The 144,179-nt window shown below is 40.3% G+C and overlaps 1 protein-coding gene and 1 pseudogene across 3 annotated transcripts; one reads left to right on the forward strand and one right to left on the reverse strand.

Moving 5' to 3' along the window:
* The first annotated feature begins 25,436 nt into the window (after positions 1–25,436).
* On the forward strand, positions 25,437–119,913 carry LOC126248209 (protein ROP). Of its 3 annotated transcripts, none has more exons than XR_007545427.1 (13): positions 25,437–25,527; positions 41,621–41,758; positions 47,836–47,991; positions 53,479–53,582; positions 74,323–74,471; positions 92,380–92,595; positions 92,771–92,872; positions 102,418–102,625; positions 108,210–108,458; positions 111,172–111,359; positions 111,452–111,606; positions 113,839–113,948; positions 118,054–119,913. XR_007545427.1 is itself a non-coding variant. In XM_049949022.1 (13 exons), exons 1-12 carry the CDS (start codon positions 25,500–25,502, stop codon positions 113,895–113,897), a joined length of 1,752 nt encoding a protein of 583 aa, XP_049804979.1. In that variant the 5' UTR covers positions 25,437–25,499; the 3' UTR covers positions 113,898–113,932; positions 118,054–119,913. The 3 variants fall into 3 exon arrangements, 2 of the variants coding, with proteins under 2 accessions (XP_049804979.1, XP_049804980.1); XM_049949022.1 differs by having other exon boundaries at positions 113,839–113,932; XM_049949023.1 differs by lacking the exon at positions 53,479–53,582 and adding an exon at positions 67,543–67,646 and having other exon boundaries at positions 113,839–113,932.
* A 17,359-nt stretch (positions 119,914–137,272) lies between these two features.
* On the reverse strand, positions 137,273–138,899 carry LOC126249562 (T-complex protein 1 subunit eta-like; annotated as a pseudogene).
* Between the last annotated feature and the right edge of the window lie 5,280 nt (positions 138,900–144,179).

A 144,179-nucleotide genomic window follows, 5' to 3' on the forward strand; every position in this document is an offset into this window, starting at 1 on the left:
ATTAATACCTACTCCGAATTTTTCTTTTGTTTCCTTTACTGCTTGCTCAATATACAGATTGAATAACATCGGGGAGAGGCTACAACCCTGTCTCACTCCTTTCCCAACCACTGCTTCCCTTTCATGCCCCTCGACTCTTATAACTGCCATCTGGTTTCTGTACAAATTGTAAATAGCCTTTCGCTCCCTGTATTTTACCCCTGCCACCTTCAGAATTTGAAAGAGAGTATTCCAGTTAACGTTGTCAAAAGCTTTCTCTAAGTCTACAAATGCTAGAAACGTAGGTTTGCCTTTTCTTAATCTTTCTTCTAAGATAAGTCGTAAGGTTAGTATTGCCTCACGTGTTCCAACATTTCTACGGAATCCAAACTGATCTTCCCCGAGGTCCGCTTCTACCAGTTTTTCCATTCGTCTGTAAAGAATTCGCGTTAGTATTTTGCAGCTGTGACTTATTAAACTGATAGTTCGGTAATTTTCACATCTGTCAACACCTGCTTTCTTTGGGATTGGAATTATTATATTCTTCTTGAAGTCTGTGGGTATTTCGCCTGTCTCATACATCTTGCTCACCAGATGGTAGAGTTTTGTCATGACTGGCTCTCCCAAGGCCATCAGTAGTTCTAATGGAATGTTGTCTACTCCCGGGGCCTTGTTTCGACTCAGGTCTTTCAGTGCTCTGTCAAACTCTTCACGCAGTATCTTATCTCCCATTTCATCTTCATCTACATCCTCTTCCATTTCCATAATATTGTCCTCAAGTACATCACCCTTGTATAAACCCTCTATATACTCCTTCCACCTTTCTGCCTTCCCTTCTTTGCTTAGAACTGGGTTGCCATCTGAGCTCTTGATATTCATACAAGTGGTTCTCTTCTCTCCAAAGGTCTCTTTAATTTTCCTGTAGGCAGTATCTATCTTACCCCTAGTGAGACAAGCCTCTACATCCTTACATTTGTCCTCTAGCCATCCCTGCTTAGCCATTTTGCACTTTCTGTCGATCTCATTTTTGAGACGTTTGTATTCCCTTTTGCCTGCTTCATTTACTGCATTTTTATATTTTCTCCTTTCATCAATTAAATTCAATATTTCTTCTGTTACCCAAGGATTTCTATTAGCCCTCGTCTTTTTACCTACTTGATCCTCTGCTGCCTTCACTACTTCATCCCTCAGAGCTACCCATTCTTCTTCTACTGTATTTCTTTCCCCCATTCCTGTCAGTTGTTCCCTTATGCTCTCCCTGAAACTCTCTACAACCTCTGGTTCTTTCAGTTTATCCAGGTCCCATCTCCTTAAATTCCCACCTTTTTGCAGTTTCTTCAGTTTCAATCTGCAGTTCATAACCAATAGATTGTGGTCAGAATCCACATCTGCCCCTGGAAATGTCTTACAATTTAAAACCTGGTTCCTAAATCTCTGTCTTACCATTATATAATCTATCTGATACCTATTAGTATTTCCAGGGTTCTTCCAGGTATACAACCTTCTTTTATGATTCTTGAACCAAGTGTTAGCTATGATTAAGTTATGCTCTGTGCAAAATTCTACAAGGCGGCTTCCTCTTTCATTTCTTCCCCCCAATCCATATTCACCTACTATGTTTCCTTCTCTCCCTTTTCCTACTGACGAATTCCAGTCACCCATGACTATTAAATTTTCGTCTCCCTTCACTACCTGAATAATTTCTTTTATCTCGTCATACATTTCATCAATTTCTTCATCATCTGCAGAGCTAGTTGGCATATAAACTTGTACTACTGTAGTAGGCATGGGCTTTGTGTCTATCTTGGCAACAATAATGCGTTCACTATGCTGTTTGTAGTAGCTAACCCGCACTCCTATTTTTTTATTCACTATTAAACCTACTCCTGCATTACCCCTATTTGATTTTGTATTTATAACCCTGTAATCACCTGACCAAAAGTCTTGTTCCTCCTGCCACCGAACTTCACTAATTCCCACTATATCTAACTTTAACCTATCCATTTCCCTTTTTAAATTTTCTAACCTACCTGCCCGATTAAGGGATCTGACATTCCACGCTCCGATCCGTAGAATGCCAGTTTTCTTTCTCCTGATAACGACGTCCTCCTGAGTAGTCCCCGCCCGGAGATCCGAATGGGGGACTATTTTACCTCCGGAATATTTTACCCAAGAGGACGCCATCATCATTTAATCATACAGTAAAGCTGCATGTCCTCGGGAAAAATTACGGCTGTAGTTTCCCCTTGCTTTCAGCCGTTCGCAGTACCAGCACAGCAAGGCCGTTTTGGTTAATGTTACAAGGCCAGATCAGTCAATCATCCAGACTGTTGCCCCTGCAACTACTGAAAAGGCTGCTGCCCCTCTTCAGGAACCACATGTTTGTCTGGCCTCTCAACAGATACCCCTCCGTTGTGGTTGCACCTACGGTACGGCCATCTGTATCGCTGAGGCACGCAAGCCTCCCCACCAACGGCAAGGTCCGTGGTTCATGGGGGAAGTAGCAGCTCTACGGCGTCGACAATATCAGCACGCGATTGGTGTGGGGGACGCCACACACCATTTTGGCACCTACAACGTTGGGGCTCGACGGCGCCAGCTGCCGACTCATCTGGGAGACAACGCAGTGCCTAACGACGCCAGTGGACGCCTCATCGAGAAGACGACGCTAGTCGGTTCGTTGAAAAGACGACGTGATATTTGTGGGCAGTAGCTACACATTGTTTGTTCACAGAACTGAACTCGACGACGCCGGACGTCACACCGGCCGACGTTTCTTCTCAACGACGAGTGCAGAGACGACGTGGGGGGCTGACTCCTCCACAACGCAGCCAACGCTCCGCGACTTCGAGTGAGCTAAATGCAGAAAGACGCAGCGCGTCGGAGAACGCAACAGTGATCATACACACGCCACGACAATTTATAACTGCAGAGAAAAGTAAGCAATCCACAAAATAAGTGATCCTTTGAGCATCATAGAGTAGACTTTGTACCGTAGTTATAATTGAGATTTCACTGTGCTTGTGTTCTGTAGTTATCATGATGCCTAAAAGAAACTTGAGACTGCGTAGTGATATACACTCCTGGAAATGGAAAAAAGAACACATTGACACCGGTGTGTCAGACTCATCATACTTGCTCCGGACACTGCGAGAGGGCTGTACAAGCAATGATCACACGCACGGCACAGCGGACACACCAGGAACCGCGGTGTTGGCCGTCGAATGGCGCTAGCTGCGCAGCATTTGTGCACCGCCGCCGTCAGTGTCAGCCAGTTTGCCGTGGCATACGGAGCTCCATCGCAGTCTTTAACACTGGTAGCATGCCGCGACAGCGTGCACGTGAACCGTATGTGCAGTTGACGGACTTTGAGCGAGGGCGTATAGTGGGCATGCGGGAGGCCGGGTGGACGTACCGCCGAATTGCTCAACACGTGGGGCGTGAGGTCTCCACAGTACATCGATGTTGTCGCCAGTGGTCGGCGGAAGGTGCACGTGCCCGTCGACCTGGGACCGGACCGCAGCGACGCACGGATGCACGCCAAGACCGTAGGATCCTACGCAGTGCCGTAGGGGACCGCACCGCCACTTCCCAGCAAATTAGGGACACTGTTGCTCCTGGGGTATCGGCGAGGACCATTCGCAACCGTCTCCATGAAGCTGGGCTACGGTCCCGCACACCGTTAGGCCGTCTTCCGCTCACGCCCCAACATCGTGCAGCCCGCCTCCAGTGGTGTCGCGACAGGCGTGAATGGAGGGACGAATGGAGACGTGTCGTCTTCAGCGATGAGAGTCGCTTGTGCCTTGGTGCCAATGATGGTCGTATGCGTGTTTGGCGCCGTGCAGGTGAGCGCCACAATCAGGACTGCATACGACTGAGGCACACAGGGCCAACACCCGGCATCATGGTGTGGGGAGCGATCTCCTACACTGGCCGTACACCACTGGTGATCGTCGAGGGGACACTGAATAGTGCACGGTACATCCAAACCGTCATCGAACCCATCGTTCTACCATTCCTAGACCGGCAAGGGAACTTGCTGTTCCAACAGGACAATGCACGTCCGCATGTATCCCGTGCCACCCAACGTGCTATAGAAGGTGTAAGTCAACTACCCTGGCCAGCAAGATCTCCGGATCTGTCCCCCATTGAGCATGTTTGGGACTGGATGAAGCGTCGTCTCACGCGGTCTGCACGTCCAGCACGTCGCTGGTCCAACTGAGGCGCCAGGTGGAAATGGCATGGCAAGCCGTTCCACAGGACTACATCCAGCATCTCTACGATCGTCTCCATGGGAGAATAGCAGCCTGCATTGCTGCGAAAGGTGGATATACACTGTACTAGTGCCGACATTGCGCATGCTCTGTTGCCTGTGTCTGTGTGCCTGTGGTTCTGTCAGTGTGATCATGTGATGTATCTGACCCCAGGAATGTGTCAATAAAGTTTCCCCTTCCTAGGACAATGAATTCACGGTGTTCTTATTTCAATTTCCAGGAGTGTAGATAAGAGAATACCCGAATCAGGGGAGGAGATTAGTGATTTGTCAGAACAGGAAGAAGGTAATAGAAATATTGTTAATGTAGGGGGTGAAACGTTTACTGAACCAGATAAAGAAGTGATACCGAGTGTATCGGGGTTTAGAACAGAAGATAAAGTCGTACAATTACCAGATAATAATTCTGATGTTAGAGGGAAGAGATCGCGAATGTAGAATGAATGTCGCACCGAACAGCTCTGGAAGTGTAGACATACTCAGTGTAATGTTATCAAAATTGAATATGTTGGGTGAAAAATTTGCTGAAGTACAAGTAAAATTAGACATTAAATTTTCAGAACAGCAAGCGTCTTTCAATAGTAAATTTTCTGAATTAGCTGAACAGCAAGCAGTACTGCAAGCGACCTTGAATAGTAAAATTTCTGAAGTAGTCGAACAGCAAGCTATTAAATTTTCAGAACAGCAAGCATTTTTCAATAGTAAATTTTCTGAATTAGCTGAACAGCAGGTGAAAGTAGATAACCGGATAGAGAATGTTGAAGCTAGATTTGTCGATCATAAGGTCAAAGTGGATAATAAATTGGAAGATGTCGAGTCTAGATTAACTAAACTAGAAAAACAGGAAATTACTGATTGTATACAGAAATTGCAAGAAAATTTTGGTAATTTATCGGAACAGTGTGATATGGTATCGATAAGGGTTAATTCCTTGACAGATAATTATAGTAATATGACAGAACATCTGAATGAAATTGATAAGAATACGGTTAAGAAGATCGATAACTATATAATTAGTCAGAGTAAAAGATCAGAAGATTTGACAAATAATTTTATTGATGAGATTCATCAAATTAAAAATAAAGTTGTGCATGATTGTCATGTACGGTTTGCTCAAACATGCGAGCAACGATTTTATAGTGACGCAAAACCAGAAAATGAATATGTAGGTAGTCAAATAAAATCCAACTGCGAGACGAAGCGTCCGTGTATGCAGTCCAACACCTTTGCTAGTGATCCGTGGGAAGTAAATTCACATTGGGAAGTAGAAGATGATCCGTATGTCCAACGAAGCTGTGTTTCTTCTCTAAAGGTGGAACACAGCATCTTTAAGAGTAGGCAGTTTCCCACATTCTCTAGTGAGAAAAACAATATCAATCCGAAAGTGTTCATAAACTCGTTTAAGAGAACATTTCCGCGCAGCTGGACTGAATTTGATAAGATACAATTTATCGTGTCTAACATCACAGGAGAAGCTGCATTATGGGCCGCGAAAATTAGTGAAACGTGTAATACGTGTTCAGAATTTGAAAGGCGTTTCTTGGTGAAATATTGGTCCTTGAGTCGTCAAGAACGTTTGCGGAAGGAAGTTTACCAACCCGAATTTCACAACCCTAAAAAAGAAACGTTAAGACAATACTTTGAACGTTATATAAATAGAACTAGATACTGGACGGAACCCATTTCAAGTCGTGAAGTAATCCGTATATTGAAGGGCACGCTGCCGTTCAGTTTAAGGGAAAAGCTTATTCATGCACCAGACTTTGACGTAGAACAGTTTTTATCAGTAATTGACTCGATCGATATGTTAATGGAGGACGCCAGACAATGGCACAACAACAACAGTAATTATAATAGTAATAACGGTAATAACAATCAATGGAATTAAAATAGGTCAAATAATAATAAGAATTTTAACAACTATAACCAGAACTTTAAAAATGCTAGCGCTCAAAGTGATCGCAAGCCAAAGGATAATCCAAACTGGAATTCAAATTATAATCGTCCTAAAGGTGCTTTCGCACCGAACAATAACTAAGTGCAAGGACAAAAAAAATTCCAAAGAGTAAATGTAGTGGCAATAAATAGGAAAAGAAAGTAGGGGGGGGGGGGGGGGCGGCAATCGCCAAACCACCAATGTTGTGGCGATGCCCGACAGAATAACTGTGCTCCTATGGAGCCTCCGAGCAAATCTAGATGGGGAACGTGCCAAATGACTAATGTAGATTGGAATAATCCCAATACTACCTGCAACTCCTGTAATTCTAATCGACCTATACCAGTACCGGACAGTAGAAACGAAAGAGAAGACAACGTGTACCCACAAAAGGTGAATGAAGTACATTTAGTTGAAATACACGAACCACCGAGGAACCTAAGTGAGGGCGGTCAAACGAGAGCCAGTCGTTTTAGGCCTTCCTCGGATGGCTGGTTATGAGGAAGGAGGCAAACTTCACGAGTAAATCAATGTCCTTAATTATAATAACGGCTCTGACATCAGAGACGAGTTAATGAAAGAATTTTATGGCCAGTAGTGTACATTGCACCAGCCAAATGCAGCCCCACTGCGAATGCTATTGTTAGGCTTCTGCACCACTTTTTAGCAGCAGACACAGTGGCTGCGCCAAAGGCTGAGACGGTGTGGAGTTTTACAATTATTTATTGAACTTTCTTTACAATTTCTCACTCGTCGTCGCTGCCCAGCCCTGCGGATCCCTTCGCCTGGCTGTTGCTGTGTATATCCTCTGACAATGCGCGCAACGCGCGCCGCTGAACACACTCGGGAGCCTCAGGCCACCAGTGCTACGCTGAAGCCTGGATGCTCTGTGGTTGAGATGAACTCGTCGCCGCTCCGCGCCCCAGAACGGCACGCCCACGGAGCCGCGTCGCCGTGAGGGCAGCTGCCGACGCCTGCTGCACCGGCGGCTGAGAAGCCGTCAGCCGCGATGTCCGCGAGGCCCCGTCATGGACGGACCACGCGCCGTGGGACCAGGTTTCCGTGAAGTCCGGGCGTCAGTCCCCGGCGGCGCCTGTGACCGAGACCGCGCTGCGGCCGGTCCTGCTGGAAGTTCTCGCTGTAGTTGGTCAGCCATGGTGCCGACCGAACTCGGGTCAACCTCCAGAGCTGAAGTTGATATCTGGCGGCGAACGAAGACTCCTGCGAGCTGGAACAGACTTCCGAAATCGTCACCTACGAAGATTGAATATTCGGACACGGACCACATCTGTCCTCAGATCCGAACTGCTTCCTAAAGGCATCTGTCTGTTGCTGCTTGCGCTCCACTATTTACGAGGGGCGTTCAGAAAGTAAGCTCCGATCGGTCGCGAAATGGAAACGACTATGAAAATCCGATAAAGCTTTGCACAGATGTGTTGGGTAGTGTCTCTAGTATAACCCCAGTTAGCATCACGTCGCTCTTCTCATTTCTGAGCTCGCAGTGAGTGCGTAAAGATGTCTAGAAAATAGTGTCTGCCGCCAAGTACGAGGGCCTGGTGAGAAATTTCGCCTGAAGCTATGCAGCTAACATTACATAACTGTCGTGCTGTTTCTTCTTCAAGACAATTCTCAGCCGCATTCTGCAGGGGCAATGAAGATGCTCCTGCATCGTTTTCAAATGGAAATGTGAGATTACCCACAATACAGTCCGCAATTGTCTCCCCCTGAGTTTCATCTCTGGTCACATGAACCGCTGTCTTTGAAGACAACATTTTGACACAGACAACGAGGTGTAGGCCAGCGTGGAGAATTGGCGGAAAGCACTGGCGGCTGCCTTCTATGATGAGGCTATTGAAAAGTTGGTACAACGCTATGACAAAAGTCTAAGTCAGAACGGCGACTACGTAGAGAAGTAGCTGAAAGGTGTAGCTAATTGTTACAAGTAAAACATTTCTGATGTTCACTGTGGTTTCAATTTGGCAGTCAATCGGAGCTTACTTTCTGAACAGGCCTCGTATATCCGGCTGGAGGACGTTTTTTACCCTCGGTGGTAGCTTTTTGTTATTACTCCCACAGTATATTGCAGCGTAACTTAGCGTGCTGGCCTCACTTCTCCTCACTCAGCACTCTCCAGGCTTCGCTCAGCGCTCGGTCTGTGTGCGTCCTTGTGTCAGCCGGTTGGTAGACTGCTGCTGTCAGCAAGGCTATCTGTGCGTGCTTTACTTCGCAACGTCTCGGTCGCCGGTGTGCCTCTGTTTCGCCATTCTCCACTGCGTGAAGCAACGCTTACTACATGTGGCCGCAACACCTCCTCCTAAAAATTAAATTCGTCCCCGAATTTACCCTATACGTTAACTCTAGTTCTATATTCTTCTTCTCTCCTATATACATCCAGGTTGCCGAGACTCATGCCCTATTGGTAATCCATTCTACAGGAATCTCATGGAGCGGTCTTGCATTAACATGCTGAATCCTCCGTTTTAATAAGACATATACCACACCGATACATACAATCAACATGGTAATAGTACTGGTTGAAATACCAATGGTCACTATGCTACGTCTCCGCCTGGTATCGTACTCCTCCACATGCCTTAATAATTGCTGCATTGAATATTGACCTTTCTACGAATCTACTAGTTTATCTATCGCTTGCAATAGTTGCAATAGTGTAGCATCCAAGGTGTTGTTAATATACGCCAAATTTTCTCCTGGAGCGATGCTGAATGACACATCCGGCCAATACAACGTCAGATGAGTATATGTAACCTTGGTGACTCCCGTGACTGTCGTTGGTAAGCTGAAACGATCCCCTACTATTTCACAATTTATCCCATTAATTAGCAAACCACTGGCCTGTAATTCCATCTCTGTGGTTGCTGTCCAATTCCCATTGTCATAACACTTGGCTGTTATCCTCTCCGTATCGAATACTGAATACAACCAACGCCTCCCAACTTGCTGAAAATGTGGCGTAGGCTTCACTATTATTCTCTGACACTCCGAAGCTTCTGCTTCTGCCCTAAATAACTGGATCTCACACGACCCCTTGCCCGTGAAAACAACCCGTGATGTACAAATGGAAACTGACTCCGTTAGACATCTACTCAACTCTAAACTCGACATAGTAGCATGAGTATCCCCCTCCTTAGAAATTAATAAAACCTCCTGTGTCATGAACTGTACGCCCTTCCCCATGCGCTCCTAAATAGTTCAAATGGCTCTGAGCACTATGGGACTCAACTACTGAGGTCATTAGTCCCCTAGAACTTAGAACTAGTTAAACCTAACTAACCTAAGGACATCACAAACATCCATGCCCGAGGCAGGATTCGAACCTGCGACCGTAGCGGTCTTGCGATTCCAGACTGCAGCGCCTTTAACCGCACGGCCACTTCGGCCGGCCATGCGCTCCTATCTGACTGGATAAAGATGCACTGTGTAACAGTGATACTATCTCCCCACACTAGTTACTGGAAATCTAATCTCTATATACATCTTAACTAGATCCGTTGTTACCTTAATCCTAGACATATGATAAAAAAGTGACATACTCGCTTCAATTATCGGCACTACGTGCTCTACCCCCTCTGGAAACTCTCCCTCTGCCTGCTTCAGACTCCGTCTGAATTTTTCTGGTGACATCAACGTCACACTCACATGCCCATGCAATGTGTGATGTACTGCCTCTTGCAATTCATCCATCCTCACTCGTGCATCACCAATACTGTCAACCAGTTCCCACAGCAATTTAGCCATTTCCAGCTTCCTTTCCACTATATCCAATCGCGTTTGTACCTGTTCCAGATCCGTATTCAATAATTTCTGTGTTTGTTCTGTATATGCTCTTAACCCTGCTAACTACACATTCCTCGAACGCAACGTATACTTAATACCCGGTTTACTGTCTGCTTCTGGCGCTTCTTTTCGCTTTCTGCCAGAAGGAGAAATGCATATACCCGGATCTACTACCCCCTGGAAAGGCTTAACTCTACTAACGTGAACCACCGTTGTCTTGGTAGGCAATTGTAATTTTACATTGACAGGTGATGTCATTTCCACTACCTGGTACGGTCCCTGGAACTTGTTTGTGAACTTTTTGGTTCTCCCTTTTGGAACATACAGATTAGCTAGTAGCACCCATTGGCCTACTTTGTACTGTGGCAACTTCCTCGTTGTACCTCCCATCCGTTCTTGTCGTTCCAACGCTTTCGTGTTAGCAAGCCTAACTCTCTGCATACTTCCTTAATGGTTTTCGCAAATTGCCTTACATGCTCGCCCTCCGCTCCCAGCCTTGGACGAAGCAAGTCAAAAAGTGATGGCATCTTCCGCCCATACACCACTTCGTACGACGACAGTCCTGTCGACGTATGTACCTTACTATTATATGCACTGGTTTCGAATTGCAAGTACACATCCCAGTCGGTGTGTTGATTATTTACATAGTGACTCAACATCTCTAGCGATCGTGCGATGCACTCTCTCCGTTCGTCCGTTTGCTTGCGGATGGAATGGACTAGTCCGTAGTTTCTTTACCTTCAGTAACTTACGCAGCTGCTTCATAAGATCAGACGTGAAATTAGTACCTTGATCCGCGAATAAGGACTGAGGTATCCCATACCTGAGTAACCAATTATTAACTAAAGCTTGTGCCACCGTACTTGCTTTCTGATCTGGTAATGCGACCATGACTAAATACCTAGAAAAGTGGTCAATCACTGTTAACACATACTTATTCCCTGCTGCACTCCTATTACATGGGCCTTCCGATTTGTTGGGAAGGTCTGTCTGCCTCTGGTAATCTTTGAAGCTGAATCTTGATGGCTCAAGTCCGCACGCTTTGCGCATGGCACACAATTCCTGACGTACTCGTCCACGTCTTGACGTCGTGTCCTCCACCAAAACTTCTCCGCTATCCGCCTATCCGTAGCTCTCCACGCGCCATATCCTGAAAGCAAATGGTCATGCGCCTGTTGCAAAACTTCAGATCTCAACGCACGGGCCGCATTTCGTCGACCTGCAAAGTAACCCGTCCTGTACTAGGAACTGCGGTTGCTTTCTGAACAATTGGCAATCACTATCCACGGCTTGTTCCCTTTTCCACTCATCTTCAGTCACCCCTGTTACTTGTAATACTGCCACTTTCCTGCTCAATGCATGAGCATTGACATGTTTCACACCTGGCTTGTGTATTACCTCATAATCGAACTCACTGAGTTTCAGCGCCCATCTCACTAGCCTACTCGCTGGGTCTTTCAGACCTAATAACCATTTCAGAGCTGAATGGTCCGTCACAACCTTAAACCTTCTACCGTACAGATCGTGGAGTAATTTTGTTGTGAAGTTGACGAGACGCGAACGCAATCGGATGTTCTTTGCCATCAATTTCTTGCCCAAGTACAACCCCAAGAGCATGATTAGACGCATCACATTGTAGTATAAACTCCTTCGAAAAGTCTGGAAACTTCAAAACTGGATCTGATGTCAGTATCCGTTTCAACTCTTGAAATGTTTTCTCGCACTCTGACGTCCACTGGAAGGTAACACCTTTTCTTAGCAACTTAGTAAGTGGCCTCGCTATTTCTGCGAACTCCTGTACGAATTTTCGATAATAGCTCGCAAGACCAATATACGATGGCAGTTGTTTAACCGTTTGCAGAACCGGAAAATCTCGTACTGTAAAAGTGAGACGAGGATCTGTCCGTACCCCGTCCTGACTGATAACATGCCTGAGATAATTTACTTGTGCTTGCGCAAAATGACATTTGTCCAAACTTAATGTTAGCCGTGCTGCCTCTAATCTTTTAAACACCTCCTCTAATCGTTCCACATGCTGCTCTATATCTCTTGAAAAAACTATAATGTCATCCAGATACACCATGCATTTTTTTCGGTTTCAACCCTCGAAGGACTCCATCCAACAACCTTTGAAATGTTGCTGGAGCGTTTTTTAGTCCAAACGGCATTCTTTTATACTCGAAGTGACCACAATGTGTCGTAAATGCTGATTTTGGCCTGTCCTCCGGACATACTTCAATCTAGTGATAATCGCTTCGCAAATCCATAGTGGAGAAAAATTTACACTGCCCTAGGTTGTCTAACGTTTCTGTGATATTCGGAATCGGTTATACGTCCGCCACTGCCCGTTCATTCAAATGTCTGTAATCGCAACAAAAGCGAAATTTTTTCGACCCGTCCGGTGTCTTCTTCGGAACTAGGACCACGCTACTAGACCAAGGACTACACTCCTGGAAATTGAAATAAGAACACCGTGAATTCATTGTCCCAGGAAGGGGAAACTTTATTGACACATTCCTGGGGTCAGATACATCACATGATCACACTGACAGAACCACAGGCACATAGACACAGGCAACAGAGCATGCACAATGTCGGCACTAGTACAGTGTATATCCACCTTTCGCAGCAATGCAGGCTGCTATTCTCCCATGGAGACGATCGTACAGATGCTGGATGTAGTCCTGTGGAACGGCTTGCCATGCCATTTCCACCTGGCGCCTCAGTTGGACCAGCGTTCGTGCTGGACGTGCAGACCGCGTGAGACGACGCTTCATCCAGTCCCAAACATGCTCAATGGGGGACAGATCCGGAGATCTTGCTGGCCAGGGTAGTTGACTTACACCTTCTAGAGCACGTTGGGTGGCACGGGATACATGCGGACGTGCATTGTACTGTTGGAACAGCAAGTTCCCTTGCCGGTCTAGGAATGGTAGAACGATGGGTTCGATGACGGTTTGGATGTACCGTGCACTATTCAGTGTCCCCTCGACGATCACCAGTGGTGTACGGCCAGTGTAGGAGATCGCTCCCCCACCATGAGGCCGGGTGTTGGCCCTGTGTGCCTCGGTCGTATGCAGTCCTGATTGTGGCGCTCACCTGCACGGCGCCAAACACGCATACGACCATTATTGGCACCAAGGCAGAAGCGACTCTCATCGCTGAAGACGACACGTCTCCATTCGTCCCTCCATTCACGCCTGTCGCGACACCACTGGAGGCGGGCTGCACGATGTTGGGGCGTGAGCGGAAGACGGCCTAACGGTGTGGGGGACCGTAGCCCAGCTTCATGGAGACGGTTGCGAATGGTCCTCGCCGATACCCCAGGAGCAACAGTGTCCCTAATTTGCTGGGAAGTGGCGGTGCGGTCCCCTACGGCACTGCGTAGGATCCTACGGTCTTGGCGTGCATCCGTGCGTCGCTGCGGTCCGGTCCCAGGTCGACGGGCACGTGCACCTTCCGCCGACCACTGGCGACAACATCGATGTACTGTGGAGACCTCACGCCCCACGTGTTGAGCAATTCGGCGGTACGTCCACCCGGCCTCCCGCATGCCCACTATACGCCCTCGCTCAAAGTCCGTCAACTGCACATACGGTTCACGTCCACGCTGTCGCGGCATGCTACCAGTGTTAAAGACTGCGATGGAGCTCCGTATGCCACGGCAAACTGGCTGACACTGACGGCGGCGGTGCACAAATGCTGCGCAGCTAGCGCCATTCGACGGCCAACACCGCGGTTCGTGGTGTGTCCGCTGTGCCGTGCGTGTGATCATTGCTTGTACAGCCCTCTCGCAGTGTCCGGAGCAAGTATGGTGGGTCTGACACACCGGTGTCAATGTGTTCTTTTTTCCATTTCCAGGAGTGTATTACTGTGCTGGATTATCCAATCTTCCAGTTGTTGCTCTATTAATTGCTCTACTACTGGTTGTAATTGTTTCGGTAGTCTGTATGGCTTACGATACACCAGAGCGTGATTCCCTGTCGGAATACGATGCTGGGTTATCGGTGTAGCAGGTAACGTACCCTGTGCTTCAAAAAATGCTTTATACTTTAGTAATAATGCTTCTATAACTGAACGATAATTTCCTCTCAAACGATTTACCTTGTCACGAAGTGCAGACGTGGTGACGATTTGCTTTACATCATAGTCTAGCCTCGAACTATCGATGTCCTCTTCATCCATTAACTCTACTCTGGCTATTACTAATCCCTTCGGCAGATCGACATCATCCCACCCGCAGTTATCTAAACTCACCGGAACCATAAACTGCCCGTTTATGTCCGTTAGCCGTGATACACTCCTACGAATAAAGCAATGATTTTCGTCTAAAACCTCATTACTCGGTAGTGGCTCTACCAAGAATAACCCCTGCTGTGGCACATCGACATCCACCGGTACCCAGATCAACTTCCCTGTACCTGTTCGTACTTTGTCACACGAAATCACCTTTAATGCACTTGTACGCAGTTTAGTTGGTATCACCTTAGCTATTGGTGCACCTTGCGACTCTGAAACATTTGCAACGGATGTACCCATTGAGAACAAGTTGCCATCGAGTTCCAGCGTATGTTGCGAAAGGTCAATTTTGGCGTGATGTTTAATCAGAAAGTCCAACGCAAGTATCGCTGAAAATGCCTTTCCCACAGTTGACAACACCTCCATTTGATCCCGGAACCACACGTTCCCTATCTTAAACTTGAGCTGTGCTGTCCCTAGTGCATCTAATCTTTTATCACCTACTGCGCGCAATCTGTATCTCGGAGCTTCCAATCCTTTCTTGCCCACGAGGTCCACACTGACAACTGATACATGCACTTCAGTATCCACTAAAACTCTTCGCCACTTATATTTTATCCAAACCATCAAACTACAATCCGCCTCTTCGTGCACTCTCTGAGTACCTCTTTTTACTGGGAATGTCTCCCGACGGCAGGAACACTCCCTTTTTCGTTCAACAGTTTTTTACCTGCTGTATCGTTAACCCGTTTCTTGGCTTTACACTGCCGTGCCTTATGCCCTATTTTCTGACAATTGAAACACTGCGGTTCCCGACATTGTCCTTTAAAATGACCTTGCTTCCCACAACGGTAACACTCTTTGGAAGACGAAAAAATTTTCTTGTCATTGCGACTTCTAGTGGCGCTATCCACTTCCTGCAAATGTGTAGCTACGCGCAGTGCTGCTGCTAAGTCACTTGGATTTTCCATCCTTATCCGGCGTGAAAAATCCGGCGAGACCTCTCGCAAAAATTCTTAAGCTCTATTCTCTGCTTCTTTCAATAGAACTTCATTTGCACTCGCATCTTGCGTTAACTCATACATGTGCGCATTCCTTCTCCTAATTCTATCTGAAAATTCTTCTACCGTTTCACCCGTTTTTTACATCATCCTCCCCAATTTTTCTCTAAAAAATCTGGCACTGTTTTGTTTCCTAAACCTTTGCAATAATCCCTCAGCCAACTCTGTGAACGTAGTAGCATCCTTTAACCCTTCGTGTTATGCTACATAAGTCTTTGCGTCACCTACTAACCATAAACTCGCCATTTGCAAACATATTTCATTCGACCAGCCACACAGTCTAGCCGTACTACGTATGTCACCAATGAAAACATTAACATCCTCTGATGTTTTACCCGAGAAGGAAGGTAACAAATTAGCCGCTGAACAATCTGCCACACCGGAAAAGACAGTACCGTTGCATTCTACACTATCACTTCCCGAGCCTGATTGAGTATTTTGTAACAGTTGTTGCTCCATCCTCTGCATGTGCTGCTTTTCCAACTTATTTTCCTCAATCAGTTTCTTAACTTGCTCTGTCAATGCGAGTACGGCGTCACTTGTCCCGGTTGCACGTGTCTCTGGCATTTTCCGTGTGATATACCTCACCTCACAAAAATAAAATTGTATTACCAAAATGGTTCAAATGGCTCTGAGCACTATGGGACTTAACATCTATGGTCATCAGTCCCCTAGAACTTAGAACTACTTAAACCTAACTAACCTAAGGACATCACACAACACCCAGTCATCACGAGGCAGATAAAATCCCTGACCCCGCCGGGAATCGAACCCGGGAACCCGGGCGCGGGAAGCGAGAACGCTACCGCACGACCACGAGCTGCGGACAAAATTGTATTACCCAGAAGCAAGTTAATTCCTCGCACGTCTAATGGCAAGCCAACTAGACTTACCACATTGCCCCATTACATGACCATAGAAGCCACACACATCACAAGTGCTTGGTACAAATTTATCGCAAGGAGCGACGTGACCTGTTAATCCACACACTGCACACTTAGATGGTACTAAGTTAACGTGATTATCATTCCCACGAAAGTGCAATGAGTCTACAGGGCTGCTAGGCCTTTCCAATGACACTCTCACATCCCTTAACGTTACCCTCGACATGTCTAGCTACACAGAAAAAATAGAAAGAAGGAAGTTGCTGGACTCACCCCATTCGGTGTTTCTCAGTTGCTCCGCACGGTGCTAGTCAAAGTCATGGCGTGGGTGCGCATGACACCACTTGTTACGCTTCTGCACCGCTTGTTAGCAGCAGACACAGTGGCTGCGCCAAAGACTGAGACGGCGTGGAGTTTTACAACTATTTATTGAACTTTCTTTATAATTTCTCACTCGTCGTCGCTGCCCAGCCCTGCGGATCCCTCCGCCTGGCTGCTGCTGTGTAGATTCTTCGACAATGCGCGCAACGCGCGCCGCTGAATGCACTCGGGAGCCCTAGGCCACCAGTGTTCCGCTGAAGCCAGGATGCCCTGTGGTTGAGATAACCTCGTCGCCGCTCGGCGCCCCACAACGGCACGCCCATGGAGCCGCGTCGCCGTGAAGTCAGCTGCCGACGCCTGCTGCACCGGTGGCTGGGAAGCCGTCCATCGCGATGTCCGCGAGGCCTGGTCATGGACGGACCACGCGCCGCGGGGCCAGGTCGCCGTGAAGTCCGGGCGTCAATCCCTGGCGGCGCCTGTGACCAAGATCGCGCTGCGGCCGGTGCTGCTGGAAGTTCTCGCTGTGGTTGGTCAACCATGGTGCCGACCGAACTCGGGTCAACCTCCAGAGCTGAAGTTGACATCTGGCGGCGAACGGAAGAGTCCTGCGAGCTGGAACAGACTTCCAGAATCGTCACCTAAGAAGATTGAACATTCGGACACGGATCACGTCTGTCCTCAGATCCGAACTGCTTCCTAATGGCATCTGTCTGTTGCTGCTTGCGCTCCACTATTTATATCCGGCTGGAGGACTTTTTTTGCCCTCAGTGGTAGCTTTTTGTTATTACTCCCACAGTATATTGCAGCGTAACTTAGCGTGCTGGCCTCACTTCTCCTTACTCAGCACTCTCCAGGCTTCGCTCTGCGCTCGGTCTGTGTGCGTCCTTGTGTCAGCCGGTTGGTAGACTGCTGCTGTCAGCAAGGCTATCTGTGCGTGCTTTACTTCGCAACGTCTCGGTCGCCAGCGTGCGTCTGTTTCGCCATTCTCCACTGCGTGAAGCAACGCTTTCTACATGTGGCCGCAACACTATTCTTGAACACAGGATGAGGTGGTTGACGTTCGTAAGTCGCTGGAAATCGCCCTGACAACTGTCAAACGATTGGCAGGTGCTGTGACTCGGTGTGTTGGAAGAGCTCCTGAGAGTTGTGTACCTCTGATACCGTTATCAGAGGTACCTCAAGTATTATCCTGTCATGTTGACACTGCCTCCTCTGGGGAAAGTAAAGGATTTGTGATTACACATCCCCTTGATTACGAGTGGAATGTCAATGGTAGATCCATGCGCCCTGTTCAGGGTGGACAGGGATGAGGAAGGACTCAGGGTGTTTTACCAATCCCTCCAACCACCAAGTTTGAGGTTTTGTCTTTCACTGAAACTGGAACTCAGCCTGTGGGACTCACTTCACCTGTGTATTTTGGGGAAACCTGTTCTGTCCAGTGTCAAGAGGAAGCAAATACGAAAGGGTAGGGTCTATTAATAGTCATCTGTTCAAATGTATGGCAATTGCTGGTAACCCACTGAGAAATACCAGCAACCGACAGGAAAAGGCATCAGGTGCACTCAGTGCGTATGCCTGGGGGCCTCAGGTTATTCTAAAGCCATTGAGGAAACAGGGTGCAAACAACTGCAGATTGTGGCGCTCGTTGGAAAAAAACGATGCCTGTCATCTGGGCTACAAGGCTATGCTTCAGTCACTCCATAAACTGGCAGAGAAAGATGAGAAGACCAACCTTGGACATGGAGCTTCAACGAAGCTCACAATTTGCAGCACTGTCTCTAGAACTGATCATGGTACTTTGGTTCTAAGTCGAGTGGAAGGACTGAACCAGAGACTCTGAAGGTTCTGTGATAAGCTAGGCTGCGACTTCCTGAATTAGCACCAGAAGGTTGAGAACTATAGGGCCCCCTAACTGAGTCAGGAATGCACTACACATCAGAGGCTGCTACTCAGATAGCTGTCTATGTGTGGGGTACATATGAGGATCTTTTAGAGTAAGCAATTCTCCATCCAGTCGAGATAACGATAGCTGCAGGAAACCCATATGTATGTGCACGATCGAAGGAAATGCTTCCAGAGGTGAGAGTATTAAAATCTTAATCGTAAACTGCTGTAGCATTCGCAACAAAGTGCTAGAATTTGCAGCGCTCATGGAAAACAGTGAAGTTCACATAACACTAGGAACTGAAATCTGGTTTAATCCTGAAATTCAGCTGTGAGATTTTTAGGGACAGTTTAAAAGTATATCGAAAGGATAGACAAATGGGAAATGGAGTTGGTGTACCTGTCGCAGTAGGCAAGAAACTCAAATCCAGCGAGATAGAAATTGAAGCTGCATATGAGACTGTTTGGGATAGACTCAGTATCAGGGCCCAGCATAAAATGATAATTGGATCATTCTATCACCCACCAGATTCATCTCCTGATGCAAATGAAAACTTCAGAGAAAACCTCAGTTCACTTGTATGTAAGTTCCGCAGTCTTACTGCAATCACCGAGCGAGGTGGCACAGTGTGTAGCACACTGGCCTCGCATTCAGAAGGATCACGGTTCAATCCCACGGCGATTTTGGTTTTCTGTGATTTCCCTAAAACGCTCCAGGCAAACGCTGGGATAGTTCCTTTGAAAGGGTACGACTGACTTCCTTCCCCATCCTTCCCTAACCTGATGAGACTGCTGACCTCGCTGTCTGGTCTCCTTCCCCAAAAACAACCCCAACCCTTACTGTAATCATCCTTGGAGACTTTAATCATTGAACAATTAATTGGGAAAATTGCAATTTTGTTAGTGGTGGCGTGATAGGCATCCTATGAAATATTCCTAAATGCCTTCTCTGAAAACTACCTAGAAGAGATAGTACGGAACCCCACTCATGATGGAAATATGTAAGACCTAATGGCAACAAATGCCAATGGCCTTGCCGCAGTGGTAACACCGGTTCCCATCAGATCACCAAAGTCAAGCGCTGGATGGGTGACCATTCAGTCTGCCGAGCACTGTTGGCAAGCAGGATGCAATCATCTCTTGTGAGGCAAACTGAGGAGCTACTTGATTAAGTGGCGGCTCCAGTCTCGTAAACTGACATATGGCCAGGAGAGCGGTGTGCTGACCACATGCTCCTTCATATCTGCATCCAGTGACGCCTGTAGGTTGAGGATGGCACGGCAACCGGTCAGTACCGCCGAGCCTTCCAAGGCCTGTTCGGACGGAGAGTTTAATGGCAACAAATAGACCTGACCTCTTTGAGGATGTCCACATCCAAACTGGAATCAGTGACCATAACTTGGTTGTTGCAACAATAATGATTAAAGTACAAAGGACAACTAAAACAAACAGAAAGCTACATATGTTCAGTAAACTAGATAAAAAACCAGTAGTATCATATCTGAGTGATGAACTTGAAACTTTCAGCACAGGGCGGGAACATGTAGAGGAACTATGGCTCACGTTTAAAGGAATAGTTAACCACACAATGAATAGATATGTGCCCAGCAGAAATGTTCAAAGTGGGAGGGAGCCTCCATAGTACACAGTAATTGGAAAGAAACTTCTAATGAAACAGAATTACTGCATAATTGATGTAAAACAACGTGTAGAGCTATAGATAGAGAGGTGGTGAATGAAACATGATTGGCTGACAAGAGCAATTCGTGATGCCTTCAATGACTACCGTAGTAGAATACTGTCACATGGTATTTCATAAAACCCAAAGAAATTCCGATCATATGTAAAGGCCGTTAGTGACACCAAATGTTGCGTCTAGTCACTAGCGAATGAGACAGGAATTAAAACTGAGGGTAGCAAAGCAAAAGCTGAACTGCTTAACAGCATTTGCAAACGTTTCTTTAAGAAAGAACACCCAGGAGAATTGTCTCAATTTAGTCCTTGTATCACTGAAAAGATGAATGAAATACGACTTAGTGTCAGTGGTATTGAGAAACAGCTAAAATTGTTAAAACTGAACAACTCTCCAGGGCCTGATGGAATCTCTGTCAGATTCTATACTGAATCAGTTGCTGATTTAGTCCCTCTTCTAACTATGGTCTATTGTAGATCCCTCAAACAAAAAACAATGCCCAGTTTGTGGAAAAAAGCACCTGTCTACAAGTAGGGTAGTATAAGTGATCCACAAAACGACTGTCCAATATCCTTGACATCGATTTGTTGTAGAATCTAAGAATATATTCTGATCTCAAACATAATGAGGTATCTTGAACAGAATGACCTCCTCAGTGCCAACCAGCATGGATTCCGAAAACATCGATTGTGTGAAACCCAACTCGCACTTTTCTCACATGAGATCTGAGAACCATGGATCAAGGAAGTCAGGTAGATGCAGAATTTCTTGATTTCTCAAAAGCATTTGACTCAGTACCACACTTATGATTATTGTCAAAAGTATGGGGTATCAAGTGAAATTTGTTACTGGATTGAAGGCTTTTGGTAGGGAGGACACAGCATGTTATCTTGGATGGAGAGTTATCATCAGATATAGAAGTAACTTCAGGTGTGCCCCAGGGAGGTGTGTTGGGGCCCTTCCTGTTCATGTTGTATATTAATGACTTTGAAGACAATATTAATAGTAACGTCAGAATTTTTGCATATGATGCAGTTATCTATAATGTAGAGCTATCTGAAAGAAGCTGCATAAATATTCAGTCAGATATCGATAAGATTTCAAATTGGTGCAAAGATTGGCATCTCGCTTTAAATGTTCGGAAATAAAAAATTGTGCACTTCACAAAACGAAAAAACTTAGCGTCCTATGACTATAATATCAATGAGTCACTAATGGAATCGGCACTCATACAAATAGCTGGGCGTGACATTTTGTAGGGATTTGAGATTGAATGATCCCATAGATTCAGTCATGGGTTAAGCAGGTGCTAGTCGTCGGTTTATTGGTAGAATACTTGGGAAGTGCAATCAGTCTACAATAGAGATTGCTTACAGATAACTTCTGCGACTTTTCTAGAATACTGCTCAAGTGGTTGGGACCTGTACCAAATAGGACTAACAGGGGATATTGAATGTATACAGAGATAGGCTGTATGAATGGCCACAGGTTTGTTTAACCTGTGGGAGAGTGTCACAGAGATACGGAAGAAACTGAACTGGAAGGCTCTTTAAGATAGACGTGAATTATCGCCAGAACGTCTATTAACAATGTTTCAAGAGCTGACTTTAAATGATGATTCTGGAGATATACTACATTCCCCTATGTATCGCTCACATAGAGATCGTGAGGATAAGATTAGAATAGTTAATGCACGCACAGAGACATTCAAACAAACATTCTTCCTGTGGTTCATACATGAATGAAATAAGAAGAAACCCAAATAACCAGTACAATGGGATGTAGCCTCTGCCATGTGCCTCACGGTGGTTTGCAGATTATAGATATAGATGTATCTATGTAGTTATTATTGAAGACGTTAGTAATTACTGTTTTATCAGTAATGATTTTGTTACTCACTTTCATACTTTCTATTACATTTGTTCTCTGTGTATATTTTTCGTTGCCCCTCTCAGAGTTAAATATATCCCAGGATGTTTTCATTTTATTTGTTGCGTTGGAAATACTCCCATTGACTGATTTGGCATTTTCTTGTCTTATCAACTGTTTGTACTTCTTCTGGTGTTGCTTGTAGGTGCCAATACTTTCCCATGTTTTATTACTCTCAGAATGGGCGGAAATGAACCATGTAATCCTTGGACATGAAGTCAATGGCAGTGGTACATTTCACTCAGTTTATTGGAAGCAGGACATCTCTAATGGTCCCTTTTTTCATTTTTCCAAGTTTAATCTCGCCGTCTTCACGAATCTGGAGGAGAATGTTAAATGACTTTTGCCACACTTAACACAGATCCATTATTTATAGAACTGGGGTCCTGATCTCTGATGCATGATATATTACCAAACATCGATGGAATTTCCATAAAGCCGACTGAGACATCCAATAAAAGGAAAAAAAACACTACTGATAACATGAGATCGATTAAGCCACTTCCTTAGAGTTATGGAAAGTTTTGTGGGATGATTTAAGCAGTAACCAAGAGAAGCATCCCATAAGAACTGCGTACATCTTACATTTCAGGATCGAATGAGAAGACACACAGACTTGTTGCTAAATGTGAAGAAGCAGCTTCAGAACTTCTAAATTAGCTGGATCATGCTGGGAAAGGTAAGTGGACGAAAACTGTCGACAGTAAAAATTTCTCCCTTTCCCATAGGAAACCCTGGTCTTCCATTATGAAACTAAACTCTTTGTTCACAAAATCGAGGAACTAAGCAATAGTTAATCTTGGATTCCCAGCAAACCATCTTTCTCAACTTCTTGGACAACACCAGATAATGATCAAGATCGAAATTGAACTGCATACAGTGAAACGAGTGACTCAGCGACATAACACAAGTGTCAAACATTACTTCTTGAGTAGTGCAAGAATGCTTGAAAAACTTATAAAGTGAAGAAAGTAAGATTAGAGTTTAACGTCCAGTTGGCGATTAAGTCATCAGAGACTGAGCACATGCTTGGTTTGGGGGAAGGACATAGATGAAAATCGTCCCTGTCCTGTTAAAAGGAACATCTTTGCATTTGCCTTAATCGATTTAGGGAAACTATACAAAACCTTAAACAGGCTGACAAGACTGTAATGCAAACGACTGTCTTTCTGAATGTGAATACCAGTGTGCTAACCACAGTGCTATTCATCACTTCCAAAATCAAACTACTCAGATGTTGTAGACCAGATACTAAACGCTGCCTTGAGTCCTTTTGCAGATGCATATTGGAATGGAGTAGACATAAACTAATCTCTTATATATATATATATATATATATATATATATATATATATATATATATATATATATATATATAATATCCGCATCCTCCACCAAGGATGACACGGCGGTCGGATGGTCCCGGTAGGCCACTCGTGGCCCGACGATGGAGTGGTTTTTTTGTAAATAACCACCTGTCCCAAGTTTGGTCATACCGTGAACAATGGCCGGCTCCAAAGCTCAGTTCTCATTGTTATATTTAACAAATCGTATACTCAGAAACTGCTGGTAATGGTCTCACAACAAAATATACATGTATCAAACCAATATGTCAAAGACAGAAGTAATATATGACAGAGGAACTATTTGCATTGAAGAAGTATTTGAGGTGGCGAAAGCTCAGGCCAGACCCTTAAGAGAAGTGTTGCAATATTCCATCTGAATAATAAATTTGGAAACTACTGTCTACAGATAATATTCAGAGATTTACCTTCTGACACTGTCTCCCAAAAACAGATGGACAAGCGAAAAACCATAATAATCTGTTGAGTGGGTGAGTGCATATTTGTGGAGAATCGACACAATCCCTTTGAGTGTGTCAGTTTTGGGGCTGATTGGTTCATGAGCTGAGTATTGTTCAATCACATAGCTCCATAATTCCCACAGTTATCTAGAGAATACTCAGCTTCAACAGGCTATGCATATAGTAATAGTTACAATACTGGCTACTCCTAAACGGTGGCTACCAGTGCTAAGCAGTACCACTCCACCTCACAAAAAAATACAACAATCTCTAGAGCAGCTGTGAACAAGAGCACAAAAGAATCAGTCTCTCCCCATGCACAGTATGATCCACTTAGGTTTTACAGTCTAGCTGAAATCTTGCTAACCAGTCTATGGAACCACCATATGTCTCTCAATCAATGCCTCTCAATCCTGAAGCTGATTGGAAATCGGAGTGATCATAATTTCCACAGCAATGTGTAGCGCCAATATGGCTCCAATGCAATCAAGTGGTTGAAAAACCTGAACATTCAGCTATAAAGTTTCCTTTTGTTGCTTTTATTGGTTATTATGTTTTTATTTGTGGTTATTGTTAAGCCAGAACTATTCAATGGTGTCTAATGCGAAATAAAAACACATGGTTATAGAATCTTAATGGTGTGAGTGCTGTCATCTATGCCATCAGAATATTCTCCAATGCATCTGAATTATTTTGCATCAAGTATGTCCTATGGTATCATATTAGAGGATATGGTATCTCTGTACATTTCCAAAGGACATCAGTGGGCTACAAATGAGCTATTAGCATAACATGCAGTCCCATTTTGCGAACTTCTAAAGGACGCTGCTCGACAATTCTAGCACTGACATCTCCTGAAATTTATTTATTTATTCATATGTAGACAGTTTCCACTGTATAGATGTTGTCAGGACACAAGCAGTTTCAATTATATTTGTACACATAACATATCACAGGCTCATCTTAATTCGGTCAAACCTTAATTTAATCACCCTTAGATGAATACCCAATCTCAATCCAAGATTTTCTTAATATGATCTGAATGAGATAAAAACACGATTAATCACTCCTTGATGTCCGCACAAATTCGCATATTCAGCTTCACATTACAACAATTATACACATTCATCATTTTAGTTTGGCAGTGTACACCGTGCGCTCACTAATCTTCACTGGCTTACACTCTGGCAGTGGGATTTACTAATTCCGCTTTTGGATGAGAAATTGACAAGTTTCATTTTTCAATAGTCATCTCACAGAAGTGACAAATTTGAGAAATAAATCGCACAGATTTTCAAATTTAAGTCGATTGGTTTGTTTGGAACACACACTTATTAAAAAATATATACTGCAAGAGCTAATGAGAGCGTGCTGCTAAAATGCAGTATTCATAGGCGTATACCACGACGATTCTTTTGTTTTGGTTTTTGTTTCGTCAGCCTTCGGTTGACTATGGTCATAGTGAATCGCTTCGTAGTCAATTAGCTCTGGCTGAATGTCACGAAACTTGCCACTCACTAAAGTAAAATGAAAGCTAAGATGAGGACCCTTGCTTATGTCAGTGATGTTAAATAGTATTGTGCTCTCTTTGAATATTATCTTTGCTGGCGCGTTGCCAACATTTCAGTGTTAAAACTGGAGCCTGCCCTGTTGTAGGCACGGGAAGGGGCGTTTGACGTTTCGATTGAGTGTAGCAAAATGGCGCTGAAAGCCGTGGTTGGACAAAGTAAGTAAGACAGAATTTATAAATTAATTAATCGTAGCAGATATATTGCACTGTTGTGAAGTCTGATACCGTAGCATTACAGACATTGTATATTTCGACTTAAATAGTGAAGCTTGAAGCAGCTAATGCCGAAGTGAAGTGGGCGTGTAGGATCAATCATTGATAAAACGACATTAATTGTTAAACAAAAGTTGAAGTAGCTAAGCATTCGAAAAATGTCTAACGTTAGTACCAAATGTTACGGAAATTTTCTAGCTAGCCACACTGTGACATCTAATTTTACTGTTTTTAAATGTCAACCCCGTTTCTGGTTATAGCATCGGTAAATCATTAAGGAGACTCTGTCGTTATACGTATTTTAAATACAGGACTAATATACCTTTGTGATATCTTACTCGAAATAACAGTGAATGTTACAGGTGATTACTTACTGACTGACCCCTTTTGAAGACTAATGCGTTTGCATTGTCATTATATACTACCAACTATTGTAACGAGGCACTAAGTGATATATGCGAAGTGAAATGTCAACATAATTTGTTGAATCATGTTTTCAAATGACTATACTTCGCCAAGCCCTTCCTGCACAAAGATTTTACACTTGTAAAATTTGCGATACGGTGATAGTATTCTAATGTGGTATATTGAAAATGTAATGAAGAGTTTGTAAATTTATTTTTAATAATGGAAAATACAGAAGTTGCTACTATGTTTGGCATTTTCACTAATATTTACATTTGAACTTTAACTTCAGACTGGGGTGTTGCACGATGCCTATAGTAAATATCACAGGAGTTAGGAGACTTGCTTATGATAAATGTACATTGTGTGTGGCTCTGCAGCAATTGAGCAGAGAGAGAGGGAGAGGGCGGGTGTCTTATTAATTTCCTTTTTGTTGTATAAGAATGTTGAGTGTTGGAATGTTTGTTCTGGGTGTAAAATAATTTGCTATTTAAGCAGGATCAATTCGGTGAAATTCTCTGTTAGTGATGATTCATCCACGAACTTCATTTTCCGTTAGAATATGATCATTAGCTTGTCTTTAAAAGGTATAACATATGTCATTCAGTAGTTGTAACTGTTAGCTGAACAGTGTAACCAGTTGAATTATTGCCAAGTGATGGGAAATTTTGTCTGTAGATGTCATTGTTACTGTAATGCCTTATGCCTTTGATAACATTCAACTGAGATGGCTATAATGCCATGGACCTTGTGTGATGGCAGTTTAATGTTAATGAACAGTGACTCTCATGAAAATAGTTCTGGAATTTGAATTTCTTAATTGACATATTTAGAGCATGCACTTGTTAAATTTTACAAGATTCACTTCCCCTTGGGGAATGGCTCGTTAGTCTGTAAGATTTTTTTTCCCCATGCATCAGCAGTTTTATTTTTGCAGCTTTGCATAATATTTTTATGTCGAGGTTAGATGTGTAATACATAAGCTGAGAATTAGGCAGGTGACTGAAATGTTTGAGATGCACAAACGTTTTTATTTTTTCATCGAAGGGTTCTCTCTCAATGATACAGGAATTGTCAAGGTAATGCAATGAAAATCAATATCTCAAAATACATAGAATATGTAAGTGCGCTTTATGATAGGACAGATGTTGGGCTGTTACCTTGAAGGAACCATCCTGGCGTGTGCCTGAGGTGATCTGGGAAAACCTAAATCAGGATGGCCAGACAAAACAAAATCCATCCTCCCAAGTATGAGGTCAGTGTCTTAACAGCTGCACCACCTGATTTGGTCACTCTTTTGTACTGTGTTCTTTGGTTTACACACAATTTGCTTCAGATAACTTATAATATAAAGCAGAGATTTGCTCTTCATTACTGAACACTCAATAAAACACCCATTGCTGGTTTCTGGACCATGAAGATGCTGCGGTGTGTCTTGCACTAACTGCAGTTTGCAAAACTGGCTCTAGATGTGCAGGCACTCAGCTGTGCTTCATGTTTTCCCATGCACCACAGATTGCTAGATGTAATCACTTGGAGCAGTGAGGATGCCCAGTGTTGTTAAAGTAGCTCTTTACACCAAGCATGATTACCACTGCTGGTTGTTATTCTTGTGGCTCTTTTCTGCAGTTTAAAAACTGTTTTTCTCCTTTGATTCCCAGAAAAGAAATTCATATTTAAGAATTAAATGTACATAGTATGTGACTACAAGATGTTGGCTGTTATAAACTGACAATAAAACCCCAGTAGTGAAACATATTGATGGCAGCTTTTTTTGCCAGAATCTGTGTGTGTTCATTCCATGTTAACTGACAGTCGGTATTCATCACTAAAAACACAGTCTATAGGTTTATTTATGCTTAATGAACAAGAATTGTTTTCCTTGTTTATGCTGAAGTGCATACTGTTTTTCTTTATGTTCATTGTTAATATGTTGCATACTGCTCAATTGTAAATGAATGAATGAAATTTTATTGTCGTTTCCTTCAGGGTTTCATTTGCTTTCTCTAATAAGTGTCTTATCAGCATCTGTGATTTTGCTGTTATCAGAAAAGAGTACTTTTCCTCTCTGTCTTATACTGTCTGGAAAGTCATTGATACAAATAACATAATTACCTGACAGTTCTTACTAAAAATTTATCAGAAGGTGTGTGAACTATCTCTAAGATAAGGGTCATTCCTGTACAGAAATAATTTTCCCACATTGTAGTGCCTCACATTTAACTCAAAAATCTATACTGATGGAATTTGCACGTGACTTGAGCCATCATCAAACTGTGTAGTATTTTGTACAAAATATTTAACACAATAGAGTAGTAGGGAAAGTCAGAAGAAATGTTTACAATTTCTGGAAGAGTAAAAAATTTGGTATGTTTCATTTCAGAAATTAAAGTATTTTTATGAGGATCATTTTACCATCATAGTATTCATCTGCTTAATACAAGCCAAATGTGTGTGAGATATATTGTATGAAATGTTATACCTTGCAGTCAAAAAATATTGGTCTGCCTACTTCTTTTGTGAATGATCAGTGGTATAAGAATGTGACTCAGTGACAATATGAAGTGCACTTCTTGCATATGACTGTAAAGACAAAACCTATGGACAAATCTTGCTGCACATTTAACTACATGAAATGGAACATCACATTGGCTGTGTTGTCAGTAAAGAAAACAGCAGACTTAGATGAATGGCTTGGATACTGGTACGGTGCTTCTACAAATATGTAAATCAACATTCAAAAGTAGCCTATTATTTAGTGGTTCTCAGAAAATTGTATGTAATTTGCTTAGCTAATGTAGTTCATTCAGTTTTGTACATTTATTGTAATACAGCATGGGGGGAAGGAAATTGCGAGATATGCATGTTAATCATAATTTGAATGTGAAATAACATGTTATAGAACAGCTAAAACACTAGTTTCATTTTGAGCAACATTTACTGAAAATGTAGTTGCTGTGTTTGGTGATGAAAGCATTAAAGAATTAATTTTCTTTGAGTACTTCCATTTATATCATATGGAGTAATTTCTGCACAGTATTCATGACACACAAACATGCTGTTAAGACTGTCTGATGTTTGTCCTCCAACTTAATGTAGGGAATATTTTGTAAAGAATTATACATTAACCACAACCTCGCAGCACATTTACCCTCATACAAAGTTTGTTGTGAAGAATTGGGCACAGTTCGAAAATAATAGCATTCATAAATAGAACACTAGGAACTTAAAGTTCCTACACTATCCACAGTTTACACTTACTCATGCACAGGGGCTATCTATAAAAAAAATATTTGACCACCACCATCTATACTCAAGTTATATAAACGTCCAGCCACATTTTTGTGGAGAAAAGATCTTCTTTGTAAACCTATTGACACATTCTGCACCATATTTAGTTGTTGCGAGTATGATTCATGGACCTAAACTATAAGGCTGGACTATCAGATGACCTCAAACATGTGCAACAAAGGACAACAAAGTGTGGGGGATATCAAAGTAGGTTTTCTGAAAGAGTCTGATAGAAAGAATGCCCTTGAAGTACTACTTCATTCTTTCAATTTGACATTAGTGTTGCAGCTCGGGTAGTACAGGAAAGCAGCACACTGATAGATGGTCTTAATAGACCACGATAAATTTAATTTAATTAAATGAATACGTTTCCCATTAAGAGTGGTCCTGGTCGTAATGCACAGCTAGTTAAATGGTATATGACATACAGTAATGTAAAACAGTCCTATAGAATAGTGCATTCAGTTAACGATTTAACAATTGCAAATTTTAGGGAAAGCTTGCAGCAATTAGCCTGGGATGAGGTGTACAAGGAACCTGATCGTAATTCAAAATTTAATAAATTTCATGATATCTTTGTGAGTATATTTGAAAACTGTTTCTCTAAGAAAGCAGTGAAACATAATTGTAAGAAACCATCTAAAAAGCTGTGTTGTATTAAAGGGATAAAATATCTTGTAAACAGAAAGGAAAATGTATTTTACCGTTAGGAAGAGACTGGCCCAGAAACATTCAAATATTATAAGGACTACTGCACTATATTAAGAGGAGTTACTAAAAAGTCCAGAAGTACACTATGTGATCAAAAGTATCCCAGAAGTACACTATGTGATCAAAAGTATCCGGACACCTGGCTGAAATGACTTGAAAATTCGTGGTGCCCTTTATCGGTAATGCTGGAATTCAGTATGGTTTTGGCCCATCCTTAGCCTTGACGATAGCTTCCACACTCGCAGGCACACGTTCAATCAGGTACTGGAAGGTTTCTTGGGGAATGGCAGCCCATTCTTCGGGGAGTGCTGCACTGAGGAGAGGTATTGATGTCAGTCAGTGAGGCCTGGCATGAAGTTAGCATTCCAAAACATCCCAGAGGTGTACCATAGGATTCAGGTGAGGACTCTGTGCAGGTCAGTCCATTACAGGCCATGCATTATGAAAAGGTGCTCGGTTCTGTTGAAAGATGCAATTGCCATTCCTGAATTGCTCTTCAACACTGGGAAGCTAGAAGGTGCTTAAAACATCAGTGTAGGCCTGTGCTGCGTTAATGCAACGCAAAATGACAAAGGGTGCAATCCCCCTCCATGAAAAACACAGTCGGCCGATGTGGTTTAGCGGTTCTAGGCGCTTTAGTCCAGAACCGCACTGCTGCAACGGTCGCAGGTTCGAATCCTGCCTCGGGCATGGAGGTGTCTGATGTCCTTAGGTTAGTTAGGTTTAAGTAGTTGTAAATCTAGGGGACTGCTGACCTCAGATGCTAGGTCCCATAGTGCTTAGAACCATTTGAACCATTTTTTGAAAAACACAACCACACCATAACACCTCCACCTACTCCGAATTTTACAGTTGGCACTACACATGCTGGCAGGTGACGTTCACCGGGCATTTGCTATCGCCGCATTGTGTACCATGATTTGTCACTCCACACAATGTTTTTCCAATGTTTATGCCCCTTACACGAAGTGGGGCATCATATGGCATATACCGACATGATGTGGGGCTTATGAGCAGCCGCTTGACCATTAAATCCAAGTTTTCTCACCTCCCGCCTGACTGTCATAGTACTTGCAGTGGATCCTGATGCAGTTTGGAATTCCTCTGTGATGGTCTGGATGGATGTCTGCCTATTACAAATTATGACCCTCTTCGAGTGTCAGTGGTCTCTATCAGTCAGCAGATGAGGTCGGCCTGTATGCTTTTGTGCTGTATGTGTCCATTTGCTTTTGCACTTCACTATCACATCGGAAACAGTGGACCTATGGATGTTTAGGAGTGTGGAAATCACACATACAGACATATGACACAAGTGACGTCCAATCACCTGATCACGTTCGAAGTCTGAGAGATTCACGGAGTGCCCCATTCTGCTCTCTCACGATGTCTGACTACTGAGGTCACTGATGTGGAGTACCTGGCAGTAGGTGGCAGCACAATGCACCTAATATGAAAAATATGTTTTTGGAGGTGTTAGAATCACTTTGATCGCATAGTGTATGTGCATTATGTCTGAGATCAGCACCTCTAATAATAAAATTAAAATTATTTGGATATTGTTAAAATTTCTGTCAAACTCAATGAAAAGTTTAACAAATAGTCAAAAGTAGAAAATATTTTTAATAGTCATTTATTAAGTGTTGTAAAGAAAACAGGATCCAGCTGTTTATTAGAAAATGCAAGGAAGAGGTAAGACCTGTGCAAGTCGATAAAATTGAAATTAAACCCACCTCTCCTACCGAAATTAGGAAAGTAATAAATTCACTCAAAACCAAAAGTTTGCATGGAGTTGGCATTTCCAACAGAACACCAAAAGCTTGTTTCCAACAGATAAGTGGGATTGTCAGTCACATATTTAATAGCTCACTGAAACGACATTTTTCTGGATAGGCCGAAATACGCTATTGTTAAACCATTGCAAAAAAGTGTTATGGGTCTGATGTGCTAAATACTACTGCCCAATCTTGCTTATGGAAGTTTTATCCAAAATTCTTGAAAAAGTAATGTATGCAAGAGTAGCTTCACATATTTGTAAAAAGGAAGTACTATTAAAATGTCAGTTTGGTTTTCAGAAAGGCTTTTGAACAGAACATGCTTTATATGCTTTCACTGATCAAATATTAAATGCCCTGGATAACCAAACATCTGTTGAGATTTTTTGTGATTTCTCGAAGGCTTTTGACTGTGTGGAACATTACATTGTTCTAGATAACCTTAAGTGTTGTGATGTGAGTGGGATAGTGCTCAAAGGGTTTAATTCATATTTAACTGTAAGAATGCAGAAGGTTGAAATTAATGGTACAAATAGTCTGCAAAATTCAGCGGAGTCCTCTAACTGGAGAGGAATTAAGAATGGTGTCCCACAATGTCGTCTTGGATCCCTTACTGTTCTAAATATATGTTAATGATTTGCCATCTATATTCATGAAGATACAGAGCTAGTTCTCTTACAACACCCAACAAACAAAAATTGGGTGAGGAAATTTATAAGTGATGTCTTTCAGGAAATTATTTTTTCTCTGCAAAAGGATTTGCACTAAATTTTGAGAAGAGACAGTATAGACAGGACTGTACAGTAAATTTCATAACACCATTGATAAATATAGACTTTGAGCAGAAGCCTGTTGCTAAGGAGAATATTCTAAATTTCTGGGTGTGTGCATTTATGAGAAACTGATTTGGGAGAAACACACTGATCTGCTGAAATGTTTGAGTTCAGCTCCTTATGCTATTAGGGTTATTGCAAGTTTTGGTGATAAACGTATCAGTAATTTAGCCTGTTATGCCTAATTTCATTCACTGCATTCTTATCGCATCATATTTTGGGGTAATTCATCATAGAGAGAAAAAGTACTCATTGCACAAAAATTCGTAATCAGAATAATAGCTGGAACCCACCCAAGATCACCTTGCAGACATTTATTTAAGAAACTAGGGATATTCACAGTACCTTCACAGTACATATATTCACTTATGAAATTTGTTATTAACAACCCCTTTCCAATTCAAAAATAATAGCTAAATGCTTAACTACAACACTAGAAGAAAGGACGATCTTCACTATTCTGGGTTAAATTTGACTTTGGCACAGAAAGGAGTGAATTGTGTTGCCACAAAAGTCTTTCTCATTTATCGAATAACATTAAAAGTCTGACAGATAGCCAACCAACATTTAAAAACAAATTAAAAGACTTTCTGAATAACTCCTTCTACTCAGTAGAGAAATTTTTAGATATGAAGCAGTAATTGTAACTAAGAAAATAAATTTGCATAAAGAAACCTTATGTGACACATTCCACATCATTATGAAATGTTCTACTCATGTGTTATGGAACAAGTATTAATGTAATGTAATCACAAGATTATTTGGGTGGCAGAAAACGGTAAGAGAAGTTCATGATTGATAACATCTGCTGCAGTAGTAATAAACTTTATTTTCCAATAACAGGAAAGCACAACCAGATTTCAGGACAACAGTTCCTTTTCTAGGTGCTTAGAAAATACATTTCATACTTAACTTACATTTTGTGTACCAGAGTATCACTGTATTAACCCCGTTAGTTTAATTGTATGTACATTCCATTCTCGCGAAGGTTGGACTGTTGTCTGAAACCTGGTCGTGCTTTCCTTTCATTGGAAAATAAATAAATAAAAATTGTGGTGGATGTTATCAATCATGAATCATATACATACCAGTTGTGGTTGTCCTATGAAGAGAAACATGTAACCGAAGTGCTGCAAATTCAGAAATAACATGTTGGCTAATATTTCATGAAAACCTACTTACGCCAGGTCAAGAAGTATTTAGAGATCAGAGATAGAGATGATAGAGAGAGAGAGAGAGAGAGAGAGAGAGAGAGAATGAATTTCTCGGCCTTTTGTGTGTCTTCTGCTGAGCTTGTGACAGTAACATCAGATTAATATCAGTTTGCACAGATGTATATAAAAAGTCATTCTCCACATGTCTCACATGACTGGAACAGGATGAAGTATCACAGTGTAGAACTAGTCAGTGCCCTCAGCCATACACTTCTTATTGTGTATTGAGATTCAGTCATTGACATGAAGTGTGTAACAAATGATCACTTGTAAATTTACAGAAGCATTTATAAATATGAACACTTGATACTGTATTTATCTAACACATTTTCTCTACGTGAGAATGTTGAGAAGAAGCCTGTAAGTTGTATTGAAAGAATTTCTTTAAGGTTGAACTCCCAAAAATTCTGAAATTCACTAGCCGATGTAATTGGAAAATGTTGCAGTTTGATCGATAGTGTTCGTGATTCAGGAGATACAAAATAGTAAACAAAAATTGATGCAGGTCTCATCTGCAGAAAGCAGGCTGATGTTATGGTTGTGTGGAAACTGTTGTCTAAATTGTTTTGTGTTACATATACTCAGCATTATATATTTTCTAAAACAATTTTAACCTTTCAACACATATTGTTGTAGGAACCTAATTGGTGGTTGATTTGGGAGCAAACTTGTTAGCATAGCAAAAATAACAATTTGGTGTTATTTTGGTGACAGTTGGAAACAATTATTTGCTTATTCCAGAGTCTGCTAGTTGAGTAATATTATTGAGGCTGCTATTCATATTTGTAAATAATATTAAAGTGGAGTAGGGAGTTGAATTGCACTGTACTCTCCATACATATCCTTGTCTAGTCCTAATTTAGTTTTCCTATTTTTTTTTTTTTCTCTCCAGTAGGAGGATTGTTCCTTTGCAGATGTTTCATCAAGTGCCACACTGTGTTTGACCTCCACGTCAAATGTCATTTCCGTAGATGTCATTAAATCATTCACAGTGACTGAGTGGGGGCACAGTGTTTAGCACACTAGAAGTGCATTTGGGAGGACTACTGTTCATATCCAACCAGCCCGATTTATATTCTCCATGATTTCACTAAATCACTCCAGGCAAATGCTGGAATGGTTCCTTTTAAAGAGCATGGCTGATTTCCTTCACCATACTTCCCTCCTTTCATTCGCAATGACATTGTTATCCATACATATTATAAATATTGATGTACATATGGTCCACATCTTCTCCTGAAGTACAGGATCGATTCCAACAAAATGTCATACACATCACGTGCTGCCTGGAAATCAATGCTGTGGGATTAAGAACCACTTACCTATGAAAGGGATAGGGGTGGGGGTGGAAAAGCAGTGTTGCCCACAATATGTGAATACCCGTACTTAAGTTATCCAGTGTATGAGCGTGAGAGCACCTACTGACTTGCAGCAAACTTTATACGTAATTTCAAACCTTTACAAAACTTCTGCTCACTGACAACCCCACAAAATGGCAAAAGGGAAAAAGGTTATTGCTTACTGCATTTCTGCTGTTCATGCGGTAAAATTGCCCTATGAAGCATGATGATTTATTACTTCTTTACTACTCTGTTCCCAAAGCATTTTGCAGATAGTAGGCACATATACCACTGGTTGTAGGCTACCTACAAAATTATATCATTGTACACCACATAGTCAGGAGATAGGTTCTCATAAACATTGAACAATGTGAAAGAGAAACAGAGATAGAAAGGTTAAATATGTGTAATCATACATGTGAACTGTGTATACATGTGAAATGTATTTGACATGTGTGTACACAGAAAACGCCATGGGTAAAATATTATCCTAAACTCCCCTGCAGGTCCGGGGGTTAGAATAGGCCCGAGGTATTCCTGCCTGTAAGAGGTGACTAAAAGGAGTGTCTCACATTTCAGCCTTTGTGTGATGGTCCCCTGTACTGTTTGACCTCCATTCTTCAAAAGTTTCCCGAAGAGCGAGCCAATTGCGGAAGGGTGCCTTATATGGTGCATTGTGCCCACTTTCTCGTCGTCGCATTGCAGTCCCGCCCATTCTCCATCTCTTGGGTGAGGACACCTTCCTGAGTGTTTTCCACCTTGCACTGTTGCTTTCTGCACCGACGATGACCACAGACTTCTTAGCACCTCATATCCAGCACGATAGCCAGTCCATTGTGGCGGGGCCGCCATGTGCCTTGTTGGTTGTAGCCCCCTGGTAACACAGGCATCGCTCTGCTGATGCCTGCGCTGTTAACTCCCCACGTATGCCATGGAGTAGACGCCCATCTCTCTGGGGCATCGGGACTCCCAGCAATGGCCATCCTGCCATGTGGCCCTTGCTGAGGTTGGGTGGCGCCGTGGGTTGGTCGGAGTGGCTGGCATTAGGGTGGATGACACGCCATGAAGTGTAGTACGTCATCTCTTGGTGGTGGTCCACCGCCAGCAGTCTCTAAGCGGGCAAAGTCTAGCTTCAGTGCTAAGAAATATGACCCCAAATCGTTCCCCTCCCTGGCCACACGATGGGAGGAACGCCAGGCTAAGGATGGCAGTGAAGCTTATTCACCCCTGTACCTCGTATGTACGAGAGTTGATGGGGAATCTTTCATGTCCATGGTGCCTCAGTTTTTTGTGGAGCATTTGGAGGACAAGTTTGAGGAGGTGTAGGGCTTGTCCAAAATGCGCTCTGGGTCAGTCTTGATAAAAACAGCATCCTCTGCACAGCGATGGGCATTACTCGCTTGTGACAATTTGGGGGATGTTCCTGTTACCATCACGCCCGATAAGAGCTTAAATATGGTCCAGGGTATTATATTCCACAAGGACCTTCTTTTGCAGTCTGACCACGAGCTGCGTGCCAATTTAGAGCAGCAAGGTGTTCATTTTGTGTGGCGCGTCCATCGGGGTCTGAGGGATAATCAGGTTGCCACCGGTGCCTTCATCTTGACCTTCAAGGGTGACATTGCCCGAGAAGGTTAAGGTGATGGTTTACCGCTGTGACGTGAAGCCATATATCGCTCCCCCGATGCAGTGGGGGGATGTTCCTGTTACCATCAGGCCCCATAAGTGCTAGAAGTTTGGCCATATGTCTTCCCGCTGTACTTCCAGTGCCACATGTCGAGATAGTGGACGTCCATCACATCCCAATACTCCATGTGCCCCATCTCCCATCTCTGTCAACTGCAGAGAGCATCATTCACCTTGCTCACCAGACTGCAGGATTTTACAGAAGAGAGGAAAATCATGGAATATGAGACCCTGGACTGACTGACCTACACTGAGGCTAAGAGGAAATTTGAGCGCCTACATCCTGTGGCTATGACCACCTCTTACACTGCCGATATGAGAACAGTTGTCGCCCCATCAGCTCCTCTCATTCCTTTTGCCTCTCAGAACCAGAAGACTACACCTGCTCCCTTGATGGGGGAGGGGGGAGGGAGGTCAGTTCCCTCCCTGTTCCTCCCGCACCACCTACTGGAGCAACCCGTCCCCCCACCCCCCAACCATCGGGGATAACAGCCCCCACTTCTGAGCCGGAGAAGCATAAATAAGTCTTCTATGGCTCTTCTTGCTAGGAAGGGGTCCCTTGGGCCACTCCCTTACCAGGTTTCTGCTAGTGGGAAAGAAGACACTCGCTAGTGGCTGAAGAGCCCAAAAGCAGCTGGTTGTAGGGCTTCATGCTCATCCTCAGTCTTAGAGACTGAATCAGTGATGACCTCTCAGCCAGGTAAACCCAAGGAGCAGCAAGAGAAATCCAAAAAGATCCCCAAGACCAAGGGAATTGTAGTGGCACCCACACCAACGCTATCTACAAGCTCTGCATCTGAGGATAAGGTTGAGATTCTGGTGTCCACTGAGGACCTAGATCTCGCCGGACCCTCATACCCATTGAATATAGCCTGCTCAGGCAATAAATCAGTGGCAGCAGGTGACTGTGAGGTGTAACCTGCCTCATTGTATGTTCCATGCCTTCCCAGTCTTACAGTGACCTCATCCTCCAGTGGAATTATGGCAGTTTTTCCCAATGCCTGGCTGAGCTGCAGCAACTGTTAAGCTTTACACCTGCTTTCTGCATTGCCCTCCAGGAAACCTGGTTACTGGCAATGTGGGCCTCTGCCCTCCATGGCTATAAAGGATACTACAGGAACCGTAGCAGCTATAATAGTCTCAGATGAAGTTTGTGTCTGTCCTGAACTCAATACGCAGTGCACCTGTGCCCTCTTCAAACCTCTCTTGAAGCTGTGGCTGTCAGGATAAGGAAGATGCAGGATAAGGAAGATGCAGGAAATAACTGTCTGCAACGTATATCTTCCTTCAGATTGTGCAGTACCCCCGAATGCATTGGCTGCACTGATTGATCAACTCCCAAAACCTTTCCTACTTTTGGGAGATTTTAGTGCCCATAACTCCTTGTGGGGTGGCACCGCGCTTGCCATTGATTTATCCGTTTGCAGCCCAGGACTACTCCCATCTATCCACTGGAGAGTACATGATGACCTGTGTGGTAGTGACCACTTCCCCATGTTCCTGTCACTGCCTCAGCATCAGGCCCATGGACGCATGCCCAGATGGGCTTTAAACAAGGTGGACTGGAAAACTTTCACCTCTGCTGTCACTGTTGAATCTTCCCCACGTGGTAACCGAAGTGTTGGTTGAGCAGGTGACTACAGAAATCGTTTCTGTGTCAGAAAACACAATCCCTTGCTCTTTAGGGAGTCTCCAGCGAAAGGCAGTCCCTTGGTGGTAGCTAGCAGTCGCTGAAGCAATTAAGGAGTGTTGGCAAGCTCTACAGTGGCCTAAGCGGCACCTTTTTCTGGAGCACCTCATAGCCTTTAAACTGCTTCATACCAGCATTCGCCAACTTATCAAATGATGGAAACAGCAGTGTTTGAAGAGATATGTCTCGATCATTGGGTGCCATACGTCATCTCCCCAAGTCTGGGCAAAGATCAGACGTGTTTTTGGCTACCAGACCCCAACAGGTGTTCCCAGTGTTAACATAAAGGGCGTGTTATCTACTGACGCAAACGTGATTGCCGAGCCGTTTGCTGAGCACTATGCTTGAGCCTCTGCATCGGAGAATTACCCCCCCCCCCCCCCCCCAGCCTTTTGCAATCTCAAACGGCAGCTGGAAAGGAGAGTCCTCTCATTCATTAGACGCTACAGTGAATCCTATAATGCCCCATTTCCAGAATGGGAGCTCCTCAGTGCCCTTGCACATTGCCCCGACACAGCTCCTGGGCCAGATCGGATCCACAGTCAGATGATTAAACATCTTTCATGTGACTACAAGCGACATCTCCTCGTGATCTTCAACCGGATCTGATGTGATGTCTTTCCATCACAATGACGGGGGAGCACCATCATTCCGGTGCTCAAACCCAGTAAAAACCCGCTTGATGTGGATAGCTATCGACCCATCAGCCTCACCAACGTTCTTTGTAAGCTGCTGGAACGTATGGTGTGTCGGCGGTTGGGTTGGTTCCTGGAGTCACGTGGCCTACTGGCTTCATGTCAGGGCGGCTTCCAGCAGGGTCGCTCTACGTCTGATAATCTTGTGTCCCTAGAGTCTGCCATCCGAATAGCCTTTTCCAGACGCCAACACGTGGTTGCTGTCTTTTTTGATTTACGAAACACGTACGACACTACCTGGCGACATCATATCCTTGCCACATTATACGAGTGGGGTCTCCGAGGCCCGCTCAAGATTTTTATCCAAAATTTCTTGTCGCTTCATATTTTCCGTGTCTCAAGTTGGTGCCTCCCATAGTCCCCCCCCCCCCCCCCCCCCCCTCCCAATCCAGGAGAATGGGGTCCTGCAGGGCTCTGTATTAAGTATCTCTCTCTTTTTAGTGGCCATTAATGGTATAGCAGCAGCTGTAGAGCCATCCATCTCACTGTCTCTGTATGCAGACGAACTTCTGCAGTTCGTACTGCTCCACCAGAACTGGTGTTGCCGAGTGGTGCCTACAGGGAGCCATCCACAAGGTGCAGTCATGGGCTCTAGCCCACAGTTTCCAGTTTTTGGCTGCAAAGTCGTGTGATATGCACTTCTGTCGGTGTTTTACCATTCACCCAGAACCAGAACTTTACCTTAATGACAATCCACTCACTGTAATGTAGACATATTGATTCTTAGGACTGGTTTTCGATGCCTGATTGACTTGGCTTCCTCACCTTCGCCAGCTTAAGCGGAAGTGCTGGCAGCACCTCAATGCCCTCCACTGCCTGAACAACACCAACTGGGGTGCAGATCACTGTACGCTGCTGCAGCTCTACAGAACAGAATTCAGTTAACCCCGTTGCTCTCCGCAGAGCGGTTTACACAAACGGCTTGATGGCTGATGCTTACGTCAGCTTTGCATATGTGCATGGAGGACATATTGAACAGCATTCCTTTCATGATGGCTTCAGTGTTTTCACAGCTGAGCTGGTTGCTATATTTCGTGCTCTTGAGCACATCCGTTCTTGCCCTGGGGGAGTCATTTTTTTCTGTGTACTGACTCCTTGAGCAGCCTACAAGCTATCGACCAGCGCTACCCTTGTCATCCTTTGGTAACGACCATCCAGGAGTCCATCTATGCCTGGAACAGTCCAGTCGTTCAGTGGTGTTTGTGTGGACCCCAGGTCACGTCGGAATCGCAGGCAACGAACTTGCTGACAGGCTGGCCAAACAGGCTATGTGGAAAACCACGTATGGAGATTAGCTTTTCTGCAATTGACCTGTGTTCAGTACTACGCCGCAAGGTTTTGCAGCTTTGGGAAATGAAATGGCATAACCTTGGCATGCACAACAAACTGCGTGCCATTAGGGAGAATACGAATGTGTGGCAGTCCTCTATGCGGGCCTCTCGCGGGGACTCTGTGGTTCTCTGTTGGCTCCGCATTGGCCACATTTGGGTGACACAAAGCTACCTCCTGCGCCGTGATGACCCACCTCAGTGTCGGTGTGGTGCCCGGCTGACAGTGGCCCAAATCTTGGTGAGCTGTCCTTCTTTGGCTGCCCTGCGACAGACTCTTCAGTTACTGGACTCGTTGCCATTAATTTTAGCTGACAATGCCTCGGCTAATTTAGTTTTACATTTTATATGTGTTGGTAGGTTTTATCATTGTATATAAGTTTTAATGCATGTCCTTTGTCCTGTTGTGTTCTCCTCTCTAATGCTTTTGGGGTGGATGTCTTAATGTGTCACATTGTGGCTTGCTTTTCCTTTTTATTCTCGTGATCGGCAAGCCACGGTCATCTGCTCTCTTGTTTTTACCTCTTCTACCTGTTTCTTGCTTCTCTCTGTTGCTTTCTTTTCCTGTTTTGTCCATAGTAGTGTTGGTTGTTATTCCTTACTCCTGTTATTGCCCTGAACATCTTTCTTATCATCTTTCCCTTGTTTAATTATTTTACCGGGAACAAGGGACCGATGACCTTGCAGTTTGATCCCTTCTCCCTCTCTTTTAAACCAACCAACCAAACTCTGAAATGATTTCAACCAATTCAGTACACACATTAGTCTGGAAAGAAAACTGTGGAGTAAGAACCACCAGACTTGTATTGGGGTGAGCATGGTAATGTGGACAGAGAAGCTGTGAGGATGAGATGGGTCAGTTTCCATATAAATGTGAGGATATGTTAATGAGTGAGAAATGAGATTGTTGACAAAGTATTGGGAATCATTCCTGGTGGCAAATGGATTTAGTCTACTAAATTATTTGCACTGTTGATATAAAGTGTGTGTGTGTGTGTGTGTGTGTGTGTGTAAGGGGGGGTTGAGAGAGAGAATGAATTCAGAAATTAATTGAGTACGTTCTTGTTGCAGAAATTATGAATGAAGTCATTCGTAACAAGAAAAAGGGACAAGGTATTGAGTGGCGAGTTCTAGTTGTTGATCAGCTTGCCATGAGGATGGTGTCAGCATGCTGTAAAATGCATGAAATATCTGCTGAAGGTATCACAAGTAAGTATGAAATGAACTTATATCTATTACATAATAGCATTTAGCTTTAACTGCACACCGAGATGAATCTCGTTTTGTTATTGATGTTTGTCAAATGTTTGATTCCTGGATCATAAACAGGTTACTTTATTTGGTTGGTGCCAAGTGGTGTGTGGTGAAGTCAACTCTGTCTTGGAAGGAATGGGTTCCACATCAGTGGGCTTTGGCGGCTCTAATTTTCCTCGATTTCCTTAAATCACTCTTGGAGAAACAGATTGGTTTTTAAGCACACTTTAACCTTTTCTCTTTGCCCCCTTTTTGCATTTCAGATAGCGCTGTAGCTCTTCTGATCACAGTGCCAGAGACTTCTAACTCTTATCTTAATTTTTATTTGCCCAATGTTAGAATAGAGAGTGAAGGGAAAGTAGGAGGAGCCGGTCGTTGTGGCAGAGCGGTTCTAGGCGCTTCAGTCCAGAACCGTGCTGCTGCTACTGTCGCAGGTTCAAATCCTGCCTCGGGCATGGATGTGTGTGCTGTCCTTAGGTTGGTTAGGTTTAAGTAGTTCTAAGTCCAGGGGACTGATGACCTCAGATGTTAAGTCCCATAGTGCTCACAACCATTTGAACCATTTCTAAGTAGGAGGAGGGTGAGCACAGATGGGCAGTATGTAAATTCTGTGGAGACAGTTGTAGCAACAGTATCAGTTACCATGTTGATCCTGTGAATAAATTTTCATGTTCTCATTTAATTTTGCCAAACATTATAGCTGCTAGGAAGAAAAACAAATATTTTCAGCATTATGATTTCAGATGTAAGTATGCAGTTTCTGTGCTGTGATTGTGTCCAGATGTAAATACTTAATTTTTACCTTTTTGTGAAAGATTATGGGTTTCACTTGTAGCAACTACTTTAAAAGTATTTAGTGTTAATTTGCAATGGCCATATTTTTTTTACATAATACATGTGGTGTATGTATTTATTTAACCTTATCAGTTTGAGGCCTTCAGCTCTTTCTTACATCAACCCAGGGTGACACATGTACTTTTTTTTTGCCCCAGAGTTACCTAAGAAGTAACAATTTTAATATGACAGATAGTAATACTAACAATCAGTAAAGTTAATACTGGCACCACCACCACCTTCTCCTCCTCTGCCATTGCCGCCATGTGGTGGTGGCGGGGATACAAGAAGTATTTATACATGTACAAAATTAATATTTTGTAATGTTCCAAGTGCTGAGGGAGAGCAATTTAAGTAGAATGCACCAGTTAAGAGTAATGGGAAATGAGGAAGATCTGGTTAGAAAGGCTGATGTAATGAGTGCGTACGGGGACAAAGGCAGACATTATTGAATTGCTTCAGTAGATGTCATTAACTGCATTTTAAACTGGAGATAATATTCAGTTCTCTATTCTAATGAGGGAGGTTATTCCACAGTTGGGTTTGCACTACTGAAAAAGATTTCGTGAAAGTGTGTGTGTGTGTGTGTGTGTGTGTGTGTGTGTGTGTGTGTGTGTGTGTGTGTGTGTGAGAGTGTGTGAGAGAGAGAGAGAGAGAGAGAGAGTGTGAGTGTGAGTGTGAGAGAGAGAGAGAGAGAGAGAGAGAGAGAGAGAGAGTGGGGCAGAAGTGATTTTGCTCTGTTGTGACTGAGTGTTTCTGCCATGTTGTTCAGATGGGCATTCAAATGGGGAGAAATGTGAGGGACAGTGTATGTTGACAAGACAGTAGAGGAGACACAGTGTATGGAAATCTCTGCACTTGTCTGCATGCAGCCAGGATAGCTGTGCATATGATGGTAAAACATGACCAAAATGTCAAACATCAGATATATTGAACATAGGCATTCATAACCAGTTTCACGTGATATAAGCTTTTCTGAGAAAGACCTTACAGGATAACACCATTGTACTCAACAATTGAAAGTACAAGCATTTGTATAAGGTTTTTTTTTCTGGTCAGAGGTCAAGAGCTTTTTATATTTTTGTATGGCATGGTGCTATGGTGATGTCTTCTTGCTCACTGCAGCTATTTACGAAGCCCAATTTAGATTTTCCTCTAATTATTACTTCTAGACCCTTTGCTGTGGAAGAGAAGTCGATATTTGTCCTATGCAGGATTAAAGGTCACAGGGGTTCCTGACATTTACAGGCTAATTAGCCTAGAATGACCAACCAGAACTTGAGTTTTGGGTGAGTTGAGTTGACGTATATTCTGTACCCATTTTGATAGTGCACACACATCAGTATTGAAACTATTGAAAGCTGTCTTCAGCTTGATTGATTTTGTACTTGAATACAACTGGAGGTCATCAGCATACATTTGGTATTTAGAGCAAGACAAAACTGATGACATCATTGACATACAATGAAGAGAGTACAGAACATAGCACAGTGTGCAGGAGGGTACCCGATACTACCTGTCTCCATTGTGACTTCATGATGCACTGCCTGTAGTATGTCGTCATAGTACCCTCTGTAGTCACAGGACTCGGTGTGCCATGTACAGTTCCAGATAAGCGAGGTAATCGTTTCTCCAGGTTCTATAATTGTTTTAAAATTTTTCAGGTAAAATATAACCCAACAATTGAAGTCTAATTGAGGTGGTTATAGTGTCTCCCCTTAGTATTTGATGTGACTTTTCACAACAAATGTCATATCCAGTATTTTCAGATTTTTGACCTTTCTTACTCATCAGTATATCTTAGTGTGTTGTTAATAAATCTCTACAATTAATGAAATGAAATGTGTGTTTTTTGATTTTTTGTGGGGTTTGTAGAGGAGGGGGTCTCACGCCGCTGACAGCACACATTATTGAAAATGCTTTGTTATTACTAAAGTTAACATGAAACTGTTATTGTTATGGTAATGGAGGAGATAAAGCTTCCAATTGTTAAGTTACCTTTAATGTTACATTGTGAACATGAGTTGCAAATTTATAGGTTTCTGAAATAAGATCACTTACCTTGAAAAAATTGGATTGATTTACTATTCCATTTTGGTCCTTTTTCATGTTGGTATGCTGCCAGTTTTGTATTATTTTGGATAAAAGTTGCACCGATTTCCTTTAGTGAGATTTGTATGCAGTGTCAAGCTTTTGATGACTTCCTCCATAGTCATCATAGAAGTTTCTGGTGTTTTATTTGTTACATCAATGTCTGCGGTGAAAAGACAGTGGTAGCAGTGTTGATTTCATTAGCTAGTGGATGACTCGACTTATTTCTCCATTGTCTTTCAGCATCAGTCATCTTGTTCCATTCATCATTCATCACTAATGGTATAGCCATTGTGTTGACTTGCTGATTAAAGCAGGTGGTGGTGGTGCACATTCTGATCTCAGAGGCTTCTTTGATAACAGAATACCAGTAGGTTGATGTGTGGGATAACATTTTTGTTTCATCTAACATAATCGTATGTTTGTTCTTGAGACTGTGTTGAGTAACATAAGATTTATTGAAATCACAAAATCTAATGTGGCATTGGTGCTATGTGCAGTATTCAGAAATTGTTCGTATTGACTCGTCACTGTAATGGCTACTACTTTCACAAGTAATATGATAAATTCCAGGAACAGTGAGGCAAAGACTGCCTGTTACTGGGTGAGGCTTTCTCTAATTTTCTTTGGTAATTGGGAAATTGACTGTAAGACTAATGGATGCAAAATGGTCAGTAAATTCAGTAAGAGTCTGTTTTGTTTTCAGTTTAGTCAGGTTAGTCTGTATTTTTCAGTTATGGTCTCTAAAGTATGTTTTGTACAGTGGCTTTTTTAAAATATTTACAGGATATGAAAAAAGTTTGTAGCCAGTAAAGAAATGTTTTATGTGGCAAATGGATTGAAAAATTAGCAAAAACTGTTGAAGGCTCTGTGGTAAACTTTATCAACCTTGTGCAACAGAGCTTCATTCAGTGTTATCTAAATGATGTGAAGTCATTTGACAAATCTCAAGATAAGTCAGAAATTCCTCATAAAAAAAAAATGATACAATAAAATACGAAACTTCTGGGTCATCAGTTTATGGAGCATGTTTCCTGTAGATGGCTCACCTGAGAACTAGTTGGAGAGGGACTTTACAAACACTGGTGAGCTGTTGAAAAATACTGTATTCAGTTCATACCTCAGCACAAAAGCAAGCTAAACGGTTCTTTGAAACACAAGAATATTTGTTAGACAATAAAAAGAAAAAATTACCAAAGCAGTAATTACGTTAGCATGTGTGACTGCTTATACATGTTAAAGATTTAATGGTTTCTTTCAGAAGAGAGATCCATCAATGCATCTAATCAGTAATGAACTCACAAATCTCATCAGAACACTCATGAATTGATTTTGTGTTAGTGCTGCTCTGTTGAATCTGGGGGTATTTTATAAGAAGTAGAGCAGTTGAAAAACAGTGTGTTCAGCCCTAGAGAAAGTGAATATCTCAAAGTGCCAAAGCAAGATGCTAAATTTCCTTGCAAGCTAGAAAGCAGTGTGAGTGTTTGCTTGTACACATATTTTGGAATTAAGTGTTCTTTGGATAAACCTATATTGTGGCATCCTCTGAAGAAGGTGAAAGAAGGATCATACAAAAACATGGTGAAAGTAGCTGCAGGTCTTCGAATTGAGTACAGTGAACATGGACTAGTTAATGAATGGAAACTATTGACTTCAGAATAAGAAAAATCTGGTGGTGACAAGTACCCAGTGGACATTTACTGGAGTCAGTCTTTTGAGAAGACCTATACCTGAAGAGAGAAGAAATACCATCAGGTTAAAAAAATTCTAAAGGCTGTGCTTGTAATTTTGCATCGGCAATGCAGGTGTAGAAAGGGAACACCTTTGATGGAAACACTGCAAATGTGTGAAAGAACATTGGATGCTCATTTAACTGTACAGATGCTGTAGTGAATGTGGTTGAAGGGAAAGCTCACTTTGCAAGTATCACTCAGGAACTTCACCTGTTAGGCACAACTCATCAGATACAAACAGTACTGTGAAGGTGAGAAGAGGTTTACTGAGGAAAACACAAACAGGAAAAAGAGATTGTTGCAAGCAAATGTGAAGAGTAAGTTTGAAAAAAGCTAATTATGGCATTGAACGTGGTGAATAGGCACTGAATAAAATGAAAGAGGAAGAAAAGGAGGAGAGATTGGCTTTTGGTAGATTATTGGATGACACAAGCAATACATAAGAAGGGCTTGTTGTGAATGTAGCCCAAGCAATGTTGGAGGGTGCTACAAAAGAGAAGAGAAGAAGAATGAAGAAAATTAAAGATTTAGAAAAGGAAGAGAAAGCAGTTAAGTAAAAATCCTTTATATAACTATTTTTCAAAGAAGTAAAAAGTAGTCGGAGACTTAATTCCTTAATTTTGTAAGGAAAGGTAGATGATTTTCCACATTACATGTAAAAATTAGAAGCTGTAAACATTTCTTGGTCTTGCACTGAAAATGTCACTGTACAGCTGCTGTGTAAAGCTTTTCTAGTTCTAGGTATATTTGTGCTGAATAAGAGCATTTCAGTACTCGTGTAATAAAGTCCAATGAATTTCCTTATGTGATTTTATATGTTGATTACAATTAAAACAATAAATAGGTGTGAGTTAGTTCGGTATGGGGATGGTGGAGACCAATTTTTTTAAAAAAGAAGAGAAAGAAATAGTTTTGGATCCTTCTTTATTTTCATGAGAAATTTGAGGTGGTATGTAGTCTGTTTTTCTCTTATGTCCAATCAGTAGTCAGTTTTTGTAATCAAAATGGCCAGCAAGTTTAATTTTAGGTTTGGTTTCCATTCTTGTAAGACTGTATAAATTTCCTGAAAATGTAAACCTGACGCGCGCGCGCGCGTGTGTGTGTGTGCGCGTGTGTGTGTGTGTGTGTGTGTGTGTGTGTGTGTAAACTTTGGCAGTGAGTAAGTAAAACATCCATATGTGCTCTCTAATGTTGCTCAGGTTCTCATTTAATTGTTTGTGAATTTTGTTTTCTTAATGTGAAGATTTTGTTAATCTGTGAAGTTCAGGAATAATAAAACTTCCAGGTCACGTGTAACTTCCTGTGTTTTGCTATGTAAGGAGATAATTGGATGCTTTTAGCATTAATACATCTTTTACTTTGGTTATTTTCCAGTTGTGGAGGACATAAATAAAAAGAGAGAACCTCTGTCTACAATGGAGGCCGTGTACTTGATCACACCAAGTGAAAAATCTGTACACGCATTAATGCAGGACTTCGCCAGTCCTAATCGCACCATGTATCGTGCTGCCCATGTGTATTTCACTGAAGGTACATCAGCTTCACTGGCTTGTATTGACAGGTTTATTCTTTGTGAAGTTATGGGAGTGATGAATACATTGTTTCTTACTTGTCTATTGAGGAGTAAGTGTTTATATTTAACATGGATGTAGAAACACAAGTTTGTATTGTTATGCAGAGCAAAGTAACAGTGCTGTGTTCACTCAGTGTGATGTGTGATGATACATGTAAAATAGTTTCAGGATTAGGGAGTGAGTATGTGCAGAAGATATTGTCTCCATAGATGGTCCATTTTAAGAAACACAATATTACTGTGGTAAAAATGTCAGCAGACTTGGTTTATTGAAACTACACCCTGTGCAAAATACAATTTCCTTTTTGTTTACTCAGAAATGTTTAGAAATCTGTGTGTCACCATCTTTGCTGGGTGTATACATGCCAGGACAAATGGAGAAAACCTGGGAATTTTTTTAGAGTTCTGGGAATTTTTCATTGTTTTCTATTAAATTTTTGTAATTTTGACTTGTAAGAAATGAAACTGTTTACATTAATTTCATTTGATCAGTTGCCAGTGGACTCACATGCATGCACAGAGCTGAAGTTGTATGTTAGCAGCACCTTCTTGTGCTTGTGGCTACTTGAAGTGTGGCTGTTAGCTATTTAAGCAGTAAGCAGCCATATGCTATCTGGAAATTTTTTTCTAGGTCACCCAGGCTGTCAGATTCATGCATGCACAGAGCAGTCAGAGTTGAGGTGGACAGTAGCCTTAACATGATCTGTGTTTATGTTTCACGATTTTGGTGTTTTCTCTTCATTCACAGCTCTCGTGTCAAATGAAAGCAAAACAGGTTTCTGTGCCTGGGAGCTATCAAGTGAATTAAATTACATTCACATAAATATTAAGTCTAAAATAGGTCATTAGTTTTAGTTTTCTGATTTTATTTCCATGTTATTGGCAATCGATCGTTAATCATCTTCCAGAACAGTGAATTATTTTTGTAAGTTTGCTGAAGAATTTGGCTTTTATTAATCTTCTCCACAGAGGCAGCTAATTTATTTGAAACAAAGTGTTTCATCCGACTCTATTGGCTAGTTTCAACTGTTTGTTGAATTTCAAGTGCACATTTTCATCGCCTAGCACGTATGGCATAATGCCATAATAAAGAACCAAACGTGAGATAATACTGTACTGGTACTCAAAGAACACTGGCATTCCGAAAACCATGGAAAACCATGCAGAAAAGCTTAATACCAGGTAGGAGCCCACTTTAGTGTGAATATGGACATACAAATGTGCACATTAATCCAAATTATGCATTTTAGTGTGGTTTATGAAATTCCAGTGCTTGTGGAGTATTCTGATGTCCTGTCTTCTTTATGACATAATGTTTGTTCTGTTAATGCTATAAACACATGAAGATATGTAAATGTCCACTTGAAGATGAAAAAGCAGTCAAATTTGCACAGTAGTATCGAATAAGATGTTTTGTTTCAAATATAAATATTTGGAAGCAGAATTTTGCAGATCTGCCTTCCATGATAAACAATGGTTTTCGAACACACAACTTTTTTAAACACTTGTCTGGTACCATGTATAGGCTTGACGTTATTTCTTAATTTGTGTAGTTTGTCTTAAATTTATGAAATGCCATTCTTCGGTAAATTGTAGACTGGCAGCACACAGTGTTTTATCATTGTAACTCCCCACTAGGCTTTACATTTACTCCTGGAGTAGAATATGAACTGCCCGTTATAAAGTTTCTTGGCTTCACAGATAAACTTGTTAATTTTTTATACCGTTTGAAAAGTTATAAAAACATTGTCCTTAGCCCTGGTGTATATGAACAACGGTTATTTTATTTTTGCATAAAATTTGTATTCCTTTTTACTAGCCTTTTGCAAGGCTGCATGGATGTAAACCTGTTTGTAAATGCTAGATAACAGTATTGTAGAGTATGAATAAAAGAATCCATGTTACAGCAACCACGTAGCAAAATATTAGCGCAGTGATTTGGGTTGTAGAGCCTAGTTTCAAAATTAATATTGTTCTTAGGACTACTTTCTTATTTTGATTCCTTACCTGGATAGAATGTGATAAAACAATATCCCTAGGTACAGTTACTCGGCATGTGCTCTCCGAACAACGTGCTGCAATGCTGCACATGGTTATGTGATGCCCCACTATGCATGCAATTCCAATGAGAAATGCAATGAAAGGCGTATGAGCAGAGCAAACACCGAGCATGGGCTTCCTATGTCACTGTAGCTGCATATGCACAGTAACGCCTGTTTTCTGGAGCTCTGACAACTGTTCAAACGAAACCATTTCTTCCAAGTCGTGGGAAAATATTGCAAATGGTGGTTTGAGAAGCCTCACTTTCAAAGTAAATTTCCTTTTATGTGGGATGAATTATGTTACATGTGAGAATGTGCAATCAGTTTCTTAAATCAGTGTCTGAATCTCATTCAAAACTTAACACTCTGAGGACCAGCCACTAAGAAAAATTTCGAGCACAGAAGACTAGCTGTCATTATTTAATATTTTACTGTCGCATTTGTGTTTGATATATCTTAAAAGGTAACACAAGCAAAAAGGATCAATATTATATTTGAAATCTTAGTTTTGCTTGTAGCTATACTACTTATTAATGTAAACCATTAACATCTCTGGTTTGCCCGCATCTCGTGGTCGTGCGGTAGCGTTCTCGCTTCCCACGCCCGGGTTCCCGGGTTCGATTCCCGGCGGGGTCAGGGATTTTCTCTGCCTCGTGATGGCTGGGTGTTGTGTGCTGTCCTTAGGTTAGTTAGGTTTACGTAGTTCTAAGTTCTAGGGGACTTATGACCACAGCAGTTGAGTCCCATAGTGCTCAGAGCCATTTGAAACTATCTCTGGTTTGTGTGTTTGCACTACTTAAGTGGTGGTGCTGTCAGCTGGCTACATCCCGTGTCCTATGCTCTGAATATCTGCTGCCATTGGCTGGTGAGATCATGTAATAAGAGCTGTGATTGGGTGGCAAAAGCACATAGCAACCTTGATTTCAGTGCTTTGGAAACTAGTGTGCTGTGTTTGATGGAGTTCATATTTACACTTTCGTAATAAGAAAATAAGCAGTGTGCAGTTTGCTGCCCATCAAAGGCTGTTTTGGTGTATAAAACTTTTACCTTTCAAGGAATTGATAAATTTTACAGCTCCGAGGGAAAGTATACTATCACTTAACATAGAGAAAGTGTCTTTTCACCCTGGAAAAGTGTCTTTTCACCGGAGAAAAGTGTATTTTTGACCCAAAAATCTAAAAAAAAAATTTGTCTTGTCCATGTATACACCCTATCTGTGGATTAAATTTATTTCTGTAAAATATAATATAACCCGAATTTAAATTGCAAACACAGACAAAAGTCAACAGGAGCTTCCATCCTTAGCAAGACGATGTCAACTAATGCAGTCTAAGCAGAAAATAAAGATAAGGTGAACCTTTCTGGGAGGAGTATTTTAAACTTCGTGTAAACTAGGAAAATGAATTCAACATAAATTAACAGAGAAAATTTGCATGAGCATAACCAAATTGGAGATTCAGTTCTCATCTAAAATTCCAAAATTTTTTATTGGTAGTGGGCTTGGTAACAAAAGTGAAGGAAGGAACACCAATGCAAAATTGCAGGGCTTGGTTAAAAAGATGGTGGTGCCTGTGCACATTGGCTGAGAACACTTTTTCTGATCCTTGTTGTTTCTTTGTACTCAGCAAGAGCGCCTTTGTGGACATGCCAGGGGGTGTTTTTGTGTTGCCAGACCACATGGGAGTCATGAAAGCAGCTACCTCCACTTTAAATTTCATTCGATCCTAATTGTGTGACATGTGAATTCTTAGAGAAGCTAAAGTGGAAAATGAGCATTTAGAATGTTGTGCAGTATCTTTCCAAGACATGGTTTACAAGTCAAATGTTCAGCCTCTGTGTGATCAGCTGGTGAAGTTCCATTTATCCCAGAAAGCTATTTCTGTTGACATTTGTTTAAACACTTTTTGTGTCAGAAAATTCAGTCATTCCTATTACCATGGGAGTAATTATGTAGTGGATAAAGATTAGTGACAGTGTTGCTACATATTTTTGCTTTGCAGTGTTCATAATTAATTATGTATAGTTGTAATTGTGACTGTATTAGAATTATTTTTCAGAGTGATTGGGGAATTACTTATGTCAGTGTGTTCAGAGTTAAATGGACATAATAAATCATTTATGTGATTACAGTGAGAAGTAATGATTTGTCTCTGTAGGAAAGTAATCATTTTTGAAATGTGTGTTAAAAAGGCTTAAAGATATTTACTTTAACAAAATGTGCCTATTCATTACTTATTTTTGTCTGTGAAATTTTGGCGGGGCTATGTTGATGATGATATGGCTGAAAGATAATTGAAATGAGCATGGTGATGAGAACTGGAAAATATAATTTGGCTCCTGTTGTCCCACAGTTGTACTGCTGCATTGGGTTTCATCCAAGGTTATTAATTTTGTGGTTACTTGCAGTTTGGCATTTATTAGACATCCTTTTTCTTATTTTTACCAGTCACAATTGAACACTTCGGTATGTTTGTGTCTAGGTGAAACATTGTTTCCATTGGAGTTACTTCTTGAAAATGTTTCCACACTCAAGTTTTTGGCAGAAATATGATTCTTTGTTTGTCAGAAAACTTCCACATTTGCTGGATTCCATTATCTAATTTATTTGTTCTTTTCTAAATCACTATTGCTTTCACTTGAGAGTCCATCATTGGAGGTTCATTGTGCTCCCTCACATGCTCTGCAGTGGGATGTAATGCAAGGCAACGAGTTTTAACATGTTGAGCTTCTTGATTTCTTCTGTTATGTGATAATTCATAGATCTCAAAAAGAATTAGCATCCTTTGTGTAAATTAAGTGTGTCATAATCCTATTGCTGAAGCCTAAGCGTTTTGCGCAGTGCAGTTGTTATATACTTGTAGTGCCATTTCTGAACTTTAAAGATAGCTAGCTCTTGACATTAAAAAGTTTGTCATTTGTTTGTTTTTTAATTTCAAATTTATGGTATGTGCATTGTCAAGTATCGTTGTATTCTTAAGGTCACAATGTGCTAGTTTCATTAGCTGTCATAATTTGCATAGACATCACCACAACATTGGTCTGTCTTCTGGTCTTTTGCTTATTTTTTTAGAGTATTGGTCACGCAGTGCGAGTGAATGGTGGGAAGTAAACATTCTTGATTTAACTGTTCATGTGTAACATAATTTTTGTGTTGAGATACAGGTTACTCTTTTACAGTACAGCAGATGGAAAACATTGCTTATTTGAAGAAGACATTAAAATAATTGAAATTATTACCTTTTTATATGTAATTTGGTGTGTGTGTGTGTGTGTGTGTGTGTGTGTGTGTGTGTGTGTGTGTGAGAGAGAGAGAGAGAGAGAGAGAGAGAGAGAGAGAGAGAGAATTAATTTTATTTTATTTGTGCATGGTACCACTTGTGTAAATACAACATTTTATTTCAGCATGCCCAGAGGAGCTGTTTAACAAATTGTGTCGTGCAACTGTTGCGAAGTTCATAAAAACTTTGAAGGAAATTAATATTGCATTTGTAGCATACGAGGAACAGGTAAAAACATCTTATGTAAAGTTTTTCCCTTTGTGGGAAGCTTTGATGTATCACGTGCTGTTGTTCCTGTTTCCCACACAAATCTGCGTGCATTAACACATTGAAGCTAATTTTTACATGATTTTACTGTCATTAATTTTGTGTGTTGTTATGACTTAACTGTGTGTTCAGATTTATCACAGCTTGGTTTCATTTCCTTTGCATGGTTTAAAGAACTTCCACTCATATGGCTCATGGGAAGCAGAAATCTGTAACTTTCTGTGTACAACTTAAGTAACTCAAACATAATGGTTTTAAGAGTGAAGTTAGTGCATGGCAAATTTTCTTTAGGGGAAAGTGGCCTAAGTATTCTTTGTGATAAATCATTTCACCAGTGAGACTGTTCTTTGGCTTCATCTGTTTCTATTTGTTCTACTTAATATTCAGTTCACAGTGAAATGTCTTCAATAACAACATGCTTTGTGCACAGCTTTATTGTACGATGACTTTCAGTAGATGTGCTGGTTCTTTTGAGTATGGCCTGTGTTCACTTATTATTATGTTACTCATTTATATACTTACCCTGAAATGCAGTCACAGTGATAAAGCAGTTGTTACCTCTTTAGCAATTGTATGTGGAAAGGAAGTAAAATTCTGTGGTATTAAGAATTCCAGTGAACACAGCACTCATTTACATCACAACTATAAATTGTTAAATGTCCTAAGGCATATGGTGTCACTGAGTTATCATTAGTGTCCAAAATGTTGAATCTGCTACTCTAAATGTAGTATGAATGCCAGAAATACTGCCTTAGAACATTGATTTCTTTTCTGAAAGCTTAGTGAATTATCTTTTAAAAGTTGTTGTCTGCTCTGCAGAACCTCTGCTGTATGGGGAGACATGATCTTTCTAACATAAATATTGGCTTCAGCTAACATGGAAATGAAAATTTACTCAGATACTTGGCAGAACTGCTGACATTTTGTTGTCTTTCCACTGATGTACTGTGCAATTTGGCTGTCATCCAGGCTGATGTCTCATCTGGGTGAAACTCTGAGCTTTAATCAGTTCATGGATTAGCTGTTTCTGTGAAATCAAGTGCAAAATTCCAGATCTTACACGAAGTTTCTTTTGTGACTTATTGATGAATGCAGATGTAGTAACGTAACTGATAAGAACTCAAGGTAGCTTCTGCATAGTATGATTATTTTGTATGTGGGTGCACCATCCAGAATTGATTGTCCCAATATATCTATTCTTCACTGAAGCCTAAAGTTCATTTTTGTCATTGTTTCTTAAGCAGTATTCCATTGGATTGATTAAATTGTTTGCACTTTTAAAGCTGTATGGTTGACTCTCCAGTTGAGTCATACGAAAGTGAAAAGGGCATTATTCAACAACCTTAACTAGAAAGCATGGTGGTAGCTGAGACAAGGGCACCATAAAAATTTGATGTGGTTTATGTCAATTAAGTCATTTAATTGCTTCTGGTAGGGTATGGTAAGCTGTGTTTGCGAACATTTATTTTGAGAATCAACAACTACATTTCTATGATGATGGGTTTGGAGTAGAATTTGTTTGTTAAAAAAATAAAAATGAATGTTGGAATGCTATTTAATCTTTAGGATCTGCTGTGGTTGGATGAAATGGATATAGGGGAGTGTCCTACATACCATTTACTTTCAGAATTCGTATTACTGTTGTTGGCTGATTCACATGTGTAAAAATCCATGACAAACGAATGAGTTTTGTTGTGGAGGAGTTATATATTCTTCAATGTCACAATAAAGTATATGTTGTCATAGTGTTGAAAAACCTTCTGTTAAGTGTACCCAAACATGTAGCAGTGGCAAACATTCAGTAGTAACTAAACTTGAACATCTATGGCATAGGAATTCCACAGTTGAAGGAATTAATCCAAGGGTAATGCAGCAAGAAAACAGCATAATTATACCATGAAAAACTTTGTTCTCATAAAAGTACAAATCAAAATATTTGGAAACAAATTAATTCTATTTGCATCCTTAGTGATTACTGTTTTAAGAGTATTAGGTCTATAGCATGTTTTTGTGCCCAATATTGTCACCTACTGTAGGGGGAAAAAACAAATGCTAGAAAGACTTCATTAATTTTCTAACTTAAAAATACTCAATAAGACAAACTGTTCAGTTATAACTGCACATCAGTTGGGTTGTGATGTCACCAGACCACTGCCAAAACGGAATGTACTGGGATCCAGTATAGCATGTATAATTGCCACACACACACACACACACACACACACACACACACACACCTGAAAAAAAAACCTTGCAATAAAATGAAACTCTACAAATAATGTTATTTATTATGAATATTATATGGGTGATAGAGTACTCTTAGACGGCCACACAAATGATGTTAACAACTTGTTCAATAAACAGTATAGAAATATAAAATTTAATGTTGAATATGAAAACAGTGTTAGTATTGACTTCCTAGGCCTCACCATGACTAAAGGCAACAACTGACACACATGCAAAGTTCACAGCGAAACAATAGAAACCACCACACAGAGCTGATCTTGCCACCCTACAAAATACAAATATTCTGTGTACAGAGCACTAGTTAAGTCAGTAATACAAAAATGGATAAATACACGAATCGCAACAAACTGTACATGATCAAATAGCTGCAGCAAATTGCTATAACAATACACTTACTGATATCGTACATAAAAGAAGAAAACCAAAAATAAACAAACTGCTACACAGAAAATGTAAAGAAACCTACTGCTTGGATACAACAAAACTCTTTTACAAAATAGCAAAGATTTTCAAGTTGCATGACATCAACATTACTTTCGCAACACACACTGAGACACAACATAAAACACAGATACACACATGTAGTAGGCATGTACAAAAAAGTGTTATTACATGCAAAGGCCTGTATGTAAGTCAAACTGGGAGAGACTTAAAAAAAAAATAGTGCCACACAATTAAGCTAAGTCAGCAGTAGCCACAGACATTAAGAATACTCACCACCCTTTGTATTATTTCATGAATGATCTACATATATTACATAAAATGGACAAAGGACACCGAATGGACTTCTGTGAAGAACTAGAAGTTTTCATTCATGGCACACTACATCGTAACAGTTTGATAAATAAGTTATAAAGTAACAATATAAACTTATTCAAAATCGTCTCCAATGTGGAATAGTTGTTTTATTAATATAGGCAGTTAACTGAAAAATATATTAATATCTTACTGGATAACCAAGGAATACCAAAGAATCGTAATATCTAATATGTGCCTTTACATCAATATGCCAGTATAAAAAAATATAATTTTCACACACAAAAGGGTGGAGCCCCTCTGCGCCCACACCGGCATGATGCCAACACCAAAGGTCTATTGCCATATCTGCATATTTTTTAGTTTTCACTAAGTGAGGTCTCAAAGAATGTGGGTACTGCGATGTTTGCATACGTCTGGTTATGATTAACTATTAATGCGTGCTCATCTGGAGATAGATTGGGTCAAAAGTTGAACAAAGGGTAGTGATTTGAAGGGCAGAAGAAAAAGTGCCAAGGCGAGAGCCAACAGAAAAAAATCTCTGCAATAGTTCGGTCAGGCTGTAAGAGAAGTAACGATTTTCTTGCTACCTGCGACAGGTCATGCAAGGGTAAGTTTTGTTAGTAATAGGTATGATGCAGGCAGATACAGACGTTGTGGAGGTCGTGCAAGGGTAAGTTTTGTTAGTAATAGGTATGATGCAGGCAGATATAGACGTTGTGGAGTGATGTTACTCAATGCCTGCAGCTGGGTGCCTTTGTTGGCTTCTCGGTCAGCATCAGCATGCCTTTAACAGTTGGGTTCATCATCGGTTAGTGGCAGACAGGTCGTACATTGGATTCACTGTGTGGGGTAGTATTGGCAGTTTGTTTGTGCGCTAGTGTGTGAGGTTGTCGGCTTCCCTGCTGTGGCCTGTTGGTCGGCTGTGATAGCAGTTGTCATATCAGTGTTGCTGATGTGCAGGGGCTGGCCAGTGTTGTCTTTAGTGAGTGTTAGTAGCTGACCATAGATGGTTATGCCCTAGCAAGGTATGTCATTGGCTGCTTATGCTTCCACCTATGGTCGTGATCAGTTTCCCAGAGTAAGTAAGGGGGAATTTTTAGTGTGTCTCAAGTTCCTGTATAATTGTGTGGCGAGTTTTTCGAAAATTTCCTTGAGGGTTTCAAGGCGGTATTCATTGTGAAGATGCATGGTGCGCCTGTAGAGTGGAGCACTGCTAATGATGCGTAGCAATTTGTTCTGTATGATCTGCAGTTGGTGCAGTCATGTAGGAGTTGCCTATCCCTAGACATTTGCTGTGTACGTCATCAGAGGTCTAACCAGTGTCATGTATATGGACCTTGACACCCTCCTATTTAGTGTGCTTTCAGTGTGCATTGGGTAGTCGTTTGAACCTCACGTGCGCTCTGTTGGCAACGTATTGTGTATGGCCGCCCCCCCCCCCCCCCCCATGTAAGTTTCCAGTCCAGCCAGACACCAGACACCAAGGTGTCTTGACTTTCTCTCGGAAATGTATTAGGCATGCAAGTTGTGTTACCTGTCTATAGTGTTGATGTTTGCACAGTAGCTATGGTCTGTGTGTGAACATAACTGCTTCGCATGTGTCAACGTTCCAACTAAGGCTCAGCAGTTATTTTCATACCAGCTGAAATAAATTTATATTAGCAGTTAATTTGTTGGACTGTAAACATCTGAATGTGAAAGTGTTAAGTGACGTTGTTTATTATGTGCTGTGTGTGCCAGATAAGTTTCCAGTGAAATGTAAAGATTAATGTACATGTAACTGTAATGCACTTGATGATAGCAAATGTCATACTTACAAATATTAGTAAAAATTGACTGAGGTAGTAATTGACCATTCAGTCACTGACCTCAACCAATTTCATTTGATGTGGATGTATTAAAGTTGGTGTTTTTTATTTTCTATGGCCCCTCTGTACATCCTAGCATAGACACACAAATCTGCCTTTAATGATATCATCTTAATAAAACTGTACTCTCGGAGAATTAAATTTGGTGGTTCCCTTGTCCCATTACTATAGTAAGATATATGGAGAGACCATAAAAATTCAAAAACACTCAAACAATTTTAACAGAACAAGAGGAGGACTGAAACTAGACAAATTCTGGCTGTTAGTGCTAAATAAAGCAATGAAAAGTTAGGCACAGAAACAAATTACCAAATATATAAGTACTGGATGTGTGTGCAAGCCTAAATTGTATGATCATATATTTTTGTATTATACAGTAGAGAATAATACATGTTGCACAATTTGTGGTTGCACCTGTTAATGGCAATATACTATTTGAAACTGTTAGTGTGTAGAGCTCAGAGAAATACTGCTAAAGCTCATAGGTTTTTCAATTGACACATTAGTGTAGCTAAACACCAAAAATACGAGGTGTGTTCAAAAAGATTGTGCAACATTCATAATTTCTCATGACTGGTATGTTGGAGCAAAATGCGGTTGGCAACCCTGCACCCACCTGTGTTGAATGTGTAACTGCTGGAAGTTTTGTTGTTGTATATCTGTTAGTTATTGTTCAGTGCTGTATTGAGTAGAATGTTGTTTTGTACGGTTTGTGAATTTTGAGATGGCAGGGTTAGAGGAGAAATGATTCAGCATTAAATTTGGCATGAAACTCAAGGAAACGTTTACACACACACCAAATGCACTAGAAAGCCTAGGGTGATGATGAGTGCTTAAGCTGTACACAGTGTTACAAATGGTTCACATGGTATAAAAATGGCCATTTGGAAGTTAAAGATGACCCTCACTCAGGATTCTCTTCAACATCTACTGATGACGCTCACGTCAGGAATGTCAATGAAATTGTATGTTCCAATTGAAGACTGACTGTCCGAAAGATTGCAGAAGAATGTAACATTTCAGTTGGATCATGTCATGAAATCCTGACACAGCATCTTGGAATGCCTCATGTTTATTTTCAGACTGTAACAAGAACTTGAAGTGATACAGGACACCATTGACTTTAATGTGGCCAGAGAATATGGATGTGTAGTGTGGCATCTGTTGCTGCAGTCATAACATTTATAACCTCACCTATTTCAAAACGGAAAAATTGCAGTAAGTTCATTACACTGTTAGGAGATTTCCATCTTCATCTCATTTCCTGTTACATGTTTGTCCCAGAAGTAGCTTAAATAATGCAAAAAAAAAAAAACAACATTACTCTAAACCAAGGGGTTATAAGAGTAATTTCTTTTGACATTGACATGCTTGTTGTATGCTCAGTGGCTTGAGCAAGAGATTGAGACACACATAAGTGACAATTGTGACAGATTGACTGTGATTTCGAACTTCTTGTCATTGTTTGTGTCTTGCTTTTAGTCTTTCTTCCCCTCTTTGAAGAGAGGCAGTTAAAAGTACCTCACATTTACCAGTTGTTGATGATTAAAATGTCATTATTTTTGTAATATGTCACAACTTTTCAGTGCTTTTTATTGTAGAAAAAGAGTACTTTTTATTGTAAGTAAGGGTGAATGAGGAGCAATTGACAATGTTCAGAAATACTGTTCTCAACCGTGTAGTTGATCCCATCCTTTATTATTGTCACTGAATTCTTATTGACTGGGCAATGATGACTTAAAATTGAATTGAATAAATAGTCATAATCCAGATAATCTTGATACAGGCATTTTCACATATGCAAACTGTTTCCACAGATACATGCCAGCAGCCCTTGAGAAGCATGACATTCATACAACTTGACCTCCTGGTTTTGAGAATTCATTGTCGTGTGAAGTCTCCAGGAGAATGGTCTGGCATGGAACCAAGGTCTAGCATGGAACCAAAGACCAATATATGTTCCTAGTGAATCTTCCTCCGTGCAATTTGTATGAAAGTCCATAAAAAGTGCTATCGGTAGTGGTGATAAAACTTGCTGACCAACCAGCAGTTTTAAAGTCCACTATTGCTGTGAGCAGTGTCAACTTTGAGTACTAACCTGGCTCAAGTTAATGTCATAGGGATCGGTTATACACCAGTCTAAAACCAATGCATTTTAAACTATTTTTTTTATTCCCATAAATATTTTGCATTTTAAAAAATCCTATACTGAATGGCATAACATATAGAATAAAAAGATAGCTTTTAAAGTTCTAAATAATGAGTTACAAAATTTTAAAGATCGCAATAAACGCAGAGAATACTTGTGCCCTGCACGTTGACTAGAATACTTTTTTTAATTTTCTGTGTAGTTATGAACTGTAACAACTGTTACCTGTGAACATAAATCTGGGAGGAACTGGCTGGAGCACAGTAGATGTATTGTTTCTTGTACCACTAGCAAGCACTTGTCAGTCAACTGAAGAACTGTAATGTTCAGTCTCTAATGCAGTAACATCACATTCTTATGGACTTCCTTAGCTGCTAAATTCAATGTCAAACTCAGGATCACTATAGCCATCCTTTTTTGAAAGCATTACCTAAACAATAATACAGGAGTGAGTCTGAAACTGTACAGTTTGTTGTTGAGTATCCAAAGCTGCATGCAGTAAATACGATATCTAGTGGCAACCACATCATCCAAATCATGACAACCAGGCTACAAATGTAGTATCAGATGAACTCTAGTGCCAAACTCTTATCAGTGCTGAAACGGCTTTCCTTATTGAGGGGCAATTGCCACTTTTTGCACCATTCAGATATTGTGTCTAAGGGATTTTGTAATTGGTGTTGATCTTCTGACAGCTTTACTGGGTAGTAAAGTACAGCATCATCTGCAAACAATATAAGAGGGCCACTCAGATTGTCTCCAAAATCATTTGTGTGGCTCAGGAATAGCAGAGGGCATATAACACTTCCTTGGGGACTGCCGGATATCAGTTCTGTTTTACTCAATGATTTTTCCATTGATTACTATATACTTTGAACTTTGAACTTTGACAGGAAATGATGAATCCAGTCACACAACTGAAGCAATACCCCATTTTGATAGTGATTTAATATAAATTTTATTAAAGGCCTTTTACATAATCACTTGGAGTGCTGCGCATCTAATAGTTAGCTGTAGGTAGGTATTACCTGGGATTATTAGGTGAGGAAGTAGGTGATAGTAGTTATGGCTGTGGCACGTTTGCATATCTTTATTTTATAAATTTGTCTGTAACTTCTGATATGTGCAGAATTCACAGTGTATCTTATTGCGGCGTTTTTCTGACATCGACAGCTTTCATTTGATACTTTCTATGATTTGATCTGTCTAGTGGTCTGTTACTAATTTCTATTTTCCCGTGTAATATCTATAATTAAAAACAGCTGCAACTTTTTTAATACTTAGCATAGAATCATTTACATCTATAATCTGTAAGCCAGCGTACTCATCACTTATAAATGAAGTACTGATTGCACAAAAGCAAGCAGTAAGAATGTGTGTTCACCAGTGGTCGTTTTGTAGGTTCCTATTTAAGGAGTTCGGCAGTTTAACTGCACCATTCCACTACACACATTCACTAATGAATTCAGTTGTAAATAATCCATCACAATTGGTGAATAGTTATATCCATACCTACAACACTAGAGGAACAAAAAAGTCCAGTATTACCCATTATTAAAGCTGTCAGTGGCTCAGAAAGGAGTGCAATATGCACCAACAGAAATATTTGATCATTTGCTCAGTACCATAAAAATTGTCTGACAGGTAGAAAAGCAAGTTTTAAATTTAACCTACAATCTTTACAGTCTTTTCTCGTAGACAACTCGTCCTTCCATGGATGAATTTCAATTTTGAAAGTGGTAGCTTGTTAAAAGAAAACTAGTTTTTTATGTGTAGTGACATAAGTAGGACTAAAATCTCTTGATAAATGTTAACGCTAATCGTGTATCATCTATACATGTAAATTGATTTGTTCCACATAATTTCACTAAAAGAATTGTTTAAATGATCCATGGAACATGGATCTGACTGACTGTGTGTGGTGGAGGGTGCTTTGTGTACTACTGTATCTTCCTCCTTGTCCTATCCCACTCATGAATGATTTGTGGGAATGATTGCTGGTGAGCTTCTATGTGAACTCAAATCTCCCTACCTTTGTGGTCTTCTTGTGAGATATGCGATATATTAGTCAACTCGTCTAGGAAAATGTATAAAGTTTCAATGTGCTTGCCTCATCACTGTGAGTTTTGGTGTTTATTTGGTTCTACTGCTATATTTGTAAGCCCTGTTACATAGAGTCCCTGGAAATGCAACAGCCATCTTATGTTTCGTTCACTGTAGTACTGCTGTCTTCTGCCCTGCTGCTGAACTCAGTTTTGTCCCTTATTGCAGTTCTCACTCCATGAACAGACTACTCTTAATGTCACACTATGATAGCTTTACTCAATAGACAACATTTGAGATAAGTGTACAGACAAGGAGAACAATGGTACGATTGTTCCTCAAGGAAAATTGGCTTATTCCATGCTACATGAAATGCCGGAAGATGACATAGTGATTGCAACACTGAACTCTTTATTTGGGAGGACAGTGGCTCAAATCCTTGTTTGGCCATATAGATTTAACTTTCCTGTGGGTTAAGGAATTCACTTACAGTGAATGTCGAGATAGTCCTTTTAAAAGGGTGTAGCTGATTTCCATGCCTATCTTTCCCCAGAGTTTGTACTCCACATCTAAAGACTTCAGCATTGACTTCATATTCTAATATTCCTTCATTCCTTCATTCCTATATGTAACAGGGAACTGTCTTGTTGAAATGTGTAATCTGAGTTCACCTGATGGAGGAATGGACCCCAGTTTCTAATGCAGGCTATTCCAACTCAGTCCCATGCAACATGGGCACCTTCAAAGTGGACCTATAGCAAAGTGTTTGCATCTTGTTTGTCCTTTGCTTACGGCCATTCTGGTAGATGTCATGAGACATTTGCATAACTGAAATATATTACTTATAGGGAACAGTATAATGATTGTTTCCATGTGCAGTCAAATTAATTCATTAATTGATAAATTGTATTTATTTGAAAGACAGCTTAGTAAAGGAAACACAACATTTTTTAATATCTTCCATCTCCGCGATCACTTCCAGACAGGTTTCATACATTTTCAGCAAAACATTGTGCAACTTTGTCTGAATTTTGAGATATTTCTGGATCTGATAGCCTAAAAAATGAACTGAAATTATTTAGCACTCCATTTTCAGTTGCACCAGGTAGTATACCTTTGGAAATGCAATTAGAACTAATTGACTTACAAACTTGCTCTCTGCTCAAGGACAAGAGTTACACATGCTAGAATTTGTTGTTATGGTACAGGACATTACATGTGTAAAAGTGTTCCCTGTACTACATAGAAAGAGGTTCTACTGCTTCTGACCTGTTTGGCCATCCCTGCTTGCTCGCTCTTGGCCATGTTCTGTAATCTCATAGCATATGGCTCAGTTGCTTGACTGCCAGTGCATGAGCTGTTTGCTGCTTCTACTTACGGATATCCCTTTGCATGCACACAGGCACTAGAATTGGATCATCCCATACTAAAATTCCCCCGAGGGAACACTTACAGTTCGCTATACCCCAGATGCACAAATTGGAATTTCATGTTTTATCGAAATGCACTCCAAACTATCACATTTGGCAACTGAGCAGTGTTGCTCGACAATGCAGGCAGTTGGTGTATGTTTGTAATGGTAGTATCTTCACACATAAGAAGCCATCATTATAAAACAGGTTGAAAAAGGTCTTATCAAAATCTATTTCCCACTCGACACAGTAGAGGACATTCTAGTGCACACTGTTGTTTGTGGGATCTGTAGACTATGAAATAATTATGCCAGTGGTATATGCCCCTAGTCCAGCATACTGCAGAATACAGTGACTCATTATGGTGACATATCAACAAAGACTGCAGTTCTCCAGTGTGGATTGAATGCTGTGGATGATGCTCTGTATTCCATTATGGCCATACAGAAAAGATGATCATACCATGATAATACATTTTGTGGTCTAGTACCCACTCTTCTATTCAAGTGTGCCCTGTATGAGGCAAAATGGCATGATACAACAAATCCATTTCCTTGAGACCAATCATTCTGTCAGTTTGAATTTGTGCATCAGCTGAATATTGCACTGTTTATTGGTGAGTCATTTAAGCATTTTCTACTACATTTCTGTTTCATTTCATGCATCTTCCATGGCAGCTCTTATACACTGAGGTGACAAAAAGTAATGGAATAGCAATATCCCCACGTACAGATGGCAGTAGTATCACATACACAAGGTATGGAAGGGCAGTGAATTGGTGGAACTGTCATTTGTACTCTGGTGTTTCATGTGAAAAGGTTTCCGACATGATTAGGGCTGCACAACAGGAATTATGACTTTGAATGCAGAATGCTAGATGGAGCTAGAGGCTTGGGACATCCCATTTCGAGAATCATTAGGGAATTCAGTATTCTGAGGTAGTGTCAATAATGTGCTGAGATAACCAAATTTGATGCATTACCTCTCACCACAGACATCGCAATAGCCACCGGCCTTCACTTAACGAATGAGAGCAGCGGCGTTTGTGTAGAGTTGTCAGTGCTGACAAACAAGCAACACTGTGTAACATAACCACAAAAATCAATGTGGGACATACGACAAGTGTGTGTGTGTGTGTGTGTGTGTGTGTGTGTGTGTGTGTGTGTGTGTGTGTGTGTGTTAGGACAGTGCCGTGAAATTTGGTGTTAATGGGCTATGGCAATGGTCAACCATTGCGAATGCCTTTGCTAACAGTACATAACCTGCAGTGCCCCTTCTGGGCTCGTGACCGTATCAGTTGGACTCAAATGACTGGAAAACTGTGACCTGGTCAGATGACTCCTTATTTTATTTGGGAAGAGCTGATAGTAGGGTTAGTGTGTGGACTCAAGTTGTCCACAAGGCACAGTGCACGCTGGTCGTGGCTCCATAGTGGTGTGGGCTGCATTTACATGGAATGGACTGGGTCCTTTGGACAACTGAAATAATCATTGACTGGAATTTATTCAGTTCAGCTACTTGGAGACCATTTGCAGCCATTCACGGAGTTAATGTTCTCAAACAACGGTGGAGTTTTTATGGCTGACAATGCAACATGTCACCAGGTCAAAATTGTTTGTGATTTGTTTGAAGATTATTCTGCACAGTTTGAGTGAATGATTTGGCCACCCAGATTGCCTGACAGGAATCCCACCAAATGTTTATGGGACATAATCGAAAGGTCAGTTCGTGCACAAAATCCTACATCTGCAACACTTTCGCTATTACAGACTGCTATAGAGGCAGCATGGCTCGGCATTTCTGCAAGGACTTGCGACGTCTTGTTGAGTCCATGCCACATAGAGTTGCTGCACTACGCTGGGCAGTAGGATGTCCGACATAATATTAGGAGGTATCCAACGACTTTGTCATCTCAGTGTATAATTATCTGTCGCATGAGATGATGATGATTCTGGGGCTACACGTGCACCATATCTGTACATTCACGAATGCTTTTTAATGGCATGCTGTTACAGGTATCCATGTTTGGATTCATTAGAGACAGTCATTATGGGTATTGTGATTTTTACAGACTTGAAAAGTATTCAACAGTTTAACACTTCTCTTAGTTTCCTTCCTTAAAACTGGTATTTAGCTTGTGCAACAGACAGGAAAACAGTTTTACTCTTGGGCTGTAGAAGGTACAGTTTATTTCTTCTCTGCCTGTGTATTGCTAAATAGACGAGAATTATACTAAAGTTAGTTGATAATTTACAAGACAGTAGAAGTGGAGAAAATATTGGCTGCTGAGCTTGAGGAAGGGAAAAAATGAAGTTAAGTATGAAGTTTGGAAAAGATTCATAATGTCAGGTTACAGTGACCAGCCATGACAGAGTATGAGAAGTGTGAATAAATCCTGCTATCATTGGTGAGAGAAATTGCACAAATTCATGCATTTTGTGTGAATTGTGAAATGATTTAAAATAGCTTTTGCATCTACAGAAGCACTTGATACAATGTTTTGACTCCAGTCCTAGCCATCAAATGTTTGACAGGATACTACTTCAAAAATTCTCACTTTTTAGTGTGATCAGGCTCACAAAACTACTCATTTTATTAATGTGTACACATGGGGCAGATCTGTTTTTAAGAAACAGTTCAGTTTGATTCTATGGTTTCTGTCATTTCTTTTTCTGTGTTAGCAATTTTCGAAGTTTGGATTTAGGTTTGTGAGCTCTGTTGACTTGTCCTAGTATATAGTACAGCGAAGGAGTGGAACTACATGGCCTGCTGAGTAGTTCAGCATTGTTGCTAGAGGTCAGTGCCATAAGGAGAGAAAAATTGTTTATGATATGTATTAAACTATTGGTAGCTCATGTGTTGGATGTGATAGTTAGTCGTATCCCTAAATCATTGGAGTGGTTCCTTTTGATTACTGTAGCAATAATTTGGTTATTTTGTTTTCATATACTGGCAGTTGCCAGAAGACTGTTCTTTTGTAATATTAGTAAGTGTACTGTACATTCTATAGTAGAGCATGACTGTAATAAAAGTTATCTTAAAGTGGGGTGTTTAGCATGGGCTGTTAAGGAGTGGGAAGGGAACAACATGACGCTTTCTGTTGGTTGGTGTGAAATATGTGTAATGTTTACTAGAAAATGCTGAAGATGAATTTCAGGTAACTTTTCTTCATTGCTGCTTTAGCAGAGGTTTTTGGAACTTCATAAATTAAATTGTGATTTAATTTTTACATGTATTTATTTTCATGCTTGCTGGTGTAGTTTAAGTAATATTTCTGGTGTGTATATTCAAGCTTTTATTGTGTGCAAAATTTGCATAATTAGTGAATTACTCATATTTCCTTTCCAGGGCTTTTCGAGTTGTAAAAACTGCTGATAAATCAATTACTTTAGTTTTGCTAATGTTGTTAACTTCCGAATTTACTTTTTGGTTTCTGTTAACAGTCTGTCCAGAGGAATTATTCAATGAATTATGTAAATCTTGTGCTGCCAAAAAGATAAAGACATTGAAAGAAATCAACATAGCATTCTTGCCATATGAGTGCCAGGTTTGTAACTGTTACCGTTCTCCCAGTGTAGACGATTTCACTATTTTAATGCTTGCTGCCTGTTAGTATCGGACTTGATGTTCAGTTTAGCCACCTTCAGAACAAGAAACAGCATGTTAAATCTACCTCAGTTGATTCAGATTAGTAGTCTTAAGTGTCTGTAGTAAAATGTTAAATGAGAATTAGTTACAAACCTTTACAATTATGATGAAATATGAGTAGATGCACACAAGGTTTGATAATAAAAATTAAGTTTTGAGTGAAAATATAATTATGGTTCTCTTTTTAACCAATTTGTTGTAATAATAATTTCAAAATTGCATAATGTGCACTGATATGTGCCATTTGTTTTATGTAAATTATACAATCCTATCACCAGCAAAGTAGTTAGTTTTAGGAATTAAATGTGAAAAATGGTATCATGTAAATTAGTTTTGTCTGTAGTTTTTACATATCCTTGATATCAATATCTAAGTTTGGTTAGGTGTTTTTCAGTTTATTAATTAGTTTGATTATCTGTGCCTCATTTTCAGATTTACCTCTGTCAGCTCCATACACTATAGAGATTAAATAAAAGGTATCAAGTTGCAAAATCTTGCAGACCATTTAGTGCTATTGAGTTGGGGTGTAAAGCAACCACATTTTCATTTGTAGTAGTTGAATTATTTTATGTACTGGGAGATATCAAAGGTCTCCATTGAAACTTTGCAACTGATACTGTTATACAGCATTAAAAATTTTGAACATGTAAAAGATACTAAGGTAATTGGTAGTGACTTTGCTGATCTTTTGACATTTCTTTTGCTCCAAGTTGGACCATGCACTCATTTAAAGGAAATGCAGTTGTTTGGAAAGTGCTAGGGATTGATTGTCCTCAATAAACAATTGACTAAAAATTGTGAATGCTTCTGGAAGTTGGCTGAAATGGGACAGCGGTCATGTGACATCTCTCACTTGTGTGGTGCGGTCTTTGTCTTGACCGACAGATTTACAAAAGAATTGTTCAGGATCTGTCCGCAGCTAAATATTTGTGACAAGCAAGATTATAAATAGGTTTGCTGCTCATTTCATTTGCATCATTTTGTGTTGCGCTCTTAGGTTTCTACCCAACCACACCCTTTAAAATTGCGACATATTCCGAATAAACATCAAAGTGTTAGTGACAAGCAAGACTATAAACATGATTTCCCCTTGTTTTATTAGCAACAATTTAAACTGTACTCTTAGGTTCCTGCCTAACATCATAATTGGAGCTTGTGACATATTTGAAAAGAAATAGCCAAAAATTTGTGACAGGCAAGAATATATTGTTACTGGGCATTTTACTTGCAACACTTCAAGCTGTACTGGTTCCTGCCTAATCACACCCTCAGGAATCACAACATATTGAAGAAAAAAGGTCAAATACTTGTGACAAGAAGCAACATAAATGTCATTGCTGGTTGTTTCACTCACATCAGTTTCATATTTTTACTCAGACTGAACTCACAAAATTGAAGAAATTCATTACTGAGAGAGCACGCTCTTATACATAAATACCAATGAATATTGCAGAATGTACTAATGTTACATGAATAGGAAACTTCCAGAATGTGTTACAAATGTGAAAGTGATACACCTACCTTTGAACCTACTACCTTCAATGTAACAAGACACATCTCTTCACATACAAAATAATGCTTCAAAATGTTCATAGTAAATTTTCTTAGAACATCTGCAACTAATGTCATTCAGTGGCATCTAATTATAACACATCACACCTAGTGTGATAAATCTTCATTAAAATATCATACAGTCGTAACACGTAAGTTATAATATGAAAACAACCAAAATATAATGAACCCAATATGGCTTCTCAAATGTAGGGAGTGCTGGATATCTCATAACTGCTTTCCAGTTTTAGCCAAATGCCAAACACACTTCAGATTTTTAGTCACTAGCTTTAATAAACAATGCTGCTGTTTGTCAACAAAGCCACATAATTCATAACCAGCTTTCTAACTGCATAAGTTGTGACCTTAGAAAAGTTTGTTCTTTGTTGATGTAAGTCGCCACTCTTGAACTGGGAACATTTGTATGAATGTAGATAAGAATTATGGAAGGCTGGCTGTGTCTGTGTGCTTTACAAAATTTTGTTCATGAAAGATCTTTTATTTCTTTCGACATAGGCTCTTTGTCATTGTTTGCATAAAAAGTCATCATGATCATTAGTATATTTCATTGAGAGGTAACGTATTCTCATCAAAACAATTAATTTTGTTTGTGTTATTGCCTATGAACCTATGTAGCCATTAATCAGTTAGGAGAAATGTCATGTAACAGTCTGTCCAGAATTGGTATGTGATTGTTACATTATGGTATTATAGGATTTTAGTACAGTCGGGCTGAAAAGTTGCTACTGTTATTGAACTGTCTTTTATCTGGGCCCAGGTAATGTGGTGCAGTGATTAAATCATCGGACTTTTGTTTAAGATGGTCAGTGTTAAAATGTCTATCCTGATTTAAGTTTAGTAATTTTCCTAGGACAGTTCATATAGAAGGATGTGACCAGTATCCTCCTGCATTCCTGCCCAGATGAGCTTGACACGAATGGGATATTAAACTCTAAATTTTCTACCATCTTATTTTGTAATTGGTGGTCTGGATGTCGTAATTGTAGTAGTATTAGGTAGAAGGAGGGGGGCAGCTAAGATAGTTTCAAGTAAATGATGACAAGAAGCTTGCAGTTAAATGTGGAATCTGTATCTCAATGTGATTTTCCACTTTTACAGTTAGTTTTGCTAGAAGTGAAAGCCACTGTCTGGGGGGAAAAAACCACAGTACCCAATGGAGACTGAATGACAGACATAGTGATTTGTTGTCTAACTCTTTAAACTGTCACACCAGTTAAAAGGCGAATATCATTAAAGAACAACTTCAGCAAGCTATAAATGTTTATTTTTCCCCCTTTCCTTCTGTTGACCAATAACACGCAATTAATAGCAGCTGTTAAATTTTTAAGTATGCATTTTGTGAAAACTGTGTGTTAAATTTCAGGCGTGAAATTGGGACATAACTTTTTTCAGATTTCGGAGCTGAAAACCTTTAGCTATTATTAAGGAGAGTCTGTTACACAACAGAGCGTAATTTTATGTCCTGTCACAAATTTGTGCAGCTTGACAAGAAATGGCTCCAAAATGTAGCGTGAACAAGGATTGAGTCAGGCAGCTTACTGTTAAAACTGATAACAGGTGTGGGTAGGTATACCTAGTGTTAAAGACTTCGAACAAAAATTCTTGTGGGAGGAGGAGATACAAGTAAGAGTCCATGGATTGTCAAATTGGAAGCCCCTGTCTTGACTGAACGTCTGTCAGATAAAATTCTTGGACCCCCCCCCCCCCCCCCCAAATCCTAAACATGAGGCTATGGGAGTGATATGAACATTGTCTTAATTTATTGAGTTGCCAGTTTATATGCCTTGCTTCACTGCTACAGATTTTTCAGTTATGAGACTGTACTGCTGCTGATCCATGCATCATTATTGTGTGATGCGTGTCATTTGACTTATGTACCACTTAACATGCTCACACAGAATAATTTGACAGCTCCCCCACATATTATTCTTTTTAGAACCCAGGGGATCTGCTGTCTTGGCCATTGGGAAGTTGATTAATTTCACATGTTTCTTCCGTGTGATGGCTATTTTTTAATTAAACGCTTGCCACACTCAGAAAAAATGGCTGTAGGCTTCATCAGGGTTGCCACAAGTTCTGTAAATCAGGGAATTTCAAATGCATCATGGAAATTTGAAGGAAAAAACACTGGAAAAATCTCGTTTTTGTCTCAGTAGCATGAAATTGTTCGTTTACTGAGATGTCATGCTGCGTCATTGGCTGGGTGCAGCTAAGGATGTGCTCCGTTTACCTACTCTCTCATTCTTACTGCTTCTCCCCTTCCCACCCCTCCCCTCAGCTTGCAGTCAGTGCTGCCACCACTACTTTGTGTTAGCCTAGCAGATGCTGATGAGAGGCAGGGAGGCACGAGGAGTGGTTTGTTTGGATCTGATTCACAGATTGTTGATGCAGTGGCTGCAGGCAACGGTCATGTTTGCATGAGTTGTCTGAGTGATTGTGTGAATGTGCGTGCACACTCATTTCCTGACAAAGGCTATGGCCAAAAATTTAGTTGTGAGAGTGTGATTGTCTTTTCTGTGTGCCTGTCTGTGGCTCAGTGATCATCTGTATGATGAGTTGCTACCTGTCCTCATTAGTATTTATTCTCAGAGTATTTGCGCAAGTTGTCTGTTGTGTGGGCAATCACCGCGGTCTCATTTCATCAACATGGTGTTTGTGTACGTGAATAGGTAGCCACACGAATGGGCTTCCATGACAGGCCAAAACTGCAGGCCATTTCTGTGGGTATCTCTAACGGATTGGACCTGCCCTTCTAAAGCCCATAGTTTCCCACTAAAGTGCGGGCCGTGCCTGTCAGAAGTAGTCTCGCCAATCTGCCCACAGGCCTGGTCTGGTAGTGTGTGGTGTAATGCAGTGGATTTTCATGGTTTACCCAGGACTGTAGTGCTCCTTGGCAGGCCAGAGGCCACAGGCGATGGATTTCAGGACTTGTGACTGTCTCACCACAAGTGCATTGTACAGTGTGAAGTTTTATAGCGATTTTATTTATTCTAGTACATTCTGGCACTTTCAAAGTAGTTTATATATTAGAAAGTATGGATGATAAGAAGAAGAAAATTGTGGCAATCACTGCCAATTTTATGTACTCATGTATTTCTTAAAAGAAGAAGAAGAAAACACACTACCTGTAGAATAATAGACACAACCAGTAGGTAGTAACTGACAATAATGAACATAATAGAAGAAACATTGTATTGGCAGTCACCTATAGTGTTGGTTTATACAGCTCTTCTCCACCTTACACATTTCTTTAAAGAGGCCTACTTTTTGTGAGCTTATTTCTGAAAGCAGTGAGGGTATTTTAAATCTGTCTTGTGACTCCAACAGAATGCGTATTTGTGTCATCAAACGTGTTTTGCTTTATTGAAATAATGGCAGTGGTCCCAATGAAACATATTTACCATTTGGCTTGCTTTCTCCATCTAAAAACAGTTCATTACAAAAAGATGTTGATGTTAGTAGTTAGTTTTTGCTCACATGTTCGGAAATGCAGAAATCCTTGCATTTTTTTCAACTTATTTCTTTACTTACACCAGAGATCTCAAAATTTGTCAGTGAGAAGTGCTAAAACTTGTTTGGAAATCAGGGAATTTCACATGGGGAAAACTTGTTGCAATTTTGTTCATAGAACTACACTATCATCATGGTTGAAATCTCACTTTCAGAACTTCCCTAATTTGATGCGTTTTTTCCTTAAAATTCGGTTACAGGTGCACAGTTTGCCAGGGAGGCTGCCACTGTTACACTGCTTGGGTCCTATAACTCAGAGTTCTATAAATACCAAAGGTCTGAATGGTGGTGGCATCTCAGTGTTATCTGGTGTAACACTGTATAGTAAACAAAATGTCCTAGAGACCCACCACCTGATAAATTGTGATGTCCAAAACTGGCAGCTATGTTTTCCCATTCAGTAGTAAAACATAACATTGTTATGGAGATGGGATACTTCGAAACTAATCTTAGCTACTGGCTATACACATTTTGTTAATTAAATATGGAATATTTTTGTAAAAGAATTATTGGGAAAATTCTAGATTTATTTAAAGTTAGATATTTGGAGGATAGTGTGAAAAAGAAAAGACCATTCAATAAAGTTTCTTAGTAATCCTGAAATAGGACTAAAACAGTGAATATCCATGTTTGAATGTGTTTTGGACTTAGTTTCCTTCTGTAAACCCACTCAAGAGTTGAAACTGGCAAATCAGCCTGGCAAAATAATGATCATAAAAAGAATTTGTAGGTTTGAAGAACATGAAACACAAAAGTAACACTTTTAGTGATAATCTCGTACTAATTTGATTTTAAAGTAATGTTTTTAACATTCTATATTAATTCCATGTTTCACATTGCCAGGTTTCGTAGGTGGCCTAATATCTCTATGAAAGATGGAAACATGCCAGTGTATTATCTGTATGTAGGAACAAGGAGCATGCTGAACATAGTGTTAACACTGAACATAGTGTTAACACTGAAATGTAATAGCAGTGTAATAGTCACCGTGATGTCACAACTAAAATGAACTGTTTAAGGGTCCTGTAAATTTTTCATGTCAGAAATAAATAATCATTGTTGTAGTTTATAATTACATTTGAACATGGAATTTGGGTTTGGTTCTGTCTTATAAATGAAGAAATGGTTGCATGACTTTATATCTTGATAGTGAAGAATTTAAGTACAGTTACCATCATGCCTTTAGATAAATATTTATGCAGTTACTTCCTTCATGGTTGGCTTAATGTTAGTGTGTTTATCAGTTTCGTTCTATTATGTGTAGTGTACGCAAGTTGTTGTTTTGTTTGTGTATGCTTTGGAGTTGCATGAAACAATTAATACATTTCTCTGGCAAAGTTTATCTTGTGCCCTCCTCCCCCCCCTTGCACACAATTGTGTATATAATAAACATGCTGTATATACATGTTTAGGCATAAACATTACTCGTTGTTTTGCTAATAGAACTGATAATTTTTCCCACAATTTTAACATCAATATTTGATTTTTATTAGGTATTTTCTCTGGATTCACCTGATACATTTCAATGCTTCTACAATCCCTCCTGTGCTGGTGGTCGAAATGCAAACATGGAACGTATTGCTGAACAAATAGCAACCTTGTGTGCTACTCTTGGAGAGTACCCGTCAGTCAGATATCGATGGTATGTTGCCAATTAATTATCCACTAATTTAGTAAGAAATGAGTGTCAATTGTAATGTTATACTAGTGCATTGAGCTGATATGTGAATTGGCTCTTAAATAAAAGCTTTAAAATCAGTGAACCTTACCAGCCAGATAGTTGTTCTGAGTGTTACTTTTCCTGTAATGTATCAAAATTAATATTGTTTAGCATGTTACAGTGACACTTTTCCTTGTAACAAACAGGTAAAAAAGTAAATATTTTACATAGTTGCATTGTTATTAACTGTCTGAAAGTAGATAGGTTTGGCAGATGTCCAGGTTTTTGGGACAGTCTTGGTTTGTGATTAAATAAATTGGTGTCTGGAAAAATACTTTAAAGACATCAGTTTGTCCTCGATCTTGAATTTCAGAGAAATATTCTCATACTATCTATTTTCCTCCAAATTCTTGCAAGGATCTGTTGTATTTCAACTCCCGCTATTGAGCTAAAAAAGCTAAGTAATGAAAGTTTTTATCATTGTAGTTGTCTGATTCCCTTAACAAGTATTATTGCTGTTGAGTTTCCATTAATGTCCCTAATTTCAGTTCAATTTAAGCTTTGCAGCAATATGGTCCTCTGTTTCTCTCCTCGAGTCATATAGTGGTTAATTTGTTATGAAAGTGTTTAATTGTTTAAAGTGAACTCAAAATGCCAAAGAGGAAGTGTTCATTCCAAGAAAAAGTTGTTTCCATTGCACATGGGGAAGAGCAAATACTGAGGATCATTTTGCTAGTGTGAAGCATAAATCAATCATGTACTCTGAAAACACTTAAAAAATGGACAGTTACTTTGTTTCAAATTCATTTAAACAGGGCAAAATAGTAACAGCAGTGGAAGTAGCAATTTACTATCATACCGTTAAACATCAGATGTCTTCGAAATCAGTGGACTGTACTTCTAGGCTAAGCTCCAAATTTTATAATTATTCGAAAGCAGCAAAAACTGAACTAATTATGTGATGATCTTTCAGAGATCCGTTATCTTGATCTAACTACAGACAGTAGTAATCACAAAGCTTAAGAGAAGTGTCTCGATTTGTCCCGGTTTCTGCTTCCCAAGTTACATCCAATTTGTCAGTTTAAAAGAAATGTCCCATTTTGCCAGACAGGAACTATGACCACCAAATATCCGGAGGAACTATTTTAACAGAGAGAGTTTGAAATAGCTTTGTTTTCAGCATATGAGTTTTGAAGATGTAATCAGTGTTCAGTTACTGGTATTGTACATCATCTAGCGAAGCCCAGTTTGGAAAGATAATATGTCAGAACTTGATTGCAAAATAAACATTGCACAAACCCAATGATGCTCTGATGCCTGCCGTTTGTGGATAGGTGAGTGGTCTATTTAAGATACATGCTGCGTAATGCAATGTAGTACTTAGCCGTGGGACCTCACATTTTATAGTGAAGAGAAACACTCATGTTTTTTAGCAAAATTTTGAAGTTGGTATAGAGTAAACACTTTTAACTTGACAAACTAGGTGACAGATGTTTTGAGGTGTGGTTGCATCGAATACCACTAGAGGTCAGGACTGAACTACTTCTTGAACCATACTCTACCATCCTCAACAACCAATTGTGTGGTAACTGTTCCTGAATGCTTTGTGCTACGTCTTGCTTGTTGTTTATTTTTCTTATTTTGAAATGAGTGAAGTGACTAATCCTGTTCCATTATAGATTTAGATTATGACCCTTACATCAACAGAAGAAATTGGCGATCCCTGTGACAGTGTGTCAATTCTGCGTTCGCAGAACATGGTTGTAGTGTTACTGTGGGTATGGGCCCCTGTCCTGCGAGAGGGAAGCCGGGCTTGTTTTCCTGCACAATTCCTCTCCCTCGGGCACTCAGAATTCTAGTTTGTTTTAAGCTTGTGACCAACTGCCATTGTATTTTTGCCTGCACTCTGTGCTATAGCTTGTGATCATCAATATGGATGGGACCAGACAAAGAATGTCAAGAAACAGCTTAAACTGGAGATGCTTTCAATTCACAGGTGGGAAAATGCCACTGCTTTTCAACAGAGCAATCATTTGTTGTAAGCTTAAATACAGACAAAGAAAACAAAGGCCATTTTGGGAAAAAGCTGTTGAAAGTTTTGCAAAAGCAAATATTCCAGTCAAAATATTCCCAATAAACACTTTTTTAACAGTAAATTTTCAAGAACTGAAGTTTTGTTTGTCTTCACTCATGTAGCATGACAACCTTTTCAATTTGCATGTCTAATAATTTCCAAATAAAAATAGATGCAGGCTTTGATGAATATAGATGAGAATTTTGCAAAAATTGATAGATTCCCCAAATATCATTGTTGATTGTGCAGAATTCATAAAAGATCACTGGGGAATTCACAAAAAAAATGATGCTACATTTTCTGGTCCCTGTAATTCAGGCATATTATCAAGCATCTCTGTGTCCTGTCACACCTGCAAGGTTGACAATAAATAATACAAGGTACCAATATTACTGTTGTTGAACAGTTTTGAACATGAAAGTTCAACCACCTCATTCATGAATAGGCAGTTCGGAGTAGAATACTAATACTGGTGTTTTATTGTATAAGATTGCACTGGAGAAACCATTTCATTTAACAAGTTGAGAACAAACCCCCTAAAAGCAGCTGTTATACAACCGTTTTTAATGATTATGAGGAATTGGGGAAATTTTGAGTCACAGAATCTGGGCACTTTGACAAACAAAACTATGTAATTTTGAAGACCCAGCACTCCATCTTAATCTGTACTTTTCATTCAGCCTTATGTCTTTCCAGATTTATATGGAGACCAAATGGGCATTGAATTTTACAATTTTTTTGTGTTTGTATGAGTATCAAATTTGAAACATTACCATGAAAAATATTTCTCTTTAGTACAATTAAATTTTACATCATGTTAAAGAAGTGACCTTATGCTGAGAAATCTTTGATTTAATTGAAGGAACAAGCACCATACAGAAAGTTAGAGCTTACATTGATGTTACTACAGAGGCATTATTGTAGTGGTTTTCAAACTTGTTTGCTCCAGTGCTCCTTTGACCTGAAGGTGAAAAGACACCCATGGCTTCAACATGTGAAATTCAACTCGAAGTGTGGCGTAAATAAACTTTATTTTATTTTATGACAAAGTTGCCTGGCAAAACCACCATTGCCAGTTGCTTGGCAGTTCACTGACTATGTTCATAGCAGCTGGTACAATATCTTCTGGTATGGTGTGAGGTTTTCTGCTCTTTGCTACATGGAAAGCAATATTCCAAGATCAAAGAAGAGTCTTGGGCTTGTTTAGTGAAAGTTTCTGTTCTCTCATTTCTTTTAACTTGTGAGGAAATTGTCTTAGTTTGTTTACCCAACTACTGTGGTTTGATTCAAAATGTCGTTTCATCTTATTTGGAATCATGTTTTCAGTAGCCAGGACTCTGTAATGAATGACACTATTGTCGTTCATTTTCATCAGTACTGCATGTAAAACTGAAGTTAAAGTAACTCTCACCATAGTTCCTCATTTTCGTTTGTTCGTGTCTTTACAACAGCATGATAGATTTGAAACCAGTCTCTCTCTCTCTCTCTCTCTCTCTCTCTCTCTCTCTCTTTCTCTTGCACCCTATATCCTCAATTATTTACTGGGTATATTCAAATATCTATCTCCCCCTACAGTTTATACCCTCCATAGCTCCTTTTAGCACAATGGAATCGGTTCTGGTGTATTAACAATTGTTCTACCACCCTGTCCCTTCTTCTGTCAGTGTTTTCCCTATGTTCCTTTCTTCTCATCATTCCTTAACGCATCAGTCCACCTAATTTCCAAAATTCTTCTGTAGCACAAGATCTCGGATGTTGCAATTATCTCCTGTTCTGGTTTTCCTGCTGTTGATGATGGATTACTATACAAATCTGTGTTCCTAATGTACATTCTCAGAAATTTCTTCCTCAGATTAAGGCCTGTGTTTGATGCCAGCACATCTACATCTATGTACTTACTCCACAAGCCACTGTATGGTGTGTGGTGGAAGATAGTTTGTATCGTACCAAACATTTCCTTTCCTATTTCACTAGCAAATAGGACAAAGGAAAAATGACTGTCAATATTTCTTCATACAAGCCCTAATTTTTCTTATCTTCATGGTCCTTGCGCAAAATGTACATTAATGGCAGTAGAATTGTTCTGCAGTCAGTTTTAAAATCGGTTTCTCTAAATTTTCTAAACAGTCTTCTGCGAAAATAGTTATCTACGCTCCAGGAATCCCCATTTGTGTTCATGAAACATCCTCATAATACTCAAATGTTGTTCAGACCTACTGGTAACAAATATAGCAGCCTGCCTCCAAATTGATTCAATGTCTACCTTTAATCTGACCTGATGGCGATTCCCAGTAGACTTCTCTTGGCGAGGAATTCCGTGTATTCGTGTGCTATTCTGTTTTTTATGTCCTCCTTGCTTCATCTGTCATGGGTTTCTTTGGTTCAAAGATAACAGAATTCCTTAACTTTGTGATCACGAATGTTGATGTAAAGTTTCTCTCTATTCTCATTTCTGCTACTTCTCTTTACTTTTGTCTTTCTCTGGTGTACTCTCTATCCATATTCTGTACTCATTAGACTCCTCATTCCATTGAACGTATCCTGTTATTCTTCACTTTAACAGAGGATAACAAAATTGTCACTAAAACTTATCATTCATAATCTTTCAGAATGAATTTTAATCCCACTTATGAATCTTTTTATTTTCGTCGCAGCTTCTTCAATGTATAGATAGAACAGTAGGTGTGAGAACCCTGTCTTACTCATTTTTATTCAGAGCACTTTATTCTCAGTGTTCCGATCTTAATGTTCCCTCTTGGTTTGCATGCATGTTGTGTATTACTCATCTTCCCCTATGGTTTACTCCTGTTTTTCTCAGAAGTTTGAATATCTTGCAACATTTCAAATTGTCAAACACTTTTTCTAGGTCAACAAATCCTAGGATCATATCTTGATTTTTCTTCAAACCTTCTTTCATTATCAAGTGCAACATGATAACTGCTGCTCTGGTCCCTCTATCTTTCTAAAAGCCAAACTGATCATTTAACAGATCCTCAGTTTTCTTTCCCATTCTGCTGTATATTAATCTCGTCAGCAGCTTGGATGCATTAACTGTTAAGCTGATAGTGCAATAGTTCTCACACTTGTCTGCCTTTGCTACCTTCGGAATTACGTGGATGACATTTTTCTGAAAGTTTGGTGGTACATCACCAGTCTCATAGATTCTACACACCAACTTCAATAGTTGTTTGGTTGCCACTTCCCCCAACAATATAAGAAATTCTGATGGAATGTTATCTGTGCTCTGCACCTTGTTTGATCTCAAGTTTCCAGAGCTCTTTCAAATTCTGACTCTAATATTGGATCCCCTATGTCTTCCATATCAAGTCCAGTTTCTTCTTCTGTCACATCATCAACTAAGTCCTCCCCCTCGTAGCAGCCTTCAATGCACCCTTTCCCCTTATGTGCTCTCTGCTCTGCATTTAACTGTGGAATACCCATTTCACTCATATTGTTACTGCCCTTGCTTTTGATTTAACAGAAGGTGGTTGTCACTTCTCTATATGCTAAGTCAGCCCTTCCAACTTTTTTCCCTGTTCTTGCCATTTATCTATATTACTAAATGATTATACCTGAACCTGGGGCACAGTACCAGTATCAGTACCTTACAGTTTCAAGGGGCAACAAATATTTGATTTTTAGTACTTCACACGATTATTGACCAAATATAAAACACTGTCCTAATCTACTCATTAAGAGGTATAATTATAGTTTGAACTATTAACACAATAAGGCAAGTATGAAAGTTAGAAACCGTGTGTTTGTCTTTAGGCTGATAACTGACTGGGCTCTAATACCCAGACTTCTTTCATCCACAATTTGAGACTGAGAGCACTTAGGTACCTCCAATATACTTTAAACATAATTTCAAACCCTCACAAAACATTTTCTCACTGGAACCCCTCACAAATTGATGAAATGGAAAAAAGTTCATCGCATACTACATTTTTGCTGTTCATGCAATCAAACATCAGCATTAGGCATGACATTTTAATTTATTACTTGTTTACCACTGACTTTGTTCGCAATGCAATTTACAGACAGTAGTATGCACATATACTACTGAATGTGCCTGCAAAATTAAATCATTGTTAGACACACAGTTCAGGAGATATGTCGTAAACATTGAGGTAAATGAAAAACTAGCGTTTGCTTATAATGGAGTGCAAAGTACTGACACTGTATTCATCCAGTGTTTCATAATGAGATTACTATCTATCTTTGAACAGAATTTCAAACCTTCTGTAAACTGTATCATGCTTACACGCTGAAAATCATATATTTAACACATTAACTAATTTGTATAGTAATCAGGTGTTTGAAATTGTTTTATACATGGGAGTACAAATCTTTAAAGAATCAGGAGTTTACTGGTTTCATTCATAAATTACTTTTTGTGCTTACATCTGTAAAGTCATCTATGCTGATGGAGAAATACAAATCATGAGTAGCACAGACATTATTCCTTTACCCACAAAGCAAATGAAGAAAATCATCTTTATGGAACTGTTGCGAGCTGCAACACATAGTTTGAAAACTCCCACATCTTCCATCCCACAGACTGAGTAATAAAATTGAATATTCTCTTTTTTTAATAGACCATCAATCTATCACAAAACATCAGCATTATTAAAGATAAGAAACCAAAAATGACAGATGTTTAGTTAATACATAATCCTCGTTGATCCCACCTTTGACCATTCCATGTTTCTTCTCTTTGTATCTCCTTTCCTTACTCTCTTTTATTGCAGTGGTTGATGTTTTTAGTAGACAAGGGCACTTATTTTAAATGTAGCTTCTTCTAACATGTCAGAGGATCATAAAGTATGGACAGTGGAGGTGCCATGGGATGTGTGGTTGTAGAAAGTAACTATTTAGGCATATAAGTAAATTTAATTTCATATAAAACAAATTAAAATAAATTTAAAGGACCAAATAGTGACTGGTAGCTGTATTCTCACTAATCAAAAATGGTCATGGCATCTTGAAAAAAGAGTCAAGGAAAAATTTACTGGAAGGTGTTTCCTTCATGTGAAAAAAGGAGAGCTTTTCGGTGTGACTATTTCACCTATATTGAACTAGTTGGATTTAGATTTTGTGGACAGTTTTTTTTTTGCCAGTAGAGAGATATATTAGATTCATAATTATTGCTTTGATCATATGATACATAATGCTGAATTAAGGGAAGGTTTGGGGAAATAACTCATTTCCATTGCTACTTAATTTGTTGCATTATGTCTTGATGTGATACAGTGTACTTTGATATACACATGACTGCTTACTAATGAGAAACTACATCAACACCCTATGGTGGTGGTAATGTTAGGTCTCAAAATAGACCTGTTGTGTGTGTGAATACGAATATTTTAAATAGTAAGAATGATCTGGATTCTTTTGAAAGGAGAAAGGGCCAAACTCTGATGACCATCCAGATTTGTTTTCTTTGGTTGCCTTAAATCGGTAAAAGTGGGCATGCTTACTTTGAAGAGAACACAGCCAATTTCTTTATCCATCCTTGTCCTCTTTGAGTTGTTGCTCCTTCTCTGATTACTTTAGTGTTATCTGGACAATAAATCCTAATCCTACTCTAAGACACCTTATTGTGCTGATGCATGTAATTCTCAGAACAACAAACCAAGAGAGTTGCACAGTGATTAACACTTCGGTTGTGTCAGTGAAGAATGAAATTGAAGTTCTCTTTTTACAATTGGTATGAAGATTTTCTTCGGTTTTCTTAAATTAATTCCAGAAAATAATGATTGATGCCTTCAAACTGGACAATGACTAGCTTCATTTCCCTATCGTTATCCAGTCAGAGCTTGTGCTAAATTTTTTATGACATACATGTTGAAGAGACATTAACCCGTAAACTTCCTTCCATCACAAATACCTAGCTCAATTGATACTCCATGAATCCCCACAAAGTGCCTCCCTTGCTGGTATAGCAAGTTGCTTATAGCAGGATTTAGAATGAGTCGATAGATTATGGTCAGAATATGTTATAGCTTTGTTTCAACAACAAACACAGAAAAGGAACTGATAAAATATAAATGACATGGTCATTGGTCTGAAAACTGCTTTGATGCAGTTCTCCACTCTAATCTGTCCAGTTCAAACCTCTCCATCTTTGCATAATTACTCCAGCTTACATCCATTTGAACCTGCTTGCTTTTGCCTCTCTGCAAATCTCATTCCCCCTCCCCTCCATTACAAAATTAACTATTCGTTAGTACCTCAGGATGTGTGCTGTCAACCAGTCCCTCCTTTTAGTCAAGTCGTGCCATAAATGTTCTCCCAATACAATTCAGTGGCACCTTCACTAATTATCTGACCTACCCATGTGATTCTAAGTATTTTTCTGTGGAACTACATTTCAGAACCTATTTCCTTCTTGTCTGAACTGTTTAGCATGCACATTTCACTTCTGTACAAGGCTAGTCTCTTGACAAATACCTTCAGAAAAGAATTTCTAACATTTTATATTCGATGTTAACAAATTCCTCTTTTTCATAAACACTTTTTTGCCGTTGCCAGTCTGCATTTTATATTCTGCCTCATTCAGTGACGATGTTATTTTTTGCCTAAATAACAAAAAAACTTGTCAATTATTCATAGTATATCATTTCTTCTTCAGTTCCTCACCATTGCCTGATTTGATGTGAATATGTTCCATTACCTTTGTTGTACTTATGTTTTTGCTCATCTTTTCAGAGCATTGTCCATTCAGTTCATTTATTACTCCAAATCCTTTGCCATCTCTGTCAGAGTTAAAGTACAATTGACAAACCTCATTCTTTCAAAAGTAATCACTATAACTGTTAATACATTTACCCCACTGTGAGACAAGACGGGCAATGCCTTCATGGAAAAATAATTGTGGCTGTCTACGAATCCATGATGATACCCACATATGTACTTTTTCGGAAGAAAATCGATGGCCATGGATGTTTTTCTTCAGGGCACCAAAAATACAGAAGCCACATGAGAAGAGACTGGGACTGTATGGAGAATGTACAAGGACTTTGCAGCTAAACATCTGCAGTGTGTTTAAAACAATTTTGGTAACATGTGGGCGGGCATTATCCTGCAACAGAATGATGCCATCCATCAACATTCCTGGGCACTTGGACTTAATGGTATGCAATCAGTTTTTGCTAAGTGTCCTCTTACCACTGTGCATTAACTGTGGCACCAGGGAGACACAGTATTAGGACTTGAACTTGTCCCAGAGCTTGAGCTGTTTGTAGTCTCTTGCTGTAAGAGTTGTTTATGCCATTTGAACATAGGAAAATGAACACACTTGTACAATGCTATGTGCTAGCAATGTTTCATTACTCTCTCCTGCTCTTACATTGTTCTGTGGGAAGTGATTAGTGACTTATAGTCCTATGATCTGGATCACATTTGCCAGATCAATCAATCTCCAAGAATTCTGCAAAAATAAAAGCTTCCCAAGAAAAAATAATATTGCATAGCCAACAGTGTTAAACAATGATAACACTAGCCTGAAATAGGCAGATTGTATTACCAAGATAATCAACCATACCACTGACACACCCATCCTGCAGTCTTCAGCTCAGCTGTGAATGCAACATGTCCTGTAGTGGAGTGAAGACTTCTGCTCTCTAATCAGGTTGACAGCTGTATGTAAATTCAAATGGCAGACAGCTACAGGGAACATCACTGTGTTTTGGAATAACTATAATGTAATGCTACAAAAGTATCAAGAGTAAAAGTGAATATGGAGGTGAAATTTCTTTAATGTCATAAACCATTTCAGTAAGAGGACAGTTCGATAACATTTGTAGTATTTCAGGTAGTTGTAAGTCCACACAGTTTCTGCAGTAATTTGAATGGATGGCTCCAGACCAGTCATATCGACATACCCCAATAATTAAAAACCTTCACAAGTGTTATTGCCATCATCTTTGATGATCCAATTTTCCAGTGACTTGCTGAGAGGGGCAGTTGTGACTTCTGTGTGACCATCAGTGAAAAGCATACAGTTTTACTTTCTCCATAAGGGAGCTGGTTTAGACACTGTTTGAAACTCATGACCTATCACTTTGGCATATAGGATCTGTTGTTGCATCCAGTGGTGCCTCCCAGGAATGAAGGTAACAAACCCTTCATCTTATCAGTTTCATGTGGATGACATTACAGTGTTGCTAATTGTGTAGCAGTGGTATTTTAAATACCTTACATCAGAAGGGTCATTTTTCTGAGCAGCTGTCAGTGTTGATTTCATGTGGTAAATATGAGAGAGGTTGGGGTGACTGCTAAACTGCAACATTACTTGGGTCTACAGCACGGTGCCCATTGAAGTGACATGGCAGTGATTTGGCATGTGGCATGTTACAAGGGTAGCAGCATGTTGATGCAACATGCACAGTCCAGTAGAGCAGTGGACACCAGACTGATGCAATGAAACTGAATTTTGTGCCATGTCACGTTGTTGTCAGGTGACTGTGGTGTGCACAACTTTTGCAGTACACCATGTCTGTGCCAGTGACTGTTTACGAATGTTTCTGCACTCAGAAAACCAAAGATGGTCCTGAGTTCAGTATTCATTTTCATGGTCTTCTGGAGAAATGCTTATGTATTTATGATTACAGTAGCATGGTGGAAGCAACAGAAATGCTCAAGATAGATTGGGAAAGGATTACAAGTGTTAGATCAGAGAAAAGTTCAGTAATGTAAATTGATTTATTTTTAGAAGAGGAAGAATATAAAGAGCTAAATGGAAATATGTAATATGGTTTTCTATAAAAGTCTGAAAATCTGTCTACTGATTTGCTGGATATAATGCAAATTAGATTTTTTGGGTACATAGCTGCATACGTACATCATTTTGCAAAGACAATGCTCTACTTGGCCTAAGAAATAAACTACAGATGTGATTTCTCAGCTCCATGGCATTTGTATGTCTTTGTTAGTTCTCTAGTTTTTCTCAGAGTCCCAACAGGGTGGCACACACACACACACACACAGAGAGAGAGAGAGAGAGAGAGAGAGAGAGAGAGAGAGAGAGAGATTAAACCGTCATGTCAGTTTTGTTCACGTCACAGTTTATTGAAGTACACAACATCCAGAACTTGAAATGTGAAGAGCTGCTTTCCTGATAATTAAATATGCACCTTTCATTAGACAGTTGTCTATTTGTAAATCTCATTGTGTGTTTTGTGAGAGCAAAAGCTATATAATAGCAAAATAATGAGATTTTCAGTCTTCTTGCAACAAAGTTGTAGGTTCTGGAAGCAGGCTGTCACCCCCCCCCCCCCTTTCCAAACAGTGTTCTACCAAAAGAATTCGCTTTTTGTACTCTTCCATCACTGTTGTGACCATACTCCCAAACATAAAGATCAACAGCTAACAAGACTGTGGAAGGAAATCCTCTGCCATTATTAAATGTTGATCCATGTGTAGAAGGAGCCCTAACTCTGATGTGCTTTCTGTCTAAGCTATCGATAAGGTTCAGAAGGTTCCACAATTCTCAGTAATGACCAGCCATTTTCTTCCAGATTTCTTGAGTTGGTGTTGGTAAATATTCAGGTTGCAGGTGTTCCAGGAAGGCGTTTGACAATTCAGCCACAGTTCTTAGAATGATATCTGTCTTCAGACATAAATGAAAAGAGAGATATATATTAAACTCTAAACAATTTAAAGCACTATGTTCACTGTAGTACACCATTAAGAAGGTACCCATCAATGTCTGTTAGACTTCTATTGCCTAAAGTCAAAACTCCTTTGTCGTCGGAGACAGTGTTACATTACTAACAGTGCATCACTTCCATTGGCGTCGAGTTACGTGCATGTCAGACCACTGTCTTGTTATCTATCTGCTACACCACATGTCAAGGTTGGCTCACTGTCGGTGTGTGTCCTCCCTAAGAATCCATATGAACTATCACTTTCCTTGTCAGCTCAGAAGGTATCACTACACCATTAGTAGTCTAACCCTGATGAAGGTGGCTGTAAAATACGTGTTCTTAGTAAGTTATTTATCTTAATTTCACTCCAGAGGCCTGTTATATTTTGACACAATATACTTACAGCTGTATGAATCTGGCTTAGAGCTGCATTTGCATCTTTATACAGTCCTTCCTGTCCTCACACTACTTCAGTGATGGGTACCTTCTTAATGGTGTACTACAGTGAACATAGTGCTTTAAATTGTTTAGAGTTTAAAAAAAGATGATGTGACTCACCGAACGAAAGCGCTGGCAGGTCGATAGACACACAAACACACACACAAAATTCAAGCTTTCGCAACAAACCGTTGCCTCATCAGGAAAGAGGGAAGGAGAGGGAAAGACGAAAGGATGTGGGTTTCAAGGGAGTGTATACCCGTCCTTTTTTCCCCCTAAGGTGGGTCTTTCCGCTCCCGGGATTGGAATGACTCCTTGCCCTCTCCCTTGAAACCCACATCCTTTCGTCTTTCCCTCTCCTTCCCTCTTTCCTGATGAGGCAACGGTTTGTTGCGAAAGCTTGAATTTTGTGTGTGTGTTTGTGTTTGTTTGTGTGTCTATCGACCTGCCAGCACTTTCGTTCGGAGAGTCACATCATCTTTGTTTTTAGATATATTTTTCCCACGTGGAATGTTTCCCTCTTGTTTCCCTCTATTATATATATATATATATATATATATATATATATATATCTCTTTTCATTTATGTCTGAGCACAGATGCATTGTTGGATCCTTTTAAATAGAAGTTTCTTCTTAGAATAGTGCTTAAAGTACTATTTATTTATTTATTTATTTATTATTTATTTATTATTTTTTTTTGCCATTAATTCGATGTATCTACTGTAAATGGTTTGCTTCAGTGGCCTTTAATCAGACACTTCTTCTCAATTTTTTTTTTTTATCCTTGCAGCAAACACATGCCTGTTGCAGGTTTATGGCAACATTTTAAAGTAACTGTGCTTTTACTGGGCTTAGCTTTTGATGACTAACTTACTCAGCTGCTATAACTGAGGATCAAGATTTCAGAGTACTCAGTATTCTGAAGTGTGATAGTCATGAGGCTTGGGGAACTATAAGTAATTCTCTCTTCCACAAATACTTATGCTTCTACAGCCAAGGTTACTGAAGACCTTGCTGTTGTGTGCACAGACCAACATACACTGCTGGAGTGTGGTGAAGAAAAAGAAATACTCTTGGAAAGACATCAGTTTTGATCTGATGATGGTGTGTGCCACCTGGGGGATAGATGTACTGATAATGGTTTCACTGTCATCTGCCAACAGATACTGTAGTGGCATAGCTACCAGATTGCCATTTGTGTCTACCCTTTAATAGGGAATGTTGACAGCCAGAAGGCTTGTTGTGGTGCGAACCTGTGAGGCAAACAGGCAACTGTGTCACAGAGAGACACTCTTACTTTGTGCAGCCAACTGAGCAAGATTGAAAGGGGTGAAATTGTGGCCTTCCAAATGGTGACATGATACTTCTGGAGAATTACAAGTTGGATTTGCTTCGTTAGTTGTACAATGATGCTGGTATCATTGGTCACCTGAACATTCTCACACCTGTAGCTGAGACTCTGGATGTCCACACTTCACACACACCTGCTAGGATTGTCGTATTGTAATGGCAGCAGAAGCAGATTATACAGCTACTACAGCAAAGATAAGAGGGCTAGGGAGCTGAGATGTGTCAAGACGAACTGTTGTGAACCAGTTATTAGCAGTGAGTCTAAGAGCATGCACATATCTAATCTGTCTTCCACTCACGCTATAGAATCAATATGCATGACTAAAGTGGTGCTGTCAGAGGATCACTTGGAAGATGGAATAATATGCCATTATCTTGAGCAGTGAAAGTAGATTCTGCCTGCATTTAAGTGATGGTCATGTGCCCATAAGATGTAGACCTGCTGAGTGTTGTAGCCATAGAGTGCATTTGTCTATGACACACTGCCCCCATTCCTGGGCTTATGGTCTGTGGTGCAAGAAGCCAAAACCTACGTGCAAAAGGTTGTTAAACCTGTTCTTTTGTAATTCTTGCAACAGGAATGTGATGCATTGTACCAACAGGATAGTGCTTGCAGCACAGTCTTTGGACTCGTCTCCAATTGAGCGTGTGTGGGGTATAATGGGATGAGAAGTGGCTTGTGTGACTCATCAACTAACTACTCTTACAGAACTACATGAATAGGTTGAGCAGGTGTGGCATAAATCTCCCAGGACAGTATTTGCCATCTGTACGATTGACTGGATGGCTGCCAGTGCCTGTATTGCTGCCTGTGGAGGCGGCACCATATACTAATACTAGTACTTCAGAATGCGTCAATACCTGGTACCTCAGAACCGCGTGTGCTATTGATCTGTAAATTTAATCATTTCGTGTACTCCATATGCACAGTTGCAACAAGTCTTGAGTGAATTGGAAACATATAAAAGTGTATTATTTTTTTAATCTGGCAGTGTATTATAATCATTATTGAAACACCTGCTGGTCAGAACAGGTAATTAGGATTGTGGAAAGGGCCAAATAAGGTTGGTTTCAGTTTCACCTTCTAATTGTAATTTATTGTAATTTAGTAACACATTTACAACCAAAGTGGCACAAAGCCGAACCTTTACCAAATGCAACTCTTTCATGGCTGAAGGCCTCCAAACAAGAAATCTTAAAAATCAGCAAGATAAAAAAAAACAATTAAAATAGCAAATAAAATAATTAAAAAAACATATATCACCGCTAGGTGGAAAGCCTCAAGGTAAAGCAGATGGAACAAACATATGCAAGGTGCAATACAAATGACTGAAGGCCACAATTAAGTTTCAAAATTTTAAAATATATTACCATAATCTTTAAAGGCAGAAGGCTGCAATGTTTAAGCTTGAAAGAAAATTTTAAGAATAAAGTTACAAGGCTAAAAGCCCACCATTAATTTTGCAAAAATTTTAAAAAAGGAAATATATCCATAAGCCTTAAATTTTAAGTAGCTGAAAACAGATAATTAAACACCGGTGGGAAAGACATTAAAGACAATGGCACTCAGAAGCCTCCAGGGAGTTTGTTCTGCCCTTGTTAACTTATGTGAGACAGGTGGTGATTCCAACTGCACTTTATCCATCGGATCCCGACCCGACATGACGACTTGCTTCCCATCAATCAGTAGATGAGAACTCAAACACAAAAGGTTACAAACATGATAATCCACAATGAAGTATGTATTAGCTGTCAAAATTGCACACCACGTTGGACAGCAACAACAGGTGAGGAAAGGACACTGCCTGAAATTACGTTAGTGACCAGGGCAGGTAACTGGAACACTAATGACCACAAGGTAGAAAATTCCGCTGGTACACTTGAATTTGAAATACGGTAATATAGTTAACTTCACTCAAAAGAACACTGCCTGAATTGACGTCAGTGCCCAGAGCAGGTAACCAGAACACTAACGGCAACAAGGCAGAAAATTCCGCTGGTGCACTCGAATTGTAGTCAACCAAAACAGTTAATTCCACCACATGGCGGCTAAATTTATGCAATAGAAACACTTGGTGTTGCTGACAAGAAAACCTCCCCCAACAGCAAACCACCAAAACGAACCACCACAACATGAATGGACGTGGTGTGGGTAGTTGAAACCACTAGTCAACTTTGACGTCCTGGGTCGGTGAACCATGAAGCTCGTAGCGATCGGACAGCTCCACACACGCTCCGACACTGCACAGGGACCACCAGTGGACCCAGCGGATTGCACCGCATGGAGATAACTTCCCTGGTCCGTAGCAACCGACTGACTACCCTCATAATGCCGACGACATCTAAAATAGTCATCAGTGGAAATAACGGAAACTACACACACAACCTGACACACTCGCACGAAGACCTGAACGATACCCAGCAGTAACTAAACACACATGAAGACAAATTGGGAGTCGATGCGCACGCGCGTGCGCACGCACGCGCGCGCGCACACACACACACACACACACACACACACACACACACACACAGAGAGAGAGAGAGAGAGAGAGAGAGAGAGAGAGAGAGAGAGAGAGAGAGACGACTCATGAACAATCAGTGAGCCACCAAAATGTGTCTTCTGGTTGGACGACCGACCGAAGATCCACCAAGACCGTGTCCCGGCTCAAATGATGTGTGGCAGCAATGGTTGGGCGAGCCATATTGACGCAGACCTCACTGCTGCTCCAACCCGACTGCACTAGTGCCGCATTACAACTCCTCGACTGGCAGGCCCGGACTGCATTCCAAACATGTTCCAACTGACTGGCAGACCCAAACTCGCAACCAGAACTCCCCAACGACAGTCAACGAGTGGAAAGTAATAGTAGCAAAAGTACTACGAGAGGGAATATATCGATACGTGCTGCTAGCACCGGTCACGGTCAGGCTGAGCAGCAACTCAGTGACAGTAGTAATTTAAATTAATGTAGTGAGGTGGAAGTATGTTAAAAACACGATGGCAGGAACAGGCTCAGTTATCAATAATAAAGTTTCCACAGTCAGTGTCAGTCTCAACAAGGGTATCTGAGCCAGGCGGCAATTTCGGGGGGTTGGGGACAAATTCATATTCTTGAGGAAAAAACCTAGTTTCACAAAGCACCTAGCATCCAGCGCACGTCGATCTATCGATTATTCATATGATTTTGAAATGCACCCTTGCTGTTTTTGGAAATTTTTGAACACATTGTAAGTTGATTTCTGAATGAATTTGAAGTTGATTTTTGAATGCATGCACAGGTACGTTATGTCTCTGCCAGGGAATCCTCATCGCATCTTGAAACGAACTTTCCTGCAGATAAAACGGGACGGAAGCTTCGCTTCTCTTGTAGCTTATTAATCTGAGAAAGAAATATTATACGTGAAATGTATATTAACTTAAACCATTGACTTTTCCTGTTGATAGAATTTGAATTTATACTTTCGTAATACGAAAATATGCAGTGTACATGTTGCTGCACATCAAAGATCTTTCCAAAACCTTTTTTACCCCCCCCCCCCCCCCCCGTCCCCCTCCCTTCTAGTTTCGTTTTCTAAAGTGCTGATAAATTCTGCGCTGCTGTATGAAACCATATCCATTCAAAGGATTGATAAGTTTCACAGTTCCGACGGAAAGAATACAGTCACTTAACACGGAAAAATTGTATTTTCACCTGGGAGAAAATGTATTTTTAACCGGGAGATCTGGGAATTCTTTTTACTTGTTTGTGTATTTACCCTGATAAAGCAATGCCATCATACTCTAGTTTGGAGAACCTTCCCCTGCCACAAATAATGATTACTGTATTAGTTATTGTGTGAGGCATTTTAAGAGTGTAACTTACAAATTTTAATGAGGGGATAACCATTAATTTAAGCACATACTATCCTTCCATTTTATAGGAAAGCAAAGTGTGATATAACTTTCAAAATTTAGCGCATTGCAGACCAGTGAGCTCATTAATTTGTAGTCCTGTGGTCAGCTTCCTGCCTTTTTCTTCTGCTATTGTTTAGTTATTTTTCTCATGATTTTCCCCTACAATGTATCTGTTAATTACTGATTGTACTGTTGCAGTGCACACATTTATGTATTTTACAAAATGATTGTATTATCATTATGGTGAAAATTTCAGGTGAAATAAACTCTACCAGGCACTGTTGACTCACGTAAATTATCTTCTAATATTATCTGAAGTGACCATAAGTTCCTTATGTTCCAGCCTAGTCTTAAATTTGTTCGGCATTGTTTGTAGATAGGTTCACAGAAGTTTGATTTCCATTTTTAACTTGCTCCTGTCTGATAAGGTAGATGTTCTGTTTTTAGAAATTTCATTTTAATGATTATCTTTTTTCCAGTGATTTTGACAAGAATGTTGAATTAGCCCAACTAGTTCAACAGAAATTAGATGCATATAAGGCAGATGAACCTACAATGGGTGAAGGACCAGAAAAAGCTCGTTCCCAGCTTTTGATTTTGGATAGAGGATTCGACTGTGTCTCACCATTACTTCATGAACTAACACTGCAAGCAATGGCATATGATTTACTACCAATAGAAAATGATGTCTATAAGTAAGTTATTTTAACATATTTTGTCATGCAGCTGTATTCACAGCCTGTGCCCCCTTCTTCTTGAGTGTATTATTGTCTCTTTGAATTTGATACAAATTCACAAATGTAACATATTTTAAGTTATCTCTGTAAATATATACTCCTCCATACTGAATCTTTGATTTCTGTGGTCTAGGTATGAAGCAACAGCAGGGGCACCAGAAAAAGAGGTGCTGCTGGATGAAAATGATGAATTGTGGGTTGAGCTCAGACATCAACACATTGCTGTTGTTTCACAGTAAGTTTTAGTTTTTGTTTCCTAAAATCTGAAATTAAAGTGCAAATTTGTGTGTTTACACTGCCTCCTTTGTCTCTTTCATTTGACAAGCTTGTGCCAGATATTGTACTCTTCAGTGAACTATCACATTATACATTGGATATGGGTTTTGTGAATCTGGGGTTCCTGTACTGGGGATCTGGGAATGCTGCCTCACACCACTAGTCCTTGGGCATGCCTTTGTGGCCATCATGTGGTTCAGCAGTTGAACATTGTGTGCAACAAGGAAGTTGGCATAACCTGGATGAGAAGTATAGTAAAAAAAAAAAAAAAAAAAAAAAAAAAAAAAAAAAAAAAAAAAAAAAAAAAAACTGAAAAAAGTTTGCTATGTATCACTGCAGTGGATGGTTGTTGATGCAAAACAGTTCTTAGTAAGCAACCTATGGAGCACCTGTTACACGTTAATTTTACAACTAGGATTTCCATATAATGCAGGGATCCGTCTGATGTCAAATATTCATTTCACTAGATTTTAATGTGATGTATTACTCAGAAACATGCAGTAATTTGTGTGGTCTATGGACAATTTCACAGCCATGCAACCGAAAGGTATTCAGGTGATTGTGCTCAAAGAATGATGCCTTGTAACACTTACAGCACAGTGACTATATGCCATATGGGCACGTGCAACCAGGTGTTGCTGAAGGCATCCAGATCCCTTATAGATAAGTGTACCTACAACCTGAGGGCAACAGTTACTTTGTCTTGTAATGTGCAGACTGTTCCTTTTTCTGCTACCAGAGGGCTGCACTTACTGGGTATATCACTTCAGTGGAGATTTAGTGAGCTACAAAGTAGCTTCAGTAGTTAACACATAGTTGTGTACAAAAGTAGAAATGGTACTGTGAAGGCTGTCGGAGACCTTGAATATTTTGTATGGACATTAAAGATCACCAATAGGAGATAGAGATGATTCGTACTTTCCAGGCTTAAGTACAAGTGATAATTCATGTACATGTATTTTGGTTATCTGTGTAGTGAGTCTTTTATTTCTGTGTTTAGTAGTGGAAGCAGTGTTTACAACTTCATTTCCCTTTGTGTCTTCAGAGTACTTACAGCGATATTCTTTCTCTATTTAGACAACAGACTAGACCTTCGGTTACAATCTGTAGTAAGTGGTTGTGTACATAATTCCAAGGAAAGTGAGCAAGACTGGACTAGATGACCAGCCACAACTGTCAGTGTTCCATGTGGAAGTGGTTATAACCTCAGAATTTTTTCTCCCCAGTGAATAATGTATTTTAGTCACATCTTTGATGATTGCATCATGAGATATAAAATGTTAAACAAAAGACAATCTTAAAAGGAACTGTGAATGGCATCAGTTCCCTGCAGTGGAAATACACTGCCTGCCAAAATATAGTGAAGCACTCTGAAGACATGGTCAGATATTAATTTAACTCTGTACATGTACACATCATCGGTGAGTGTGTAAAAGATTATTCATTGTTATAGGTAGAATGGCAAAACTAAGTTCTGTAGTGCAGTTAGTGTTCAGTGTTTTTACCAGACCTGATAGTGTGTATAAGCTGCATGAACAGTGTCGGATGTTGAGTGATCTCTAGGATGAACAGAGATGCCACTTACTCGAGAGAGGCAGCAGTGCCAGTACCTAATAGAGTTTGAATGGGGCCTCATTGTGGGGCTCTCTTTGGCTGGCAGATGGGATCCTGCAGTATGCTTATTTGTGAGGCATTTGGATGTGACACTGACCTGATGTTGGACTGCATGCAGATGTGAGGGCAGTCATAGTCGTCATCAAGTTCCAGTCAACTGTGTCTTCACCACAAGGAAGGATTGCCATATTGACCACCAGGCAAATTGTAACTCCTGCATCTGCCATCTGAAAACAAGTAATTGACTCGCTGCAACATTGTTTCATCCTGCTCAGTTGGTTGGAGACTAGCAGCAGCCACATTAGGGAATTACTACCCCATGTAAAGGCTGCTATTAACAAAAAACAAACGCCTGCATTTTGAGTGGCGTCATGACTGAGAAGCATGGACTGCTGACGAATGTAGTCACATTGTTCAGTGAGTAAGTGAATCATCATCAATTGTTGAAACCAAATAAGTCTTTTTTTTTTTTTCTCCAGGAGAAACAAAAAACTGAATACTGCCATATGTATTACTGCTACATTACTGGAATTTTTCAGAACTGAAAGTGACTTCATTCTGGAAAAGAGCAGCACCTGTTGAAACGAAATAAGTCAGGCACTTACTTGGTTTCAACAACTAACAGCGTGAAGTGAACCACCTTTTCTACCATTTGTAGGAGCATGACATGTTTCATATCAACACCGAATGATAGGCTATACTCTTAAATGTACTGTTCAGTGAAAAAGCGAAAATTGAAAATTTTGACTTATTTGGTTTCAACAATTTGTGATTCAGTTGTGGTTCTGCACCACCACAGATGACAGTCGGTGAATATGGCAGTGGGAGGGGTCCCGTTCTTGCAGTGTTTTGGAGAGGCGCAGCTGTGCTATTCATGGAATCATCATGTGGGGAGCCATTGAGTAAGACTTTCAGCCATGGCTGGTTGTGGCTGAGGGAACTAAACGACTATGTGGTATGTTACATACATCCTGTGTCTTCGTGTGTTGTCTCATGTGATAGTGTTGTGGTGCCATTTTTCAACTGTACAGTGCTTGTTCAAACATGGCATGTGCCTTTATGAACTGTGCGCCTGATGTTGAGGTACATCCAAACCAGAATGGCGCGCGCACACACACACACACACACACACACACACACACACACACACACACAGAGAGAGAGAGAGAGAGAGAGAGAGAGAGAGAGAGAGAGAGAGAGAGAGAGAGCGCTAGCTTATCACATTTATGTATGTTCCCGCGTCATTTGAAACAATCAAGAACTATGTGATTCCACAATGAAGTACCAAGAGAGAAGCCTACAGTGTTAAGTGTCCATCATAAACTGTAAAATGCCATTGTTAGTATGTCACCATTTTTTTTTTTATTGTACTGAAAAGTGGAGGTATGTCCTTTGTAAAGTTTCCTCAGTTCTGCAAGGATAAAGCTGTGCAATGCATCAATCAAACATGCAAATGTAAAACTATCCCTGGGCTAAGCAGGTACAAAATATTAAAATGCTTGGCAGTAACCCTAATGCAATAGAGCTTAACAATATGCTGACTTTTAGCAGGTGTGTGTTCCTATTGATGTCACATTGGGCTGGACCTTCAGAAACTGAAGGATGAAGCTGAGAGTTTGTGTAACTGCCATTGAAAGTGCTGTAGAGGGAACTGCCATTGAAAGTGCTATAGAGGGAATGTGACAGAGAGGAAGCAAAACATTTACACTTTCCTTTAATTAGTGTTGTTATAGCACACACTTTTCCATTTCCTCAGGAGTAAGGAACAATACTACCTGTTCAACTCAGAGAGTTTGTCAGCATATGTTCCTCTAGCAACAGTAAGGCAACCTATGGTTATTATGACATAGCTGCTCATGAATCTGGAACACAATGTTCATCTACCACTGTTTAGGGCCAGGCACATTGTCAACCTCTCTCAAGACTGGTGAGTCACCATTCCACATCGGGGAGCAGTCCGTGATGTGAAAGATAGAAAATATTCTCTGTACTCCAGATGTGTGCATACAATAGTATTGGTTTCTTCCCCATGAAATGACTTTTCAGTAATTGTCCATAAGTCAGAAGGTCCTTTGTGATTCATGCAGAGAGCTAATTTTCTGGAAAAAAAAATGTTGTGGATGTTAATGTTTTATGCCAGTGTTGGAGCAAAGTGCCTTGGCTTCTGAAGAGACCTGGAAAGGAATTATGAAACACTCCTAATGTAATTTGTAAATCCCTTGTTTTATAAAATTATAGATAAGGTCACAGTGTTTTATACAGAAGGTTCAAAACTACCTGACCTGCTTTGTTGTGCTGTGTATTTTTCATTATCTTCAGGCTCCTGTTATCAGATATGTTACCAGTCTGCAGTATTGAGTTGTCCATAATTTTGAAGCAACTTCAGCAGATAAGGCATCATCAAAGGATTAAGTTTATAATTTACTCAGGTTCCCTAGATCATTTAAAATCCTTCAACAAATGCACAGGGCAGAGAAACGTACAATATTCACGACTACTGTTAAATCATCAGGACAATGAGGTTGTATTTTTCTGATTACCGGGTCACATGGAGATGATGCAGTGGCCAAGGACTACTGTAGAGAGAGAATTCAAGATTTGCCATTTTCCTGTGAGCCACTGACTCGGCATTGAGATCACATATCAGTGTAAAGGAGCATGGCTAGAGGTGAGGGTCAAGAAGACGTAGACAGTAAAAGCTGTTGTTTCTCCTTTCCCTTCCCTTTGAGACAGAACGGTGTCGCATTCAACCCTATAGGACAGTTCCCTGACAAGGAGTACTGTTCTCCACCAGGGTGATCTACAAGTTTGTTGCCTGTGGTGTACACATTTCTGTGGACTCAATTTTAATGAAGTGCATTTCACGGGTAGCTGTGAATTTAACTGTATGTGTTGTTTAACCATTTTTAGCTGTCAGTGAGTGTTTGATATGTACGACCTTTTTATGTATTGCCTAGACTTCACTTGAATCTCTTAGATTGGAGGTTTTTTAAAGTATTGCCAAGTGGCTCAGTCATTTTTTAGTTGTAATAATTTTTGCCTCTGTAGGTTATTCATATTTTGTGTGTTTTAATGCATGACACAGTAAATAAGTGGCCTGTATTTCTGTGTAAATTATATAGGTGAGCCTTTGAAAACCATAGTGATGTTTCTGATTATGGAGATTTTGATACATACTATTTCTAGAGACAGTGTGAAAAGTATTGGTTTCACAAGTTTGTTGTTGGTGTCCATTGATCGATGTATTTACTGTTTTCATTTATTTATGCCATAGGGTCAAATGAAGTGGTCCAATAAAAATTAAGTTGGTTACTTAACCATTTTTAAATATTTTAATTTTTTTAAATATGTGATTACCCTGTAATTGAGAAGTTCAAAAAGTTTTTTTAAAAGAATTTTACCTTTACTGAATAATAGTGGCCATTTTCGTTTGTCAGTGTGCGATGATGTTTCAGTTTAGAGACGGCAAAAATATGAATATTTGAAAATTCACTGGGTTAAGTTAAAACATTGCAATTGACATGATTGTTTTTAGAAAAGTGTCCTCTACAACATTGTCTATTACACAAAATATCCTAAATTCAAAAATAACCGGTCAAAATGACCTCCAAAGTTTGGTATCAAATTTTCAAAAATCCACTTTTTAGGCCCAAAAAGCCGGCCGCATGCCCGAGTGGTTCTAGGTTCTTCAGTCCGCAACCGCGTGACCGCTATGGTCACAGGTTCGAATCGTGCTTCGGACATGGATGTGTGTGATGTCCTTAGGTTAAGAGCCATTTAAACCATTTAGGCCCAAAAATAACAAACAAGGAGTGATTTATGAGTGTCTATTTTTTTCCTGTAGTTAGATATCGTACACTACTAGCTTCATATAGAGCAAGCACACTTACAAATGTTTCCTTAATTTTTTATGAATTTTTGAAATTTGAAAATTCTCATTTTTTGTAAAGTTTAGGGTTAGTTATCTCAGGTGGGATTGAATATAAAAATATGATTTTTGCACAGTTTATATACCTATATGATAGCAAAGTACTGTAAAAATTTCAACATAGATATCTGACTGTGAACAGAGATATGAATTTTTGAAAATGAGGAAATAATTCACATTACTCTACAACTGATCATATGGCTTTTGCCTATTCATGTGTGATATTGGTGGGATATAATCAATTGTTATTGAAGTAAGGTACTGAATTATATACAAAAAGTGGAAACATCACTGAAATTAACATTTATATTATTTTGACATCCTTAAAATAAATATTTTAAATTAACATCCTTTGAGATGTGACTGTTCTTAAACCTGGTGATGAATGTTAAGAACACTTTATTTCTTCAGACAGCTTCTGTGATATACAATAAAACCTCCCAGTTGCTGTGGTAAGTTTAAGCACTGAAAGTTTCCTTAAAACACTTTTCATTGGTATCCAAACTTTGCCACTGGTAGATTTATTGAATGATCATCTTGGGCCAGCAGGGTGCTAAAAATGTGCAAAAAAATCATTGTTTCCCAAACTAATTCTTTCAATCTCTGCAAGCCACCACTGTCCACCATACACACATGCCACTATGTCATTCAATGTGAAAGACAGAGATGTAATTTTACTGACACAATTATCCTCATAAATTTCGGTTTCTGATGTTATATAGCATCAAATTAAGTTTTCTGCAATGCCAAGGAATTTGTGAAAATGCCTTGTTCCTTTTGTTGCTATACAGCTTTCAAATCTGGTTTTCATATGCAGAACCACTTCTTTATTGATCAGAAAGTAGGTAATGCCTTTAACATTATCCTTGCAATATACATACTTGTCCTGTACTGTGAGAATTTGGTCTGTGGTTGGTCTTCGTAGGCTGGCTTTACTTCACATTTTGTTGTACCTCCTACTCCATCACATGCATTTTTACCATGGCAAGATGCAAAAAAGTGCCATTCAGCCTCCAACCCAAAGTCTACTTTGTGGTTGTACGGATTTGAAAAATTCTTTTTGTTCTTATACTGACTACCACTTCCAGCTGAAAAGTATATCAGCTTCTTAACCTTGGGAGAATTTTCTTTAATGTAATTTATTACATACTTTTGAAACACATATACAGCCAAAGTGTTGTGCTCCAACTAGTCCCTTGGAATGCCAATTGCAGAACTGCAAGCTTCATCTTTCTCATTTTTAAAGAAGAGAATAAATTGATGCACTGTTGCCTGGTACCCTTGTGTTGCATCCTGAATTACAAATGTAAAATTTTCTACAAAATCAGCTACCACTAGGCATTCAGTTTCATGAATTTTTGCTTTTTTGTCCTTCAAAAACTTACTTTGGATTTTAGAAACATCCAAAATACACCACTTAGGGTGGAGGTCACAGAATTTTGACCTTCCAATTTTCCTTTCAGGATGAGACTTTTTGAAAGCTACATAAAGTTCATTTAAATCTGACAGCACTAGTTGTTTCTGATTTGTTATTTTAACTTCATTTATAACAACTCTTTTGCTAACTTTGCAATCTGGGTACATTCTACTGTTTTCATCATCTTCAAAACACTGCTGGATATTTTTGTTTCTTCACTCATACCTAATCCTTTCTTCTTTCCTAAAACTGGAAGAATGCCTTGCTCTTTTACTAATTTTTGGATTAGTTTAACCAAACGATGAGAAACATCGAATTCATGAACTATTTTCTTCTCTTGACCATGAGTCAGGGAGCAAATGTAAAATTTTAACTTTTTCCTCTTTAGATGTCGCTGAACATTTAATTTTTAATTTCTCTGTTAAGCTCAAATATTCAGTGTCAGATTATGCTGGTGGTAGGTTTTCTTCTTCTTTAGACATAATGTTGGTATCTGTATTATTAAAGCATGGTTCCAAGTCTTATCTAATTTTGTCTGAAATTTGTTGTACCCTATTTTCAATAGCTGCTTTTCTTTTTCTGCTACATAATTTTATTATTTTCGAAGCAGAAGATATGTCTAAGTTAGAACATGCAAAATCCAATATGCTAACAGCTTCCTCATTAGGAATATAAATGTCATTAACAAGGTTACACGATTCTGGTTCTGGATTCTTAACGAATATTTTTGAGTAACAATTTGGGCACAAGGAATTTCCAGGAATCACATTAAGTTTCACTTTGGAAGCTATTTCACTCTCACATAACAAGGACAAATGTTAAAGTTTCAAGTTTTATTTCCCTCAAACCTTTAGTAATAGGCTTTTTATGAACTTTAAGTGGATCACAGCACTTTCTTTCAAAAATGTAGTTGTAGTTCAGAATATATTTCTTCTCGTGATACTCAGACACTGATGTTACGGAAGAACTTACTCAAAATTTAAACAAAGTTTGTCTAACTTCATCAAAATCATTGATATTTTCAAGTTTTTGGAAACTGAACTGTAAACTGTTTTGTGACACACTTCACTTTGCTATCTGTCCAACGGAGCACTGTTAATCCATGTTATTGCATTCCAGTTAATCTGTCAAAATTAATTACAAATTACACATAGAACAAAGCACATAACACATTCTACACTCTCGATGAAGTATGTACATCCACTCTAACAGGTTTCAGAACAGACTGACTACAACAATGCCACACGCAGCAATAATGTACCTATTGACAATAAACCTAAACGTAAATGGGCATTTTATTACCATAGAACAGAAGCGAAAGCTCCTATTGTTTAATATTGCATTATTAAAAATAAATAAACTAAAAGAATATTGGGTGATAGTGTTAACTAAATATGTCACAATTAAATTTTATTACATTGAAACAATAAACCATTTAAATAGGCAACAACCATAAGATCAGTTGTAGAGTAATGTGAATTATTTCCTCATTTTCAAAAATCCATGTATCTGTTCAGTCAGATATCATTGTTGAAATTTTTACAGTACTTTTCCATCATATAGGTGTAAAAACTGTGCAAAAACCATATTTTTATATTCAGTCCCACGTGAGATAACTAACCCCAAACTTTACAAAAAATTAAAATTTTCAAATTTCAAAAATTCGTAAAAAATTAAGGAAACATTTGTAAGTGTTCTTGCTCTATATGAGGCTAGTAGTGTATGATATCTAACTATAGGAAAAAATAGACTCTCATAAATTACTCCTTGTATGTTATTTTTGGGCCTAAAAAGTGGATTTTTGAAAATTTGGATAACAAACTTTGGAGTTCAATTTGACTGGTTATTTTTGAATTTAGGGTATTTTGTGTAATAGACAATGTTGTAGAGGACACTTTTCTAAAAACAATCATGTCAATTGCAATGTTGTAACTTAACTCAGTGCACTGATATTCATAGTTTTGCTAACGTCTCTAAACTGAAACATCATCGCGCGCTTGCAAATGAAAATGGCCGCCATTCAGTAAAGATGAAAGGTGAAAATTTTTTAAAAACTATTTTGAACTTTTCAATTATAGGGTAATCACATATAAAAAATTAAATTATTTAAAAATGGTCATGCAACCATTACTGGACCACTTCTTGTGGATTGACTCCATAGCTTTCCTGTATATGCCCTGTTGTGTATCAAATATCCTTCCGTAATTGTTCAGTCTTTCGGCTTATGGTAAGTAATACCGTTCTTATGTTGTCCCTCATAATTGTTGAATTCGCATGTATCATAGTTTATTGCACTAGAAAGTGTAACCGTTGTTCTGTGATATTTTTTTTTTTTTTTTTTTGTCTGCAAATTACTGGAGGCTTATGTAACAGAAAATCCTATTAAAACAATTTTTTTATTACACCTGTGTTTGAATGTAACTGGGTGTGGGCTAAATAAAATTCTTCTTAAGAAGTAATTGAAAATGGTGGGCTGTAGTTTCAACTTGTTCCTGACTTGCAACATATTTTCTTCAGAAGATCTCTCTTTTCTTTTTCTACTCAGGAATGTTACAAAGAATCTCAAGAAGTTCATTGATTCCAAACGAATGCCACAGGGTGATAAGCAGTCAATGAGGGACCTATCACAGATGATAAAGAAGATGCCACAATACCAGAAAGAGTTAAGCAAGTACTCAACACATCTTCACTTGGCTGAAGACTGTATGAAAGCTTATCAAGGCTATGTAGACAAACTGTGCAAAGTAGAACAGGTCAGTGAAAATACGACATAAGATGTTTTCTGTCTATACTGCAATTTGAAGTCCAAGCTATACATTTAGATTAAATACCAATTTAAATTTCCAGACTTACTTTTGTGTTTTGAATATTACCTCTGAGAGGTGCTGCATGTAGTTTTTCATCCAGAGAAAGAAACATTTGAGTACAGTTATATCATAGCTACCATAATTGGTTTAGAACAGTCAGGGGTATTGTATGCTGTCTACATATTTGTTACTACTAATATTCGTAAGTGCTTAATTATTTGTGCAATTTAAAGATATTTCCTTACATTGTGAATCTAGCACATAGTTTCAGTGATATAACAAAGATCAGATAAGGAGGTGAAAAATTGCTTCCAAATGTGAATGGATTTCACTAAAGACCAATGAGATGACAATTTGAACTGCAAGGAGAAACAAATTAATTAAAAAAATCATAGATTTCTTAACTATGGAAGCCATAAATGAATCCACAAGGAAAATGGAAACCTGCCTGCATGGCAGAGGTCAGCAACGCATGCTTGTGTGGTGGCGGTGTAAGGTGGTTCAAGTCATGGTGGTGGAAAAAATTTTCCTTGCCAGTATTTGGTCGGCAAAGGGAGGAGAAGTGGTGGTGTAAAGTTCCTGATCACCAGACTTTGCGCCCATGGCCTGGTTTAAATACCAAACCTCTCCACAGTGTCATGAAGTGAGGGTGGGCATGTAACACGGTTGATGGTGATTCATCTGTTGGATTCATGGAAATCAGAATCCAGGATCTAGCAGTGAAGGAAACTGCAGCAAAACTTTTCAGGTCATTTAATGAGACTTCTGCAAAACTAGAAACAGTAGTGTAATGAATTTGCTACAGTGAGAATTACTAAAATCTGACAATATAGAACAAATTTAAAGAATGTAAGTGATTGTACTATATATTGTAAGAGTATCTGATTTTAAGTTCTCCAGCATGATAGATTTTATATCAAACGGCTCAAAATAGGTTTTTGGTGGGAAAGAATAAATTGTTTTATGGTGTGCTGGTATACCTCATGTTAGAGACATATTTATGAAAACTGAAGGCTTGCCCAGTTGAACATAGGCAATGTACTTGACTACAAGAAATGGCATGGTATGGAAATTGAAGGCATCAGTGAACGTATAGTAATTAGAATGGCAAACAAAAAATTACAGAGAACTTTCTCTGTAGGCGGTCGTCAAAACTTAAAATAGGCTCACAAATTTGTACTATTTGTCAGATTCCTGACAGTGAAAAGTTTATTTAGAAAACACTAACATACAGTTGATAAGAAATAACCATGTTCTTGTCAGAGCCACAGAAACCAAATTATATGGCCTAGCTTTTTTATATGTTGGTAATGAGCAATATTGAGTTCAATTATCAAAGTTAAGGGTGTTTTGAAACGTGAAATACAGATTAATCATGACTTACAGAATCCAAATAAGGCTATATACTTGTAACATGGGGGTGGGGGGTGGGGGTGGGGGGGGGGGTGTAAGTATGTCTTGCAGTAAATAAAGAAAAAGTGATGCTAGTCCTAATGAAACATTGATTTCTGGTATGTTATAGAATGACTGTGATGGTAATATTTAGTAGGTTTTAGAATGACCATTTTGGTAATATTTCTTTTGATATTGAAAAGGTCAGTGTGATGAAGTAAATTCGTCTAAGACTTGTTTTTTTGATAGAGGGTATTGGTGTTATTGCACAATGTAAAAGAGGACAAACAAAACATGAATATGTAGAGTTACTCATACTTGTTTTGCTTTATATGTACAGTAGCAATACCATAAGCCACCACCACCACCACAATAGACCATTAGCTGCTGAACTGTTAAGGAATGCAAGAGATAAAGTTAAAGGAACATTTAAGTAATTTGTGATCTACATACAAATTTGAATGCTACCAGTCAAACCAGTTACATAAACTGCTTAGAAAGAACTACAACACCTGCATATCAGTGGATGTATTTGGGTTTAGATACAAGGGGAACAGAATGGTGGAATAGGCCTTATGAAAACTTTTAAAAAATCTGCAAAATAAAATCAAGCAACCAAAATAAAGGTAATATCTTCGAAAGTGAACAGTTGTGAATTAAAAATAACATTCAGTACAGTGTTGCTTTGTCTTGTGCATTTAACATGCCTAGATCCTTTTTAGAATGCTGTTAACAGGGTGGTGTTAGAGCCTGCCCAATCTTTGGTGGCAGCCATCCCGAGGTCATCCAGTGTGTGGGTGTGAGAAGGGTTCCTGCAGTAACATACTACAAGCTTCAACCAGCCTCAGCAGGAGGATCCATGTCAGCAGATATGACATACACTCCATTTGTTTCCTACCTATCTCCTTGAGGAAGGTGTGTTAGATGTGGGAGTTGTATGCTAATATTCAAAGATGAATTTGTTGCTGAAGTCTTCACTGTTTGCCTTTATAATAGGTTGCAGGGTCCTTCGCAGTACTGCATAGCCCTTAAATAAAGTCGATAGCAATGATAAACAACTAGCATCTGTATGTGATACTGGCCCAAAACATGACTTTACCATGCCCTTGCTGAACTGTTTGACTGTATGCCTAAGGTGGTCATTGGTTCATGGCTCCCTGTAGACCCTTCTGTGCCATTCAGGCATTAGATAAATCTTACACTCTTCACTGAGGAGAACCTGATGTCACTGAGCTAGGTTGAATTCCAGGTGCTTCCTTGCTCATCTTCTTCCTGCCCTGTGGTTCTGGTGGATTTTTACTGTTGTTCTTATTGGATACTTGGGGACCAAATTGATAGTGTTGAGATTGTTTCATACTATGTTGGGAAAAACAGCCTTTCCAGTTCCCTTCAAAAAGACAGCACACAGTTTTGTTGCATTCTCTTCAGAGTACTATCTTGTAGGTAGTGAACAACAGATGTTGACAATGTGTGGCTACTGTAAGGCAACTCTTCAGTGTTTTGTGGTTCATGGCAGTGGTTGAGGTTCAAATGGTTTTGCTAAAGTATTCACACACAACTTGACCCTTCTTGTCATGAAGTAACAATAGGTGCACAATTTAAGCTTGAGATGAACCGTTGAGAAATTTTAATAGACTGGACAATGTCCACAAGCCACAATTTCCTGTTAATCATAAGAAACTCAGTGCATTCTACTGAAGTGCACTAAGCATGCATGTTTACTTTTGCTTTCATTACACAGGTGGCAGTACCTAGTTATTTACTGTGCTCAAGAGCAAGGGCATTGAGAAATTAATTCTAATTAAAAATCAAGGCAACATTTTAGATAAATGATAGGCTTTAGCGGAAATAGACTGAGAATTTGAAATATGAACAGAATTGTTAGAGAGATTATTTTAAGTTTTTTAAAACTATATGAAAACTGGAACATATTATTGGAAACAAATTGGAATAAAAGGTACTAGGCAAACCACCTAAATTAGTGAACTTGTTTGTAGAAAAGTGAATAGAAATAATTTAAATAAAGCACCAAAGAAAAATGTATTTTAACATATCCTAAAAGCAATGAGAGTTATATGTGAAAGGTTTAGCTCATGGACCAAGTGCCATTAAACTAAATTTTCTTTGCAAATTAATTAAAAATGTGCTATGTAATCACCATCATAACATATAAGGTACCGTTTTATCACATGGGTTTTCTTTTTTACTTAAATATTTTTATCCAAAAGCAAAAAATGAATAATTCCCCAAGAGTGCTGGTCGTCTATTAAACAGTGGAATTAAACTTGATTCATGTTATGTCTTATGGCGAAAGTGAGAGTAGAGTATGAAGGACTGCCATTCTTACGAAAAAGTTGGACTATAAAAACAACAATAAGGTAGTAGTATGGATGATAAACTTTGTTAATGTCCAAAGCAAAATCGATAGTGGGTTTCCTTGACAAAGCTCATATGGTAAATTCTCCACTTCGCTGTGAACTGAAAGAATAGAAGTGTCATCCAAACACTTCAAATATTTATTTACTTGGGATAACATATACATAAAACCATTCCCAAAAATATTTTTACTTTATCCTTTGTGTCACGTTTTCTTTCTCAGTTCTAGATGACATCAAAAACTATTTCTCCTTCAACATAGCTGAATTGTTCACCATTGAAACAATTTTCGTTAAAGACTTTTTCATCTCTTTATGTTCTTAATTATGCACAATGTAGGCCTTATATTTTTTCATATGTTGTAAAACCTAAATAACCTGTTGTTCTTTTCCGTATGAGTGCTCTCCCACAACAGAGAACAAAATCTGAAAGAAATAGTCCTCGTGCAACATTTGCGATATGAGCCAAATACAAAGCTAATAATAAAATAAAGATTAAGATAACACAAAATCCATCCCTATAACACAAGTGAACACAACTAAAATTGGTTTAACTTCCAATGTTAGCAGATGACATTGCACTCCACTGCTTCTGCACAGGCACAGTTTCAGAAAACTTAGTATTTCAGACCTTTATACTCAGCACAATAAATTTATCACTGACATCACTGACCACCTTGTGACACCTGATGGTGGCTGATTTACATGCTAGCAGTGTATTGCACACTCACTGTGAATAAGCTGATTTCCATTAGAAAGTCCTTGGGCAAAACACTCATTTATTAGAATTCTGAATGTGTAGCGGATGCTTGCATACATTTTAGAGCATCAGATTTCATTACAATAGAACATAATAGGTGTATTTCTTGCAGAAAGATATGATAAAATTTTTGTATATTGGCTGTTTGGAAGTTATTTCAAACTATTTGGCAGCATACATGGCAGAGCAGTACAATGAACTTTTAGAAACAGAGCTGTGGTCAATGCTGTAAAATGTACATTTGTTTTAGCAACTGCTAACACATTCTGGCAAGTCCAGCAAGTGCTATTATAGAAATTTGGTAGTTATATTGCATTTGGTCACCTTTTCCTCCATGAATATCCTCAAGGTCTCCAGACCTTACACATTGTGGATTTTGGCTGAGAGATTGCCCGATGCCACAGTTATACAAAGGTTTATTGATGTTGACAATGAAAGTATTCATTGTCAGAGATATGTAAAATCCTCGTCAGCACTATTCATTTATTCCTCATCTGTTGGCTGTTCTCTGGATTAATAGCAGCCCCACTGAATACATATAGTTTTGCTGTGAACTTTATTAGGTCACTTTTCTAGCATTCAGCTATTTAATTATTAAAAAGAATGTTTTGTATATTTGTGCAATTATTTGAAAGCTGCTTTATCCATTACCAGTAAATTTTAAGTTGATGTTTCATTTTTGTGTTAAGTTTTTCAGTCATATTGTTAGAGTAAGAAAGAAATTTGTCAAGATATTGTGTCAAAATAGGAAAATCTTTAATAAGAAGCAATAGATATGAATATGTGATAGTGATTTTCTAGGGGAGAAATACCAGTGACAAGTTATGTAGGAAAATGGTGAGGAGAGAGTACTATCTAACATAGATATTTTAATTAGAATATGTAAGTTATTTTTGCATCAGGCTTAAGTAGCTGTGATTTTAAATAGTGTTTTCCATGCTACCAGTAAATATTTTAGATTGCTTACTCTTGATTACTTTAATGGCGAACAATACATTTACAGGATCTTGCAATGGGCACTGATGCAGAAGGAGAGAGGATAAAAGATCACATGCGAAATATAGTGCCTGTGCTTCTTGATCAAGGTGTGACGAATTATGATAAAATGCGTATTATTCTGCTTTATATAATATCAAAGAATGGCATAAGTGAAGAGAACCTTAACAAACTTGTCCAGCATGCCCAAATTAATCCATCTGAAAAGCAGACCATTATTAATATGGCCAACTTGGGTGTTAATGTTGTTGTTGATGTAAGTAAAAAAAAATTTTGAGTATTTTATTTAAAAATACAATACCAGTGAAACTTGCTTAGCATCCTTGAAGCATCTATTCAGAGGGAGGCAAAGTGATACACTTTGTGCTCGAGTGCATGCGTTCTTCCGCTTGTGCACTACATTGTGTGTTGTTTGCTGTCCAGAATTAGAGAGAGATTGCATTTTTTATATTGTAAATTTTGCATTTTTAGTAGGTACAATGGTTCAATATAGCAAAAGAATTCAGTATTGTCATCTCTTAACACAATAGTTAAAAAATGGAAGCATATTTATCAGTGACAGGAAATTTGTATGTTCCATGTGAAAGATATGTTCTAAGCTTAACAGTATTTTTAATTGTACTGGAACCCCCCAACCTCTGGGAGCATGCTTCCCATAGTTTGAGATCATTGCCGTTTCACTGTATTTTTACTACTGACAATCTACCTGGTGCTAGAAGACTGTGACTGTTAATGTTCAGATCAGATGCATTTTTTACCAGAAAGATGCAGATCACCAAAATTTACTTCCGTTACGTATAACCATAGCATAATACACACATAAGGTATTGTAGTCGGACATTAATCTTCGCGGTCTAAGGTGCTGCAGTCATGGACTGTGCGGCTGATCCTGGCGGAGGTTCGAGTCCTCCCTCGGGCATGGGTGTGTGTGTTTGTCCTTAGGATAATTTAGGTTAAGTAGTGTGTAAGCTTAGGGACTGATGACCTTAGCAGTTAAGTCCCATAAGATTTCACACACACATTAATCTTCGAAAACAATGTTTCCGTTGATCAGCCATAACAGTAGATTTAATACACATTCATGGTCATTAGTCAGCTGAGCTATTGTGGCAAGAAGTTAACCATGATAGTTGCAGCCTGTGGGCTCCAATTTGCATTTAGTATGTTATAAAAGGATTCTTAAGACACATTCAGTTGGCCTTGTTTTGTGGTGGTGCTGACTGTAGTGATGGTGGGTTGGGGGGAGGCTTAAAATTACATTTGATACTTTTTTTCTGTTGCTTCTAAAGAAGGTACATGTTGCTAACAAATGATCTACACTCCTGGAAATTGAAATAAGAACACCATGAATTCATTGTCCCAGGAAGGGGAAACTTTATTGACACATTCCTGGGGTCAGATACATCACATGATCACACTGACAGAACCACAGGCACATAGACACAGGCAACAGAGCATGCACAATGTCGGCACTAGTACAGTGTATATCCACCTTTCGCAGCAATGCAGGCTGCTATTCTCCCATGGAGACGATCGTAGAGATGCTGGATGTAGTCCTGTAGAACGGCTTGCCATGCCATTTCCACCTGGCGCCTCAGTTGGACCAGCGTTCGTGCTGGACGTGCAGACCGCGTGAGACGACGCTTCATCCAGTCCCAAACATGCTCAATGGGGGATAGATCCGGAGATCTTGCTGGCCAGGGTAGTTGACTTACACCTTCTAGAGCACGTTGGGTGGCACGGGATACATGCGGACGTGCATTGTCCTGTTGGAACAGCAAGTTCCCTTGCCGGTCTAGGAATGGTAGAACGATGGGTTCGATGACGGTTTGGATGTACCGTGCACTATTCAGTGTCCCCTCGACGATCACCAGTGGTGTACGGCCAGTGTAGGAGATCGCTCCCCACACCATGATGCCGGGTGTTGGCCCTGTGTGCCTCGGTCGTATGCAGTCCTGATTGTGGCGCTCACCTGCACGGCGCCAAACACGCATATGACCATCATTGGCACCAAGGCAGAAGCGACTCTCATCGCTGAAGACGACACGTCTCCATTCGTCCCTCCATTCACGCCTGTCGCGACACCACTGGAGGCGGGCTGCACGATGTTGGGGCGTGAGCGGAAGACGGCCTAACGGTGTGCGGGACCGTAGCCCAGCTTCATGGAGACGGTTGCGAATGGTCCTCGCCGATACCCCAGGAGCAACAGTGTCCCTAATTTGCTGGGAAGTGGCGGTGCGGTCCCCTACGGCACTGCGTAGGATCCTACGGTCTTGGCGTGCATCCGTACGTCGCTGTGGTCCGGTCCCAGGTCGACGGGCACGTGCACCTTCCGCCGACCACTGGCGACAACATCGATGTACTGTGGAGACCTCACGCACCACGTGTTGAGCAATTCGGCGGTACGTCCACCCGGCCTCCCGCATGCCCGCTATACGCCCTCGCTCAAAGTCCGTCAACTGCACATACGGTTCACGTCCACTCTGTCGCGGCATGCTACCAGTGTTAAAGACTGCGATGGAGCTCCGTATGCCACGACAAACTGGCTGACACTGACGGCGGCGGTGCACAAATGCTGCGCAGCTAGCGCCATTCGACGGCCAACACCGCGGTTCCTGGTGTGTCCGCTGTGCCGTGCGTGTGATCATTACTTGTACAGCCCTCTCGCAGTGTCCGGAGCAAGTATGGTGGGTCTGACACACCGGTGTCAATGTGTTCTTTTTTCCATTTCCAGGAGTGTATTATGGAGAAACGCCCCTCTTTTTAATGAAAGTAAGAGGTACACACTGAATTTAGGATTTTTGAATTACCTGCGGGTTTCATCACCATACGGCCAACCAACCATAATTTAAAACCATTAAGATTTATCAGATGTGAGTAGTTCCAGGTCTTATTGTGCTTATGATATAATTAATGTACTCAAGATATGTATCAATTTTTTATTGATTTAGTTTTCCAATCTTGTGTAGGGGACACGAAAGAAATTCTACCAGGTTCCCCGGAAAGAACGTATTACTGAACAAACATACCAAATGTCACGTTGGACACCAGTCATCAAGGACATAATGGAAGAATGTATTGAAGATAAATTGGATCCAAAACATTTTCCATTTTTGGCAGGAAGAGCTGCTCCATCTGGCTACCATCCACCAACAAGGTATTCTCTCTCTCCCCCTCCCCCCCCTCCCTCTTATGTGTGTGGGGGAGGGTCAAAATGTGATAACTGTTAAAATATCTTTTTTCTTTCAGTGCAAGGTATGGCCATTGGCATAAAGATAAAGGTCAACAAGCTGTAAAGAATGTTCCTCGTCTAATTGTCTTCATTGTTGGTGGTGTGTGCTTCTCAGAAATACGCTGTGCTTATGAAGTAACCAACACTGTAAAGAACTGGGAAGTCATTATTGGTATGTTGTTCTGAATTATCATTTTTGTAGTTGTACTTCATCATATTTAATGTAAAAACAAGTTACATTTTAATGTGGGTTATATTATAATAGGAGTAGGGAATTTGAATTTGGTTAAATGTCAATCTCTTATTTGTAAAGAATGTAACAATATTATGAAAAGAATAGTTGCTACTCACCATATAGCTGAGGTGCCGAGTTGCAGGTAGGCACAACAGAAAGTCGCAGATAGGCAAAAAAAACACACACACACACACACACACACACACACACACACACACACACACAAACTGTATTCTGTGGCTGCTGAGGCACACCAGCACCCAGACTGCAGTCGCACATGCATGCGAGAGAGATCTCCGACAAGGCCATGTTGGCTGAAAGCTCATTTTTTGAGTCTCTTTTTGTTGTGCCTATCTGCATCTCAGTATCTCCGCTATATGGTGAGTAGCAACTACCCTTTTCATAATACTGTTACGTTCCATCCTGGATTTTCCATTGTCTTAGTTGTGAAGATTTTACTTTGTTTGGTTTCTGTTGCTGGAATGTGTATACAACACAGTTGGCAAATGCTTACAGTTTAATTACACTGGTGTCCAAAATGAAAGCAACAAACGGAAATTTTGGTTGTGTCCATGTGGCTGTGAAACAGTATACACAGTTGATAGTAAAGTAGAAATAATGTGAAGAATAAAGAATGTATGCAACATACATAACGGTAGACAAAATATTATTCTTTTTTCTAACTTAACGGATTAGCCCACCTATTCCAACAACTGGTTAATGTGCTAAGTACGGAGCAGCAATAATACAGGCCTGACAATGATCGGGCATGTTTTGAATTATGTCATCAATCTCGTGTTGATACAATAAAGCCCATTCTTCCTGCAGATCTGCCCGCAAGTCGTGGAGAATGGTTTGTGGATGCTGACGTGGTGCAGCCTGTCGCCCTAGTGCAGCCCAGACATGTTCCTTTGGGATTCAAATCGGAAGAGTGAGCACACCACACCATGCATGAAATGTCTTTTGTTTGCAAGGAAACATCAGCTACTCATGCTCTGAGATTGAGCATTATCATCCATCAATAAGAAGACTGGGTCCACAGGGCCTTGCAAAAACCACACGAGATCCCAAGATCTCTTCATGATACCTGACAGCAGTTAAATCTTGCTAATTAACTCGTACAATTTCATGAAGAGATGTCCTAGTGATCACCATAATTCCTGCCCACACCATTAAGGATCCTCCTCAATATCAGTCTCTTTCCATAATGTTTGGGTCACAAAATCGTATTCCACATTCCCTCCTGATGCGAGTCCATTGAGAATCATTCTCCAGACCAAATCGATTTTCATCAGTGAAAAGAACATCGGTCCACTGTTGGACCATCTAGGTGGCATGTTGACGACTCTACTCTAGACATTCCCTTCTGTGAAGACGCATCAGAGGCACACATACAACAGGTTTTCGGCAATAAAGGCCACTCTGCCAAATCCTTCTGTACACCATTTCCTTCAATACAACACGTCCAGTGGATGCTGTCAGGTCAGATGCCAATTGCTGTGCAGTGCTAAGGTGGTACCATTGTGCACTTACAGCCAAATAACGGTCCCCTCTTTCTGATGTCATACATGGGCAGCCCTGTTCTGGTCTTTGGGATACAGTTTTGGTCTGTATAAACAGTTGGCACATCAGAGAAACAACAGAATGATCCACATCAAGCCATTGAGCCATATCAGTTTGCAACTGTCCTGCTTCCATTCTTCCTATGGCCCACCACTTCAGAGAGTCTTTCAGCCATCTCCTCTGTGCCATACTGCACCATCCATGACTGTGTACATAGCAATTGATGATGTAGGACTACCCAGCAAACATTACTCCTGTGGCTAGGTGACCCGATGTCATCGTTGGCGTTGTCTACTGACCAGATGACATCTTCCGTGCAGAACATGATTGTACGGACATCTTTTGACAGTTCATATGATTATATCCTATATCAGACACAGGACAGGGAAACAGCGATTGGTTGCTTTAATTTTGGACACCAGTGTAGTTAGCTAACTGTGCTGTAGTCAAAGTGATACTAGATGATGGTGGACTTCTCATTTATAAACAAGCTGTTATATTATGAAATAATTGAAACTTCCAGAACTTTTGGGTTGTGTGCATTATTGCCTTTATCTTTTTCATCTGTGTCAAGTTGTTATTAATTTGTTGTTTTTTTTCCTGTAGGGTCTTCTCACATTATGACGCCAGAGGACTTCCTCAGTAATCTTACAAATTTGAGCTAATCTGTTAGCACAGTATATCTAGCCTGCCCAAAAAGGTTAGCATGTGTATTTGTAAGTTCACTTTCATTTTTGAGAAAGCACACTTTTTATCTTCATGAAAATTTAGTGAATGTTTAAATATTAGATTAAAATAAAAAAATTTAAAAGCTTCAAAAAGATCTTGAACAACAGTTGATGCAAAACAATCCAGAGAAATCAAAGTTAAACCTTAGTAGTAAATGTAGTGTCCATATTATAATTTTTCTAAATTTTCGCAATGCGTGAAGAATTCATATTAGTACTTGTTCCTTGCTGTGTTGAAGGAGGTCATCAATATATTGCTAGTGTAGAGCAATATTAACAACACAAGGAAATATCACTTTTTCCAAGAGCTTTTTGTAGTTTGACAAAAATATCAAAGTAAAACCGTGACATCAGAAATTTACGTATCGGTGCCACATTTGACAGAAATGACTACGTTGGACTTTGTCGTAGTTCTGTGAAGATATTTTCATTTTGATTGTCACTATTTCATTAAAAACAATTTTGCTGACAAAAATTCAGTGATGTGACTTTTTAGGCCTGAAAGCACATTCGTCATATGTAGAAATTTTGAAATGTAGTTAAAGAAATTATGCTTTCATTTGCTTACAAAAAATAAGTTTTGTGAAATGAAGCAGAAGGCATATGCAGTTTGTAACAAGTCAACTTGAAGTACATAGCTTCATCCACAATCTCTTAAAGAAAAAAAACTGCTTAAGACAGGACTTTTGATACAGGTTGACAAGTATTGAACTATATGAAATAAAATCGTCATAACTTCTGAATGGTTTGTGTTAGGACATTCAAACTTAACAGTTAGCTGTGGGGTATGATATGAATTAGTATGTTGCTTTAGTGACAAAGCCCACTTTCATTTGGATTGGTTTGTCACTAAGCAAAATTGGGGGACTGAGACTGCGCATTTCGCGATCGAGAAGTCTCTTCACCCACAATGGGTGACGGTGTGGTGTGCAATGTCCAGTCGCGGAATAATCAGTGGGATATTCCTTGATGGCACGGTGACTACAAAATGGTATGTGAAGGTTTTGGAAGATGATTTCATCCCCATTATCCAAAGTTACCCTGATTTCTACAAGATGTGGTTCGTGCAAAACAGCAGATCTTGGCTGCACTCGTCAACATTTATTTTGGGAACGGGCGCTGATAACCTCGTTGTTGTGCGCCCTAAGACACTAATCATCATCATCATCATCATCATCATCATCATCGTGTAAAACAGCGCTCAACCCCCATCGAAGTAGGAGAGTTTTGATGTCCTGGAGGAGCACTTTGAGGACCGCATTCTGACTCTGGGTACACAGAGGCCACTGGCATGGGCCTTGATTGGCTGCCATATTCTCCGTATCTGAACATGTGCAACTCCTTTTCGTGGGGCTATATTAATGATAAGGTGTACAGCAGTAATGACAAAACCATTGTTGAGCTGAAAACAGGCATTCAGGAGCTCAACAGCATTGATCTTCTGACACTTCAGTGGATCATGCAGAATTCTACTAATCGTCTGCGCCACATTATTCTCAGTGATGGCAGGTATATCGAACATGTCAAAACCTACATGTGAATATATCTAGTGACATTTACATGTTGAGTACAGTGTGTGCACGCTTAGTGCACAACTGATTTCCCCACCCCCGCCCCCTGCCCCCCTCCCCTGCTTCCCCATATAGTTCAATAAGTGTCACCCTGTAGAAATAGAGCTCAGCATCTAACTCTTTGTGTGTGTGTGTGTGTGTGTGTGTGTGTGTGTGTGTGTGTGTGAGAGAGAGAGAGAGAGAGAGAGAGAGAGAGAGAGAGAGAGAGAGAGCGCTATAGCTAGCTAGCTGATGTCTACTGTCACTTATCTTTTGGAATTTTTCTTGTACATACAAAATTTTGAAATCGGCAATGAAAAGGCTTGTTCACACACTGACACTAGGTTTCACTAAGTTTTGAAACAGCACTACTGGCCACTGTGCATGCACAGCATGAGGTTGCACAATTCACTGGCAAAACTAAAATGTAGAGTCGAATACAAATCCCCACTTAAAACACGAAAACGTGATCTGTAATTTCAAGTCTGACAATTATTCATGCACTAGAGGATCACTTACTCTATTAAGAAGAAATGTTAACTCTCCTGGTGACATTTTCTGACAGGTACAATAATTTCTTGGGTCTTACACAATAACTTCTTTCAGAAAGGTTTCTGTGCTGTTGCCCCCCCCCCCCCCCCCCCTCCTCTTTTTTTTTTTAAAGTCATATAACAAATGTCCAGTTTGGAGATTGCTCTTGTTCAGAATATTGTCTGCCACATTAGTTACAAATTCATGCACAGGAATGCTAAGTGTAACGAATATGATGGTTGGTGGATGCTTTATAAAATGTAGTCTCTCATAACTTTAATTTGATCGATTGGCGACTCCATGGAGTGCTGTGTGCACGACGACCATATATGTTTAATTAAAAGGAAGGTCAGCATTGGCCGTGATATTGAAGGTTAATTCATAGCAAAATTGATTTTCAATCGCATAGTGATCATCTTCAGTGCTGTGGCGTACAAATTAAACTCATAGGCACTGGTATCAAATTATTACCAGTAGCCAAAACTGAGAAACGATCGTTTTTGTGTTTGCATTGGAAGGATTTTGGTATATCTGCTGAGTGGAATTTCTTTGGTTGGCATGGAAAACCACTTTTCAGTGGAATTGGAGGACCAGCTAGAAGATTGGTTGCTCATACTTCTTCACAGAACAATTAATGGGATGAGAACTACAATCTAACAACTGTTGAAACAGATCCACAAAAATTTATAACATGGTAATAGTGTTTACTTAATGTTAGAAGAAAGCTGCTATTTACAAAAGGCATTAGCAGAAGGCAAAAATTAATAAATAAAAGCCCAGAAAACTGCAATAACATTTTCTTTATTACCTAAATGTAACTAATTTAAACATTATGTAATGGTGACATTCAAGAGACCTGAAACTTGAAGGCAGATATAATCATGCAAAGAAATTGTGCTCTAATGCTGTTTACACTATGGTTAATTTGTGAACAGGTGCCGGCCTCTGTGGTCAAGTGGTTCTAGGCGCTTCAGTCCGGAACCACACGGCTGCTACGGTCGCAGGTTCGAATCCTGCCTCGGGCGTGGATGTGTGTGATGTCCTTAGGTTAGTTAGGTTTAGGTAGTTCTAAGTCTAGGGTATTGATGACCTCAGATGTTAAGTCCCATAGTGCTTGGAGCCATTTGAACCCTTTTTGTGAACAGGTGATCAGCAGGCCACAATACCAGAAGATTGCTTATATACATTTTATGCATAATGATAAACATTTGAGATGGTTAGCAAAAGGAGTAGACGAATTACTTGAGTAGTACATTTTAAGTTCTCACCATAGATTGACAAATTTGTAATTGTGAAAGTTAGTTGTAATCAATTTCAGTTACAGTAACAATTTTGGTTAGAGGTGGCAGGCTGTAGGAGAGACATACATTGTGCAACAGTTGGGTTAGATGTAAATAAATGGATGAAAAGCTGTTTTATTTTCAATATACGGTGGTAACAGTGTTCAAAATAATGAGACCATGTATCTGTAATTTGTCAAAATAAAAGCCTTGTGATGAAGACTAAATCGTGCTGAACTTAATTTGAGGAGAAGTGATTTTCATCAAGGTGGACCCAAAAATCCCGCATTGTTTCCCGTAGGTACAGACCAATCAGGAGAAGGGTAAATGACTAAAAACAGGAAGTGATATACTACACTGTTGTCCAAACAATTGATGTCACATTTGAAGATAAAATCATGCTGACACGTTTCAGCGTGTTCTATTTGGCACTTGTATATTGTGTGAAGTTTCATCACACATCAGAAAAATGAGTTAGATCTTCACTTTTGTAGTATGAGTAAGTGCAGTTGATGTTGGTCCTATTACACTTACTAAAGTAACCAGGTATATGTTAATGATGTGGTCATTTAAATGGTGTCTTGCTAGTGGCAATGTTGTGGGAATTACTGAAGTGCTTATTGTATTATTTTAAGAATCATTCATACTTATTTAAGAGAGAATAAAGCTAGCAAAGACATCATGAATGTTTTCAAGAGTTTAATTTGTTTCTTTTTCCTTTTTGTTTTACAGCTGCCGAAATAGGAACTTTATGTTGATGGGGTGAAAAGTCACCAGATCTATCAATATTATGTGAAAGATAAATGTAATTCCAGTGTTAGGATTTGTACTCAAGTCTGTATTGTAGTCAGTTGCCTTAAAACAAGAGCTCTGTAGCTCTTGTTGCATTTATCATATTAAAGTATTTTTTAAGATAGCATACAAGTTTGTAAAAAAATTCTTGTAATTCATAATTTGTGTGTGTGTGTAAAATATTTAGATAACATAATTATGCCATATACAGGCTCATTAATGAAAGGAAAGAAAGCTTATAGATATACCAGTATGAATTACTTGGATTGTAAGATTGCTAGAAAAAATGCCTTCAAGCAAAATGTAGGAACTTTCAGACTTATTTAAGTGTCCTTTTGTGCAGAGGCAGTTAATGAATAGTAGAGTTTGTCCTCTGCAAAGCAAATGTCCCTTTAACCTCTCTGGTCTTTTGGGCATTCTGACTACATTAGCTAAAAAACAGAATGTGATGAAACTTCCATCTTGCTGTCATTTTAATGTATGCATTCTTAATAATGTAATGTGTTTCTGAAAACACTTTCAATAAGATGATCTGTATGTTGTTTGAGAATGACATAGTCAACTTAAATTGTTCCTTTACCAGAGGACCAAACTGTGTTAAAGAGACACGTTCAAAATCTTCCATTTTCAATAAACACCATAGTTTTAATAATAGTTTTTCAAAGTTATACTATTTAAAGAGTGGATTCTTTGCACAGCAATAACTACTTATAAGACTAAGAGGATAAGCCTGTGTTGCTTCACTAGTACAATAATTGTAAGTAGATTATTATTCAAACATTTTAAATTGCAGATTCGTGTAAAAGCACATTTTGTAGCTAGATCTTCATTTCTGTATTAATTAGTTCTGTCTTCATGAGACTGCATTTTCCTGAAGTGTCAAATTTTGTGAGAAGCAATGTCACAAATCTTTCTGCCTTATATGTAAGCTTGTTAATTCGTAACTGTTATTCGATATGGTGTTCAGTAAAACTTGTATGTGCTCCAGAATCTGTAAATTAACTGTTTCCATAATAGTCTTTAGTGTTGTTGTAATACCCATTTTTTGACATCGAATATTTTTATCTAACTTCTTAAAAATTTGTCTTACAACTACAGAGACATTATTTTTTATTAATATTTCATCATGATTTATTTGGACAGTAAAATATGTTAATAACTTTATAAGCAGTACTGTGATAGTGTATGTTTGTGTTGAAATGTTTGAGTTCGTGGGAAATAATAAACGATGTTATGCTTCTGCCTGTTTGGGAATATGTTGTCAGTCTCATATTTTGCAGGCAGACTTAAGTGCTGTAGTTACCTGATTGACAGTTTATTAGGCACACAATTTTATGTGAAACTTTTGTAAATCTTCGATAAGAAAAGGAATATGAAAGTTCTTCTTAAACACCAATATATACTAGAGAATCGGCTAAGCATCAAGCAGTGGTATTATTGCTTGCCATATAATTTAGGCAGTTGCCATATAAATAAAATTTGTGGACTACCATATTATGTACTTACATACACAAGTACTGTATTTTTATTGAATCAAAAAGTGAACAGGAATGTAAAATGAGCTCCAGCTGGAAAGCTGGTTATTGATCTTTATTTTTAAAAAATTCTGGATTGCTATTTGGAAGTGCTGTCCCCCATGTGTGGTTCTTGCACACTGCTAGACAAGATTGATTTAACAAACCTTTGTACCGTATGAAAACTAAGAAGGCTACTTAAAGAAACATTAAACTAAAATTTGAGATAACCTGAAGTAAGTCTGGGAATTACTGTGTAAGCTATCCCTTAGTCCCCCCCCCCCCCCTCTCCATCACCAGAAAAAAAAAGGGAAAAAAATTACTGCCTAACCTATCCTCCTTCCCCATCTGCACTACAGTGTGTGTGTGAGCGTGCGCATCATGCATGCATGCATGCATGCACACGCATTTGAGATCATCTGTAAAGAAGTACAGCATATTTAAAGTGGGGCATTGGGTAGTGCCAAGTCAGTAGGCTTTAGTATGGAAGAAGGGCATTTAAATCTATGACATTGCTATATTTTTAGTGCATACGGGGAATATTCCTTTTAATTGCAAGTTATAATTTATTTAAAAAGCTGTATTTGAAAACATTTGCTTAGAGCTAGTTGAATAGACATGTAATTGACTTTATCAACAATAAAGTCATGTTAATAACTATATAATTTATACCTACACATTCCAGTTAAAAACACTGAAAAATATGTATGTAGTATAGTTTAATGAGAAATTATTTTCTAATTATGGCTGTTTTATCAAGCACTGTTTTAAGTTGCCATTAAATTATTGGTGGATGAAAAGTTTTATTTACTTCAAAAGTTTTTTCAGTAGTGTTAGTTTTAAATTTATTTATTTATTTTTACAAGTTAGCAGATAAATTAATAAAAGACAGTTAAAGTGGTTGTTAAATTTCCATGTATTTCACATCCTGAATCCTCTTTCGTGTTTGTAATGTCTGGACGCATAAAAATTTCTCATCTTGGACATGTTTCTGACAAATCTGCCAATCATGGATCTTAAGGGTATGCCATGTTCTCATTCAATTTGTGGTGAGTATGAATATATGAAGAGGAAGCGTGCATGAGCCACACCTTTTCAGTTGAAGGCAATTTTGGAAGAAAAGGACATTATTGTTACCAAATGACATACATCACAGTAGGAGTTGAAACGTACAGTGCAATGCTATCCCATTATATTATATCGTTGTTGTTGTTGTTGTTGTTGTTGCTGTTGTTATTATTGTTGCTGCTGTTGTTATTGTTGGTAATTTAGACCAAATCTCCTTAAGTGTTTAACTGATGTGGCCTGTCAAAGAAGAAATGTTGATTTTCCTATTAATTAATTATTTTTGTTAATGTATTGAACAGATTTTGCAAAAGAAATGAAATGTTATAAAACTGACCCAGCATAATTTCTCAGATATTTTGTTGCCTTGTGTTGTTAGTGCGATAGCAATGTTACAATGTATGTATTTTCCTTAATGTATTATAAAGCATTGTAGGCTATGGATAATATAGTAATGTTGACATATTGATATATATAGCTTCTTCAGATAGAGCAAATTCATATTTTCGTATTTGCTTTCATGTGACCAAACACACACTTCTCATTATCATGAGAGTTTTAATGCAAAGTAACAATTGTTAATGTGTAAGAAATACATTGAAACTTAGAAATACGGGTCATTTGGAACTAGTGAGCACATAGTGTAAATTCAATAAATTTTTAATGCATTTTACAACATTTTCTTGTACTGTTGCTGTGTTCGATTTTTACATAAATATTGCCTAGTACAAATTTGATTTCATAAAAGTGTCTTAAGATTTTAAAAGGTTGGAAAGGTGGAAGACATGATCAGTTTCATTTTTACATAGTTATGAATGTCATTTTTGTCTTTTTCTATCTAATACATTTCATTGATGCTCTTTTGTTGAATGCAATCTTTGTAAATGATGCAAAGGATTCCTTCCCTAACACATTTTATCTTTCTGCATGTAACAGCATTCATCTTTTTCTCTCCCAAAAATGCAGTCATCTCTTTTCAGCAAGATAGTGTTCTTGAGTGCCTCACTTGTAAGGCTGAAAGTTAAAGATTTACAAAATTAATGTATGGTGGAAAAAAAGTTTCATAGGTATATGTGATTCAGTACATTTATCCAGTTCTAGTTCTCTCTCTCTCTCTCTCTCTCTGTGTGTGTGTGTGTGTGTGTGTGTGTGTGTGTGTGTGTGTGTGTGTGTGTGTGTTTGAATGTTTGCTGTAGTTTCTCTCGTCTCTCTTAAATCTTGAAATATTTCAGCTAAAAATTTTAATGCCTGTGTGCTATTCATTCTTTCTTAACTTAATTGTAGTGATAAGTGTATTAAAGCTTCTAAAATATTGGTACTTCTTAATTAGGAAGGTATTGAAATTGACTCTAAATATTGTTGAGGTCAATAACAATGTGCTAAAAATCCATGAAACTAAAATGGTTTCATCTCACAGGTGGAAAGAGAGAGAGCAAGAAAAAAGATTTCCCTTCCTTTTTCTTACTTGCTTAACTCTTTCCTTCCTTTCTTACTTCCTCCTTGCTTATTCTTCAGATTCATGAAATGGCCAATGCTCATTTGAGCAGTAATGTGTGATGACAGAATTGACACTTTTGTTTTCATGATGTACTAAATCAAATGTTGTGATATTGCTGTGTAAAAGAAATTTGAGGATTAAGGACACCTGTGTGTTAATGTTACTGTTGTTATTGTTATTATTTTTATTAGTAATATTGTGATGGACAAATGTAAAAAGAAAATAAGTACTCAGAGTTCTGTGTACTGTAAATGTGCATTTAATTTAGAAAAGGACCATTAGAATTGGGTTTCCAACTTTTCTCTCCCCCCCCCCCCCCCTTCCCTCCCTTTACAGTTACACAAATGTAATGTATCTTGCTATTTTGTTCCTGAAAAAGTTCTGTCATTGAGAATACCAGCATTTAAACTGTCATTTTTAAACTAATGACAGAATCTTTCTAGTGTTCTGAAACATTGTTTATATGTGAAACAATATTTTTAGGATGAAAGGATGTTGTCCATTTTTTATCTTGTAGTGTTACAGTTGTTCTGAGACAGTGAAAAGTAATATAAGTGCCTGAAATTTGATTTTGTAATAGGGGAAATTACATACCACATTGCCCTTTGACCCAGAAAAGTTGCTGTACATCTTACCACCTTAGGATGTTTTCCTATTTCTCATTTTCGACAAAGCACCTTCATGGAATCAAGTCACTTAATTCCATTGTAATAGTACCAGTAACTATACTAGTAATGATAGTTAATGCACATTAAGAAAGAAAGTATGGCAAATTAAAATATCCTTCAGGAAATGCCACTAAACTTGTATAATTAAAACATTATCAGATAAACATAATTTATGATGCCCATAAATAAATCACCTTCTGCTAAGTATGTTAACAATGTTTGTCGAGGATAAATAGTATAATTACATAACAGCAGTTTAGAAACATTATAGAATGTAACTTCAGTCTCTAGTCACATAATTGCAGTTTATGATGGCATAATAAACTTGTTTCCTGTTCCTTTGATATTAACTGAATAAATTAATTTTGCCAGATGGTTGGTGTTATCTATTCATCCCACGAGATTTCCTACTTAGTCCATTTTCTCTGTCTTTGCAGGAAAATAAAATTTTAACACAGAAATAATATTCAAAGAACATATGATACAATTTCTGTGGGGTTTCAGATTGGATAAATTTGATACACGTCTGTATGCGTTTACTTCTTGAGTAAATTTTAAATTGAAAATACTGTTGTTTTGGTTTGTTTTTGCAGTATTTTAAACAACTGGAAATGTGTTTTCAAATGCAGGAAAAATATATTTAAGAATATTAGGAAAAGGATAGAGTGCTACTCACTGTAAAAGATGACATTTACTACCCTAAAATGTCCGGGAGGAATGTAGGGCTAAGCAATAAGCAGAGAAATACTTCTCCCAATACTTAGTTTGTACAAGGACTGTTTGGGATTTCTTGTTGGCCACAAAGCTCTTATTCTTTGCGGAGAACTCTGAAGACAAGTTTAGGGGAGTGGCAGCCAAAAACTTGGGTCAGTTTTGATCAAAACAGCATTCCATGCCCAGTCACGGGTGCTGCTTACTTGTAACATGGTGTGTAACTCATTAGTGACTGTCTCTCCCCATAATAGTCTAAATATGGTTCAGGAAATCATTTTCCACTGAGACCTGCTCTTGCAATGTGGTGATGAACTACATGCCAACTTGGATCAGTGGGGTGTGCTTTTTGTCCGTCTTGTACATAGGGGGCTGAAGGACAATAAGGTCCCTAGTGATGCCTTCATCTTGGCCCTTGAGGGTGATACATTGCTTGAAAATGTCAAGGTGGAGATATACCAATGCAATGTGAAACCATATGTTATCCTCCCCCCCCCCCCCCCCCCCCCTTCCTTGCAATGCAGTGCTTCAGATGTTTGAAATTCAGGCACATGTCAAAATTTGCGTTGCAATGCTAGCCCCATCTGCCATCTGTAGAGATTGTGGACAAGCACCACGTGCCTCCCCCCCCCCCCCCCCCCTTTAATCTGTGTCAACTGTGGGAAGTACCATCCTTCCTGCTCACCAGATGGCACCATTTTCCAGAGAGAAGAAAATACAATACTCTGGACAAACTGACATACCAAGAGGCCAGGAAGGAATACAAGCAGTTGCACCCAGCATGTACGAGTGTGTTTTCAAAAGTTCTCAGAACAGAATAGGAAAAAATTGCTTAAATCAGTGATTTTTTTTTTTAGGCCTGCAAAATAGTTGTCAACTCTGGCTATCAGGTCTTCGTTTGAAGTGAATCTTTGCCCACCAAGAAAAATTTTCAGTTTTAGGAAGAGATGGAAGTCTGACAGCCATATCAAGCGAATAAGGCCAGTGTGGCGAAAATTCATAACTTGGTTCATGTAATATTGCCGGCACATCTTTTTAATCCAGCACTGACCTCCCGTGGTGATTCAGAGAACTTTGCAAACCACCGTCATATAACAGTATCGTATGCTACAGCTACGATGACTGCTGCCTTTGGCGACAATACTCCCGCCTGTTACACCTCCTACCATGGGCACTCGGGGCTATTCAACCATGCCTGCCTATCTGATGGTTGGGGGCTCACCTGTTGTTGCTCCTCCCACACCTAGTTTGGGATTGTTGGCTTCCCACCCACTGGTGAAATTTGTTCCAACCTCCCAGCTGGAGACAAATCACCTTTCTCTAGCTTCTCTTGCCAGTAAAAGTGTCCCTTAGAACACTTCCTTCCAAGGTTTGTCAGTCTACAACTGGAGACCCGCCACTGGCTGAAGGAGCCACAGGGTGGTGGTCGCAGGGCTTTGCAGTCATCATCTTTACCTGGAACTGTTTCAGAAAAGCCGTCGCAGTCATCCATATCCTCTAATGAGAGGAGAGATAAGTAGAAGTCATCCAAGGAGGAGGAGATTCTGGTGGCCCCAGACTACCAGATCCAGCCTTTCAGTCCAGTAGTCCAGGTGGAGATTCCGATAGCCCCTGGGGCTCTGGGTCACACAACACAACGGAACCTGGAACCTATGTGTATTGCTAGTATAACCCCTCAACCAGTGGCAACAGGTAACACTATGGCATTACCTGCCTCCTCGGTCCCTTCATGCCATCACAGTATGTAGACATTATTCTCCAATGGAATTGTATCCGTTTTTTTCCACTACCTTGGACCCCCCTGCGGATACAGGGGGTAAGAATAGGCCCAAGGTATTCCTGCCTGTTGTAAGAGGCGACGAAAATGAGTCTCCCGTTTCAGCCTGTATGTGATGGTCCCCTGTAGGGTTTGACCTCCATTCTTAAATTTTTTTCCGAAGAGTGAGGCAACTGAGGAAAGGCGCTTTACATGGTGCATTGTGTCCATCGTGCCTTGAGATCTGTAACCTGCTTTCTCGTTGTCACATTGCAGTCCCGCTCATTCCCCACCTCTTGGGAGAGGACACCTTCCTCGGTGCATTTTCCACCATGCACTATGCAGTGTCGCCTTCTGCGCTGACGATGACCATGGACTTGTTTGCACCTGTATTCCAGTACAGTAGCCAGTCCGTTGTGGTGGGGCTGCAATGTACCCTGTTGGTTGTAGCCCCCTGACAACACAGGGATCGTCTCTCTGCTGATGCCTTAGCCGCTAACTCCCCAAATATGCCAAGGAGTTGGTGCCTGTCACCCTGGGGCATCGGGACTCCTGGTAATGGCCATCCTGCCAGGTGGGCTTTGCCACAAGTGGGTGGCGCCAGTGGGGAGGGCCCCTGGTCTGAGTGGGTGGCATCAGGGCAGATGACGTGTGATAAAGTGTACCACATCATCACTTACTGGTGATCAAACACCAGCAGTCACTAAGTGTTCGAGGGCTCAGTACAATGCAATGAAGTAATCGCCAGGCTAAGGGTGGCAGCAAACGTTATTCACCCCAGTACCTCGTATGTACAAGAACTGAAGGAGACTTCTTTGTTTCAATGAAGCCACAGTTTAAGAGCATTTAGAGGACAACTTTGGGAAGGTGGAGGGCTTGTCCAAAATGCACTCTGGGTAAGTCTTGATAAAAACAGCTTCCTCTGCCCAGTCATGGGCTTTACTCACTTGTCACAAGTTGGAGGGTGTTTCTGTTACCATCACACAAGGTAAGAGCTTAAATATGGTCCAGGGTATTATATTCCACAAGGACCTTCTTTTGCAGTCTGATGACGGGTTGCGCTCCAGTTTAGAGCGGCAAGGTGTTCATTTCGTGCAGCACGTCCATCGGGGTCCGAGGGATAATCAGCGTGCCACCAGTGCCTTCATCTAGGCCTTCGAAGGTCATACCTTACCCGAGAAGGTCAAGGTGATGGTCTACTGCTTTGATGTCAAGCCATATATCCCTCCCCCGATGCAATGCTTTAAGTGCTGGAAGTTTGGCCATAAGTATTCCCGGTGTACTTCCAGCATCAAATGTCGAGATTGTGGAAGTCCATCACATCCCAATACTCCATGTAGCTCGCCTCCCACCTGTGTCAACTGCAGATAGCATCATTCACTTTGCTTTACAGACTGCAGAATTTTACAGAAAGAGAGGAAAATCATGGAATACAAGACCTTGCACCACCTGACCCACACTGAGGCTAAGAGGAAATTTGAGCGCCTGCATCCTGTGGCTATGACCTCCTCATACACTGCCACTGCAAGAACAGTTGTAGACACATCAGTTCCGCGAATTCCAGTCGACTCTCAGAGCCAGAAGGCTACACATGCCCTCTTGATGGTGTGGGGCAATTCTGCCCTGTTGCTCCCACACCACCTACGTCAGGAGCATTGTCCCCCAACCATCGGGTACACCAGTCCCCACTTCCCAGCTGGAGAAGCATAAGTCATCTTTGGCTCGTCACGCCAGGTAGGGATCCCTTGGGTCACTCCATTCCCAGGTTTCTGCTAGTGGGAAAGATGACGCCCGTCAGTGGCTGAAGTGCCCAAAAGCAGCTGGTCGTAGGGCTTCATAATCCTCCTCAGTCCCAGAGACTGAATCAGTCAAGTCCTCCCAGCGAGGGAAACCCAAGGAGCAGCGAGAAAAGTCCAAAAAGAAGATCCCTAAGACCAAGGAAATTGCTGTGGCACCCACACCACCACTACCTATAAGCTCTGCATCTGGGGATCAGGTGGATATTCTGGCATCCGCTGCGGACCTAGATCTCGCTGTACGCTGGGGCACAATGAATATAGACTGCTCAGGCAATAAGTTGGTGGCAGCAGGTGATCCTGAGGTGTAAACTGCCTCATTGGATGTTCCATGCCTTCCAAGTCTCACGATGTCATCCTCCTGTGGAATTGCGGCGGTTTTTTCCACTGCCTGGCTGAGCTACATCAACTGTTAAGCTTTACACCGGCTTTCTGCATTGCCCTCCAGGAAACATGGTTCCCAGAAATACAGACCCCTACTCTCTGCAGCTATAAGAGATATTACAGGAACCGTAGCGACTATAATCGAGTGTCAGGTGGAGTTTGCGTTTGTATTCTAAACTCAGTCTGTAGTGAAATTGTGCCCCTTCAAACCCCTCTTGAAGCTGTGGCTGTCAGAATAAGGACGACACAGGAAATAACTGTCTGCAACGTATATCTTCCTTCAGATTGTGCAGTACCCCTGAATGCATTGGCTGCACTGATTGATCAACTCCCTAAACCTTTACTACTTTTGGGAGATTTTAACGCTCACAACCCCTTGTGGTGGCACCGTGCTTACTGACCGAGGCAGAGATGTCGAAACTTCACCGTCTCAGTTCGACCTGTGCCTCTTAAATACTGGGGCTGCCACACATTTCAGTGTGGCTCATGGTAGTTACTCGGCCATTGATTTATCAATTTGCAGCTGAGGACTTCTCCCATCTATCCACTGGAGAGTACATGATGACCTGTGTGGTAGTGACCACTTCCCCATCTTCCTGTCACTGCTCCAGCATCAGGCCCACAGACGCCTGCCCAGATGGGCTTTAAACAAGGCGGACTGGGAAACTTTCGCCTCTGCGGTCACCGTTGAATCTCCCTCACATGGTAACATCGATGTGATGGTTGAGCCAGTGACTACAACAATCGTGAATGCGGCGGAAAACGTGATCCCTCGCTCTTTATGGTGCCCCTGGCGAAAGGCGGTCCCTTGGTGGTCGCTGGAAGTCGCTGAGGCAATTAAGGAGTGTCAGCGAGCACTTCAGTGGCTTAAGCAGCACCCTTCTCTGGAGCACCTCATGGCCTTTAAGCAGCTTCATGCCCATGTTTGCCAGCCTATCAAAAGACGGAAGTAGGAGTGTTGGGAGAGGGACGTCTCGACTATCAGATGCCATATGTCACCTTCCCAAGTATGGACAAAGATCAGACGTCTTTTTGGGTACCAGACCCCAACAGATGGCCCTGGCGTTAACATCAATGGCGTGTTGTCTGTTTACACAAATGCAATTGCTGAGCACTATGCTCGAGCCTCAGCGTTGCAAAACTATCCCCCAGCCTTTTGCACCCTCAAACAGCGGATGGAAAGGAAAGTCCAAAGTCCTCTCTTTTGCTACATGCCACAGTGAACCCTTTAACGCCCCATTTACAGAGTGGGAGCTCCTTAGTACCCTTGCACATTGCCCTGACACAGCTCCTGAGCCAGATCGGAGCCACAGTCAGATGATTAAACAACTCTCGTCTGAATAGAAGCGATACCTCCTCTTCATCTTCAACGGGATCTGGTGCCATGGCGTCTTTCCATCGCAATGACGGAAGAGCACCATCATTCCAGTGCTTAAACCCGATAAAAACCCGCTTTATGTGGATAGCTATCAGCCCATCAGTCTCACCAACATTCTTTGTAAGCTTCTGGAACACATGGTGTATTGGCAGTTGGGCTGGCTCCTGGAGTCACGTGGCCTACTGGCTCCATGTCAGGGTGGCTTCTGCCAGGGTCGCTCTGCCACTGATAATCTTGTGTCCCTCGAGTCTGCCATCCGGACAGCCTTTTCCAGATGCCAACACCTGGCTGCCGTCTTTTTTGATTTAGAAATAGCTTATGACACCACCATTGTGACTTCATATCCTTACCACATTATAGGAGTGGGGTGTCCGAGGCCCGCTCCTGATTTTTATCGACAATTTCCTGTCGCTTCGTACTTTCTGTGTCGAAGTTGGTGCCTCCTATAGTTCATCCCATATCCAGGGGAATTGGGTCTCACAGGGCTCCGTATTGAGTGTGTCTGTTTTTAGTGGCCGTCAATGGTCTAGCAGTAGCTGTAGAGCCATCCGTCTCACCGTCTCTGTATGCAGATGACTTCCTGCACTTGGTACTGCTCCACCAGTACTGGTGTTGCTGAGTGGCGCCTACAGGGAGTCATCCACAAGGCGCAGTCATTGGCTCTGGCCCACGGTTTCCAGTTTTTGGCCCCAAAGTCGTGTGTTATGCACTTCTGTTGGAGTCGTACCATTCATCCTGAACCCGAACTTTACCTTAACGACGATCCACTCACTGTAGTGGAGACATATCGATTATTAGGACTGGTTTTCGATGCCCGATTGACTTGGCTTCCTCACCTCCGTAAGCTTAAATGGAAGTGCTGTCAGCACCTCAATGCCCTCCGCTGCCTGAGCAACACCAATCCCAAAATGACTATTTGAGTCTGGTTTATGGTTTGGCAGTACCCTCAGCATTACATTTACTCGACCCAGTGCACCACTGCCTCGCAACAGCAGCTTTTAGGGCGAGTCTGGTGACCAGCGTCCTGGTGGATGCCGGAGTCCCTCAATTGCAGGTTAGGCATTTGCAATTTCTCTCCATTTACGTTGCATATGTTCGTAGTTCTCCTCTACATCTGAATTACCGTCTCCTTTTCATGCCCCCGGCGGTTCATCTCCTGCATCGGCGTCCCAGGTCAGGGCTTCCAATTGCAGTTCATGTGCGATCTCTTCTCTCCGAACTGGAGTCCTTGCCTTTACCACATATACTTGAGGTTCATTCATGAACACCTCCATGGTGTACACCTAGGCCGCGGCTTTGTGTGGACCTTTCACATGGCCCTCAGCACTCAGTTAACCCTGCGACTCTCCATTGTCACTTTTTCTCGATTCTCGACATGTACCGTGGCCATGAAGTGTTTTACACTGATGGCTCGATGTCTGATGGTCATGTTGGCTTTTCCTATGTTCATGGAGGACATATAGAACAGCAATCGTTGCCAGATGGCTGCAGTGTTTTCACTGCAGTGCTGGTGGCCATATCTCATGCTCTTGAGCACATCTGCTCATGCCCAGGCGAGTCCTGTGTGCTGACTTCTTGAGCAGCCTACAAGCTATCGGCCAGTGCTACCCTCATCACACTTTGATAGCAACCATCCAGAAGTCCATCTATGCCCTGGAATGGTCAAGTCGTTCAGTGGTGTTTGTCTGGGTCCCAGGTAACGTCGGAATCCCAGGCAAAGAACTTGACCACAGCTGGCCAAACAGGATACGCAGAAACCACTTATGGAGATCGGCGTCCCTGAAACTGACCTGCGTTCGGTATTACGCCGCAAGGCTTTGTGGCTTTGGGAGACGGAATGGCATAATCTCAGTACGCACAACAAGCTTTATGCCATTAAGGAAACTACGAATGTGTGGAAAACCTCTGTGTGTGCCTCTCGCAGGGACTCTGTGGTTCTCTTTTGGCTCCGCATTGGCCATACGTGACTGACGCATGGTTACCTCCTCCGTTGTGAGGACCCACCTTGGTGTCACTGTGGCTCATGAATGACAGTCGTCCATCTCCTGCTGGACTGCCCACTTTTAGCCACTCTGCGGCGGACGTTTAACCTTCCCAGCACCCTACCTTTAGTGTTGAGTGACAGTGCCTCAATAGCAGCTTTAGTTTTAGATTTTATTCGTGAGGGTGAGTTTTATCATTTGCTCCAAGTTTTAGCACATTTCCTTTGTCCCTGTGTGTCCTCCACCCTCGTGCTTTCAGGGTGGGGGTTTCAATGTGTTGCATAGTGGCTGGCTTTTCCTTTTTATCCTCATGGTCAGCCAGCCATGGTAACCTGCTTTCTTGTTTTAACCTCTTCTACCTGTCTCTTGCGTCTTTGTGGTTTTCTTGTCCCCTTTTGTCCATTTGAGTGTTTGTTGCCCTTTAGTCAATCTTGTGGTTTTTCCTTTAATTCTGTTTTGTGTTGTCTCATTGCCTTATTCTCACCCTTCTGCCATTGTTTCCTTCCTAACAAGGGACCGATGACCTCTTAGTTTGGTCCCTTCCCCCCCTCTTTTAAACCAACCACTACCCTGCTGAGCTAAGGCGTATTTTAAGCACTTCCCCTGCCTTCTGTATTGCCTTTCATTAGACTTGGTTTCCAGCAACATGGATCCCAACCCTTTGTGGATGCTGGAGATGACATAAGAATCGTGCTACATATGACAGGGTGTTTCGTGGAGTTTGCACGTATGTTCTGGACACACTATGTAGTGAATTTGTGCCTCTTAATACACCTCTTGAAGCTGTGGCTGTTCAGGTAAAGGCATTTCAGGATATTACCGTCTGCAGTGTTTACCTCCTTGCTGATGGTGAAGTGTCTCAGAACGTATTGTTTGCATTTGTTTCTCAGACCATCCTCCCCCCTCCCCAATCACCTCTCCTAGTCTTGGGTGACTTCAGCACCCATAACCGTTTGTGGGGTGGAACCACGCTCACTGCCCACAATAAAGACCTGCAAGTTTCTGGCCCAACTTGAACTTTGCCTCTTGAATACTGGTACACCCATACACTTCATTGTCACACACAGAATATTCTCAGCCATTGAACTTTCCATTTGCAGCCCTTGTTTTCTCCCATCCATCCACTGTAGTGTCCAAGATGAACTGTGTGGTGGTAACCAGTTCCCAATCTTCTTGTCCCTCCCTCATTGTCATTACCCTTGGATGCCTGCCCATATGGGCTCTCAACGGTATTAACTGGGGTGCTTTCATCTCTGCTGTCGCCCTAAGCTCCCTGTCGCATGGAGATATTGATGAGACAGGCAAGAATGCAAATTCAGCCATTCTTTCAGGATCTCATTCAGTGTTCCTCTGTTCCTTGAGGCCCTCCCTCCCCCCCTCCCCCCCCCCCCCCCGATGGAAGACAGTTCCTTGGTGGTCATCAAAAATCACAGAAGCCATTAGAGATCTTAGGCGGGCTCTCAAATGCCATAAGTGATACTCCTCAATGGAGCACCTCATTACCTTTGGCTCCGTGCCTGGGTCTGCGATGTAATAAAACAATGGAAACAAGATTGCTGGGAAAGGTAAGTGTCAGCCTTCAGGCCACGTACCTCTCCCTTGCACATTTGGGCAAAGATCAGATGTTTCTACTGATACCAGACACCTGCAGGTGTACCAGGCGGTACTTTAAATTGTGCTGTCTACCTTGACGCCATCGCCAAACATGTCGCTCTGCATCATGCTTGAGCCTCTGTGTCTGAGAATTATCAACCTGCCTTTCGTTTCGTATAACAGCAGGTGGAGCAAAAGTAATTATCTGTTACTGGACGTGACTAGGAGCCATATAATGCTCCATTCAGTGAATGGGAATTCGTCAGTGTCCTAGGCCACTGCCCTGATACAGCCCTAGGACTCGACCACGTCCACAACCAAATGTTCAAGCAGCTAATGGTGGATTGTGTGGGTCATATCCTTGCCGTCTTTAACCACATCTGCAGGTAGGGGGAATTCCAATTGCAATGGCAGGAAAGGACCATTATCCCATTACTGAAACAGGATGAGCATCCTCTAGAGATGGGCAGTTATTGCCCAGTTAGCCTCACCAGAGTTCTCTGTAAGTTGCTTGAAGGTGTGGAGAGCCATTGGCTTTGTTAACTCCTTGAGTCTCTGAGCTTCTGGATCCTCCCCAGGATGGTTTCTGCCAAGGACATTCCGCTACCAATAATCTGGTTCACCGGGAATCTGCCATCTGAACAGCTTTTGCCCAACATCACCACCTTATAGCCGTCTTCTTTGACCTACAAAACGATTATGATACCACATCCTCACTACCTTTCATGAATGGAGTGTCCAGGGTCTGCTCCCTGTTTTTATGCAGAAGTTCTTGTCGCACCACACTTCCCAAGTTGGAGTTGGTGCTTCCCACAGTGCACCTTATAGCCAAGAGAATGGGGTCATGTAGGGCTCTGTAATGATTGTCGCCCTCTTTCTAGTAATGACCAGTGGTCTGACAGCACCTGTCGGTTTCTCAGATCACCGTCCTTGTATGCTGACGACTTTTGCCTCTACTATTGCTCCTCTAGTGCGGGTGTTGCTGAATATCGACTGCAAGGCGCAGGCATGGTCCCTCACCCATGGCTCCCGGTTTTCAAGCACCAAGACTCACATCGTGCACTTCTGTTGACATACTGTTCACCCACAACCAGAATTTTACATCGATAAGCAACTACCCAATGTGGTGGAGACTTATTGCTCTTTAGGACTGGTCTTCGATGATTGGTTGAAGTGGATTTCCCATCTTTGCCGGTTTAAGCGAAAGTGCTGGCTGTACCTTAATACACTTCACAGCCTGAGTAACACCAGCTAGGGTGCCGATCGTACTACCCTTCTGCAGCTTTACAAAGCCCTGATAGAATCCCATCTTGATTATAGGAATCCAGCATACAGTTTGGCATCACCCTAAGTATTGTGGATACTGAATCTGATACACCTATGTGGGGTTTGACTTGTGACAAGTGCCTTTTGAACTAGCCCTGTGAATAGCTTACTTGTGGAGGCTGGGGTCCCTCCACTGCAGATCAGGTGCCAACATAGCTTGTCAGTTACACTATACACGTCTGCAGTTCCCCTAAGCATCCGAATTACTGTCTCCTTGTTCCAAACATGGAAATCCATCTCCCACAATGGCTGCCCAGATCAGGGATTATGATTGCACTCCACATCTGGTTCGTCCTCTCTGAACTCCAGGTGTTCCCTCTACCACCGCTCCTCTGGTCCCACTCACGTGTACGTTCATGTTTCATCCCTCGGCCACAGCTTTGTCTTGACCTACCACAATGCCCAAAAGACTCAGTTCATCCTGAGGCCCTCTGCTGCTAGTTTTTCTCCACCCTTGGTGCATCCCAGCATTCAGAAGTAGTCTACACTGATGGCTCAATGGCTACTGATCATGCAGGCTTTGCTTATACTCTTACAGGACACACTGAACTGTGCTCGTTGCCAGATGGCTGTAGTGTTTTCACTGCAGAGTTGTTAGCCATCTCTCATGCTCTTGCTCATATCTGTTTCTGCACTGGTGAGTCATTTCTCATTTACAGTGACTCCTTGATCATTCTGCAAACTCTCCACTATTGTTACCCTCGGTCACCCCTTGGTCATTGCTATCCAGGATTCCCTGTATGCTCTTGAACAATGTGGACGCTCAGTGACCTTTGTCTCAACCCCAGGCCACATCAGGATCACAGGGAATGAACTCGCTGATAGCCTGTCTGAGCTGGCTACCAGTAAGTCAACTCTTGAGATTGGCATTCCGGAAACAGACCTCTGATCGGTATTAAGCTGTAAAGTTTTAGAAATGTGGAATGCGGAATGGCTCACTCTGACTTCACCAGACTAAATATCGGTGATATAGGGGACTACAAATCCACGCAGGTCCTCCATGCAGGTCTCTCACAAGGACTCTATCATTCTTTGCTGATGTGGCTTTGGCCATATTCAGCTGACTCATGCTCATCTCCTCCATCACAAGGACCCATGCCACTGTCATTATGGTTTCCATTTGATGGTGGTCCACATTTTGCTGACTTTCCCAACCTGGCCACCCTGTGGTGGATTCTGAATATCACTGACTTGCTATCCCTTGGGTCAGGAGATGATGCTTCAGTGGCTGACTTAGTTTTACATTTTATTCATGATGGGGCTTTTACCACTTTCTTTAAGGGAGCCCACTTAGCCTTATCAGCCCATTGAGTGGTTGGCAGAACACTCTGTTGCCTCCTCTGCCCAGACCATGCTGCGGCTGTCTGGGCATGGTAGTTCAGCCTGGTCCTCATCCTACCTGCTGTTTTACTCTTTCTTCCTCCTTTCATGTGGTCTGTTCGACTTGTTCATTTTATGTTGTATCTGTGCTTCTCTTGCCCTGTCTGTGTTGCTAGTCTTTCCTAGGAAATTTCTGAATGGGATACCTCTGGCAAGTGGCGGGGAGGGGGAGATGTATGGCCCTTCACTGCGCTATGCTTTCAGGGATTTTGGTTGCTCCCTAGGTGGGCCACCATGCCTGCCTTTTGTACTATGTCTCCCTTTTTTGTCCCTTAGCTTGTCTTTGTTGACCTTTGATAGACATTGGGGTTTTTGTCCCTTGGGTTTTGCACAGTAGGCTGTCTCTGTTGTAGAGTCATGTAGACCTCTGTGTTCGAGAAAAAACGGACTGATGACTTAGTAGTTTGGTCCTTTTAATCATCCAACCAACCAACACAAGTAAGCATACCTCACACGCACATGACTGCTGGCTGGTAGCTCTGACTGAAATATGTTCCATGTAAAGCTTCCTGGCAGATTAAAACTGCGTACCAGACAGAGATTCTAACTCAGGACCTTTGCCTTTTGTGTGCAAGTGCTCTATCGACTGAGCTAACCAAGCACAACTAATGACTCATTCTCACAACTTTAATTCTGCCAGTACCTCGTCTCTTACCTTCCAAGCTTCACAGAAGCTCGTCTGCAAACCTTGCAGAACTAGCACTCCTGGAAGAAAGGATATTGTGGAGACATGGCTTAGCCACACCATGGGGGATTTTCCAGAATGAGATTTTCACTCTGCAGTGGAGTGTGCTCTGATATGAAACTTCATGGCAGATTAAAACTGTGCGCAGGCCCGAGACTCGAACTCAGGGCCTTTGCCTTTCGTGGGCAAGTGCTCTACCACTTGTTTCGTCTTTATATGTTCAATGCTGGGTACTATGAACCTCTGACACACTATTTTCAATAGTTTACTTTCATTTTTAACAATACTCATCTAAAAATTGTTACACCCTCACAGCAAGAGACTTAAGCCGCTAAGCACACTGAATGTGTAAAGGACAAACTGAATGTAATTGCCTTCAGATAGGCATAAGCCAAAATCCAGTAGTATTTAAAATAAACTGCACTGAATTTTCACTGGTAGTTGATTTTCATCATTCCATTAAAGGAAGTTGCAGAGCAACTATTAAAGTCAAGATGGTGTATACACAGTGCAAGTAGGTAGTACTCTAAAATACAGTATTTATATTGGGTACCTATTAAAGAGACTCACTTTTACAAGGCAATCTGAACAACTATTCTGGACTTCAAACAGTGCTAATCCAGCTACATGTAGTGAGTGAAAATTGAATTTCCTCACAATTTAACACATGAAGCATCCCCAACTCTCTTGTGGTTCCCTTTTTAGGTACTCCATGTCGACGTCTGCTTGTAGATATGTATCGTCGGTAGGTTTTCCTGCTTTACTTCTCGACGTGACAGCGACGACTCTCCGATGTCACGTCGAGAAGTAAAGCCGGAAAACCTACCGACGATACATAAATTATGTTAAAAAGGGTTTATATGTTAAGATCAATGGACGACTTAGAGGAGAACGGGAGCGATAGGAATTTGGATCGGAATGCTCGAGGTGGGGATTCTATGAGTGTTGGATCAGTAGAACGTGTGAATGATAATGCAAGGGAGGTAGAATCTGTAGATCGCGTTACTGCAATCCAGCTCCCAGTTCATAGCCACACACCGTCCTCTGGCATCCCAACGAGAGGGCCTCAGCAGCTTCCTGTCGTGACTACACAGACTAGCTTACAAAGAGCACAGTAAAAACCTTCTACAAATGTGCAATATTTTTCAAAGGTGCGCTATTGACACCTCCTTGAAATGTGACTCCCCCTATTTTAGAAATCCCCTGCCCACTGCAGCCCTACTCTGCACTGCCATCTCGGTTGAGTCCACAGGTCGACGAAGGCACCGCGGACGCTCCTGATCTCACGAAACGGCCGAATCTGCAGTTGTATCACAATTCTCTCCCACACAACGGCCTCCCAGTAGCTTGTAGCTCTCAATGCCGCCAAAACTACGGCACTCTATTGTCACAGATCCTGTCAGTTTATGATGATTGATTGAAATTACATCGGCCGGCCCATGCCGCGGCCTGCAGGAGCACCACCACCACCTGATTTAGGATTTTTTAATGGTTTCATCTACAGATAAGACAAGGCAAGCTGCTTCAAATGCAGCTGTTAATGCGTTAATCTTGACAACAGCTGGCTCCCAGACACATGCTTCAAAGTTATCACTGATGTCTTCATTGTTGATGTCCACACCATACCAGCAATTACCTTGTGCATGTTTGTGGCGCAGTTTGTTGAGAATGTTAGTTGCATCAAATCCAGCATTATCACACAACTGTCTAGGTATAACCTCCAGAGCCTTTCTTTTCCAGAAATAGTACGTGAGTAGTCACATAACGCTCGACTCAGTTCCATCTCGATTGCACCACCACCTGCAACAACAGAATCATTCTTTATTGTACGCTGGACTATCATAATGGCATCATGAAGGGATCTTTCAGTCTCTTCCATGAACTGTTCTGCACCACCCCTCAGTACAATTGAACAAGTCTTTGCATTGAGGCAACCAGTAAAAATGTTAAATCTTTCACTGCCTACTTGTCTTTCTTCAAAATACTCGCAGTTGCCAACAACTGAATCTTTCAAGTCATGAGCAGTTGTCATTACGGAACCTCCACAAGCCTCCATTGTACGTTTCAGATACTCTTCCGGGACTCGTCCAGCACAAAACATGTCTCTGTCAGCAAAGTACTGCTTTGCAACATCAACAATGGGTAGCTTAGACAGTACTACCTTTGCTCCACTTTTGTGTATTAAATCCAACTTTTCATACAATATTTTCCATTCAGCGTCCACCACCTTCTGATATTCCTGTACATTATCCACTCTGATTTCAGCATTGTCCCTTTCAGCTTTGAGCTCCAGTTCAATGTTAGGCAGAGCAATTTTGGGGTTTCAATACATCTTTGGCTGCATTTCAAAATGCAACGCGTGCTACCAACAGCGAATCTTCCAATGCACCTCCTGTCACCTTCTTGATCCCAATCATATTGAGCGGTAAAAGCTCATCCAAAAGTAAACCAGCATCAACGACCATTTTTGAGAAGAATCCTTTTTGGTGGCTTATTAGCTTTGAACTTAGGGCTGTCGCTGCGCATTTCTCTAGCAATGAACGATGTTCAGCTATATTTTTCTTATCAATCTTTACAGCTAGGGAATTGATTTTATCAACTGCCAGTTGTATAGCTTAACGAAAAACTTTTATTATAATTCGTGGATGTATACCTTCTTCTACGAATGGTTTAATCTGTTTCAAAAATTCACCAGCCAGCAAAACCACACTTGTTGTTCCATCGCCAACCTCTGCGTCCTGTGACTTCGCTATGTCAACAAGTGTCTTTTCTTCTGAGGTCATCAGTCCCCTAGAACTTAGAACTACTTAAACCTAACTAACCTAAGGACATCATACACACCCTTGCCCGAGGCAGGATTCGAACCTGCGACCGTAGCGGTCGCGCGGTTCCAGACTGTAGCGCTTAGAACCGCCGGGATGAACAACATCCAGTAATTTCATAATGGTAGCACCGTCATTTGAGATGGTGGACTTTCCGTTTTTGTCTACTATTAACTTATCCATTCCCCTTGTACCAAGTGTTGTTCTGACTGCATCCACAACACTACTGCAAGCAAAACGTTTTATGTTGGGAAATAGTTTCATATTTCATTCATATGCTCCAGTTTCTCAAGCATTAGATCGAAAAGTAGTAGTACGAGATTTTTATATAAATTTGGAATAATCATATTCTTCCATATAATTTGTGTGATGTTCCCGTTTCTTTTCTTTCCTTGTTCTAACAAAACATCTTGTCATCACTAATCCTGTAACTATTCCTGTCATTGTCAAAACTTATTCTCTGGTTAACTTCACTAACCCTGCCAGAATCATCAGCTTAGTTATCCCATGTTTATTCTTCAGTTAGGCGTTATTACGTATTCATACAACGCGTTTTCCGCGCTATTCCGAGAATACACCTTAAGCAGCTGCTAACCGGTGACTGTGCAATTGACCCTTGGTAGTGTAGCGATCTGGCAAAAGTTTTCTGTCAGAATTAAATTTTCTTGGATACACCGAGAAGATTACATAATCTTTTTTACTTACTAATCTTGTTAGTAGTTCATTTTCACTCTGGTTCTCTGAATATATGGCAAAAGTTCTCTGTAGAAATTTCATTTTCTTGAATACACCGAGAAGATTATGTAATCTTTCTTACATGTTATTTCTGTTAGTCGTTTACTTCCACTCTAGTAGTCTGAGTCTATGGATCTCACTAATAATTACAGCAACACTGATCATTTGCACACACAATCAACCGCATAAACAAAAACAGATTGGCATTCAACCGTTCGGGTTGATTTGGCTCGGCTCGTATAGCCCCGTCTCCTTTTGTCTGCGGGAAATTTTTTTTATTTCTAGATGCGACGGGGATTGCATTGGCAGAGACATCACATACACTATGCACGCATTCAAAAATCAACTTATGATTCGTTCAGAAATCAACTTAGAATGCATTCAAAAATGTTCAAAAACCAACAGGGATGCGCTTCAAAGTCATGTGAATGATCGATAGACCAATATGTGCTGGATGCTAGGCGTTTTGTGAAACAAAATTTTTTCCTTCAAGAATGCGAATTTGGCGCCCTCTCAAATTGCCCAGGGCCTATACCCCGGTTTGCTCCTCCCCCCATAGATCCCGGCTCGACACATCGTATGAACCATAAGTAGAGTCTTGTCACAGTAGCAACGTACTGAGGGATCAAGTCACCTACAGATTACATTATGATCTCTTAAGGAATTTATGTTTTTATGAGTGGGTCAGCAGAGCATCAAATGTTTATTGACACAAAAATAAAACTGAAGATTGGAAAAGTGGAATTAAAAGAGTTAAGTGACACTAAATGGGCCTCTAAATGTGCTTCATGTCTGGCTGTGAAGAATACAGTTGAAGCTGTCATTGTAACCCTACTAAACATTGAGGCAGAAAATTCAGAACGATCTTCAGAAGCATCAGGATTTAGTGCAAAGTTAATTTTTTTCTCATTTACGCCTGTTCACATGTTTGCTAGAAATGTGAAAGTAACTATTGATTTCCTTCAGGGCAAAGACTGACATTGTTGGTGCTATCAAGTTAGCAGAAGCTACAAGAGATCAGTTTAATCAAATGCGTGAATCGACTAAGGTTTCACTTATGTATGGAAAGAAAGTGTGGATGTGGCAACAAAAACAGGTGCTGATATTCCTGCAGATTCCTCTTCTCTTGTTAGAATTCGAAAGTTGAAAACATCTAGGGGGAATATTGTGTGATTTGCCGAATAAAGGCAGCCTGGAACCTGTACAATCAACTGATTTCAAATCTTCAGTATTTGATAAAGTTTTACGTCAATGAACTTGAGAGTTGCAATATTTCAGAGTCTGGAATAATTAAAGGAATCACTTGTCTAAACCCAAAAAGTGAATATTTTATGTATAAACAAATGTTACTGCCGTTGGCACAAAATTATTCATGCAATACTGAATCGTTGGAGGCGGAAATTAAGACATTAAAAAAATCTCATTGGACATGAACAGCAAACTGGAGTGAAGACTATCAGTTTACTTGCACTGCTCAAGTTGTCACAGTAGTATATAAAGTCAAATAGCTTCCTCTGCATCAAGTGAAAGAACATTTTCATGTTTGCGACGTACAAAAAGTTATTCAAGGAATTCAGTGTTTGATGAACGCCTATGTTATTTGTTTATTCTTGCAGTAGTAACAAAGATCATTATAATGTTACTTATAATCCGTCTTGATTGCAAACTTATTTATTCAGAACCATCTTCAGATCTGTAACAATAATGATACTATTTACTATTTTCCGGAAGCAAATCTTTTTCATCCTATTTAATCAACATCAAATGTACCAGAACGTACCTGATATTTCAGTTACAGGAGTAACCCGTCCAAATCTAGCTAATTTCACATGCTGCGTCACATAAAATTGGTTGGCAGAGTGCACGTCATTTATATTAATTATAACACTATTACCGACAGGTGGCGTCTGGTACATTTGTTACATTCCATTTGCACATACTATATTCAGTAGATTTTTTTATTAAAAAATACTTAATTAAAATACATAGATGTCAAGGTTAAAATCTGTACTTATCAAAATTAAAAAACAGTAAAATTATCATTTTTATACGATCTAAAAAACATAGGGCGATTTATATATCTATGGTGCTGGTGTGGACTTGTTTTCCTCTACGGTGTGCTTCCCTGGTTCCCGCCATTTCGGTGTTGTGCCGCGATCCGCTCAGTCGTCTGATGTCCATCGTCGCGGGCAAGAGGGCCGCGCAAGAGGGCCCCGTCAACGACGCCAGGCGCTGCACGCATCTTCCGGCTTCTCCACCATGCACCATCTCTCATCCCTCGGCCTGGATCTCCACACGCAACAGTTGTCATCTTAGTAAGTCGTCATAAATGCTAAAATAGACGTTATGATTGAATTCGATTTGCTCGTTGAGGATTAAATCCGGATCTTTATTTTTGTGGGTGTATATTTCAATTTCTTCCAAAATGTTAAGAAACCGTCCATTATGAGCTCTATGCAGGATGTCTAAATTGTGTTCAATGTTCGTGACTGAGTGCTTTGACGCAGCCATATGCGCCCCGAAAGCTGTTCTGTTTTGAGAGTAGGTGTGCTCCCTGAATCTGGTTTCAAAGTTCCTACCAGTCTGCCCTCTATATTGTTTACAGCAGTCATTACATTTGATCTTATATACACCTGAATCCTGAAATTTATTCCTACTATTACATATTCTGTGCCGGAGCTTCAATTTTAACGTGTTATTTGTTCGGAACCCTATTTTAACTGGACTCGCATTCGGGAGGACGACGGTTCAATCCCGCGTCCGGCCATCCTGATTTAGGTTTTCCGTGATTTCCCTAAATCGCTTCAGGCAAATGCCGGGATGGTTCCTTAGAAAGGGCACGGCCGATTTCCTTCCACATCCTTCCCTAATCCGAGCTTGTGCTCCGTCTCTAATGACCTCGTTGTCGACGGGACGTTAAACAGTAATCTCCTCCTCCTCTCTATTTTAACGTTGGATTTACGAAAGCATCTTTCAATTTTATCTGTAATTCTTCCACTGTAAGTGACAGCCACATATTTTTTCTTGTTGTTCCTCTTAACTGTGACGTGACTTCCTTCTATTTGTTTCATTTGCCTCTTCTTTATCTTCCTATAAATATTCATCACCTGCTTACACGTATATCCGTTCGCTACGGCCACTTGTTTTAAAATACTTAGCTCCTTTTCTACTTCCTATTGGTTTAGTGGCAATCTTAGTAGCCTGTACACCATCGAAGTAAAATATGCCCATCTGTATCGTGGTGGGTGACAAGAGCGCGGCGGAGAAGCCGGAAGATACGTACAGCGCCTGGCGTCGTTGACGGGGCCCTCTTGCGCGGCCCTCTTGCCCGCGACGATGGACATCAGACGACTGAGCGGATCGCGGCACAACACCGAAATGGCGGGAACCACGGAAGCACACCGTAGAGGAAAACAAGTCCACACCAGCACCATAGATATATAAATCGCCCTATGTTTTTTAGATCGTATAAAAATGATAATTTTACTGTTTTTTTAATTTTGATAAGTACAGATTTTAACCTTGACAGCTACGTATTTTAATTAAGTATTTTTTAATAAAAAAATCTACTAAATATAGTATGTGCAAGTGGAATGTAACAAATGTACCAGACGCCACCTGTCGGTAATAGTGTTATAATTAATATAAATGACGTGCACTCTGCCAACCAATTTTATGTGACGCAGCATGTGAAATTTGCTGGATTTGGACGGGTTACTCCTGTAACTGAAATATCAAGTATGTTCTGGTACATTTGATGTTGATTAAATAGGATGAAAAAGATTTGCTTCCGGAAAATAGTAAATTAGTATCATTATTGTTACAGATCTGAAGATGGTTTTGGGCCGCGGTGGTCTCGCGGTTCCAGGCGCGCAGTCCGGAACCGTGCGACTGCTACGGTCGCAGGTTCGAATCCTGCCTCGGGCGTGGATGTGTGTGATGTCCTTAGGTTAGTTAGGTTTAAGTAGTTCTAAGTTCTAGGGGACTAATGACCACAGCAGTTGAGTCCCATAGTGCCCAGAGCTATTTGAACCATTTGAAGATGGTTCTGAATGAACCGAAACCGGTCATATCAATAAAAAAATTTGCAATCAAGACGGATTATAAGCAACATTATAAAATCACTGATTGCTGTTATCCCATCAGACATTATGTCTGTTTTTGCACAAAGATAACTGACTTGCAAAGAATGGTTGATGATTTCGCCACCAGTCACAACAACAGAAGGATTAATTTATCTTAAAAGTAAGTAAACACCTGTTGTTGTTTTCTACTACACAGTTTTTCGTTTTTTTCTCAGTGGTATCAATTTTTCTGTTTTCCACCCGAATGTAAAATGAATGTACAATCGAAACGCTTGTTTTGAGGTAAGGTTTGTTTTTGTTGTGTGGCATGTCTGGAAAGGGGTGTCATTGGTATTGGAGTATGTGATATGCGGACACTATATCGTAGCAGTTTCAGGCAGGCAGTGTTTTGTGTTTTGGTCTATGGTTCCTAAAAATAACTGCATAGGTCGGGCCTAGACTACACAGTTACGATACTGCCACTCTCAGCAAACAATTTTTTTTGCAATGTTTATGTTGTACCCATTCGAAATCCCCATATTTTCGCGTCCCTCCCGATAGTTTGGAACACAAAGAAAATGTCAGGCTATCTAGATTTAGGAGAGGTTGGCATAGGAAGTGATGATAGTGAGTTAGCAAAAGAGACTCTTGTGTTTATGGCCACAGAAAGAAACTGAAACCGAAAATGTTGTAGAAATGACCACTATTA

The sequence above is a fragment of the Schistocerca nitens genome, chromosome 3 (genome assembly GCF_023898315.1).
Source record: "Schistocerca nitens isolate TAMUIC-IGC-003100 chromosome 3, iqSchNite1.1, whole genome shotgun sequence".
Lineage (NCBI taxonomy): Eukaryota > Metazoa > Arthropoda > Insecta > Orthoptera > Acrididae > Schistocerca > Schistocerca nitens.

Bases quoted from the DNA above. Each gene is read 5' to 3' on its own strand.
- LOC126248209 (XM_049949022.1), top strand. From the start codon at position 25,500: ATGGCGCTGAAAGCCGTGGTTGGACAAA. The intron at 25,528-41,620 runs GTAAGTAAGACA...TTCTTGTTGCAG, and splicing joins GAAAGCCGTGGTTGGACAAA to AAATTATGAATGAAGTCATT. The intron at 111,607-113,838 runs GTATGTTGTTCT...TTTTTCCTGTAG, and splicing joins GAACTGGGAAGTCATTATTG to GGTCTTCTCACATTATGACG.